This window comes from Mixophyes fleayi, chromosome 7 (genome assembly GCF_038048845.1).
Source record: "Mixophyes fleayi isolate aMixFle1 chromosome 7, aMixFle1.hap1, whole genome shotgun sequence".
NCBI lineage: Eukaryota > Metazoa > Chordata > Amphibia > Anura > Limnodynastidae > Mixophyes > Mixophyes fleayi.
Window position 1 is genome coordinate 9,996,916 of NC_134408.1, and position 119,216 is coordinate 10,116,131.

At 39.2% G+C, this 119,216-nt stretch overlaps 4 protein-coding genes and 1 long non-coding RNA gene across 7 annotated transcripts; all 5 read left to right on the plus strand.

The window, feature by feature from the left end:
• The first annotated feature begins 6,281 nt into the window (after positions 1-6,281).
• Positions 6,282-42,644, plus strand: LOC142097311 (uncharacterized). Of its 3 annotated transcripts, XM_075179041.1 has the most exons (11): positions 6,282-6,406; positions 21,919-22,248; positions 25,144-25,440; positions 27,217-27,501; positions 28,604-28,714; positions 34,535-34,900; positions 35,714-36,019; positions 36,117-36,470; positions 37,815-38,108; positions 39,962-40,072; positions 41,976-42,644. In XM_075179041.1, the coding sequence occupies exons 1-11, from the start codon at positions 6,334-6,336 to the stop codon at positions 42,077-42,079; spliced, it is 2,631 nt and encodes an 876-aa protein (XP_075035142.1). In that variant the 5' UTR covers positions 6,282-6,333; the 3' UTR covers positions 42,080-42,644. The 3 variants fall into 3 exon arrangements, with proteins under 3 accessions (XP_075035142.1, XP_075035143.1, XP_075035144.1); XM_075179042.1 differs by lacking the exon at positions 27,217-27,501 and having other exon boundaries at positions 25,144-25,454; positions 28,615-28,714; XM_075179043.1 differs by lacking the exon at positions 27,217-27,501.
• A 12,620-nt stretch (positions 42,645-55,264) lies between these two features.
• LOC142097312 (uncharacterized) lies at positions 55,265-76,421 on the plus strand. Its single transcript, XM_075179044.1, has 10 exons — positions 55,265-55,384; positions 60,888-61,217; positions 61,987-62,283; positions 63,801-64,085; positions 65,258-65,368; positions 66,338-66,706; positions 68,027-68,332; positions 69,270-69,623; positions 72,304-72,615; positions 75,341-76,421. Exons 1-10 carry the CDS (start codon positions 55,312-55,314, stop codon positions 75,481-75,483), a joined length of 2,580 nt encoding a protein of 859 aa, XP_075035145.1. The 5' UTR covers positions 55,265-55,311; the 3' UTR covers positions 75,484-76,421.
• Positions 76,422-78,235: 1,814 nt separating this feature from the next.
• LOC142098613 (uncharacterized) lies at positions 78,236-85,760 on the plus strand. Its single transcript, XR_012678364.1, has 3 exons — positions 78,236-78,447; positions 84,974-85,279; positions 85,684-85,760. It is a non-coding gene; the product is annotated as an uncharacterized LOC142098613 (long non-coding RNA).
• Positions 85,761-87,615: 1,855 nt separating this feature from the next.
• Positions 87,616-97,157, plus strand: LOC142098446 (tapasin-related protein-like). Its single transcript, XM_075181291.1, has 4 exons — positions 87,616-87,972; positions 90,079-90,378; positions 91,989-92,099; positions 97,030-97,157. Exons 1-4 carry the CDS (start codon positions 87,834-87,836, stop codon positions 97,155-97,157), a joined length of 678 nt encoding a protein of 225 aa, XP_075037392.1. The 5' UTR covers positions 87,616-87,833.
• A 2,195-nt stretch (positions 97,158-99,352) lies between these two features.
• On the plus strand, positions 99,353-106,495 carry LOC142098447 (uncharacterized). The gene is made up of 6 exons (XM_075181293.1): positions 99,353-99,772; positions 100,407-100,712; positions 100,810-101,163; positions 103,071-103,382; positions 105,226-105,741; positions 105,816-106,495. Exons 1-6 carry the CDS (start codon positions 99,466-99,468, stop codon positions 106,493-106,495), a joined length of 2,475 nt encoding a protein of 824 aa, XP_075037394.1. The 5' UTR covers positions 99,353-99,465.
• Positions 106,496-119,216: the final 12,721 nt, after the last annotated feature.

The following is a 119,216-nucleotide window of genomic DNA, read 5'->3' on the forward strand; positions in this document are numbered from 1 at the left end:
AATGAGTCATGTGACCCCCCTCACGGAAGTGCCGCGCACAGCACAGAGACGCCGGCGCTGGAGCGAGGAGAGGTTAGTTTCGTTACAGTAATTATATTCCTACCAGCCTACAGAAATGACCTACCTGACATTTCTGTTGACAACATGACATTAAATCCTAACCCACAAGCTTGTTTTCTAGGAGTGATCTTTGACGCTAAATCTATATCTACATCCTGTTACACACATCTAACACACATTTCCAGAATACGCACATATCTAACACAAGACACTGCAAAATTTTAATTTTTGCACACATCATCACCTGCAATGACTATTGCAATACAGTCTTCCCTGGATCAGACCCTCACCCCTACAATCTTATCGGCATGCAGCAACTAGATTGATTTTCCTTGCAAATTACTCTGTCAGTCTCTACATTTGTAGCCTGTTTATTACCGAATATAATATAAAAATACTTCTACTAACATACAAGGCTATCAACAAAACTGCACCGACATACATCTCCTCACTTGTCTCAATATCTCTCCCAACTCCGCACCTCTGTTCTCAAATGATGTACATCTCTCATCCACTATTATTACCTGCTCCCATTCCTGGTTACAGAAATGTTTTTGGGCTTTGTGGAATTCCCTCCCTCGCACAAGACTTTTCTTGTCTTGAAACCTTCAAGTTTTCTCTGAAAACCCCTCTTCAGAAAACCTTATAATATTCCTGTACCACCATCTTAATCTCCCTAGGTTACCCTATTACCACCGTTACAATGTTGCTGTGTGACTGATTCATATAGCGTACAAACCACTTTTTTTCCCCAAACTCCGATTGTCCCATAGATTGTAAGTTTGCAAGCAGGAACCTCATACTTCTCTGTATGTATTACACAGTATTGTTTTATTACTGTTTGTTCCCAATTGTAAAGCCCTATGGAATAAGCTGGCGCTATATAAATAAATGATGATAATACTTTGGGGGAGATCATTATACTATATGATGTGTCTCAGATAATCTAGTGTTAGGATCTTATCTTATTTCCACCAGCAATCAAAGTCCCCAAAAAATTATTTTGGGCAGAGTATAATGCAATAAATTATCTCCATTTAATTCATTAATCTATGTGGAGCATATATTGTTTAATTTGGACTGTGACCCCTCATCTAGTCTGGTCTAACTCAGAGCAGCGTATCTTGCAATAAACCCCTCCCTTCCCCTAGCTAGTCAGCAAGGTGTGTATCAGACTGTGCACTCTCCTCACAGAGTTCAATTAGTTCTAATCAACATATATTATAACAGATTTCTACCCATTCATTAAGTTATCAGCGTGGGCTATAATGTGCACCTTTTAATTATTTCACAGATAGCCTATAATTCATTATTTTCTGTACTCAATATGGGATGTGTGGTGCTTCTTTATAAGTGTTTATTTTTGTTACATTGTATCATATGGGCAGCAGAGTGGCTCAGTGGTTAGCATTTCTGCCTCACAGCACTGGGGTCATGAGTTTGATTCCTGACCATGGCCTTATCTGTGTGGAGTTTGCGTGGGTTTTCTCCGGGTGCTCCAGTTTCCTCCCAGACTCCAAAAACCACTGGTAGGTTAATTGGCTGCTAATAAATTGACCTTAGTCTATAGACTATAAGACTGTAAGCTCCAATGGGGCAGGGACTGATGTGAGTGAGTTGTCTGCACAGCGCTGCGGAATTAGTGGCGCTATATGAATAGCTGCTGCTGATGATTATTTCCAAGCCTGTGTAATATTTCACTGACTCACATTCATCATAGTTGGATGTCATTATTGTATTATCTTCCTCTACACTACAGCATCTCCTATACACTATGCTATCCTCCCACCAGTCCTATTAATTAGATCTCATCAACCAGTAGATGATTTACCAATCTCATTTTTAGGGGGTCCAGTCACTGTCCCTATGTGGGTTTCGCTAAGAACCTGTATTTTATTCTAATTTCGATTAAGTCAGCAGAGTAAAAAAAAAGAAGGTTACAGGGAGTGTTTGTGAGTGTGGAATTTAGGGAGGGAGGTATTCTGTGGTGTTGTCTACATAGACAATGGAGACAGATCGTCTATTGAACTAAAATATAAGAAAATATGTAATTTTACATATATACATTTTACAGATAATTGTTTAAAGTGGCTGCCAGACACAGTCAGTCTGCTACACAGACACAGGCTCACACCTCTCAGTAAGTCATGTGATGGTAATGGGGGAGGGGATTAGAAGGATGTCACAGTGCCAACAGAGCTCAGAAGTTTGTTCCGAAGCCTCTCTGCTCGCTACTTCATGTGCCATGCCACTATGGTTGCCTAGTAGTCCAGGACTGTAAATCATCACTAGCAGTCTGAAGAAGAAAAGGGAAATGTTAAATACCAACATTTGCTTTAAAAAGTATAACAAGTTGCAGACTATTGTTATGAGTTCAGTTCATGTCATGAAACCAACTTGCATGATGACTACATGCTGATTGAATTGTCTGTTATGCTCTCCTGCACCTCTGAAAAATAAAGCTTCATAGAACATTTACTTTCATTATTCAAGTTTACATACAAACAGTTCCAGTTTCCAACACTGCAATTTGAACTCTACTCAACTCCACCAGCAGAATGCATTATTTTCGAATACTGTACATAATTGACCCAGCTCTACCCTCATCTACCCTTCCAGCAAACTGAGGGAAACATATCTCCCAATGTTCTTGAACAAAAAATATGGGCAAAATATTGTAGGTTAGGAAAAAAGGAACAAAATAAGGTAAAGAAAATATCAACATTGGTGGTTGTTTCCTGTCCACATTTTCACAGAGACAGAACCTGAACGTTTTGAAAAAAGCTCATTTTGAACCAAATTGCTATATGGAAATAAAAAAATTTGAGAACTCCATCTTTCGTTGAATTACCTGTGGCAGATAGAGATTTTTTTTTTATTATTTGCAAAATATTTCCTAATTCCAAATGTATATTATATTTAAGAAGCAAAATGTGCACCTCAATTTGTGCAAGTGCGTTTAGATTTCTGGCCCAACACATGGGTTTGTGGAGGAAGGTGGTATCGATTGCAGACGAGGAGAAGTTCGAAAGGCAGTCGGGTGCAGTGAAATGATCCTTGCTAAGTATGGAGTACGATAAAGAAAAGGAAGATTTGAGCTTAGAAAAGGAAGATTTGCATTAGCCAAGGGTATCCTTCCCTCAATACAACAATTGGTAAAACGGGGTTATGTGCGCATTGACTAATTTGTAAATATATAGCAAATCAGACTAAATATAGTATGGTTCATTACCTTGCCTAATTGGCATCCAAATTGTATATATGCTACAAATTATGATTACTATTAATTAAGACCTGGATTATATATTCTTGTTTTATTAAAACAATGTCACTAGCATAAATGTACATTAAAACCAAATGCATTAATAACGAATGTAGCTACTAAACTCAAATTGATTATATAATGCACATCAATGTGCCTCATACAATACATACAATATAAAGCATACAGTGATGCTGCCCTCCGCAATACTATCAATATGATTACAATAGATTAAAACATATTCATCAGTTGTAGCCAAGTGTTAGATTGAAAAGTCCCACCAGTACCAAAAATATAAATGTCCAAATGGGATAGTCAGACTTCGTAAGCTGGTATATGTCCGAGTGCAAATAGTCAATCTTCCAAACATAGGTATAGAGTTCCCAATCATAGTTAATGTAGAGGATAATACTTGTGGTTTGACCAGGTGGCCAGGTACCCAGCAGACTTCTGTGAACACCGATATCAGACCAGCGTGAATAGTATTCTTGTGGAAGTGGAACCAAATCCGTCCCACGCTGACGTGCAGCGTCACTTCCGGTTAATGCGATGAACGAATCTGATCATAGGGGTGTGACCCAACGCGTTTCGTCCCTAAGGACTTTCTCAAGGGTATGGAGCCTTGAGACTTCTGATATGGCGGTCGCCATTTTCAATGACCTCAATACCCAGTGCCGTTTTACTTGTGATCAGGATGTTTCAGAAGACAGTCGGTTACTTCTGTTGTCATTAAAAAGATAAGTCTGTATTTTTTTAATGTCGTTAAAGTCACGTTTGCCCATATTATATCCATAAACTCATTGTCGTTGTTATCTGCACCGTTAAATAGTACCCCACACATGTGTCTGAGTCTCACACTATGACAAATAACACATAGGGCCTGATTCATCAAGGTGCGTATCTGCCGATTTTGAGCGTATCATGTGCAAATTCAGTCTGCGCATGTCCAGAACCGGACTATACGCTAGTAAACGCAGCCCTGTCCACTCCATCTTCATACGCAAAGGACACTTACTACAGACCAAGATTTCTGGGAGTGAAGAGGTCAGGGATGGGGCGTTCGACCATAAACAATTTACAATAAGAGAGTACCAAACTCAACCACACGCAACCATGTCCAATTCAAACTTTGGGCATCTCAACATTACTTGTTTTTCTGCTATATCTTTTGCTCCAGGGCTAGTCTGAGTCCTGAGTACTAATGATGACAGTCTGCTATGCATGCTATAACATGTGTTTGCGAGCAGGAGCAACTGTTAAAATGTATTTTAGTTTCAGTAGACATTAACAGCATCCTAATAAATGTAATTCATGGAAAGAAAAAAAATTATAAAAAAAAACAACATTTTTTTTTACTGTTTTACCACTAATGCCTATATTATAATTTGGTGGCATTCACTTAATTTTTGTTTTGTGCCTTCTTTTACAAATTTATATTCCACATAGGTATTGGACGTATCCTGCAGCGTCCTGTGTAGCAGACCTACACCCGAATTCAACAACACACGTACCTTCAGGCTCCTTGTTGAATACGGGAGTACGCAGAGCCCATTTACGTGTGTAGATGAATCGGACCCATTGAGTATATATATATATATATATATATATGTATAATGTAGCTCACTACTTTAAATACAATTTTTGGGGTGCTCTTTAAATTCCTCACATTGGTAACAGCAATATGTAAAAATAACGAACAATATTGATTGAATTGCATTTTTTAATGAATCAACTTCCACTGTTAGTTCAGATTGACAGAACGAGATAACAAAACTTGAATAGTGATTTTTTTCTTGAATGAGTCTTAATCCTTTCTTGGACACATTATATATTACTGGTTGCTGGCCCTTAAAGTCGGTTTCTGTGTCCGGGTAATTAAGGCCTCTTATTTTGCCTCTGCCCCTGAGAGTACCATAGTTTTCTTCTAATAAATGTATGCTCACTGAGTGGACTAAGGGGTCTAATTATGATCCATCACATATTGTGCATGTTAATTATCATTAATAATTGCAATGATAAGAAATTACTTATTGTGGCAATTTGCTAAAATTGATTAGCCGGCAAAGTGGCTCCAATAATATATAGTAAAGTGATCCCAATTGTCTAGACCTAGGACAATTTGTGATGGGGAGAGCACAAAGCCTAGTGGGGAGAGATCTGAAGATTCCCTCACATGTGATGCTCTCCTCATAGGATAGAATGGCTAATGTCATTTTCAGTATTAGCTGTCAGGGTCATTTCGGAGCTTGATAAATAGGGCATAATCGCAGTCCCCACAGACACCCCATAGGCAGCACGGTGGCTTAGTGGTTAGCACTTCTGCCTCACAGCACTGGGGTCATGAGTTTGATTCCCGACCATGCCTTATCTGTGTGGAGTCTGTATGTTCTCCCCATGTTTGCGTGGGATACCACTGGGTGCTCTGGTTTCCTCCCACACTCCAAAAACATACTGGTAGGTTAATTGGCTGCTATTAATCTGACCTTAGTCTCTCTCTGTCTATGTGTGTGTGTTAGGGGATATAGATTGTAAGCTCCAATGGGGCAGGGACTGATGTGAGTTCTCTGTACAGCGCTGCAGAAAAAGTGGCGCTATATAAATAGCTGATGATTATGTTGATAGAGAGTATTTGGATAATGTTAAATATGCTGTAACAGCACTTAATGCTTAATAAAAGTTATTGCATGTCTCCCATTGGAAATGCTTAAATTATACTAATCAGATAACTGAGAGTCACGTAACCAGATCTAAACACAGAATAAAGGCATACAGTACTCTAATCATTGTATGTATCCAACATATTCACAAATTTGATTTACAGTTTGTGATTCTATTATCCCAGTTACTCCCCAAATTTTTAGATTCCTTCAATGCTGGGAGCAGAGGGGATGTAACCATGTATTTTATAGAAAATGCTACAGAAGGATAATTAAAGGTTAAACTCCATTGTTACAGAACATTCAGTTTCACTTTGGCATTGACTGAATCCACAGAGACGGTGAAGGTGAAAAATGGGATTTATAAAACAAGAGACAGTCATGGAGCGAGCGGGATGTGTCATCTTTCTCTTATTCTATCACACGTGTGAGTGATATGTGTTTAATCCTTATATTTGTTCTGTAGGCAGCATGCTACCGTGTCACTTGCAGCCTTCCTGTCTCCTAACCCTCCCTCCCTATTCCTTCTGCCGTCTCTTCCCTGCATTATTCTTCCACTCTCTGCTCCTCATTCCAGATGTCTTCTATATTATACAGACTCATTCTCCTCTCTGTTCGTTCCTACAGCTGCATCTCTCAGTTTTCCCTACAATGTAACTTATGTCTGTAACGGTGGATCTCTTATGTGTTTTATGTATTTAATAACCACTTACCTCCTAGTGTCTGCAAATGTTTACCAGATGTACATTTATATAACAGTCTTACATGGCATGCTGGGACTTGTAGTTCCACAGTAGCCAGAGTGCCACAGGTTATCTACCTCTGATTTATAATAAGTAAACCCTTATGTTTGTAATGTTTATTATTCTGTATTCGTTACTAATACAGTAATCTGTTATTCTGAGTTACTGTAACTGAGGTCATAAACCCTTATCTAGGGACACTACCTAGGGATCTTTGTACTGGTTTAGAAATGTGAAGCAATAAAAAAATAATCTGTAGTGTGATACATTTGGTTATATATTGTATTTATTACTGTTTATCAAGTTTAATACATTGTTGCCATTCAGTGTCTGATTGTGTATTGTCTGTGCACGTTGTGTGACTAATAGCAAACACAGTATTACAGTGAGTTACATTAATTGACTCATAAGTAACAGTTTTTGTGTTGCTTCTTGTAACATCACATAATTCAGCACTGTGAGGGAACTGTGTGATCCTTGTACCCATATAGTAGGCGTGATAGTAACTTTATTAGATAAAGAAAGGACAGAGTTGTAGCCGGTATTTAAAGGAAAGAAGACAGCAAAAGGTTGTTATTCGCTTTCGCATCGTTAGCAAAAAATAATGGTGCCGGGTTCCATTGTGATTAGACAACGTACATAAATTACTGACCTTAAAATTCCTTAATGACCACTCTCATATGGATATTATTTTGTTTTTATTCATACTGATGTAAAAGACAGATATTCTGTTATAATTCTAATAACTACTAATAACTGTGCACAATATGTGGCTGGTATACTAAGTCATTCCTCCAGAAATAGGAGTGTATTAAATAGATTATTAAACACCTGTTACTTGTATACTCTTCTTAGGTTACCTTATTGTTTATACAGCAGCACCACAATAGAACTGCACTGAGTTCAGAGACATATGGCAGAGAGAATATCTTTTAAATGTATTGGTACTAAAACATATATTTGTTCATATATCAATACACAGATAATAAAACAATGTCTACTCTAAGGCTTCCAATTAGCGATCTACAGACCAGAGCACAGCACTAGCACGGTGGCTTAGTGGTTAGCACTTCTGCCTCACAGCACTGAGGTCATGAGTTCGATTCCCAACCATGGCCTTATCTGTGTGGAGTTTGTTCTCCCCGTTTGCGTGGGTTTCCTCCGGATGCTCTGTTTTTTTCACAAAACATACTAGTAGGTAAATTGGCTGCTCTCAAATTGACCCTAGTCTGTGTGTGTCTGTATGTTAAGGAATATAGTCTGTAAGCACCTATGGGGCAGGGACTGATTTGAGTGAGTTCTCTCTACAGCGCTGCAGAATTAGTGGCGCTATATAAATAAAAATGATGATGATAATATCTGTTTGCTACTGTATGTCATTTTCAGTAATTAATTAATTAGAGGATTGTCCTCCATAACATTCACTCATTTGAGCGATGGTATTTCTTTACATTTTTCTATTTTGTATTTTTTTTTAACTGCAGTGTGTACACATAGTTAAAAAAAAATAGTAACTATCACACTTACTACATCCCTAGACATTTATCCCCAACATTTTTCTTTAGTTCTCCTGAGTATAGGGATATCAAATATATGTGTGTGTTATTTACGGTTTAATAATTATGGGACCTAGAATAAAGGTGTATTTCTCAGATCTCAGATTCAGTGTAACTTGGATCTTCCATGTGTCAACCACTGTTGGGTGCAGGTTGCACTGTATCTATCAGTGCTGACAGGTAAGGTAGACCAGAGACAGGTCTGATGATGTCACCATTTTGATGTCGCCAGACTCCAGTGCTCCGTGGGGAATCCAAGTTTTCCCATTGAGCCGTTCAAACAATTTACTTTGAGTTGGGTTGCCAAGAACCATAAGTAACTGTTCTTGGTGACTTGTCATTAATTTGAGGTTGTCATCGACAGCTTGGTTCTGTGCACTGAATTGCACTATACAGCGCACCAGCATCATACAGAGTACCATGGACTGTTGACATAAATTTACCATCTGCTATCACATAAATAAGAGGGCATCGAGATGTCTTTATTTCATTCATTACATTTATACATTGCAACATTTTATTACATTATTTTTGGCAATAAAATAAGCATGGGCAGCATGGTGGCTCAGAGGTTAGCACTTCTGCCTCCCAGCACTGGGTTCATGAGTTCGATTCCTGACCATGACCTTATCTGTGAGGAGTTTGTATGTTCTCTCCATGTTTGCGTGGGTTTCTTCCGGGTGCTCCGGTTTCCTCCCACTTTCCAAAAACAAACTGGTAGGTTAATTGGCTGCTATTAAATTGACCCTAGTGTGTGTGTGTGTGTGTGTGTGTGTTAGGGAATTTAGATTGTAAGCTCCTATGGGGCAGGAACTGATGTCAGTGAGTTCTCTGTACAGCGCTGCGGAATTTGTAGCATTATATAAATAGCTGATGATGATGATGTTCCATAGAAAGTACACATAAACTGTATTACAGAAATAAATGTTTATATTATGATGTTTAAATAAATGTTTATATGATGACACACAAGTTGCTGGGTGTGAGTACCACAGAGACACACACTGGTCTTAGCTCATCAGTTCACGTTGGATGGTTCACATAGATCTCAATACATGGGGGAGACATACTGAATAATAAGTGAGTCTATACCATCCGCTGTATTCTTATTACTATAATAGTTTACAATATTGTATGAATATTAATAAAACACCCACAGGCCATCTAGTGGCAATTATGCCCCGCATTACTATCATATATCTGTGAATGGTGGGTTTAGAAAGTCATGCAGAGACTGCAGTACTTGTATATGAGAAGTACATAACTCTGAGTTCTGTAAGATCTGCAAAGACTAGATTAAAATTGTTGTTTTTATGGAGATGTTGTTTTATGTATTTGCAAAACTGTGGGGAATTATACCTTCTGGAGTAGAAGAGCCTCGTTTCAATGTCTTTGTCTTAGAATGATAGCTGTTGTTGAACTACATATTGTGGTAGACCTGAACATATTGAGTAAGATGCACATGTAACATGTAAACAGTGTTACATACTACCTAGAAATAACAATCATTAATCAAGGTCATTATCAGGAGAATACCTGGACTGTTAGTTTTCCTCAGCTGTACATGTCAGCAGTGTGAGTTTATAAATGTATAAAGTCTAGCTTATAATTTCGTGTGTATTGTATGATGCTGTACACAGAACCTGGCTGGTAACTGTGGGGCCAACACGAGTAAGTGATCCAGACTTTTCTGTCAGTGTGCTGCAACAGAATTATAGAGAAGCCAGAATCGCGCAGCTGTGGCGGGTCTGATGTGGGTGTCATTTTATAGAGGCAATGAAAAATGTTATGTCAAGGAGCTTTAAGCAAATACAGCATTTACCAGCCCCGTCTAAATACTATTCAATATAGAGCATATTCTGGTGACCTTTGTATGATACAGAGAGCATTCTATTGACCAATGTGCAATACAGAGCATTCTATTGACCAATATGCTGTACAGAGCATTCTATTGACCAATATGCTATACAGAGCATTCTATTGACCAATTTGCAATACAGAACATTCCAGTGACCGATATACAATACATTCTATTGACCTATGTGCGATGCAGAGACAACCTTAATGACAAATATACAATACAGAACTCTATCTAGTGGTGGCGAAATAACATACTGGCGATTCATATACAATACACAGAGCTCTCTAGTGACTGCTATAAAATTCATGGAGCATTCTAGTGACCTCCAGACAATACTGAGAGCATTCTCATGTCCACTAATCGAAAGACAATACATACTAATGACTTCTATTCAATGTCAGCCTTGTTCTGAAGGCCATTATAAAACGCAGATAATGCAACATTTCTGGTATCTTGACTATGCTGAACCCAGACCTGAGGTGGGTTTATTGTACAGACCCTAGACTAATGGTGACATTAATATACAGACCCAAGAACCCTGGTGACTTTATAATGCAGCCCTGCATAGTCTCTTTTGGTGATAAAATATGGATCCCACATCTCTAGCGGTGACCCAAATAAATTATTTACCCCTTCTACTATCCCTCGCTGCCTCTTGGCTCACTGGAGATGAAGTTTGACAACTTCCTGCACTTTGATCAGTAGATGGTTTCAGTCATTCACCAGTCAGTGTGTGAAGATTTCCCACTACACTATTTGGTGGATGGTCAGCGCCATCCACCAATCAACGTGCAAGAAGCTGTCGGCTGGTGTGACAGGATCGACCGCCTCGGCCACCCTGTCTGTTGTTGCAAGGAACCGGCTGCGCTTCCTTTGCCACCATTCCCTTTCTTTATCCCAAATGCGACCTTTAACCACAGTAGGAGGGGCTTAAGCTGCTGCCACCACTGACTCCTTCACGGAATCCAGAACCGCGTTACTTCTGGGTAACTGTTGCTGGTAGTGTACCCCCTTGCGGGTACATCTGGGCTGGTACCCCTGACCTCTTGCCTTCAGATCAGGGTTGCTGTGGATGGTTAACCCTGGCCTATCACACTGGCCAGAGCTGCAGGTAGCAGGCAGAGCGGTGGTACTGGAATGTTGGGTCCAAACCTTAGAACAGCTGGAAATGGATTAGATTTGGGTCTAATCTGTAGGTCATGGGAAATACAGCAGGGAAGAAGTTGTCAAGCAGGTCTTGAAGCAAGTGATGTTTATTAGCTCTAGTGTCCTGATAAGGGCAGTTCACACTGGTTGAAGATACCAGTGATCACAAAGTCAGATGGAACAATAATGATATATTTCAGTACAAACCAGTGCTGTTTTATACAGTTTTGAACACAGCCTACCAGGGGGTAAGCCAGCCCCCTGAACTCATTGCTGGCCCTAAGAAGTCTGAATTATTTTTAGTATCAGGATGCAATATGTTTCCCTAAACATAGATTTAAATGCAATTTATACTTAACAAAATTTAGATTTATCTGTGATATCCTAAAACCTTCTGTGCGCATTATTCGGAGAGGATCTGAGATGCATGATACAAGTCACACAGACAGAGAGGCAGCGCCCCCCCCCCCCCCCCTCCTGTGTATACAGGCTGACAGTCGTGTTGGCCACTGAGATAAAGAAGGTCTAATTAACATAAGAGAATTTCTTTAGAAAAGGTATACAAATCCAATCATGACATCCTGTCTCAGAAGTTACAAAGCAATACCTGAAAAATGAAGGTATATCCTATACAGAAATATAACACAATATAATAATAAAATAAGTACATTTCTAATACACAATAGCAAGAATCAGTACATTTGCAACGATATAAATTGGCACACTGTGCTAATAATTTAAATATATTATTACAATAAGTTATTTATAAGTGATCCAGCCACACCTGGGTTTGACAGAAGTATGCCAACCACAGAAACTGCTCGGCCGCATAGTGCTGTCTGCACCTGGTGGCTGAGAGGCAGGCAGAGAATTCTTTCCATTCTGATTTTGTGTTTAAATCACATAGTAGCTGGGGATCATCCTCTGCTGTTACACTCAGGGGTACACTCAGTCTAGATTTACACAGGCAAGACGTGGAGTCTAACAGCCCCCTGGTCTTCACCAATAACCACCGCAAGGTGGGATGGGTTTGGCTACAAAGGGACTGCTGGTCGCGGCCCTTGGGTTGGTCCCTAGACGTGAGAGGGATAGGTGAAAAGGCAACTCCACAGAGGATCGGTCCCACAGGAGGTATCAGTATACAAGCTGGGTTCGGCACACAGGTCAGATGGCAGACAGCACACAGGAATGAGCAAGGAGTAGTCAGGACATAAGCCGGGTTCGGTACACAGGTCAGATGGCAGACAGCAATAGGAGAATCCAAGGGAACAATAAGCAAGTAAGCCGGGTCTGATACACAGGGAGAAACAGCAAGCAACATGTTCACAGGAACATACTATCCATGGAGTCAGAAGGAGGCTCACCGGTTGATCTGACACAGGTAAACGTCAGATCCTCCTTTTTATTCAAACTCCCCGCTGCGGGATCATGTGATGATCTCCGAGTAGTCACATGACAGTCCCCCGCTGTGAATCCAGAAGTGCAGCTGACAGCGCAGGATCGCGAACAGGTAAGAATCCTTACATCTGCCTGTCCCTTGGGGACGGTTTAATATCTAATTTAATAATTAATTCAATAATTTAATTTAATAATTAATTCAACATAATTGTATAAACAGTTTTATTTTATCACAGTGAAAATCTTTCCTGAACTGAGGATACTTTGTGGCATGGATGTGGCACCACCTCTCTGGCAATCTTATTGGTTGCTGGTGAGTTCAGTACAGATTTTGAATATTCATTTTATGACGACTTTAGTATTTATTACTAACACTGTCAAGCCACATCTCTGTACCTTGTATGTGCTATTGTGTTTTGCGAGTATACACACTTGTACGCCTGACATATGTTTGGCACAAATGCTACTTTCTTTGCGGCTGGGTGCATCTTGATATGCACCAGGACTGAACATATGCACTTTTTCTTGGGTGCATCTATTCCTATGTACGTTCAGTCCACAAATATATCCAATACTTCATGAGTTCCACTGTTCTCAGCTAATAATTCCTCAAGCCAAAATGCTGCCACACACCCGTTCTCTCCCCAAACTGTATACTGCTGCCACACACCTGTACTCTCACAAAATATATACCTTTCCCTATAGAAAGTGTTTTCTTCAAATTGTTTGTATTATTGACATTCTGAGGCAAAGCAATACAGAGTACAATATTGATGGACAAAGTATTTAAGTGACTTTGTATTGAGAAATATTGTACAATCAGTATCTATTATGGATTACAATAGATCATTTTAAATGCACCATATAACAATAATGTTCTCAACATGTATAACTATTGTTAGTGTATATAACACGTATGAGAATTCTTTAAATAGTTTTGGTAGAAAATAAAAATATTTGCTTAATGTGCTCTATTAGTGCCGTGTGGGAAAGTGCCCCCATTTTACAACAGAATAGGTGGGTTATCAGCAACAATTCTCAGTTCATACCATGAGATTGACGAGTAACATTTAGAAATTTGTGATTTGTTATCCAGCTGTAACGAATCAATGTAACCTTCCAACATTTCAATGAAATTTTTAACTTTAGACTCTTTAGCTAGTGAGGCTTCAAGCCAATTCATTTTGAATATATAGAACAAATTTTCTTTAAATACATTGAAGGGAAGAGTCCCAGGTTGTGACCATACATGAATGGTCTTTCTAGCCTCTGGACTGAAGGCCAAAAGGAGACGGCTACCACCCCTAGTCACACGTTGACCCTTACGTAGGATGCCCAATGAGGTGAGTAACTGTATAGAACTACACCCTAAAGAGGGTGCGGGGGAGTCAGTAACAGAACATATGAATCGATGATTTCAGTAGAAGCGAAATATTAGACTTTGTGTGAAAACTTACATATTAATTAAGGATCTTTGTGACGATTGGATAATTGTGGAGGAGAACGAGCCTGAAGAAAATGAGCTTTGCCATTGTTTGGGTCTGTAAAGAACAGTGTATGTCCATTGTCATCAACACAAAGTTTTGCTGGATACAGGAGTGCGAATCGCTGATTGTTGTCAATCAGATGCCGACACACTGTTGAGAATTCTTTTCTTTTTTGGGCCACGGAGGCGGAGAATCTTGGAATATCATGATGCGTCTATCATCAATTGACAATTGTGGTTGTTTTCTGTATGCCATTAGTATCTTCTCCTTGGACCTGAAGTCCAGAAACCTAGCAATAGCTGGACGAGGGCGAGAGTCATCTTGGCGTTCGGGACCCAGCCTGTATACTCTTTCAATTTGGATCGGTACTGCATCGACGTTAATGCCTAGAGCCTTAGGCAATGTAAGGCTCAAGCATTGTGCCAAGTGTTGACCTTTAATCGACTATGGTATCCCTATAAATCTCAGATTGTCCCTTCTATTTCTATTCTCCAAGTCCTCCATCTTTTCAGTAATCGATTGAAGATCCCTGGTGTGGGAGTCACTTGTTGCTTGACATGGATATGCCGAATCTTCCATATCACTGGTGCGCTGTTCCAAACTGGCAATTCTGGAGGTGTTAGATTCAATTTCAGCACGTGCAGAGTCCACTGATGTTCAAAGATCTTCAAATTTCTTATTAATTTGTGGCATGATCAATTTTTAAATCACCTTTGCAACTTCAGCGATTGAGTTAGAAGACCACCACTTGTTCTTCTTGCTGTGATGATTGTGAATCAGAATCTTCATCCAGAGTGGGTTGTGAATATGAAGAAGATTTTTTAGCTGGTTTTCTTGTTCGGCCCATTTTCGGTGGAGTGTAAGGTGGATTGCCTTTGGATGAAGTGGATTTGTAAAGAAATTTGTCCATGACAAGCAATTGATAGCTGAAAAGCACGATCACCCTAAGATTGGAGTAATGTAATGTCACGTAGTAATTCATTTTTGTGAAAGATCTAAAAATGACTCCCCCTAAAGAAAGGTGATCAAAATTACATTTTATCAATATAAACAAAAATATATGTTAATAAAGTCTGAAGAGAAAAGACAATGTCAGAATGCTAATACAATATTGTGAATAATTACAGTGTATCAATTAACAAGTTGATCTAATTTTTCTTCAACCACAAGAGGACGGGTAACGGTCTCTAGTTATTTAGACAATAACTAAAGTAGTATTTGTAAAATCAACCAGATGGCAGTTAACCTATACTGCAGTTGGAAAATTTGGCAAACTGACACAGTGCAATATGGTATAAGGGGCAATATGATATAGTTAGTTTATGGATCGCTAAGTTTTACACCCTGAAAGTATCACAATGAGTTCAAAATAATAAGGTGAACCAAAAATGAAAGTATTGGCAATTGGGCTATAACAATACACCAGGGAACAACAGAAATGAATTAATAAAAATGTAGGTAGAAAATACCCAAAATTTGCAGAGTATTATAGGGTTATTTCGAACAGGTCTGTACCTATTTCCCCTGGACCTTACATAAAAAATTCACTCACTAAGTAGAGTGTAGCCCCAGGGTCCACACCCCCCACTGCTGGACCCTGCACGCAGCTGGCTTGCTTGTAAACCAAATTTTAGCAATTGTGGTGTCGTCAATATAGTGTATGTTTACTTTGTTTTAGCAATATATAAATAATTGAAAATATTATTTATAGACAGCAATTGAGTTAGTGAAGCACCAATTCAATTACAAGCCTTCAATATCAGAACAATAAGAGACTGCTTTGTGATAGTTCTAGGTTAGTATATCTATAGAACAAATATAATATATTTAAGTAATAATACTATCGCAGAATTTACTACTAGGTGGCAGTATCGTATAGTGCTTCTTTGTCGGCTGAATTTACAAAGGTTGAAAAATTAGGTGCTGACCACCAGATGACAGAGAAGAATATTGATTACAAATAAATGTGATATTGAACTAAAGTTGAACAATGGCAATCGGGGGTTCGAGGAGGGAATCCCTGTGTCACCACAACTTAAGGCAGGAGGAGCGTTGGAGTGACAGCATCCCGATCCAGCGCCGCCAGTCACCGCGACCAAGAATCAAAGTGCCAGCATTCACAGCACGGCCAGTACCATGCGCTCGTCTGATGCCTGATCTCCACCTCCTCGCAGGTCACTGACAACAAACAGTGTGAGTATTTTAGAGTCCGATTGATGTTTTGGTGGATGTTCTTAAATGCTAGACCAGTTTTGACCACTTATCCCACCAAACTGTGTCAACTGTGAGAAATGTGGGTTTGGTGGGAAAACTTGCGCAGGGCCCCAATATCAGAGCCAGCCAGAGTAATTATGTGCCTCCGCAGACTCGACTTCCACAAAATAATGTTCCCTGATCTTTCATACCACTATGTTAACCGTCCTTGAATAAAATCTGGCACTTTAGGATAATGTGAGGAACGAGATGCAAGAGTCGGGCTCGGAGCTGCGTTAAGAAGCGACCATTCAAAATGCCCCGCCCACCGAAAATCCGCCACAGAGGGTTTTAAAAAAATACTTTATTTCTTTTTTTTTTTACATTACATACATAAATTAAGATGTTCTTAAAGAGTTATGTACATACACAATGCAGTCTCTCTAACTTGCCTACACATGTTCTTTGCTATTTAGTGGCACACATTTGTAGTTTTCAATACAAAGACTATGCCACGACAGTCATCACTGTCAATTGGCGGTTACATCTGTCCTGTTGCTGGTGCAAATAATACAGCTAGAAAAAACATACTTTCAAGATGCCCAGAGCTTGAATTGGCCACATCCGTGTTGGACTGTCCTGTGCATGCCCTAACTGTACACTGCCTTTATTCACCCCTTCCCACTCACGTTCGGCCCCTCAAGTCATAGGCAGCCGTAAGTGTCATTTTCTTTCGCAACATGAATTGCATACAATTGCGTTTTTTGGCATCAGTGCCGTTCTGGCGCAAGCTCAGAGTGAATTCACGCAAGATACGGCACACAAATAGACTTACGTCTGAAGATCAATCAGGCCGACGATGTCTAAGATTTCCTCTTTCTCTTATTCCTCATGTGCAAACAACATGCCTTAGGATGTGTACAAATGCTTTTAAGCCTAAAAGTTTCTGAAGATGACATAAAAATACCCGTACACCCTAAATCCCACATACTTAACATCCATGTTAGCAAACTCTCTCTTGGTTTTTGTCTCTACTTTGCTGCTAATGCATTCAACTATTCTATATTACATTAAAATGGCATGTTTCTTCTGCGATCTGTTGGGAAATTGAAAGTGCCTGGTAGCATTTTGTGACGTTTTGCCTGCATCTGTACCGATGTCCCCTGCTAGCTTGTTTTAAATTTTGCCTAGCGTGTCTAGATGCCACTGGATATACTGTGGGGGGATCGACAGGGCTGTAATTTTCACTTAGGTCCATTTCTACCCCTAAGTCTGAATCATCTAGCTAGGTCAATTCTAGGCGATAGGTGTCTGTGTCGTTGATTAGATGTATTGTTTTATTTTATTACTTAGAATAAGGGGTAATGTGTGAAAGTTAGAGGGCCGCCCATGCTGTCCCTGATATGTATCAGGTTGCCTATCACTGCTTTAAGCGCTGTTAAATGGCTTCAGCAAGTACACTGTACTTCCACAATAGTAGGTAAATGACTTGTTTATTTGTATCTTTACAGATCTCCTTATCTTATTTGATTCATGTGTATGTAAACATGAGATAGTTACCTGGCTGCAATTCTCTATGCATAATTTTCCATGTATAGATCATAAAATCTTGTTCTTCAAACATCTTCCCTGCATACTGTGATATACAGTGATACTGGTATATATACATTGAATATACTGTTTTTTAGCTGGTTTTACAAGCATTTGCTGTATTCAGTTTTAATGATTTTTCTTTGTAATGATAACATAAGCCTATTTCTTTGATTTGCTTAACTTCATGACACTCACGAAGGTCATTAACCTATATTTTACTACCTAATGACTCCTCTATGTTGACACCAGTATAACTTAACCATACCATAAAAATGTTCCTGTGTTTGCTCATTGTTTTTAACTTGCTACTAAAGGCTAATTGTCATGATCCAACACTCACCTGAGCCTGCGTGACATGTGTGTGAGAAAGGTTTAATAAAAAACAACCACCTGGTCTATGCCGCACATTAACTTTGCCTTTCCAATGATGCCACCACTAAGTTTTTTTGGGAAGAGCTGACACTCTTACTCAGGAACCCTTCAGTTCTCCCTTGAAGCTAATATATCACAATTTATTGCAACAGAGTTACCATAAACCAAATGATCTCCTCTGTTTCAACTATGTAACGTTCTAAAACCAAGCTAAGTCTGACACATGAATTTGTAAGAACACAGACACATGAACTTATTAAGTGTAATTTACTATGGCTACAGGTATCTACAGCCGCCTTGCACCGTGATGTCAGACTTAGAAAGTTTGTGTAAATGCAAATTAGATTTTTATGACCTCTTTTCAAACAACTTTCCAGTCAGGGTTTATTTACACTGACCTAACTTCTTACCAAAATGCCCTACAAAGATGATATTGCCTCCTCACCACAACAGGTCAAATGTTTCCCTTCATTTACATACCAGACATGACTCCTGTAAGTATGTCATTTGAGATAATATTACACATTAATAAAAAAATTACATACAAAATATTATTTTCCTCTGTCGCTATTTCCCTTCATTCAAACATTGCAGCTGCTCAGTCACACAGTTGAGATGTCCTGAGATATCACAGAGTCACCAAGATTGTGAGGGTTCTATTTATTGAATATCACTGAGGATATTGATATTACCTTAGAGAGATTTCAAGAGCTTTAGTTTTACGACCCCTGCCATAAGTTGGTATTGGGCACTCTTCTGCTAGGTGTCTGGAACTCTCTATTCATAAATACCTCATAGGTATTGCAGTCGAGTTTAGAAACTCAAAGTCAAAGAGGTGAAGTAATTTAGTTGCCCCCTACACGGTTTTAACAACTGGCTGGACACATCTGAGCCACACCAAGCTAATATTATGAATTAATTCACAAAGACGTATTTGCAGTTTTATATCACTAGTAAGTAGCTTGCATGTGACACAAATGATCAATGATTAATACAGCAGTATATTAAGAAATGTTACATGACATGAGTTTTAATTTCAAATGGATTGTGTGTAAAAATTGTAAAGCACCGTTTTTCCGTGATGTACATGGAGTGTAGCTACTTTCCGCTGTGTAAGCTTGACCAAGCTAAGTGGTCAGAAATTCCAGTGATTGCATGTGTATGTGGACAGGTGGTTCATGGTAATGTACAGCTACAAGTCTCCTTATCAGGATGTAGGCACACACCCTCTAATATCTATTGAGAACTTGTATGTACTGAGTTTGTTTTTTTTATCTAAAAGTAATGTCATGGATTTTGCATGTTAAACCCTTTAAGGTGTCTAACTTCGTATTTTGTGTACGCTTCAATGTTGTTAAAATTGTCCAAATGCAGCAGGACTTGTTAGCTTCAGATAAGAAAGAGGTAGATAGAGATGGGAATAGATCAGATTTAGACTTCACTATAAACCTTGCATTATACTTCATATGCTTTGCTATCCCAGTCTTGGAAGTAAAACAGTATATATAACAAAAGAGATATCTCTGTATTGTAATGTAACTTTGTTGGAGGTGATAAACAAGGCCCAGGTGTTCCAACAGCTCCAATAATTGATATTTAAAGTATGTTCTTATTGTTTTGCAACTTTGAGAAGTGTTTGATGAGTTTCCTGTAGTAGTTGCTGAACCCACCAGCTTCTGCATTGTCTCGAATCCTCTGCACACTGGCCAGTTGAACACAGCAAACACCCCTTTGGGCTCTATTTCCAAACTTTGGGCTGAAATGAGGTGGTCAAGGAAGCTGAACTTTGCTTGGTGGACGGAGCACTTCTATTCTGCCACAGAGATAGTGGACGGAGCACTTCTATTCTGCCACAGAGATAGTTGTCCAATAACCTTTGCAATACTTCTCTATCATGAGCAATGTGTTACTCCAGGGTGCTGGAGAAGATTAGTATGGCTTTCAGGTATATGATGACAGTGGTCTCGTATAGATCACTGGATAAAAAATGTATTGAGGCTTTAAAGTCCATCATTAAATAAGTCAAAGGGCATCACATGGTATTCGTAATGCCCATCCTTGGTGTTGTAGGCCATTTTCCACTCATCTTTCTTTCAGATCCAGATTAGGTTATATGCACCACAGAGATACAACTTCATAAATGTGGTCTCCTGGTGTAGTCTCTTAAAGAGGTCTGAGATGAGTAGGAAAGGGTAGCAGGTTTTCACTGTAATGTCATTCATACCCCAATAGTCAATCTGTGTGCTATGGTTCTATCCCTCTTACAAAGAAGACCACGCATGGCCTGGTGACTGGAATTCTGTGATGAAGACCATCTTGAGATTCTCCTGTGTATATGTAGGTACATGGCATCAGTCTCACTCAGAGAGTGTGTGCTTTTTGTCCCTTAGGGCATGGCGCTGGGTGAAAAAAAACGATTAGTTAGTCCCATTCCTTGTGTATTTTGTTGAAGACGTGGTAAAAGTCTTAAAATTCATTTAGTTTTGGTTGCAGAGGATCATATTGACTGGAAAAATCGCTCCTCATGGTCGCTGGTTGAGTAGGACTGGTGGTGTTGGCCAGTAGAACGCATATACCTTTGTATGTCTTGCTCCATGGTATAATCTGTTGCCCTCCAGACTACAGCAGAGTTGTGCATATAGAAACATGGGCATTGTAGGATTATGGGGCACTTAAGGGTGTTGATCTAATGAAGGGTGTTGATCTCTCAGTAATGGTTACTGGTACACATCAGTAGGGTATTTATTTGGCAATTTTTTGGCTAATTAAGTTGTCAAAATTCGGAATTGGTTGAATGGATATCTCTACCATAGTGACGTCAACCTTCTACATATATATTGTGAAAGCTGAGCAAATTAAGGGAGAAAACAAGAGAAATGATTAAGATCTATCGATTCATTGCTTTTAGAAAATTATCATCACACAGGTAGTCTTGTATTCCCGGAAGATGGTATTATTTTATGGGTGCTATATATATATATATATATATATATATATATATATATATATATATATATATATTTGCCAGTATTAAACATTACTCAAAGCTTGTTTTGTAGTAAATAACTTCACTGGACAAATTAGAGTATTAACAAGGTTATAGAAGATCACTCTATATTAGCATTGTCTTAAAGGCCAGATAATCATGTTGCACCTTTTGCCCACATTATTGGGTTAGCCATTTTGTTGGCTAAGCCAATTTTCACTCATGTCTTAGTGTCACTAGTTCCCGATAGGCTGAATATTGGTTCAGCACACAAAATGGCTGCTAACTGTGTGTATGCAAAGTGTGCACTTTAATAAACAAATGATATAACAATACTGATATACATTAATGCTGATAATTCATATTAGCTTTGAAGGAATTGTGAATTATTGCAAATATTTTTGTAATAGTTGTGACTTTATTTACTAAGGAAACAGTCCTCCATCCAACATACAAATGGGATATAAAGCGCTACGGAATATGTTGGCGTTATATAAATAAATGATGATGATGATGATGATATACTGAATGTTCTGTATGTTATGACTTGGACAACACTACTATTCTATTGCTAACTCTTTTAAAACTCTGGTGTCTCCATCAGGTTCTGGACTGGAGGTCACTGTTCCCTCTTCTCATATCGCTTTATTTCAGACTCGGACTCTTCTGCCTTGTACATTCACTGTGGATAATCCCTCTGTGAATCCCCAATTCTTGGCCATATTCTGGCACTTCGGAAACATAGAGCTGCTGAGATATGACAATAAGGAGAAGGTTTCCAGTCCCAGGGTGTCCATGGATGAGCAGGAGCTCAAACGGGGCAACGCCTCTCTGTCCATTCACAGTGTGACCATCTCTGACCAGGGGACGTACAAGTGTTTAGTGATTTACAGTCCAAACAGACAACACAAGGATATCCAGCTAAATATTCAAGGTAAGTACATAAAGTATTGAAAAAGGGTTCTTATCCTGTAAACTCTGACCTAGAAATGAGTCTAATTTTTATTTAGAGTTAATCCCAATGTAACCATCTTTGTTAAATATTAATTATAGTTTCAAAGCATTTTCTCCCAGTCCCTAATTTTCCAGCAGTAATTATTTGGCAAAAATTCTTGTAACTTAAAATAAATGTGTGACAGGATGGACCCCCTATGCCAACCTGTCTGTGTTGCTGGAGACTTGCCTTGCCACCACCTCCTTTCTTTATCCCAATTGCGCCCCTCTAAATGCAGTAGGAGGGGCTTCTGCTGCTGACACCACTGGGCTCCTTTGCGGCACCTAAAAACGCTTCCTTCTGGGTAACTCTCGCTGCTAATGTATCCCCTTGCTGGTACACCTGGCTGGTACACCTGACCTCTTGCCTTCAGATCACGGTTGCTGTGGATGGCTCACCCTGGCCTATCACACTGGCCAGAGCTCAGAACAGCCGGAAAATAGATTAGATTTTTCTAATCTGTAGGTCACAGGAATAGACAGTAGGGAAGTAGGCCTAAAAGCAGGATCTGGAAGCAGTGATGTTTTATTAGCTCAAGTAGCCCTTATAAGGACAGTTACATGCCAGTTTGTAGTACTAGCAATCTTTCTACAAGTTACAGATGGAATGATACATTACATGGTAAACAGCTCTTTATATACTCTTTCTGACACACATACTGGTAGGGGGTAAACCAGCACCCTTTTCCGACCAGGCACCAAAACGTCCGAGATATTACATTCAATGATTAACAATAGGATTTAATATGTTATCTAAACCAGAATTTTAAATGCAGTTTATACTTAACAAAATTTACACCAATCTGTGATTTCCTATCTCTCTCAGCTACAGGATGATAGTCTTAACGACCCCCTCGTGGGCTTTCAGGCTAAAAGAGGTCTTGGTCATTCACAAATGAAAAGGATCTAACTAGCATGAGATTTCCTGCCTTCAGACGTTACAAAACAGATCTCCTCCAACATATGGCTAAATCAATACATTCCCAATACCAAAAATTAGTACATTTCCAATGACATACAGGGCAGCCTGTGCCATTAATTTAAATAATTTTCTACAATAAGTTAATTCTTCGTGATCCAGGCACAAATGGGCTCCATGCTCTTGAAGCAGAGCTCTGCTCAAAGAAATGGAGAACTGATTTTAGCGCACGGAGGATGGATGGGAGCAGAACACAATCTGCATGGTTGTGATTGATCTCATTACCGTGCATGCACACCCACGTCTCCTCCTTGAGGCACGCCTCCTGGTACACAGCTGTGCAAAGTGACCAACAGGAGGCAAACAATGAGGAAAGGGTGTTAATGTCCCTACTCTTTTCTCATATATACCTTATTACATAGATCCCTAAGTAATTAAAAAGCAAATCTATTAATAATCCCACACTGACGCCTGGATCCTGAAGCTCACTCCCAGACCTAGGGGGCTCTTTATCAAGGCGGCAAATCACTATATAACAACATTTTATTGCCGTAATGAAAAACTATCCAGAGCTGCAAGAGGGTCTTATTGCTCCAAAGCACCCCCCCCCCCTTCCTGCTGTGCCACTGAGCATGCATGGGACTGGAGGGTCAGATTTGAGTTTTCAATTTACGGTTATTGAATAAAACAAAGTTAATGCAATACATAGTTTTTTGTTTTTTTTTAAAAGAAAGAAAATATTTTATATATAAAAGATATAATACAGCATATAAGGCGTTAGCATAATAGACATTGATGCGCAGCCACGACTTCAATGCTTGAAAAATTGGCTCCACCATACAAAAGCTTAACACGGGTTGAGTTATCACCAGCGATACCATGGTCATAGGAAAAAGAGAAAAGAAGCCTTTTCACTGGTAAAAACGCTTTACATCCTTTGAGAAATAAGCTTTTTTTTAATCTTAGCCCAGGCAAGAAAAAGTTTAAGAACTTCTTGTGTAAATGACCATCTTAAGGTAAGAAATAATAAAGGTTTAGCATGTAAAATAAACAGACAATTATTAATCAAATTGATCCTGGAAAAGGAGAAGCAAATAGATACAAATGCATCTATACTGAGAAGTTGCATCCAGAAGATTGTAACATAAGATATCCATAATCAACTTTAATATTATTCTTTATTAATTGCTTTATCCAGATTCTGGAATGTGTTAATTATCATGTAGTCCATTGGAAAGATGGTATGACATTTTGTGCTGATAAAAATAATTCATAATAATGACGACAATGGAGAGAACATGACCTTATATTCATAATTGTTCTCATACTCCTGACTCCAGATAAACAATGCTTCTCTATTAGTACTTAATTCATATGCACATATGTAATATATAAGTGGTGAAAATACAAAAAGTATCCTGTGCATAGATAATCATAAGAATCTCTCAATATCATAAATTCACCAATGTCATATGAAAGAGCCAGTGCAGTTCATCCTACAAAGCTGTCATAAACCATCTAATAATTCAATCTGTGGAATCAATTATCTGTACAAAACACTTGTGAGTAAATCTAATACTACAATTAGTAACCAGATAGAACTATGTCTGAATGACAAAAAGACCACAACAAATAGGGCGGAATCTGGACAATTCGTTCCTCCTCGTCATCTCCCGTTACCCCTAGAGCATCACATGATGTCCTGTTGTGGGTATGAGCAGACAAATTTTCCCCAGACAGAACACAGCGAGAACTAAAGACCGCTACCTCTGAGCTTGTGCAAAATTCTACTCCTTTCCCATGTAGCCATTGTTACCTGGGGCAATTCGAACAGCCAGTGTAGCACTAAATATCAGGGGTATTACTAGAATTATGTTGGTTTGATTCATCTTAGTTTCTTATTCCTCTCTCTTCCAGCGGTTCCAGCCTTGAAGATACATAAAAAGGTTCTTCGTAAGGATGAGAAAAATCTGGTTCATTGTTCTATCACAGATTTTTTCCCAAAAGATATTACAGTGAGGTGGCTCAGGAATGGTCAGGATCTGGGATCAGCATCGGAGAAGTTCCAGATGAATGCAGATGGGACCTATAATGTGAACAGCTCAGTGACTATCTCCCCCATTGAGGCCACGGACAATCCTGTCATTACTTGTCAGGTGGAACATGAGTCTCTCCTCGATCCTCTCCAAGATGCCTTCAGAGTGGAGTATGGAGGTGAGTACAGAATAGTGGAGCTTTTCTGGTTGAGAACTAGACTTTCTTATTAGTGCCTGTATCCTGTTTATGGGGGCATAAGCAACTGCAGCCTACAGATGCCAATATATTTAAATGTGTCTTATCACCCACATTTGTTATATAATCTTTTTATATCTTTCATAGCAAACATAGGTACCAGCTCTGTGGGTCCTTGAGCATCTCCAATATCCCTATCCATTTCTATGACCCCTCATCGTTTTAAAAAGTTGGCTCCGATGATAGCTAATATGATGATACAATATAAACATTTGGAATGCAACATGTAGAATTCAAATACAAATCCTGATAAATGAGATTATGTGAATCCTGAACCAAATATAAACTGTGATTTATAGATAGCAATATAAACAAGTCGGTTTATTCCTGCGCGATGAGACCAAATGCAGCCCTTCACTTTATAGTACTCAATCCCCAATGAGTACTCAAATAACAATATATACACAACAAGTTTAAGGGGAAGACGGCGCTATTGGTGAATAAACTATAGTCCTTCAAACATATATAGTCCATATATTAGTTCATCCAATGTCCTGAATTCCAAAATATATAGGCAAGATCTTCTATGGTGTTTCCAATCCGTTTATATTCCTCCCATGAATATATATATAAAAGAAAACAGAATACAAACATAGTGCAACCTGTTGGTCAAGTATGGTATTAAGTGATATCCAATTTAGTGCCTGTGCACTGATCAAAGATACATTAGCACCACGTGATATAAAAATTCCTCTTAACCCCTCAGGGGTATGCGCTTACAAGAAAAGATAGACTTCAAAGCATGTAAATCAATCACAACTTTCCTGTTAGATCACCATTCCAGCGCAAAGTTCCACTCCGCCATGGTTAGAACGTCCTCCTTCTTTCAAACGAGCGTGGTAGCTGATATTTCTTTGTAAGCTGTGTCCCGGGTTTAAACTCCTATAATCCCCGCTTCGTGGAAGAAAGAAGACTTCAATAAAGGGAATCCCCGCTGTGGGCGTCTGATGTCACTCACCCCCGTCAGGCAACGCGTTTCGATTGTAAATCTTTATCAAGGCGTACAATCAAAACGCGTTGGCTTACGGGGGTGAGTGACGCCAGACGCCCACAGTGGGGATTTCCGCTGCATTTGCTGTAGCACACAAATATTGGATAATTTTATCTTCACACTGCAATTTAGAGTTGAGTTAGGACACGACCCCTCTCAGCTCTAAATCTGTCTGCACATTTTAAATTTGCCTCCTTTCCCCTGTAGCCCAACATGATGCAAATTTGCTCCTTTTATCTGCTTTTCTGCCTAACTTTAAATGAGGCCCTCCGTCTCTGCACAATAAAATTACAGGAGATTAAAATTCAACTGTCAGAAATGTAAGGTTTTACCTGAATCTGGTGGATTCCAAAAACCTTTTGAATTTGAATTCCAAATTGAAGACTAGAAATGGAGCGTCCATAATCAAAACAGGCAAAAATATGATTTTCTGGTTCATTTCATAAAATCATACCATTTAGTTGCAAAACACACAAAACATCAGAATAATTTTACAACACAGTTTTATAAACGGGAATCTCAAGTGAATATTTCCTGCAAAAGTGACTGGATGATGACAATTGTTATTACTACTAATTATATGCATGGCAATTTAAAGGTACAAATCCTGCCCCAGCTTATAGACTATGCTCTACATCGCCATCTGCTGGACTAGAATGTATTGTTGCAGCATTTTTTTTTAAAAATGATCTTGCATCTCTCCCCAGCGGCTCCCAGTGTGCAAGTCACATCTTCAAAGACCCCCGATGGTGAGGAACAGATATACATGTGTGAAGCGAGGGGGTATTTCCCTGAAACTGTGGAAATAAACTGGTTGTTGGATGGGAAAAGAACTGATCCTCCCAGAGGAAGTGACAAAAGTCTTTTTAATAAAGAGATTTATTACCGAATTCTTCTTGACAAGGACAAGCGCCCAAAGCAAATCTCTTGTGAGGTCCAACATGAGACATTATACAGTCCTATCACGGAGACACTAGAGGTCCAAGAAAACAGTAAGTAAAGCAATATAATCACCACTTATGTTATTATCTGCTCATCTGCATTGTTCTACGCATTATCATCAACATCAACATTTATTTATACAGTCAAGTCCATAAATATTGGGACATCGACACAATTCTCATATTTTGGGCTCTATACACCACCACAATGGATTTGAAATGAAACTCATTCATCGCATCACTGCGCATCTGTTGTTCTTATTATTTTGCATATTTGACATCGTGCATTTATCATTGTTGTGCATCATTTTATATTGCATCATATTTCCTATTGTCACAACCAGGTTAATTCGACCCACTTCTGGGTTACACTGCAACAAAACAGACTCTCCTACTGATACCAGTATTTGAGTGCATCTGGACCATCCAGACTATGTAAATTTAGGGGACTGGTTAGCCCCCATCCTGACTGCAGCTCATACTTTATTTGTTATTTGTCCAGTGCATCCTTCCTCCTCTCTTTTGTAGTTCAGTTATAGCAAGACATGCTCTTAGAGACACTGATGGAAACTTCTGGGTATGATCTTCAGCGGGAGCAGCAGATTCGTTTTTGTAATGCAGCAATTCATCTCCCCTCCAACTGCATCAATGGAGAGGTCAAAGAGAAAAAAAATTGCAATGTACATCCATTTTAGTTTTTACAATGGGGTCTGTATAATGTAGTTGGCAATGATATATGTGTAAAATGCACTTGGTGAACAATAAGTCACCTTTACACAAATAAAAAAACATATTTTGCAGTCATAAATTACCTTTGGGGTCTTCATAGCCCCATGCACATTACTCAGTAGCCCATGAGGTAGCCAGCCTCTGCTGACTACCATGATTTTGGAGTGACATAAAGATTCTCCAACCACAACCTCCTGAAGGCAATAAAAGAGGGTGACCCCTAGGGCTAGATTTACTAAATTGCGGGTTTGCAAAAGTGGAGATGTTGCTGTGGTGGAACTAAAAGTACCAGCATGCTCTGCCGGCCTTTGAATGGTGGGGCATGCTGAGATTTGTAGTACCACCACAGTTGGAGAACCACAGTTTGAATCACCCAGAATAGAGTGAAGCATATATAACACTACATCTCTCTTTGTACCTGCAGATGACTGTAAGAGGTCCTGTCACTTTGGTCTCACGGCCGTCCTCCTGGTATTACTGATACTGGCGTGTGGAATCTTAGCGGCTGCCTGGTATTTCATCACAAAGAAGAAATGTGAGATGATTATATTTTAATATTATATGTACTTTGTAATACTAAACTTTCATTTTACAGGAGTAATTCAGTACAAAATAATATAGAAACATAAATTATCTACATTGTGGAAACTTTCTTACCATTTTAGGAAAAATTTCAGCAACAAAACATTTCAAGCACATATTTCAGCAAATGAAAGACATTGTAAATAAAACAATATTAATCCTGAGCTTTAGTTAAAGCATTTGGAACAGTTATGTTAGAAGACAGCAGCTACTAGAACACTTGAAGAAGAATCATAAAAAGTACTAAATATCATTACAGCGCTAAACAAGTTTGAAGTCTGTCTTCAAACCCCACTTACTGCATCTTCTACTTGTCCGTGCTTGAAAACAAAAAGTGTATTGTCCTATACATCTAAAAACATAAAAACATTAATGAACTTAAAAACAAATTCTATTGGCCTCAACTGATTATATCCATCTTACCCCTGATCATTTGTTTTTAGGTTTGTATAGTATTTGATCTTTTTAGTGTTATAGTAGTTAAAACTTAACTTTTGGGGTATATTATGGAATGGTGATAATCCACTTCTGATTGTGGTATTTACAATCTCCCACTTCAGGTTTCTGGAGCAGTGACAATACATATAAACTTTAATAACATTGGTGATATGAGATTATTGTTGTGCAACTTACACATTTTTGGAGCCGCACATGGTCTAATATTGCTATGTGGCGCCAAAGTTAGCGACTTGCTTGAGAATGTTCCAACTAATCGCTTTCGTCCTGCCTGTAAAACTGGCCAGCAGATGTTGGACCTATAAGTGCTGTCATATGCCAAAAACATACCGTTGGTCACAGAGCCGTAACTTAGAATTCTAGCGCCTGGGGTGAGAAAGACAAATGCTGCCCCCCTAGCCCTCAATTTTAACCAAGTTAACCTAAAATATTTCTACATTGCGCCCCCCTTCAGCGTTGCCCTGGTCGCCGCTGTCGCACAGCCCTAGTTACGGTCTTGGTTGGTCAAACTGCAGAACAGCTAGGTGTGTGTAATTTTGTCAGCTGATCCTGTCATTTAGCATTGAGGAGAGCAGCACCAACTAACTAAGCTATGCCACAATGGTTGCCCTATCTTAGATGAGCGGGAAAATTGTAAGTTAACTACCTTCAGATCATAGTTGTCTACTTTCCCAGAATGTCCAAGAGACACCTGGAATAGGGGGAAACCTCCTGGAATCCAGAGAGAGGAAGCAATTCTCCCAGAGTGCGATTTCCTGCTACAAAGTGTGTGAATGAATCATCAGGCCCTGCCCACTACAGTAAATCATACTTGCCAACTCTCCCTGAATGTCAGGGAGACTCCCTGAAATATGAGTGATCTCTCTCACTCCCTGAAGAGTCTGGCATTCTCCCGGATGCTGGGCCAGTACAAGACGTGGTTGGCTTCGCCATCTGTGGCATGATGACACAGTTCAGAAATTGTGTCCTATGTCCATTTCTATGGAGGTGGCCATTTTCATGGAGACCAAGATTTAATCAAAGACTGACAGGTAAGACAACATGACTTCATGTAAAAGACACTTCAGTCTCTAGAGATTCATTAGCTGCTTTTCTTTATCGCATAGTTGCCTAATCTCCCGGAATGTCCGGGAGACTCACGCATTTCTGGGAGACCTCCCGGGAGAGCAGGGCAACCTCCTGGTTCTCGCCCCGGCAATAGGTAAGTCACCCCCTGTTGTAATTGGCCAAAATTGTGACAATCATTTAGGGGCGGGGCCAAAAAGATGTGATTCGTCAAGCACCGTCCCCACATGCCCACCTCCCCCAGGATCTCCCTGAAGCCAACGAGGAAAAATTGGTAAGTATGCAGTAAACACTATGGGCCTGATTCATTAAAGAAAGTAAATAAAAAATTTTTTATTAACTTTGCACCATGGCAAAACCATGTTGCATTGGAGGGGGAGGCAAATTTAAAATGTGATGGCAGATTTATAGTTGGGGTAGAGCATGTTCTGTAGATCAACTTAAATTTTCAGTGTACAAAGTGTTATCAAGCATTTGTGAAAAAACAGTCAGTATTTATCTTATGTGCAAAATAATAATCTAATTTGCACCCCTTGCATTGTAATATGGTTTTGTCCAGGAGAAAACTTACTCCTTTTTTTCCCTTACTTTCCATATTTAATTAGACCCTATATATATATATATATATATATATATATATATATATATATATATAGTGTGTATATGTATTTGACAACACCTTTTAATTATTGAATTGAGGTGTTTCAATCAGACCTGTTGCCAGAGGCATAGTAAATCAAGTACCTAGCCATGCAGTCTGCATTTGCAAACATTTGTGATACAATATGGGTCGTTCTGAAGAGCTCAGTGACTTCAGGCTGGGTACTGTGATAGGATGCCACCTTTACAATAAGACGGTTCATAAAATTTCATCCCTGCTGGATATTCCACGGTCAACTGTAAGTGATATTATTAGGAAGTGGACGCGTTTAGGAACAACAGCAACTCAGCTATAATGCGGAAGACCACGTAAATTCACAGAGCGGGGTCAACAACTGCTAAGACGCATGATGCGTAAAAGTTGCCAACGTTCTGCTGATTCCATAGCTGAAGAGTTCCGAACTTCCACTGGTATTAACATAAGCATAAAAACTGTGTGGTGGGAGCTTAATGGATTGGGTTATCATGGCCAAACAGCTGCATGCAGCCTCACATCACCAAGACCAATGGCAAGCGTCAGATGGAGTGGGGTACAGCACACCGACACTGTGGAGCAGTGGAAACGTGTTCTGTGGAGTGATGAATCACACGTCTCTGTTTGGCAGTCGGATGGGCGAGTCTGGGTTTGGTGGATGCCAGGAGAATGTTACCTGCCTGACTACATTACGCCAACTGTGAAGTTTGGTGGAGGACGGATAAAGGTATGGAGTTGTCTTTTAGGGTTTGGGCTAGGCCCCTAATCTCCAGTGAAGGGCAATCTTAATGCTTCAGCATATCAAGTCATTTTGGACAATGCTATGCTTCCAACTTTGTGGTAACAGTTTGGGGAAGGCCCTTTTCTATTCCAACATGACTGTGCCCCAGTGCACAAAGCAAGGACTACAAAGACATGGTTTGATGAGTTTGGTTTGGAAGAACTTGACTGGTCCGCACAGAGCCCTGACCTCAACCCCATTGAACACCTTTGCGATGAACTGGATCGGAGATTGTGAGCCAGGCCTTCTCCTCCATCAGTGCTTGACCTCATAAATGCTCTATAGAATGAATGGGCACAATTTCCCACAAAAACACTCCAACACCTTCTGGAAAGCCTTCCAAGAAGAGTGGAAGCTGTTATCACTGCAAAAGGGGGACCAACTCTGTATTAAAGTATATGTATCTGAATGCAATGTCATTACAGTCGCTGATGGTGTAATGGCCAAGTGTCCTAATACTTTTGTCCATATTGTGTGTGTATGTATATATATATATATATATATATATATATATATATATATATGTATACACACACACCTCTATATTTGCAGGAAAATCAAATAAATAAATGTGTTAAAAAATAGAAGACCTACAAATAACATCCTAAGATATATAAAACACTGCAAGAGCTTATCTGAACTAAATATATCTGAGCTAAGGCTTTTGTTAAGGAGGATCCTCTTTTTTGAAACCGACTTAAAACCCTCAACTGCAACCTGAAAGCACGGTCAGTATGTGAATAGCAGCACTCTGTTCCTCCCCCGCCAGCCCCCTACTCTACAGTGAGGAGGTTATATACTTACACTATAATAAAGACATTTTTCTGAGTACAGTACCTGCTGTCTGCAAGTCCACAGAGAGGCATTGCAGGGATGCTTTTCCTGCATGACTGATAACAGGGAAATAATATGGTATATGTTAAGGTTACATACACTGTCAAATGTTTTCACTCCTCTCATAGGATGGGAAGTTTATATACTGTACTAGCTGAAGTACCCCGGCATTGCCCGGTTTTAAATCTTCAAGTTATTAAGTTACCAATGAGTTGGATGTAACTGTCAATATTTGAAAAATAGGAGATGGGTATTGGGCTGCTCTCTTATCCAATTTGCAAGAGCTGCAATAGCCGCGGGTATCCTCCCTCATAGATTTCTGATTAGTACATTATTGGTTATGCGCTCATTGACTAATCACTACGGTGTGATTGTGTTTTCTTCATGTTAATAAAGGTGCTAATTGAGTCTGTGAAATATAGCAATATTAACCTCGTTTAGAATAAACAGAATCAGATGATGTCAATAACATGGGGTTAATATAGGGGTTATATATTAAAATCAAATGCATCCCTGCAATGCCTCTCTGTGGACTTACAGACAGCAGGTACTGTACTCAGGAAAATGTCTTTATTAATAAATAATCTGATTCTGTTTATTCTAAACAAGGTTAATATTCATATATTTCTCAAGCTCAATTAGCACCTTTATTAACAGGAAAAAAACACAATCACACCATAGTGATTAGTCAAAGAGCGCATAACCAATATTGTATTCAAATTTTTTTTAAGAAAAATTAGCAGCACTTCCAATACACCCATGGGGTGGATGCCCAGTGTCATTTGTTTATATATTAAATGTCATCCAAATCCATCCAGTGGAAGGCCCAGAACAGGCTCCCTAGATCAAAGTTCTGACCAGCATACACCAAGAGGAGGTCCTACCGGGACCTCAATCCCCTAGTATGTCTTCTGGGATCCAATGTTACCAGACTGTGAAGTTTTCATCCAAATCCATCCGGTGGAAGACTTAGAACAGGCTCCCTGGTCAAAGTTCTGCCCAGCGTACACCAAGAGGAGGTCCTACCAGGACCTCAATCCCCTAGTATGTCTTCTGGGATCCAATGTTACCAGACTGTGAAGTTTTCATCCAAATCCATCCGGTGAAAGACTTAGAACAGGCTCCCTGGTCAAAGTTCTGCCCAGCGTACACAAAAGGAATTCCAACTGGGACCCTAAGGCCCCTAAAACCTGGCCAGGATCGAACTAGACCACCTCACATTGATTTTATTCCAATCAGTGTCCAAATGCAGGCTCAGAATAGGCTCCCAAGGTCAAAGTTCTGCCCAGCGTACACCAGCGGGAGGTCCGACTGGGAATCTAACCCCCTGAAACCTGGGCAGGATCCAACTAAACCACCTTGCATTGGTTTCATCCCAATCGGTGCAGGGGTGTCCGAATGCTGTCTCAGAGGGACCCTTACCCCTTAAAATCTGGGTAGAATCCAACTAGCCACCTTGCATTAGTTTCATCCCAATCGGTTCTAGGGTGTCCGAATGCAGGTTCAGAACAGGTTCTCCGGGTCAAAGCTCTTCCCAGCGTACACCAATGGGAGGTCCGACCGGGACCCTAATCCCCCCTAAAACCTGGCAAAGATCCAACTGGACCATCTTGCATTGGTTTCATCCCAATTGGTGCAGGGGTGTCCGAATGCATAATCGGACAGACATACAGACTAATGATTTTTATATATAAGAAATAGTTATGAATGCCTCTTTTTAGGAGGGGTCTATGTGTATTTAACATTTAGCAGCTATCTAACACATCTATTCACTGGACTTCTCTGTAAATTTTTCTTTATCTGTAAGAGCCTAGAGAGCAATAGCGAGAGAGCGAGTATCCAGTGATGATAGATCTGAAGTATTACTGAAATGTGCTCCGTAACCTAAATGTATTTTTTTTTGTTATTATCCTGACACTTATATATAGTTTTATTCTGGAAGAATCACTTGTTTCTATCCTCGGGCTATGTAACTGTGAATTTTCTCTTTTTTTTTTTTAAAGATTTTCAGAAGTTCCAGGTGAGTCAGATCCACAGGGAGCCGATTAAGAGTGATGATGAGAAGGTGACCCTGTACTGTGTGGCTTCCAACTGCACAATGAACGTGGTGGTGACCTGGACGGTCAAAGTTGGAGAGAATGTCACGATATTAGAAGCTCAGACAAATAAGGATGAAGAAAGTGCTGCGTTACTCTGCAGTGATTACACTGTGAGGACAGACCTGGAGCAGTCAGACAACCTGTACAATGTCATCACTGCCCTGAGATTTAAACCTGATATAAATAAAAACAAAGACAGGGAGGTGATGTGTAACTTCCTCTGTGATGGGAGAAACAAGGAGAGGAGATTTACATACAAATTGACTCTGAGTAAGAAAAGTGATTGTGTTATGTGATGTTTGTTGTAAAGGTTCTATAGCTCACCCCGGGTGAGTCCATTACCTAATGTCTGCCGGCAAAGAGGATATAACATATACATGTTTCACTGCTGAATATACCTTTTGGTTTTCATGGAAGGTACAGCACAAAAATGACTGGGCCTCATCCTTAGAATGCCTTCCATCTAAAATATATTCCCAAAATAAAAGTATTATACTCCTATTCTACTTTAAAATAAAAATAAGTAAATTGAGAGTGCCACATTTCCTGGGAGTTATTGCTTTGCTTTGTGTTTTTTTGCTATTATCCATATTGATTACTGGAGTTATCCTGTGATTTGCTCATATACACTTCTCACCAGACATGTGTGCAGCATTTTATGGTGTGAAAGTAACCCACATCCTAAGATTGTAGTTGTAGATTGAATATCTACATGGGCAGAAGGCAGCTCATCCTGACAGGTTTTCAGGAAATTATATTGAAATAATTAAAAACTGCAAACTGAATTGGAGATGCAGTTGGGTAAAATATATCTGTGGAAATGGGTGGAGTTGTAATTGATTTATTTTACTCCAATATAAAGTGCTACTTTCCGGTTACAATTTATTTTTTGTTTGGTTGCTTATTAATGTCCATTAACATAGACATAAGTAATTCACGTTTCAAACTCTTGTGTGCGTCGTTCATTACAGGATGAGTAAAATGCAGATAGGAAGCAGCTAAAATCCCTGTTTCCCTTTAGAATAGATACAGATTATATCTGATTCAAGCAAAGAATAAACTATTATAAATTTTTATTTGCAGAAAAGCCAGAGATGTCAGCCCCTATAAAGCTGTCTCTGTCTGACTCCGGGGATGTCCTGTGTTCTGTGACTCTGGAGACGTTTTATCCCAGAAATATCCAGATAAAATGGAGCTGTGGAGTTGGACATTACAAGGAGCTGGATACAGCTAAGAACAACATTATACATAATTCTGACCAAACGTGTAATGCTGTAAGTGAGTGTAGAGTCCCCGGACATCTCTTCAAGGATCCAGGATTCAGGGTACGTGTGACGTGGAGCCACCAATCTATGGATGAGACTGAGCACCGGGAAGTGTCTGCAGCAGGTAACATCAGTGTAATCCTTGTTAGCTTATTTTATTCTTTCTATAAAAATAAATTCATTGATGAAATTTTATCCCATTAAACCTTTGTGTGTTACAGACTTTCCTTGTCCCTCAGTGATGGATGAAATCATAATACCCCCATTATTACTACACGGTACAGAGGCCAAACTGCAGTGTAGGATCTCTGGGTATTTCCCTGGTGATCTGGATGTGAAGTGGATCAGGAGAGAAGCTGGAAAGCAGGAATTGTATGAAGTGTCTCCCAGTGATAAATACAAGATCCCAGTAATGGAGGTCACACAACAGTCTGATAAGACTTACACCTGCACAGCCAGTCTGATTGTATCTGTGTCAGTACTAACAGATCATGGGGCAGAATTCATCTGCCGGGTGACACACCCCACTCTGGTGACACCGCTGAAGAAGAGGACGGGAGAGCTCAGTGTCACAGGTGAGCCTGAGGTGAATAATGTAACACATAATTTGCAGGTCTGTATTTACATTTTCTGGACATTATATTACACTGTAACATAGTTGATGAGGTTGAAAAAAGACACCAGTCCATCAAGTTCAACCCATGGTGGATCTCCTGCGATCCCTCACTTATATTTGAAATTGATCCAGATGAAGCAGCTGCTAATCTTTTTCAATCGGGAACAATCCCTCCAGACCCAATATTGCAGTCCTATTTCTCCCTGGATCCACTACTATCCTTCATTTTAATTAACGGTCATATCCCTGGATATACTATTCTGCTAAATATTTGTATAACCCTTTCTTGAACATATCAATTGAATCTGCCATCACAACCTTCCCTGGCAGTGAATTCCATATCTTGACTGCCCTTACTGTAAAGAACCCCTTCCATTGCTGGTTGTAAAACTTCCTCTCCACTAACCTTAGGGGGTGACCGCGTGTCCTGTGTATAGTCCTTGGGGTAAAAAGTCCCCATGAAAGTTCTCTGTATTGACCCTTAATGTATTTGTACATAGTAATCATATCTCCCCTTAGACGCCTCTTTTCTAAAGTAAACATGCCTAAACCGGCTAACCTTTCCTCATAACTTAATGACTCCATACCCTTTATCAGTTTTGCCGCCCTTCTCTGAACCCTTTCTAGTTCCAAAATATCTTTTTTATAGAGTGGTGCCCAGAACTGTACTGCATATTCAAGATGAAGTATAACCTGTGATTTATATAGTGGCAAAATTATACCTTCTTCCTTTGCATCTATACCCCTGTTTATGCATGCCAATACCAATGCATGTCAATATTAAAACATTAGTTATTAGTTATATATCATAATCACCCCCTTCCTTGTTTCCCCCAAGTGATACATGCAGTAACTGGCCTATGCATGAACACTTTGATCCCTACATATGATTAGCTACTTTTATTAATGGTGTAATCTGCTTTCAGACATCACCTGCTATGTAGCCAGCCCCCTTGTAGCCCTTTGGTGAGGGTTTCCCACTCCTCCCCATTGTTACCTACATTCACGTCCCGGCATGTAGCGTGTAACAGGAGGCAGAGAAGAGACACAGACCAAAGTCCTAATGCAGGTAACATGGAAGGACTACATCTTGGGAAATTGAAAAAACAATGGGGGTTATCCAAAAGTGCACTACCCCTTTTCCCCACTAGATTATTTAATCAGCAGTCTAGGTTGTGGGTAAAGATTATTCTTGGTTAGATAATACAGATACTAGTTGTGTTGGACCTGGGTAATCTGGGACATAATGTACCTATAGTCTATCCTTGTGTTGCTGGTTTCAGGTTTTTTAATATATTTTCAGGAATCCCGACAGTGAATGTTACACATCTCAATAACCATCCAAGAGCGGAAATTTTACATTTCTTCCCAAAAGATATTACAGTAATGTGGAGTCGAAGTAAAAGTAATAAGTATGAGACATATGAGGGAAAAAAGGTTGAAAATGAATTCCAAAAAAATGATGATGATGATGATGGCACCTACATATGTATCAGTGACCTTTCTGTGAAGACTCATAAAAATAAATCTTATAAAGTCACTGTGGAACATGAGACACTGAAGCGTCCAATTGAGAAGATCATCGTACGTGAGAAAGGTAGATAAACATTTCCTAACTTTCTGCTCACTTACAATGACATTTTCATATAAAGGGTTGGAGTTGGCATAATATAAAACAGCTACAAAAAACGTTATTAAGTCATATAACATATAATATAATATAATATAAAACAGCTACAAAAAACATTATTAAGTCATATAACATATAGTCATATAACATATAATATCACATATGTGACAATATCAGATCTACATTTGAGATAAAATAAGGGTAGATATTTTGTTATTCACAGAGATGCTCCCACTGATGGACACTACAGTCAGCTTAATCTAGAGAGGAAATAGCTGATTACAAGATGATGATGATACATTGATGTTATAGACGACAAAAGTTTACCTCACTGTACATTAAGGGGATCATGTTACATGTTACATACATGGTCATGACACAAAAATTAAAGGTGTCCCTACCCAAATAAGCTTAACATCTAACATAACTTTTACACATATATTTGTAAATTATGTAATATATATTTTCCATTTAAATATGCTGTTCCAGATCTCAGATGAACAGATCAATCACCTATTGTTACCTTTCAGTTCAATATAAATGTATGCACTACATTGTAGCTCGCCTGCCTTATAAAAGTGATTGTACTGTTTCTGCCCTTACACATGTGTAGATATCTGTAATATTTAGCTCCCATTGAAACTTATACAAGCAAAGCTGAGCAATAAATATATACAAGTCGGCCTGAGTATATACAGATATGGATGACTAGCACATAATTAATCCATAAAGATTAATCAATGTATTTTGTAAACCTATCAGAAAGAGTGTACAAGCAAAGAAAGTCATCGAAAGATGGAAAAACCCCTATAAAGGGGATGCCCACAATGGATATGAGTTTACAAAAGTTCCCATTTTCCCTGACTTTAAGAACAACCAACATTACAGGAATACAGGATAACAAACATTTCTCTCCTGCTAAGGTCAACATAAGTCCACTGATGTGAAAATATATGGATCATATGTAATACTCCTGAGGAGTCTGTTAGCAATAGAATTGTGATATTTTAAGCACAATTGAGACTATTTATGTGTTTTTTTTACTTTTGTATTTTCTCCCAAAATATTGCTGTTTAACCTTAATTTATGATTTTTAATAATGCCCGATAGTAAGTTGACTTACTTACATATTTAGTGTATCCTACCTCAGAGTACTAACTGTACCACAGCCAAATTTTTGCACTCCTAATATGGGGGCTGTAAGAAGAAGCGTATGTGTAAGTATCCTCTCTTGCAGTGCCTCCTCCTTTATCATAAAGTCACTGCACTCATAATATATTGACTGCAGGAGGAAGTTCACAGTGATACAAATACTTCAGTCAGTCACTATGTGAGGAGAGTGATTACGTACGGTGGGACCAAAGAGGTACAAGGAAGGGAGAGTATCCTCCTCCACCTCACTGTCCGTCACTGCGCTTCTTATCTAGTGGCTGAAGGAGAAAGCACACAGTGGCACATTTAGTGCAGTCATTATTTGAGGAGCGGGATGACCTACTGTGGGAGAAATTTATAAAAGGGAGGAAGTGTAAGTGTTCTCCTTCACAATGCTTCCACTGTCATCCGCTGCGCCCCTAATATAGTGGCTGCAGGAGAAAGCGCGCACAGATATGTACCATAACACACTTCCCTGGGCAGCCACTGCATGTGAAGTGGTGAGAGCACCCAGGACCTAAGGAAGGTGTGGGAGATGTGCAAGAGCTACAGGCAATAACCTTGTCTATGCCGCCCCTAGATATGTGTCCAGACTCACACCTTCATTTGTCTTGTATTTAGAATATAGACTATTTAAATATTACTCTATGACTTTTACTTTCATCCAGATAAATTATACTTAAAAGACAATGAAAATAGAACAACTTTGTTGCCTGAGACTCTTCACCAGAAGGAAATTTCTAATAGCAATGTGGGAAAGCAAGTCTCTACAGAAGACGGTAAGGTCCACCTTTATTAAATATAATGAGTTGGGTAACTGACGGTGGGATAAAATGAGGTACAAAGCAGGGATAGTAGGTGCCTCCCACATAGTACCTCCTCTACTATCTATGTCAGTCACCCCACTGCTAATACAGGGCCTACAGGAGGAAGCACATTAGGATATGATGTACCATGGCACACTTTCTCTTGTAGTGATTGTATGGGAAAGTGGCGAATGCTACCAAGCACTAAGGAAGTAGGAGGAGGTATTTAAGGGCTGAGAGTTGTAGAAAGGATTGTGTCTGTCTTTCCCTTAGAATCGTGCCCCATGAGGCTAAGTCCACACTTTAATTCGCTTTCCTGAAAACCCCTGACCAAAAGAAAAGCTCTAATTCTCATGTGTGAAATTTGTGAACACACTGTGGATAATTTTAAAAGGGCAAAATGTCAGTTCTGCGCTGCAAATACTGTTTTGGACATAGTGTCCACCATGATATGCTCAAATTATTAACATATATTTCCACTAGGGTGCATGTGTTTAAACAACAAAATATATTTGCAGAGAAGTAGGGATCCATCCTAAGTATTTGTCAACCAAGAATGACCAAGCGTCTGTGGGTTTAATTTTGGATTTTGACAGAGTAATGAATAATGCCGAATGGCTACCGCATGGTTCAGTAGCTTGCATGGCCCTGCCTAGGGAAGGACCTTGCCTCTGAGAAAGGGAACCATGACATCAGCAAACAGGTCAAATTTTTCAGACGTGGGGCACCAGTGCTTTTACTGCTTGAGCTTTAAGAAGAGGCAACAATATCCCATGTCCCTACCTAAGTAAAGTAATCAGACATCCACCCATTCACATAGACCCTGCTTTACAAGAACAGAACCAACAGCACAAACATTCTGTGTAGAATCTAAACCCTGTAAAGTGGACCATGAATTGTCTAAGGATACCAGGGGCTAGATTTACTAAACTGCGGGTTTGAAAAAGTGGAGATGTTGCCTATAGCAACCAATCAGAGTCTAGTTATCATTTATGTAGTACATTCTACAAAATGACAACTAGAATCTGATTGGTTGCTATAGGCAACATCTCCACTTTTTCAAACCCACAGTTTAGTAAATATACCCCCAGGACTCTGCTCCCAATATCATCATGTAAAGAACCAAGTTAGTGTACATGCGTCTGTTAATTGAGGTCGTCGTGGGGTGACATAAATCCGGACTAATAATGATGCATAATAGAAGAATAATTTTGTTTAAACAGGTACTGAGTATCATTGCAAACAGCTTGATATCAGTCTAATAAAGGTAGAAGATAGGGTGGTAGGATCCAGCCAGGATCCCTTCGATTTGGTGGGGACTTTTTATACAATAGGCAGTATATGTTTAATTTTAGGTTATTTACATGAAAAGGAAGTATGTGGATTAAGGTCCTTGACATCCTGATGCCTGATGAGAAGAGAGCGCAGCCGGTCTCTTAAATGGGAGGACAGCAATGTTCTTGTATAACTTCCAGATCTCCACCCAACACTCATTTCTGTGGAATTGTTTTTTAATTTGCCAATGTTGATGCTGACATTAACACTAATAGCATAATATTAACAGGTTGGTTTAGGAAGAATGTTTGCCATTTTAGATGTAATTGGGCACAAATCACAGCTTATATGGGCAGAAAACAATCCTTGTTCTCAGTAAACGTCAGAATGTAAATGGTGAGATATTGATCGGTGCTGCTGATAGTAGGGTTGAAGAATGATTCCTTTCTAAGTATGTGAAATACCTGTAGTGTCGCACTAGTAACCAGTCACAGGGCAGATATTATAATAAATGTATGGTCTCCCCATGGAAAAGTGATTTAGAAGGAATGTTGGGAAGTCTATTAATTCTTGTACCGTATCTGTCTTCTTTATATTATAGATCTGGAGCCCAACAGGACAGTGGATGATTCACCTACATCGTTAGATAATAAGGATGGGGGAAACACATGGAAAAAATTTAAGAAAAGCTTAAAATTAAAGTAGTATTGTTAAGGATTATCGGATGGTCTGTGCTCTCACTTCTTGTGGAACATGTTTAACACTGAAGAACACTCACTTTAAACTGTTTCAAAGCAGCTACTGATCATACATGTTAGTTTGCTGTTTGAATTAGAGAGAAAGCAGCGTGATATTTTAGATTCCTTAATAAGTCATCCATCCCATAAGTCATCCATCACAAAAGTCATCCATGAGATAAGGACAAGGTTGAATTTACATAATGGGATCTTTAGATCAGTGATGGGTAACCTGATACACAACAAGGGCCGCAGGTGCGACCCTCCATCCTTCAGAAGGGTCACACATTACCCTTCATTTCAGCAATAAAAAAGCATCCCCAAAATGACTCCAGCATCCCCCATCACTCTCACCTGACCCCACATGTCACTTAGGCCCCCAACTTGTTCCAAAATCCCCCCACATGCCCTTAGACCCATACTTGCCCCCACTCATCAAGAGTACCAGTGATCACCCAAAACTAATCTAGTAATCTAATTACACTATTTAAATCATTAATTAAATACATTTTACTAATGGCAGCTTTAAAATGTCTTACCTGCAGGCCAGAGTCTGTAGGGAGATTGTGAGATGCAGACTACATTGTTCTTACTTCTCCTGTGATTGGATGAGCTGCGTGACCTCATTCGTGTTGTGCAGAGGAGGTCTCATAATACGTAATATTATATTATATATATATATATATATATATATTATTATTATAATAATATTATAAATTATTATATATTATTATAATATCATTATATATAATTATTAATATTATAATAATATTATAATTATAATTATTATTATTATTAATATATTATATATATTATATACGTAATAGTCATAATACGGAAACATCTGCTATCATTCAGCCTTCTTTTCTGACTTATGACATAAAGCAGAGAATAAGTCAGAGTGGGGGAATAGTCCTGGGGGCCGCACATGAAGACTCTCTGGGCCACTGGCAGCCCACCGGGCACTTGTTGCTGTTGCCCATAACTTTTGCAGATGCATAACCTTTGGTGCAATATACCCAGCCCCCTCCCCTAGACACATTTTACATAGAAACTATGTAGCTTTGCCAGTCCTGTCACAGAGCAGAGTACAACCGTAAGTATTCTATACAAGTCATCCCGTATTTGAGTCCCTATTGTTTCCTGAGAGTTTTATATAGACAGAGTTGCATGCCATTATTTTTAAATCAATCCAACTCATGAACGTGTGTTTAGAACATATCCGTGGATTTGCTTTAAAATTATCTGAATTTAAATGCAATTAACTTAAGACACTTTTTTATTGTGTCAGTTATGGCATAATGTACCTCCCTTACTGGTGTAAATAATAAAAATATAGGAGACAGGGGAGACGTTTGAAGTTTAAAGACACAAAATAATCACAGACATATTACTTTTATACAAACATCGTGCCGTCCAGCCATTCACACCAATCACTTGATGACCAGACGTTCTATAGAGGTTTGTGCGACCGCACAGATTTCCTGCACCAGTAGCTTCACACATATATGTATCTGGCTTGAACTTATATTTGATGCTATCTGTTTTTTGACGGGCACCACTGTGCATCTATGATGGGATTAATATCCATAATCTAAGTTTGAACTAACTAACAATGGTATCAGAATTGACCAGCATTACAAAATATTTTAAAATAATCTATTCTGGAATAGCCTAGCGCTGTTTATCTCTCATATAAACATTTGTAAAAAACGTGTTCAAAGTGATCAACAAGAACTAATACTTATATTCGGATATAATGAATCCCCACTTTACTCCATCGATGAATACAGTAATCAAACATATAATAAAAAATAAACAAATATAGTGTAATACCATCAAAACTGTGCAATGTATTAACAATGTAAATATAAAATATATCAAATAAATAATTTTTAATTTTTATATCGTTTTTCAACAGTGCTGCTAAATTTTCAGAGGATCTCGTCCCCCTTCTGTAAATACACTCACAATGTGAATAAAATTACAAGCATCTTCATATAGTAACAAGATCTCCCGGGCCTCTTAAGTATTGCACTTACAGAGATATTTCTTGAGACTGAGCATCTAAATGGTTTCTTTATGCATTAGCCTCCAAGGCGTTCTTTTCCCAGATTTTAAACCGATATTATTTCATTCATATGAGTATATGGAAAAAAGGGGGAATTTCAGTAGAATAACAAAAAAGTATAGCAAGCAATTTATTAAAATATATTAAAATCCAAACTTATAAAAATATATTGTCAGGCTTCGTGGAGAGCTGTGGACTTCAGATGCTCAGAAACCACTAACTGGTATTTACGCTACTGAACCAAAAGGTGCGGAGTCTAACGTACCCCTGGTTTTCACCAGGGACCCCAGCAAGGAGGTTTGGGCTTAGCTGCTCAGTGTACCCGGGTTGCGGTCCTCCTAGACAGTTACCAGAGTAGTGATTGAGAGTGGTCAGAACGGTCCGGGTCAAAAGCCAATCAGGAATAGACGGTACCGAAGGGAGATCCACAGAGAAGTCAGACAGGCCGAGGTCACAAGGATAGGACTAATAGCGGAATCCAGGAGAATGGTCGACAAGCCGGGGTCCCAACGAAGGCAAACAGGCACAATCCAGTAGAGAAGTCAGGGAAGCCGTGTCAGAACCAAAACAGGAGCAGGAACATACAGTAATGCTGAAGAACAGGAAACCTGATACTCTGGCACCTTAATGTTGCAAGAGCAGAGTTTAAATAGAGGCAGCCAAGCTGTGATAGGAGGAGGAGAGGGGCGGTCAGGCACACTGACCGACAAAACAAGGAAGCGTCTCGGTGCCTTGCAACGTGACGTGTCAGTGTGCATGCGCCCAATGGCACGAGGAAAGCCGGTGACGCTGCTTAGAGGCAGGATGCCCCCTGTTGGAACTATCAGGCGGCCGTCCCTGCTTCACAGAGGAACAGCGGGTACAGTGCTTGACATATATAAATGATTCCAGTTACTCCTACCAGACATATGTAAGCATAATCACAGAAAAAAATTATCTTTAACGGGCTGGATCGAGTTTACACCATCAGATGTGTCTTTTTCAAGGTTACCTTGAAAAGACAACAGGTCAAAATGCGTTGGTGGAGCTGTGTCAAGTGGAAAATATTCTTGTGATTCTCCAACATTTATGAATATCTGACTGTGTAAACTCGATCCCGCTGGTCCAGACCATTAAATATAATTTTTGTTCTGCGATTATGCTTACATATGTCTGGTAGGAGTATCTGAAATCATTTATATATTTTTATAAGTTTGGATTTTAATATACTTTAATAAATTGCTTGCTATACTTTTTTATTGTACTGAAATTACCCCTTTTTTCCATATACTCATATGAATGAAATAATATCTGTTTAAAATCTGGGAAAAGAACACCTTGGAGGCTAATAGATAAAGAAACCATTTAGATGCTCATTCTCAAGAAATATCTCTGTAAGTGCAATACTTAAGAGGCCCGGGAGATCTTGTTACTTGTTTTGATGGTATTACACTATATTTGTGGTTTTTTTTTATTATATGTTTGATTACTGCATTCATCGATGGAGTAAAGTGGGGATTCATTAAATCCGAGTATAAGTATTAATTCTTATTGATCACTTTGAACACGTTTTTTAAACAGGAATGTTTATATGAGAGATAAACAGCGCTCGGCTATTCCATAATAGATTATTTTGATTCACTTTTTCACAATTGGTATATATTGGATTTTGGTTGTATCTGACTGCAGCTGGTAGTACAGCGCTTGTTTGAAATTCTTTCTTTATTCACTTATTAAAAGATATTTTAACATTTGCTACATCTGTAACTTTTAATCTGTCCTTTCTTGCTTATTACTGTGAATCCCTGTGTGCCCCCACCCCCCCCCCCCCACCCCCAAATAATGACACTGCCCCTGTCCCATGCTGCCCTGCCCTCATTTACCCCATCACATAAGACAGATCACTGCCTCGCACAAGATCAGCACAATCAGCCAATGATCTGATTGGCTACACAATGTTCTATCTCCGCCCACTTCAGAATTTAAGAACAAGCAGGAGTTAAAGTCTGAATATAATTAGATGCGGCAGCTAGTGATAGATGGCAACATGCAACTTCATGATGAATGACAAAGTTATGTTATAAAAAAAGGTCAAACAATGACCTAATTCCTCTAACGTCTCCTAATCGTGTATATTGCCGTTCCCTTACATGGGATCCTTCCTAGTTCACTCCCAGTATTTCATTGTACAAACCCTCTCCTTGTTATTTCTGAGATTCTGAGCACTCAATTATATTGCATGTTAGTTTACTGCTCTTCAGCCACTGTTATTAATATTACATTTATATTGTGGGAGCATATAGCTTATGTGTATTACTATTTCTAGTCTTTTGTCTTTAGCTTCCATTCTTAACTGTATATTCAGTTTTGTAACAAGAAATGAATATAAACTGCCCATAGATTGTAAGCTTGTGAGCAGGTCCTTCTTACCTCTCTGTATGTATTACCCAGTATTGTTTTATTACTCTGTTTGCTCCCAATTGTAAAGCGCTAAAGAATTTGCTGGCGCTATATAAATAAATGAATAATGATGATGCTCTACAGAGACAAGGAAACAGATTTTCCATGGATGGAATGAAAGTAAAATGGAGCCAGTTATGATTCCTGTAATGTAGTAATAATAAGCTTCCCTTTAGCGGAAAATGTAATATCTGTCTGAATACTAATGAAGGTTTATTATGTCTGATGTGTAGATTCAGGGTATATCCCTGTCTATGGCCGCACTGTCTGGAGGATCTATGTGAATATCCTACCACTGATCTGCCATATTAAAACCAGTATTATTTTAAGGACATTTTTCTTTCTCTGAGTCAATTTCTTACACTACAATATTGATAACCACTTTTTAATATGTAATTTGTGTTTAAAGTTGAGATCTTCATTTCTTCACTTGTTCCTGATATACAATGTCTTAATAATTAGATGTATTACCACAATGTTTGTTTGTTGTTTTTTGAATTAAACTGCATTGAAATAGATTTGATTCTTATAATTTCTGGCAGAGTTTTCTGTCAATGCCGATTTCAACATTTGCAAAACCACATGGACCAGAACCTGCAATAACTTGGACCTCAGAGAATGTGGAAATTGCTTAAGAAACTTTCTCTGCGATCCAAAACCATTCTGTAAAAAAAGTCAATTTTGGGCAATTCTGGTCACTGGTTAAGTTTCTATTGTCTATATTTCAGTGGATCCCAATCAGGACATTTTCTAGCTCTCAAATGCAGAACTGGTGACTCTTCCTCTTTTAAAACACTTCTGCATCGTTACCCGTTTGGTTTAGTCTTAGTAGATACTTCCTCTCCAAGGAAGGGAGTTTTGTAGAATTTGCTGAATGTCGTTATTATGTTCCTCATCACATATATATATATATATATATATATATATATATATATATATATATATATATATATATATATTCTCTTCTTGTTGTATAAATAACTGAGGGGTTTCTGTGAACCTGTATCAGCAATGTGCAGGCATGTACTGTCTTACAGATGCAGGGAAATGTGTGTGTGCCAAGAGAATCATCTTTGCCTTTTGTCATTGACAATTAATTTTAATTTGGCTTATATAAAAGACTTCAAGCATTATTGTTATTACTATTGTTGATATTATTTTATTTCAAGTAAAGAGCATCAGAGAGTTAATTGTAGTGAATTACCCAAGAGAATGTTTAAGGCACCATCCTTTCTGATGATATGTTTGGATATAAAATACACGTATGCAGTACAAAATTTAAATTTTCTTAAAACCGAGCCCACTTAGGGGATCCGAGTAGGCTGGCGAGCCGGCTCGGTAGTTTCGCACGTCCTCGGATCTTAATCAAGGCAAAACGTCATTGTTGCGTTGTCGGATCTCGCGGGTTTTGGATTCCATAAGTACCTCCCTACCCAGGAGATCCAGCACCATTGCTCATACAGAAACAGGGGTAGCAGTGTTCTTGTCACTCTCCAGTCTCCAGTGCCATTGCTCACAGAGGAACAAGGGTAGCAGTGTTCTTGTTACTCTCCAGTGCCATTGCTCAGTGCCATTGCTCACACAGAAACGGGTGCAGCAGTGTTCTTGTCACTCTCCATTCTCCAGTGACATTGCCCAGTGGCATTGCTCACACAGAAACAGGAGGGGTAGCAGTGTTCTTGTCACTCTCCATTCTCCAGTGACATTGCCCAGTGGCATTGCTCATACAGAAACAGGAGGGGTAGCAGTGTTCTTGTCACTCTCCATTCTCCAGTGACATTGCTCAGTGGCATTGCTCACACAGAAACAGGAGGGGTAGCAGTGTTCTTTTCACTTGACAAAAATTGACTGAAAATGACTGGAAATTAATGTTATTGAAGTTAATAATAACGTAGGAACCAAAAAGAGCCAAATTATGTGATTTTAGAAAAAAAAATAGGGATTTTAGAAAAAAAAATAGGGATCCAAAACCAAAACACGCAAGGGCGGTTTTGCTAAAACCAAAACCAAAACACAAAGTTAATTCAGAAACAAAACCAAAACACGGGGGTCAGGGAACATATCTACTGTGCACCCAGACATCTTTGTGCACCCAGACATCTCTGTGCACCCAGATATCTCTGTGCACCCAGACACCTCTCACTGTGCACCCAGACATCTCTGTGCACCCAGACACCTCTCCCTGTGCACCCAGACATCTCTCACTGTGAGCACCCACATCCCTGTTTATGTAGTGTGTGTCACTGTGTGTGCATCGTATAGGAGGAGGGAGATCACCACTTGCCCTCAGAGTGCCTGTCCCGATGTACATGGCTGATTACACAGCAGGGGCAGAAGCACCTTGGGTGATGAGCTCCTAGCTATTATTAATGGTGCAGAATCCCTTTCTTTAAGGATGACTTGGATGTTGCACATCGATAATGATTGTTCATGTAATATCTGAATTAAAGCATATGGGTCAGCAACAATGTTTTAACCGGTTATATAGTATATTGCTGGGGAACCTTCGTTCCCTCTGAATTTGTATAAGGGATAAAAATGGAAAAAAAACCGTTATATTCCTATAGTTACAGATACCCTCAGATGCCCTCCAGAGATACCCTCCCTGGGGTCAGTCGCTGTGAACACACCGGCTGCTCCTTCAGATATTGGAGGATGGGCTGAGGGTGATATTGGGAAAGGGGATTCTCCAGAAGAAGTAGGGAGCCAACACAAGAGTTTATTGCAAAGGCAATGAATCTTAGATGGGGAATTAGGGGTTGTCTTTCTATAAATTATCTTTTATATATATATATAAATTTGAGTATTTCCACTAATTATTTTGTATAATGTGAGTTTGCATTTTATATGATTGCTGAATAAATTATTTGTACATAAATTACTACACTATATGGCTCCTCTATCTCTACTATTTCGGTTGATTGGAGTTTGATAGCGGTGATTGTATGGGGACGGCTGCCAGAGGCCAAGAACTACTGCATACTGCAATTGCTGTTTTGCCTGTTCCTGACACACTAGACGGAGCCAAGAATTCCTCTTGGAGACCCTGATACAGATAAGCTGGTTTTATTTTACTTTCTGGTATGCTCCCAACTATTGAATTGTTAACTGTATTATTACACATACCTCTGTATTACCTCTGTCCCTTGTTGACATATTAGTGGAGAATCTGCTAAGCTGAGACACACTGGTCCAGCTAGCTCCACATAAGTAACAATTGTATTGCTTTATCGGGCATTTTTAGAACTGATCCTTTGCACATCAGTATCTGATACGCTTGGTCACTCTGTCTATCATTTGGATCTGAGAACTGGACTAACTGTACATATTGTTGGATACCAACCCAGAGACTTGTATCATATCCATATGTCTATTCATTCTGTACCCACTTTGTTCAGCATAATCTGTTAACATCACCATTGCGCCCTCCCTCTGTTGTACCTATCATATCTATTTCCGGCCTTACCAGCCAGAGTTTTGAAGGAAGGCTGCCTCCTCACGTGGAAGAGGTGTATATGTGGGTTGAATCATATCATTTTATAGCTACCATACTGCATTGAGCGCCATTGTTTACATCTTGTTATCTACATATATATATATATATATGTGTTTATGTTTGTAGCATTGCATCTTGGATATGTTTCTCTGTTCGTCTGTCACACTTCCTGTCTAACACCCCTCATAACTTGTGATTTCTTATCTAGATGTGAGCTCATCTGGGTGAGCTATGCACTGGGTACACGTATGAAGGCAGTACTGGGCAGTGTGGGTGCGTGGAAGCCCCCTTCTCCTCTTCAGCTTCACAAACTTTGTGACATGCTCACGTTTTCTGACTGATGTCACATTACATGAACATGCAACATACAATGTGTCTTCATATTATGCAATCATGTTATGTATGATTACAGCTGAGTTCCTGTGTACAGTGCCTAATAATATTTGCGTGACTCATCATTCTTTATCACTAATTTAATCATGCACGTGCAGCTGAGCTACAGTAAGGACGTGCACATGTAAACCTGGAGATGTGGCCAGTCTGTGTACTCCTGATGTATCTTGTGTGTGCTCGATCCCAACCACCAGCACTTATGGGCAATGCTGGGGGGCACACAACATGGGGTCCCTGGCACCAGTCTAGCTAGTTCCACTATAGCAGAAACTGACCGGGCTGCACAGGCAGGGCCCGGGGACCACGACAGCCCCTCATAGCATTTTTTTTTTAATGGATCAAAAATGAGAAAAAAAGAAAGTTAAAAAGATTATGTCACGTGGCCACCAGCCTTCAATACAGCACAAATTGCTGTAATCTTCTTTGTGCAAATAAAGGCTTGCTTCACCCTTAATCAATTGTTAATCTATACAAATATGAATACGGTCTGATCTGTAACGTATGGTCTCAGTTGGGTTATATTAATTCAGAACTGTGTTATGTGATAATAATGAGGATGCAATGGTATATGATGCTAAAGGTACACAAATATACAATATTGAACATTATTGTATTTAAACACAAAACAAAATAAATATTATATACAGTGTGAATATAAAGTGTAAACAAGGTAAAATGATACAAGGCGGGGGATCAGGGTTTCACATTCGTGCTTCGGGGCAGTGTGGCACTTACTGTACACAGCATGGCACTCAGCGATTTACCCCTAGTGAAAGAAAACCTGATATAAAAGGTAAATATTTGTTCTGTTGGACGAAGTCACCATTTCTACCTGTTATCTGGCATAGTGCGGTGTACAACGTGTACAGCACACTGTAAATATACTCGTTTTGTAAACAATGATCAACACTAACCTTTGTTTGTTGGCAGCCTGGGCACAGTCCCCACTTGCCCCCACATATAGATGTAGAAACGCCCTGGCTCTCCACCTTATGTCTGTAAGTGGACAGTAATCACTACAGTATACTTATGTTTTCAAAAAAATGATTATGTTAAATTGTATCATATATTTAATTGATCTTTGTAAGTGCAGCATGCCCTGGGTACATCCAGTTTACAGTCCCTGTCACCTATGTACAAGTACAGTATAATACATTCTTATTCTAATTTATGGTTCAGTTATTTTCTTGTCTGAAAAACAGGATGGTCCTGAAAGTCTGGTCTGAGGCCAATACACACTGGGCCTGAGTCATTAAGGCAAAAAAAGGAGTAAATGTTCTCTGGGACAAACCATTGTTACAATGCAAGGGGTGCAAATTAGTTCATTATTTTGCGCATAAGTTAAATACTGGCTGTTTTTTCATCTACCACACAAATACTTAATAGCTTTATTACTACACTGACATTTAAAGTTGATCTAGGACATGCCCTACCCCAACTATAAATCTGTCCCTACATTTTAAATTTACCTCCCCCTCCAATGCAACATGGTTTTGCCCAGGTGCAAACGTTACCCCTTTTTTATGCTTTGCTCCCCTTAATGACTCAGGCCCACTAACTTCCTTATCGCAGAAGACAGCTGAGGATTTTACTGTACAACCAGCTGGTATGAGTCCTCTGAGAGATATTTACACATATGATCATATGACATACATGGGACATTGGAGAGAAGGTGGCCTGAGAGACACATCCGTGACTGTCCAGAGAACATGTGACCCACATTCCCTTTTATTTATTTTTAAACAGCCTCCACCTTTTGCCAAGTAAAGGCTTTACCCTTGTAGAACGCTGTTACAGATCCCTACTGTAAAATGAACAAGACAACAAAAAAAATAACATAAAATAAAATGACATTATATAACTGTACAGTATATATATGCTACAATATATGGTAATAATAAAGTAAGATGTTAAAAGCCGTGGATGAATGCACCATTTACTATACATAGGGGAGAATTCAGTTTCCCAGCTCTGCGGGGTGCCTCTGGGATAATTATGGAGGCACTCCGCAGCCGTCTATCTTCACTTTTCCTTGCACCCCATTGAGATGCGCAGTAAAATCAATGATATCTGGGTATCATAGTACCTGTAAATGAGGGCAACCGGACATCGCGGACATGTCCAGTAGCACATGGCGGGGAATTGAATGCCCCCCATTGTATAGGACTCACTCTGTATCGAGAAAATCATCATTTCATCCTGGTGAAAGAGGAACTGTTCACACATGTCCTGTACATTGTTAGTGTTAGTACATGTAACACATTATACATTCTAATTATGGTACTTAAAATTCCATATTTTTCTCCAGCTCGAAATATGAAATTCTGGATGATGATAGTAAAACTGTCCTAAATCTTGACTATAGCTCTCTGGACTCCTCATTACTAGGTCTGGATCCCAGCAGCAGATCTCGTGGCCTTCCCTTCCTGGGCACCAGAGAACATTTGTTGTGAAGCTCAGTCCTGCGGACTATCATGCCATAACTGGAGTCCAGATTCCTAATGGAGAAAACACCTTTTCTTTGGAAAGGTTATAATCGGACATGGATTCCTATTTACAGTATAGTAGACATTGGAGATACTGGCTATAGATAAAACCACCGTTGACAGAGAAGACAAAGAGAGAACATACAGTTTTTGGTGGCCTAGATCCCACTAACCTCACCACAACATACACTACAGCTGGCAGATAATCTACAGTACACCCATCATATAAATTGGCTTTGCTCAATGATATTCACCTGGACAGTTTTTGATAACCTCTATCTTAATGAGCTGGGGTTTTACCAAACCTTTTCCAATGTTATGCACCAGGGCGCAAATGTACTAAGTGCCGCTATTCGGAAAGTATGCAGTGAAAATTTAAAGCAGCAATGGCTTTAAATGCAAAACAATGCCTATAAAGCCATTGCCGCTTTAAATTTTCACTGCAATCTCACAGAATAGTGGCAAGTTGAAAAATCAGCACTTAATACATTTACCCCCAGGTGTTGTACCTCTTCCATCCCTATACAATATATCTTTGGGTTGGCTCTCAACCCAGCCTCTCAAACTGAATCTAATACTGCCTGTACCCTAGTTAAAAGCGACTGGCAGTTGAGACTATAGGCAGGCAGCAGCATAATGTCTGTTGGGTCTTAAAATCTAGTCCGCCATTCTCTGAAAAGTGACCAGGCCCAGGGGCAAACGCAGGCTTTGTAGAGGGGGTTTCCACACCACGCCACCAGTGGGCGTGACCAGCATGCATGGGGGCGTGGCCATAATATTAGACAGTTCTTGGCTGCTCTCCAACTCTTCCTATCCCCATAATATACAAGGGCAATGCTGAGTGCACTACTATTAGGTGCACGCAGCTCTCCCTTTTCAAGCAGAGCCGTGTGAAGCGGGGGCAGGGTCTAGCCACCTCAATTATACAGTGCCCCAGGTTTGGAGGAGGGTTTCCAGGCACTAGGAAACCTCCCCTTGGTTTGCCTATGAGGCCCCATTTAACCCAAAAGCCAACAACTTATTCTTAAAGAGTCCTGGCATGGGGAAGTCTATCTTTTTTTCAACCCTTTTGTTAAATCGAGAGCTGCTTAAAGCCTTTCAATTAGTGAATGAATGCTGGGTATAGGGAAGACATCACAATTATAAATAACATTGAGTTTACAGAAATCATAACAGAACTGTAAGCTCCCACCAGGATTTGGGATCAGGATAATGGGGCTTGACCAATCACTATATGACTCTTCGATTATGCCTTACTCCAACATCTTATTTTTCCATTGGAAATAGCCTCTTGCTGAACCTCTGCTATTTTATAAGGCTTTTGGTAAACTTTGACCCCTGGCTCAGTAACAACAGCAGAAAAATAAATAAGTGTTTGTAAATTATTTTATTATCATTCATGGAATGCGATACAAATGAGCTGACATCTCCTATAACTGAGGCACATCACTAACCGTCAGGAGAGCAGCTTTCTACAGAAGACAATAGCCTGCAGAGGTAAGTTTACAAACAGTGTCATATATTTCATCTCTTGTCACAGTATCCTTATTTTACCTTTATGTTTGTGAATGTTACATTATAGCTTTTTAGTATTACATCAAAGTGTGTTTTAGAATTAGTTTGCATTTAATTGTGTGCACAATTGCACAAATCCAATCAAAATGATACTATAAGATGATATTGGTTTCAGATTGGGCAAGTGGGATATTTTTACTTTAATGCAATGTGTGTATGTTCTACTAAGGTAAGAAAAACATTTCTGTGCGTGGAGTAATCTCTTCATTTTTTTAAAGATGTAATTTTTAAAAAGAATATACATTTCATTTCCAATTGGATTTAGTGTCCTGCGTACATTTGCATGACTCTGCAATTGATATCATGTTCAATGGAAATATTGTGATTTTCAAAGATTTTTCTCTTGATCTTGACAGAACAAATATCTCTGGAAAGATTATTCAACAATGTTAAATATGACCTAAAAACACTGATTGAGGAATAAACGTTCCTGCAGGTCTCCCGGCACTGAAACAGTCATTATACTATTATAATATAATGTATAATTATAATATAATATGATAATAAAATATATAAGTTTCAATAGTCAGATTAGTAATAATACAGTGTAAACTAACCAGTGTTATATAGAGAATGGAGCCTGACACTAATCATATGATAACAACTCATCATTGACTTGGAGCCAAGAAACTCATTGCAGCCAAGAAGCTTATTGGAAATGCAGAGTAAGTACAGAATACAGTTTCAGTTTCACTATCGCAAGAATCTAGGAGCAGCTGCTGCAGAACTGAGGCTGGACAATGGGATTTATAATCCAAGAATCAGTCATAGAGAGAGTGGGATGTGTCCTTCTGATCTTATTGCATCACACGTGTGAGTGTAATGTTTATTTTTGACCCTGTTTTTAACTTCATTGCTGTTACTCTCCATATCTGTGGCCTTTCCATATAGCAGCTCCCCTGTCCATGTCCTAGCTCACCCACCCTCGTCTCACTGCTGTCTCCTCCCTGCATCATGGACAGTCTCTGCTCTCTCATTCCAGATGTCTTCTACATTATACAGTCTCTCTTTCCCTCGCTGTGTTCCCTGTTTTCTAGAGCTGCATCTCTCAGTCTTTCCTGCTATATAACTTATGTCTCTGTAACGGTTTAACAAGTGAATCTCTTGTGTGTTTATTAACCAGTTACCTCCTAGTGTCTGTAAATGAATACTACACATGTACAGTTATACACCGGGCTCAGGCAACCACTAATCCAGAGGTTTGCTGAGCCTTGTAGTACCACAATAGCTAGAAAGCGTAAACCATTAGGTTTGTAAAGGTTACTATATTATATACTTTATCAATACAGTAATCTGGTATTCTTAGTGTCTGTAACTGTCTGAGGGTGCCCCTGTTATGCAAATAACATGGATTGAGAGACCCATAACTAGGCGTCTGTTCTATTTACTACAGGAGCTGAATTTTAACCCTTGAACTTTTTCCAATCGTGTATAAAATACAAATATGTCTTTGTAGTACCATGATCTGCTGTCATACATCATGCATGCTCTGTCACACAGATCGTTAATGCGAACATGTAACTGCTTTTGCAAAGCTGAACAGTCAGCTATCTATCTACAGGATTTGTTTTCACAGTCCCTCTATTTTAGCACAAAGATCCGGATATATACTACTAACCTCTATAGAGCACGGCCTAGTTCCAAATACCACTTATAGATTATTTCATGTACAATGTTGTACAGCATTTGACACCTATAACCACCAATAGATCCAAGTGGGATTTCTTGTTCTTACTTTAACATCGGCAGTTTTTAAGTGCACACCATTCCTGTAAATAGTTTTACAATGTTATGTTAATGTAAATGTCACTCATGTTCACCCCATCACCATGCCTGTGCTAACACTGGTAGATTGTGCCAAAATAAACCACACCCCAACTAACCCAAACCTGAGGCTGGCACTACATTAAATACAATTACTCATAACTCTTTTTATGAAATATTTCTAGCCAAAGAGTATTATATCGGCAATTCAGCATAATGGTAAATTGTCTTATTATGTTTAAACTTAAAATTAATATTACATACTTGCCAACTCTCCCGGAATGTCTGGGAGATTCCCGAAATTCGGGTCGGTCTCACGGAGAGTAGGCAAGTTTCCCGCATCCCGCAACTTGCATACTTGCCAACTCTCCCGGAATGTCCAGGAGACTCCCGCATTTAGCGAGAGTCTCCCGGACTCCCGAGGGAGTGTGGCAATACCCCGCATCTGCCCACTTCACTAGGAAGTGCCCACTTCCTAGTGAGTGGGCAGAATTAGCTTCCAAACGCCGCGATTCCCGGTGAATCGCGGCGTTTGTCCCCACGCATTTTGGAGCCCCGCCCCCATCACGCCCACCTCTCCCGGAAACCAACTTTGCCAAGTTGGTAAGTATGTGCAACTGCCTAGCCTAAATGACGGGATTTGTGGTGAATCACGTCATTTTGGCCCCGCAATGAAAATGCGTCTTTGGCGCAGAAGCGGGGCCAAAATGAGGCGTTTTGCCACACCCCGCACCCTCCCGCCCTCTTGTCACACCCCTCTCCTGGACTACACTTGCTGAAAGTAGGCAAGTATGCAATATTATTATTATTATAATAACTATTTTTATTGCTGATATGTAAGGCACCACAATGCTCTATTGCATTAGACAGTGGATAAAACAGTATATGAAAGATAAGTGGGGTGTGAGGACGGAAGGGGGTGGGGCACAGTGAATTGTGTCATTTTGGCCCCACCCCTGCAAAGCAATAGCGCAAATGCGTCATTTTAGAGCGGAGGGGTTTCACAATGACGCAAATCACAGAGAATCGCATCATGGGAGCCCCAGTACTTCCCATGTCACTAGGTTGTCCAGAATGCCTCCTGGGAGTACGGAGACCTGCCTGGAATTCAAGAGTCTCCCGGACATTCCGGGAGAGTGGGCACGTACGCTTCTAGGTACATACGTAAAATAAACGCTCATCTAACCTCACATAAGAAATTAAGTGCAAAAGGTTTAGCTAAAGAACAGATCACTTTAATTTACGACACATGTGGGTGGAGCCAAGACTGAGACATTATACTTAAGGTCACATGATCACACATCACATGATGGTCTTGTAATGTTCTACGGTCCACCAAGATAGTATTGTATGTGACCAGATGAGATTTACAGCTCAGCAGTAAATTATCTTTGGAAACTATTTAAAGTTTTTGGTAACTATGCATGCCCTGCAGTCTTACCTCTATTTCTGTAATTAGCTTTGACGTAGAATATTCAGCATGTTAACTAGAAATTTGCCCAATCCCAAATTAACATTTATTTAAGCAGATAGCAATTCACTCAAAATTTCACCAATCAATTAACAAATTTCACTGGTTTCAATTTAGTAAGAAATTTCTTTTAATCATAACATAATAAAAGGTAAATTTTAATTATAAGTACTTAAGTCTACATGGAAACGTGATAATTGTATCTATTTTACTGTATTGTGCACAATTTGACAATCCAGTATGTCTTTAAAAGGCGTATGTCTGATATCTTAACCTCTTTTACCTTCTTCCTTTTATTCAACTATTACCTTAGAGCAGTGGTTCCCAAACTTTCTCAGCTCGAGGCACCCTTAGGGTCACCATAATTTTTCCAAGGCACCCCTAAACAAAAATAATTACCGGGAAGTCCCGTTTTTTAAGTAGTTGGGTCAAAATGACGTAAGATGTATTTAGACCCCTTCACCATCACATTGTGCCCCTTTATCATATCACTGCGCCCCTTCACCATATCACTCTGTATCCACTTCGCCATCTCACACTGTGTCCCTCTCCATCAGCTCACACTCTGTGTTCCCCTCTTCGCCATCTCACACCCTGTGTCCCTCTCTTCGCCATCGCACACCCTGTGTCCCTCTCTTCGCCATCTCACACCCTGTGTCCCCCTCTTCGCCTTCTCACACCCTGTGTCCCTCTTCATTAGCTCACACTCTGTCCCCCCTTCAGCATCTCTCTCTGTCCCCCCCTTCAGCATCTCTCTCTGTCTCCCTCCTTCAGCGTCTCTCTCTGTCCCCCTCCTTCAGTGTCTCTGTGTCCCCCTCCTTCAGTGTCTCTCTCTGCGTCTCTCTATCCCCCTCCTTCAGTGTCTCTCTCTCTGTGCCCTCCTCCTTCAGTGTCTCTCTCTCTCCCCCTCCTTCAGCGTCCCTGTCCCCATTCTTCAGCATCTCTCTGTCCCCCTCCTTCAGTGTCTCACTGTCCCCCTCCTTCAGTGTCTCTCGGTCTCCCTCCTTGAGCATCTCTCTGTCCCCCCTCCTTCAGTGTCTCTCTGTCCCCCTCCTTCAGTGTCTCTCTGTCCCCCTCCTTCAGTGTCTCTCTGTCCCCCTCCTTCAGTGTCTCTCTGTCCCCCTCCTTCAGTGTCTCTCTGTCCCCCTCTTCAGTGTCTCTGTCTGAGTCTTTCTGTCCCCCTCTTTCAGTGTCTCTCTCTCTGCGTCTCTGTCCTCCTCCTTCATTGTCTCTCTCTGCCCCTCCTCCCCCCTTCAGCACCTCTCTCTGTCCCCCTTCACTCTCCGTTCCTGTACTTATCTTCTTTCTTCATGTTCCGCCGTCTTCTGTCCTGATGTCCTCTCTGCCGCTCCTCACTGACACTGTTGGACGTGATGACGTCACGCCCGGCAGTCAGTGAAAACAGTGAGGAGGATCCGGCGCTGGATGGGTAAGTTTTGTGTTTTCTTTCTTTCTTCTTTTTTTTGCAGGGGCGATCGCGGCACCCCAGTGACAGCGCCGCGGCACCCCAGGGAGCCGCGGCGCACACTTTGGGAACCGCTGCCTTAGAGTAACGACACAAAACTTGAGTGTGGCAAAATTAAATGATTTATTTAACTATGATGGAGGAGAATAAAGCAGTCAGTCCGACGTGTACCAGGCAAAACCCAACTGTCCTAGCATCTCCTTAGGACTTATCATCTGGGGCACCAACAAACCCCTGGGTTCAAGTGGGGGACAAACCAATAACAACCCCGGGCGCACATATCGACCTGGACGGGGCACAACGTCCCGATTCTACCGAACCCGCGCATCCTCTGGGCTATACGGAAAGCAACCAAAGGCAATCCACAGGGGCGGTACCTGAACCGAGACTAATAGCCGATTCACTCAAAGAGAGGCGGGTTCAACGTGCCCAATACCGTAAATGTGCGACCACACAACCACTGACCATCGACTGAACTGCGTTTTCCGGCCGAAACTCCATCTATCTACGTGGACAGCCATGTCTGCCGCCGTAAGCTGATACCCATCCTGAACAGTATCCAGCCAATTCCTCATGTTCCCAGGAACCAAACTATTCAGGGAGGGTGGGTGGGCAATGTCCAGATCTGCAAGGCTGAATAATACTCCGCCCATCTAACTTATATCCTCTGTACCCCTCCCCTATGACACCGGAAGGGCGTACACCAATAGTTAACACTTAACACTCCAGAGAATAGCTCAGTTAAAGATACAGTAAAGCTTTTATTATCCTTCGCTCCTGTGCAGATCTCAGTTCTTATTCTTTCTGTGTTCCAATAAATTCCTTTTGAGTAATTTTTATAGAATGTATCGTTATACAAGCTTTTGTACTGTAGGAGATATATTTCGCATTTGTTTTAAAAATTTGAATAATTCCACCCTGAAATAGTGTCTGGGGGCTATATTTACTAAGCTGCGGGTTAGAAAAAGTGGGGATGTTGCCTATGGCAACCAATCAGATTCTAGCTGTCATTTTGTAGAAGGCACTAAATAAATGAAAGCTAGAATCTGATTGGTTGCTATAGGCAACATCCCCACATTTTCAAACCCTCAGCTTAGTAAATCTAGCCCTGGGAGTCTGTAAGCTCCTTATATAGACATGTGACATTTGTTGCTGCTTACTGATTGGCTTTATGTAGGCCATGCACTGTGGTTGGCCTGATTCACTAGTGGGCACTATTTATTCCACAAGTTTTGGGCGAATCTCTTAAAGTCGTCCAATTTCTAAATAAGCCTAATCGATTTGCCTATCACCGCTCTTGGGATTGCAAAAGATGGCCATATTAATGAAAGAGGGTTATATTGTGTAGGCTCTATCATTGGCAGGTGGCTGTTATGAAACGACACTCAAGTAGAAGATCGCTCTATGTTGACAAGTTCTTAACAGCCTAATAGTCATTGTTGTGTTGCACCTTGGCCTATACATTGCTTGTCATTTTGCATCCATAGTTGTGATTTTATTCACTAAGTAGGCTGTCCTCCATCCTAAACAACAAACAGGAGATGTATTGTATGTTATGCCTTCAGAACATCACTATTGTATTGCTAACTCTTCTGAAACTCTGATGTCTCCGGCAGGTTCTGGACTGGAGGTCACTGTTCCTTCTTCTCATGTTGCTTTATTTCAAACTCGGACTGTTCTGCCTTGTACATTCACTGTGAATAATCCCCCTGTGAATCCCATATTCTTGGCCATATTCTGGTACTTCGAAGGCAAACAGCTGCTGAGATATGACAACAAAGACAAGGATTCTAGTCCAGGAGTTTCCATCGATGAGCAGGAGCTCAAACGGGGCAACGCCTCTCTGTCCATTCACAATGTGACCATCACTGACCAGGGGACGTACAAGTGTTTAGTGATTTACAGTCCAGAGAGACAACATAAGGAGATCCAGCTAAATATTCTAGGTAAGTACATAAAGTATAGAACACGATTTGTTCTCTTGTGAATTCAGACCTAAAAATGGGTCTACTGTATATTCTAATGAGGATTGGTCCCCACTTATAACAGATAACATTAATGCACTGATACACCCTCCAAATAACATTAAAACAACTCCCCCCCCAGATAAAATGAATTCACTTCCCCTTCACTCAGATAACATGAATAAACCCCACTTCTCCACGCATTATATTAATAGGAGGAAAGGACGAGGGGAAGAGGAAGAAATGGATCTTTGATCTGTAGCGCAGTGCATTAGGGTTGGTCTTGGTGAAGGGACCACTCACTGGGAAGCAGAGTACCATTGGGGCTGGTCCTCTTTATTCCAGGACTGATCCAAATAATTAGCATAATGCAGATCACCTGCTAGGTGACCTAGGTGGGTAGACCCCCATGGGCCTTAGTTGGGGGCCTTGGTCGCCTAATACGTGATCTGGCCCTGCAACTGCGCTATATCTACAAACAAAGTCTAGAGAGACACTTGTCTGATGCAATATTGTTGGAGTGTGCGGAAGTCACAATAAAAATCTATATTTTTTTATTGTTTAATTAGTGTGAATTATATGTTATCTTAAGAGTAAGGATTATTTGGCAACTGTGTGCAGAATTCATAATTCAGGATGCTCATGTTGACTGTTATCCTGGGCAGTTTGAACACTGAATGCTGCATTAAAGGGGCATTACTATAGCGATGTTGTTTTGATTCACCTTAGTTTTTATTCCTCTCTCTTCCAGCTGTCCCAACCGTGGGGATGAATAAAAAGGTTCTTCTTAGGGATGAAAGAAATCTGGTTCAATGTTCTGTTACAGATTTCTTCCCAAGAGATATTACAGTGAGGTGGCTCAGGAATGGTCAGGATCTGGGATCAGCATCGGAGATGTTCCAGATGAATGCAGATGGGACCTATAATGTAAATAGCTCAGTGACTATCTCCCCCATTGAGGCCAAGGACAATCCTGTCATTACCTGTCAGGTGGAACATGAGTCTCTCCGTGATCCTCTCCAAGATGCCTTCAGAGTGGAGTATGGAGGTGAGTACAGCATAGTGGACCTTTTCTGGTTGTTAACGTATAGAGCTATTTCCTTAGTGGGTGCTGGTATCCTGTTGTTGGGGGACTTGTGGCTGCTGCATAAACAGCTGCAGCCTACAGATGCCAATATGTGTAAGTGTGTCTGACATGATCTAATAGAGTATGGAAGAGTGCGATGGATAGAAAACAATCAAAATTCAAATTTCTTAGTAAGTCAAGATGTCGTCTACTCTGTGGGTGCAACATTATGTTTCTTCTTTTGGGATTTGATGGATCAGGCTATTCATTGCTGAAAAATATGTGGATATTTACAGATTAGTATGTGTGGGGGGGTCTGAGTCTGTATACCCAACAATATTCATGAAATATAGGAGGTCCCAATGCCCACTCACTCTTGTGATTCATTTACACCTTGAATGAGTCTTCACCAAGCGCTATTTTAGGAGAAAACTGTAAGTTTATTAAGGGGTGGTAAATTGATAATTGTCAGAACACTGAAAGGACATTTTATATTTCCTATAATTTCCCAAATGGGGAAATTTCCTGTGCATTTATGTCAGTGCAAATCACTAACTTGTACACTATAATATCTATATATTTTTAGCTCCAGTATTAGAGAACTATTTCTACACAATAAAATTACAGGAGATTTGGATTCAGCTGGCAGAGTAATAAAAATTTGACTGAACATCACTCTTTCTAATACCTTTAAATTTGAATCATCATCATCAGTTATTTATATAGCGCCACTAATTCCGCAGCGCTGTACAGAGAACTCATTCACATCAGTCCCTGCCCCATAGGAGCTTACAATCTAAATTCCCTAACATACACACACACAACTGAGTCCTGAAATCTGTGCATCCCTTATAAATACAGGACAAAATATGACTTTCTGGTATGTTTCACAAAGTCATATAATGTAGTAACATAGTTTCAGGAACAAGAATTTCAAGGAAACATATTCCCAACAAAAATGGCTGGATGATGACAATTGTTATTACTATTAATTATACACCTGGCAACTTAAAGGCACGAGTTGGGCAGCACGGTGGCTCAGTGGTTAGCACGTCTGCCTTACAGCACTGGGGTCATGAGTTTGATTCCCGACCATGGCCTTTTCTGTGAGGAGTTTGTATGTTCTCCCTGTGCTTGCGTAGGTTTCCTACGGGTGCTCTGGTTTCCTTCCACACTCCAAAAAAACATACAAGTAGGTTAATTGGCTGCTATTAAATTGACTTTAGTCTCTCTTGGTCTGTGTGTGTGTTAGGGGATTTAGACTGTAAGCTCCAATGGGGCAGGGACTGATGTGAGTGAGTTCTCTGTACAGTGCAACGGAATTAGTGGTGCTATATAAATAGCCGATGATGATGATGATGAAGTCCAGCGCCAGCATAGTCTATAACCCACAGTGTACAGTTAACAACTCTAGGAAAGCTTCTACATCGCCATCTGCTGGAAGAGTGTATTATTACAGCTTCTGTTTAGAAAATGATGTATATAACATTTCTCCCCAGCGGCCCCCACTGTGCGAGTCCTCTCTTCAATGACCCCCGATGGTGAGGAACAGATATATGTGTGTGAAGCGAGGGGATATTCCCCTGAAGCTGTGGAAATAAACTGGTTGTTGGATGGGAAGAGATCTGATCCTCGCAGAGGAAGTGACAATAGTCTTTTTGATAAAGAGATTTATTACCGAATTCTTCTTAACAAGGACAAGCGCCCAACTCAAATCTCTTGTGAGGTCCAACATGAGACATTGTACAGTCCCATCACGGAGACGCAGGAGGTCCAAGTAAACAGTAAGTTAAGCAATAAGATTACCATTACTGCTATGCTCTGTACTTGTGCCTTGTTTCTATATATTACTTTTTTGCTATTGTATATTATACATTAGATGACATCTTACCCACCATAACACATCTAGACACTACTCCCAATATTTAAAACTGCCATAGATGGACGCTAACAATGTGTTATCAGAATATGCTCTTATTTTATGTGATAAAAGACAAATGTACACAGACATACAGATACAAATTATCATAAAACACAACAACACATATATAACGATAGGTGCTACAATGCACTAAGACACAACTTATTCAAATGCCATAAAAATACATAATAATTGACAGTGTAGATAATCAATTTAGGATGTGAAAAAACTTCCGTGAGCCAATGGAGGAAATTCTTCTTACAAATCTATATGTTCACAACGTCCAAAAGGGACACATTGACTGGTGCCAGGAACGGGGAAAATGAGGGATAGCTGAGAAATAGGTCTGAGATGCTGTATCACTGAGAATAATAAATTGTCAGAAAGCAGGGAGAGCTGGTAATGGGGTTAGGAGGGTAATTGTCACCTGCTTTTACTTTCATAAATGAGGTCCAACCTCCCAAGAGATTGGTGGGGTCTCCTTCAGTTCTCTGATTAGCTGCTCTATGCAGTTTAGAGTCAATGTATCTAGCTCCATTTATTTCATTTATGGTTGTTTACTGAACCTTATTGGCAGTTTCTATGGAGAGTTTAATGATATCATGTGTGTATGTTAATAAAAAGTGAACTGCTGTGAACCAGTTTTCTGGAAGTCGATGCTTGAGAAGAGTGGATCCAAAAGTTTGGTCCTGTAGCATCTGTGAAAGCTGTATACTGCACATACTTGGGCTGTCTGTCGTATCCACGGTTATAGGAATACTTGAAGTTTTCATCTTGTCCTTTAAGGAGAATAACATTTCCTGCTATTTGTCTGTTATTTCTAGGCCCACTAACAGAAAGTTGTCCAGGTAATGGTTGACAAATGTTTACTTTTGTGCAGTTTTAACACCGTAAATCTAAAATATTTCAACAAAAGAGGCTTTGAATAGCAGGGAACTTTAGGAGCTCCATCACAGCTGAAAAACCACAGTTTGAACCACCTAGAATAGAGTGACAGATATGTAACTGTACATTCTCTTCCCTTTGTACCTGCAGGTGACTGTAGGAGGCACTGTCACTTTGGACTCACGGCCGCCCTCCTGGTGTTAGTGCTAGCGGCGTTTGGAACTTTAGCGACTCTCTATTATTTCATCACAAGGAAGAAATGTGAGATAATTATGTCTTATGCTCTCTTAAGTTCAGATTTCGTCAAACAAAAACTTACATCATTACTACTGTTATAAACCCATATAAATCCCAAGCTTTAGATGAAGCAGCACAAACAGTTATGTTAGCAGAATGAAGCTGCTACTAGTACACCTATATCTGTGCACTTGTTCCTTTTTATACAGGTAGACTCCTGGCTTAGTGTAACAAGATGGCGTGAAATGTGTTGGTACTGAGTTTTGCTCCTGATGGGAGGTTGGGTGGATCTTACTTCCTTCCGGCTAGCCACTCATATATTTATTATTGTGCCCACATATAATAAGGAGATTTCAGGTTGTGGGATGAGATATTTAAATGAGCACACACAAATAGAAATGTGCTCCTGTACACATTGCATCTTGATAAAAGAAGTATAGAATAAGAACCAACCTCCGAGAGTCCTTTTACAGGGTAGTAATAGTCCGGCGCTCCTAAAAATGCTGCATCTCCATCCGTTTATCTCATTTAAAAATTCTTGGTCTGCAAAGTGAAATCTAAATCTTTTGTGCTACTCCACAAAACAAGACAGGGCCAGGCGCCTACTCAGCAGTTTTCAAGTAATGCCAACAACTCCGCTCATTGGCTGGTGCAACTTCTGATCCTCCGCACACTCAGCCATCTTTCTTCAAAAACCTATGGATTTTTGTGGGAATCTAGGCGCACTTGTGCTCAAACCCAAAAGGCATTTTGTGCTGCAACTCAGACATTTTGCATTTAGTAAATGAGGCCCAATGGGGAATTTCTTAGCTGTTGTCATAGTATGAGAGGAGATGTTTACTTACATTGCCTTTATGTTTTGGAGTCAACTTATATATCCATGTAACACATCTATTCATCATTCTCTTTATTACTTTAAGAGAACAGAGGGAAATAGGTTTCAGATTTGTTTTCTTCTGTATTATATTGTATTGTATTATATTATTTTGTCAGTGTTCCAGCGGTTTCAGGTGAGTCACATCCATAAGATGGAAAGGTGGACTGAAGATAAAAAGGTGGCCCTTTATTGTGTGGCTTCTAACTGCACCACGGACGCCGTGGTGACCTGGACGGTTATGGAGAATGGCGGAGAGAAGCTGAAGATATCAGAAGCGCAGGCAAAGAAGGATGCAGAAAATACGCCGTTCTGCAGTGGTTACACTATGAGAACAGACCGTACGCAGTCCCCAGCAGACAAACTGTACAATATCATCACTGCACTGAGCTTTAAACCTGATATATCCAAAGAGTTGGAGGTCACCTGTAACTTCTCTTGTGATGGGAGGAACAAGGAGAGGAGTTTGAAATGCAGTTGGAATTTAAGTAAGGAAATGTTTGTTGTAAAGGTTCTGTTCTCAGGTTATATCTGTAGTATAATATAGCTCACCCCAGATAAGTCCAGACTAGAGGATCATCATCATCAGTTATTTATATAGCGCCACTAATTCCGCAGCGCTGTACAGAGAACTCATTCACATCAGTCCCTTCCCCATTGGAGCTTACAGTCTAAATTCCCTAATACACACACACACACACACACACACACACACACACACAGAGACTAGGGTCAATTTGTTAGCAGTCAATTAACCTACCAGTATGTTTTTGGAGTGTGGGAGGAAACCAGAGCACCTGGAGGAAACCAAACAGACACAGGGAGAACATACAAACTCCACACAGATAAGGCCATGGTCGGAAATAGAACTCATAACCCCAGTGCTGTGAGGCAGAAGTGCTAACCACTAATCCATCTCTACGTAAATATATCAGCGGGCAGCACAGTGGCCTAGTGGTTTCCTCCCACACTCCAAAAACATACTGGTAGGTTAATTAGCTGCTATCAAAATTGCCCATAGTCTCTCTCTCTCTGTCTGTCTGTCTCCCTCTCTGTCTGTGTGTGAGTGTGTGTCTATATTAGGGAATTTAGACTGTAAGCTCCAATGGAGCAGGGACTGATGTGAGTGAGTTCTCTGTACAGCGCTGCGGAATTAGTGGCGCTATATAAATAAATGATGATGATGTATTCCCCCTATAAAGTTATTACACTTTGACTCCATCTTTAATGATGAGGGTCTCCTCACTTCCCAGTAATTACTTTGTGTTTCAAAGCTTTTCCTTTTATCTACTGTATATGGAGCACTAGCACTTTCCTGATGTCTGCGGATGTATCCTTCTCGTCAGACAGGTTTAAAGATTGTTATGGTATAAACGTATCCCACATCCTGGGCTTGTAGCTGTAGACTGAAGCTGTGTATTTGCAGAAGAAGCAAACTCTCCATCTGGTCTTTGTGTAATACCATCACAATTATTTAGAATAGACGATTGCATTGGAGTTTTTAGGTGAAAAATGCTGGGAAGTGGATAGCGCCTTAATTCAATTAATTAATTTTATTCTAAATAAAGTATTAAATTTAAGTTTATATTGTCTCTGTAGTTGCATTACTTAGGCCATCCCAAGGGTTAAAACACATATCAATATTCCTTATTTTAAACTATGTTAGCACTCTTTAATTGCAGGATGAATGAATGATTTAATTATATTTCATTAGAGAATGAATGATTACAGAGATGGGAATCAGCTACAAACCCCTCTATGCAGAGAGTTGATACAAAACATGAGTTTGTATGTACTTTTATTTGCAGAAAAGCCAGAGATGTCAGCCCCCATAAATCTGTCTCTGAGTGACTCCAGGGATGTCCTGTGTTCTGTGACTCTGGAGAAGTTTTCTCCCAGAGATATCAAGATAATATGGAGCAGTGGAGTTGGACATTACCAGAAGCTGGATACCATTGATGGGAAAATCATACAGAATTCTGACAATACATTTAATATTAAAAGTGAATGCAGAGTCCCCGGACATCTCTTCAAAGATCCAGGGTTCAAAGTACGTGTGACGTGGAGCCACCAATCGCTGGATGTGTCTGAGTTTCGGGAAGTGTCTGTGGCAGGTAATAAGCTTTCTCATTACTGCCATTGTCATTGTAGGGGGTAAATTTATCAAGCTGCTATAGACAACATCTCCACTTTTTCAAACCTGCAGAGACAACGATACCTTTGATATTGAACCATAATGCAACAGGAAAGATAAAATGATTAAAATTGATCTATTGTCAATCTGACAAATAATGTTGTTTTTTTGTCCTGCCTTCCCAATAGTCTGCATTCCTTGTGTGTATAGTAATAACAAATCAGTATATTGCCTGTACTGCCTCTACACGTTGTACCTGTTGTTGACGTATAAATGATTCAAAAAATTATAAGTGTTTGAAAAGCAAAGGTTATCTTTATTCTTACAAATTGCATATGCAATGGCTTGTATTCAAAATGAAACAGGCCACCTTCCCCATGTAAGACACAGGTTATATAGAAATAACCCCACCCCTCTTACATACGTCACTAATCACTTCACATACTTTAAAGAATATACCTCACAAGGACAAAGTTGGTTATATATATTCTTTACAACCTCATCATTGTACATAGAATTCTATGCCTAAGCAGGTCAAAAAGGCATATGTGACCTCTTACACTCTTCTCTCTATATAGCATGACAACTGGTAACTATTTTAACATCCTATTAATAGTGGCTCATTGTGAAGTATAACATACAAAGAAGAATTTAACCCATTGCACAGAAAATAGAAAGAGACCATTGACCATACAGATTTAACACACATCAACATTGTTTTATCCAACATATATTTGTACCATAATTTATTCCATTACACTGTTTGATGTGATCTCTGGTTGAACCGATCTGCACAGTTTGGATTTACATTTGGGTGTACAGCTTAAGGAATATTTGTTAACAGTTGGTTTATTTTACTACAGTCTCTTGTTTATTTAGTGAATTGCTATTGTCCTGTGCCTTAAATTGTGTTACAGACTTTCCTTGGCGCCCAGTGATGGATGAAATCATAAAACCACCATTATTACTACACAGCACAGAGGCCAAACTGCAGTGTACAATCTCTGGGTATTTCCCTGGTGATCTGGCTGTGAAGTGGATGAGGAGAGAAGCTGGAAAGCAGGAATTGTATGAAGTGTCTCCCAGTGATAAATACAAGATCCCAGTAATGGAGATCACACAACAGTCTGATAAGACTTACACCTGCACAGCCAGTCTGATTGTATCTGTGTCAGCACTAACAGAACATGGGTCAGAATTCATCTGCCGGGTGACACACCCCACTCTGGTGACACCGCTGGAGAAGAGGACGGGAGAGCTCAGTGTGACAGGTGTGTGAGAGTCTTATAATATATAATATGGCATTTGCTATACTCTTAATCTATCTATTATTCATAACAGGGTGTGTATGTGAAAATAAAGAAAAGTCAATTTATCACATGAATATATATGAAAGCCTGTGTATTACTGAGCTACAAAAATATCTGAAAAAATATATATTTAACTAAGTCTGTCTAGAATGCTCTTGGTTGTATCCATTAATTAGGAGGTGGTGCTTCTCTATATTAGAACAGTGCAGGGTCAGAGCTTGTGTGATTGGTTAGCAAATCTCCATAGTAACTCTGCATTATAACATTATTGTCCGCCATTAAAGCCCATTAGGTAAAGCAACCACATGTTTAGTTATTATTAATTAATGCTTCTCTTTTACTCTATTAAATGCAATGTCTTCTTTATGTGGTAAATCTGCTGGTTACAGGCTACAATAATACTAATTGCCATAAAGGGGAGTCAGATTCTGAATGAATGTTTAAAAGCAAACTTTTCAGAATTTCCTTGTACCACAAATAATATGATTAATGGGTAACTCCATCCAAAATTGAGTAATACATATTTTTTTCTGATACCACAAATTTGACTTTTACCCAAATTCTGCAATAGGAAGAGTCATACATGGCTGTTGCTGCCATTCTGTAGAGTTGTGCAAACAACTTGACATGCTTTGTCAATATCTATAACCATGGAAACTTAGGACTTAGGAATGGGCAAAGCAGATATATAAGGACACTTGTCCCAGTGGTTCACTGAGGTCTTACGACAGTTTGCTGTAAATTCAATGAACATTTTCCCAAACTCAGTTGGGTTTGGATAGATGGAGTTAACTTGCAAACGCTAATTGCCCTCTCTATCACAGCTGTAACTGAATACTCACGTCAATGTATGTATTGTATGGTGATTCTACTGACATACTGTCTGATTTATCAATTAGCAACTTGTTACTACAGTGTTAAACAGGTTCCCGCAAGGGTGATACAACTAGTCTCATGAATGGCAAAGTATAGCCTCAATAAATACAATAAAGCTGTAGTAACATAGTTGATGAGGTTGAAAAAAGACAACAGTTCAACCTATTTTGGATCTCCTACGATCCTGCACTTATATTTGAAATTGATCCAGATTAAGCAACCGCCAATCTGTTTCAATTGTGAAAATCCCCCCAGACCCAATATTGCAGTCCTATTTTTACCCTATATCCACTACTATCCTTCATTTTAATCAACGGTTGTATCCCTGGATACACTTTTCCGCTAAAAAATTGTCTAACCCTTTCTTCAACATATCTATTGAATCTGCCATCACAACCTTCCCTGGCAGTGAATTCCATATCTTGACTGCCCTTACTGTAAAGAACCCCTTCCTTTGCTGGTTGTAAAATTTCCTCTCCTCTAACCTTAGGGGGTGACTGCGTGTCCTGTGTATAGTCCTTGGGGTAAAAAGTTCCCATGAAACAGATTTCAAAACATGTGTGAAAACTATTAATTGTTGGGCATATTGGTAAATGTGTTTGGGAGATGACTACCGCCCTGTGTTTGTGTACTCTCAATTGTACTTCCACAGTGACCCCAGTAGGGTTCCGTTCACTAAGCCCGGGCACCCAATGGCCAAATCTCATCCAATTTGGTCACTCATCATCATCATCATCTTTTTTTTATAGGGTGCCACAAAATCAGCAGCGCCGCAAAAAATAAACTGAAAAAAATAAAGATAACTGACAAGAGAAACAACAGAATCAGTAATAATCAATAAAAGAGACTATAGAGAAAGCAACTACAGAAGATACAAGTAGAACAAAGGAAACATACAGAGAGGATGAGGAGATAGGAGGTAGAGACATTTATAAATGGAGATGGTGGAGTGTGGATGGAATTGTCTTAGGATGGGGTCAGATAGGCAAGTGTGAAGAGGTGAGGTTTGAGGGAGCTTTGGAAACATTTGAGGTTGAGGATGAGTCTGATTGTTTGGGGTGGGTTGTTCCAAATGTGGGGAGCAGCGTGGGCAAAGTCTTGCAGGCGGGAGAGTGAGGAGGTGATAGGTGATCAGAGGTGAAGGTCATTAACAGAACGCATTGGGTGAATAGGTTTTAGTTTACTCACTAGAGTGAAGACACCACGGCTGAACAACAAAGGACAGTGTCCTCCTGTAGATCTGCTGTTCTCTTCTTTATTTAACGGTGAACTTACCAAATCTTACCACACTGCATTACACTGGTCTTTCTCCTCCTCACCTATTCCTGGGATACTGACTGTGTTTTGCCAGTTTCCCATTAGCATGGTAGGAATGATGACGGAGCCCCTGAGTGGCCCTCTTGGAGAAGGGCATCTAAGTTCCTGGTGAATTGCTCGGCAGTTGTCCTTTAATAAGTTATTCCAGATTATGAATTCTTTGTTGCTGAATCTCAATATTGTACTTATTCTTTATTGTACCATATGTCAGGTTGTAAATTTGTATTCAAGAAGATTGGGGTAGCCAAAATGTATTAAAAAAGACGTTATATGTTATTTCCCTACATATAGCTATTGATATCATGTCTATATTAATTTACATTTCTGTGTGATTTATTCTCTGCTACTGTCAGTACATTATATCTCTTCCTCAGCGTAGTCTGTAAGATTTCATTCTTCCTCACATTCATATGATATTATTAATAAACAGCACAATTACACATTTCAGGAATTCCAGTTATAAGGAACCGTCTCCAGGATGGCGGATACATTATCCTGGAAGTCGATAGTTTTTACCCACAAGAACTTGGGGTAACCTGGGAACGAGCTGACAGTGAATCCGGCCCATATAAAAGGATCCCAGACTCTGATATCGAAACTAATTCAACTGAAAGCAGTGACGGCTCCTACAGAGTCACCAGCATATGTGAGGCCATGACGCGGCTTAATAAGATGGATCCAAGTGACAAGTATTTTAAGGCCATTTTGGAACACGGAGCTCTGAAGTCTCCAGAAGTGCTCATCTTCTTACGCAGCAGAGGTAATATATATATTGTTTCTATTTCCTTAACGCTCCTATTCATTGTACATTAACACAGAAACACTTTATTATCATATGTTTTCTTCTAAGCAACTGTGACATTAATGCTCCATATCAACGTGTTCACACAGCACAATCTATGGTCCATTCATAACCAGCTGCTCATGCTGGTCCCCAGGTGAATAAGTAACACTATCATCATCATCATCATTATTATTTATTTATATAGCGCCAACAAATTCCATAGCGTTTAACAATTGGGGACAAACACAGTAAACTAATAAACAAACTGGGTAAAACAAAGAGGTGAGGAGGCTGCTCGCAAGCTTACAATCTATGGGACAATGGGAGTTTGATACATGAGGATAAGTCTACATTTTGCATTTCGGCCCAGCCAGACTGCAAAGGTAAAAGTGACTCATAAGCTAAATGAGCCTGTCAAACAATGTTGGTCAGGGGGTAGTTGTCTTGTGTGAAATTGTGTAACGGGTGGTAATAGGGTAATGTAGTGAGTTTAAGAGGGTGGTTGAGGCATAATATAAGCTTGTCTGAAGAGGTGGGTTTTCAAAGAACGCTTGAAAGTTTGTAGACCAGAGGAGAATCTTATTGTGCGAGGGAGAGAATTCCATAGAGTGGGTGCAGCCCGAAAAAAGTTCTGTAACCAGGAATGGGAGGATGTTATGAGTGTGGATGAGAGACGCAGATCTAGTGCAGAAAGGAGTTGCCGAGTTGGGAGATATTTTGAGACAATAGAGTAGATGTATGTTGGTGCAGCTTTGTTGATGGCCTTGTAGGTTAGTAAAAGTTTTTTATATTGGTTTCTTTAGAAAACAGGCAACCAGTGTAGAGTCATATAGAGTGATTCAACAGAGGAATAATGAGTTGCAAGAAAAATCAATTTTGCCGCTGCGTTCAAAATAGATTGTAGGGGTTTGAGTCTGTTTTGGGGAAGACCAGTAAGGAGGGAATTGCAATAGTCAATGTGGGAGATGATAAGTGCATGGATTAAGGTTTTTGCAGTGTCTTGTGTGAGATATGTGCGAATTCTGGAAATGTTTTTTAGATGTATATAATATAATTTAGATATAGAGTCAATGTGGGGAACAAAAGATAGGTGTGAGTCAAGGATTACACCTAGGCAGCGAGTTTGTGGGGTGGGATTTATGGTCATGTTATCAACAGAAATAGAAATGTCAGGTATGCTCTTGTTGGTGGGTGGGAATATTAAAAAGATTAAGTTTGAGATGGCGAGAGGACACTATATAATTGTGTACTGGTGCTTAGACTGTGTGATCTGATGTCACAATGTTGGGGACATGGTACAAATTCTACTTTGTGAATTCAGTGCACATCTCCTGCTTTTCTAATATGTAATGTGTGTAACATGCGAACACAAAACAGTTGAGAAACATCACATTTAAAGGGCACCTCCCCATAATACATAATATGCTGATTCCTGTTTCCACAGCAATAGGGTTGGGAGAATTTGAAATTTCAGGGAGGGGAGGGTGTTTTCACACTGTGGAATGGGGTGATACGGAGTAGCCAATGACAAGAAGCTTAGAACAGGGAACACCTCACCCAGGGTGTACAATAGATTAGGGGGACAGACCATTATGAATGTTCAGACTACACTAGCTTTATCTTTTTACTTATGAAGTCAATTTATAAAGTGATTTTAGTTTGTGCAATATAACAATTTATAATGTAACAGAGGTGTCAGATTAGGAGAAAAAACCTCTGTACAGAATGATAATTGATAGTCTCTATGTGAGAATTGTTGTTCTCATGCAGGGGCAAACACAGGTTATTCTAGAGGGGGGTTTCCACACCACGCCACCAATGGGCGTGACCAGCATGCATGGGGGCGTGGCTATAATTTTATACATTGCTTGGCTGCTCTCCAACTCTTCCTATCCCCATAATATACATGGGCAATGCTGCGTGCACTACTGTTAGGTGCACGCAGCTCTCCCTTTTCAAGCAGAGCCGTGTGAAGCAGGGGCAGGGTCCAGCCACCTCAATTATACAGTGCCCCAGGCTTGGAGGGGGGTTTCCAGGCACTAGGAAACCCCTCCTCGGTTTGCCTATGTCATGAGCTATATATTCCAATATAAAATTAATTTTGAAATGAAAATCTCTATTCAGATCAACTGAACAGCCTGAGTATCTGAACTGGTGCCAACATGAGCTATACATTCATATTGTGAACTGAATCATATTTTTGAACACTTTGATTTGCAGCTTTCAAATTCAATTTACAAATAAAGCTATAAACAGGTGTTTTTTGTTCTTAATAAAGAGCCCTATTCATTAATATCCCTCCTATTGTTCCGCAAAACCTGTAGACAACCATCACTGTATTAGTTACCTCCATTGATAATTGTTCCAATATCTTTAAACCAAACACTGGAGCCATCCTTCTCCCACTAACTTCCTGGTCACCTCCTACATCCAGACGCTTATTTACCTGCTGTCATCGTGCTGCCGGTACTGCAGATTACATCACAAGAGGTCACTGTAATTGCACCGGGATGATGTAAGGCATTTGGGTGCTGCAGGGGAGGGGGTGTATATATCAAATATTGTGTTTCTGGGGATATAACTGTCCTACTTGTTGGAGGAAGAGGAGGCTCCTGTAGGTTTCCGCTGAACAGAAATTTCATTTATTCACTGCTTAGTACAATCTTGCTTAATCGTTTTCTACTTTTTATTTTTTTAACAGGAAATTTTAGTTTAATATCAGGACAAGGAAAACAACCATTGCATCAAGTTGATCGGAAAATAGTGATCAAATCTTCCTCCAGTCATCGTCGCAAATCTTCGGAAAGGATTGAAGCAGAGGAGTCTCATAAGAGCCATATCTGATAGATTGCTGTCATTAGTACTCCATAATTACTTAGTATTATTACTAGTACAAGAATAATACTGTAATGCTGTAAATAGTTATCAATTCTTCCTCCGACCTCATCACCATCACGCAACATAGGAGAAGTTATGAAGCAGAGGAGTGTGATAAATAACCAGTGTGATAGATCGTTATCATTAGTCACATAGTACAATATACATATAGATGTATATCCAGACCAGATACCGGGGAACATGACATAGACATCCAGCCACTGCCCTCCTGTGACTGTAGAGAATCAGCATTATACTGACAGCTGCGCCTGACGGGGGATTTCTCTACAAATACTGATGTTCTTACTGAATGGATCCAGTATTATTACATGGAATACATTATATGACCAGGAGTTACTCTCAGATAGTCAGACACCACCACAGAACCAGAGAGAATCTCCTCTCAGTCACTGGATCCATCACATTCTGACTGACACACAGGAGACTTCTGACCAATTAGACATAAGTTGTATTTACTGCTGAACAGTCCACTGAGGAAACTGCCTGTAAATATCAGAATTATCCCAGGAAGTAACTGTGATCAGTCTGTCTGTACCAGTTACTGTGTTTTACTAATAACATCATTAGCAATAATGTAAAAAGTATTGGCTGAAATGTCTTGTTTTCTTATCAGTTTAAGCCGGGACAGTTGTGCACTAATTTGGATGAGCTCAAACTCTGGACATTTAGGTTTGGGTTTCTTTTGAAAGTGTTATGGTTTTATATATTTAGATTAATATTTAAATTAGTTGATATTTTTTGGTCAGTTTCCTTCCTCTGGCCATAACTTGTACAAGTGTTACCAATATGTGTGTATAGGGCAGTGTATAGTATTATAAGTTTTGTCATGTGTTACTTAATACATTGTTTTATCATGGCCAATAAACTCATAGCTTTAAACTAAACCTAAATGTCCCTTCCATGCCTATATATACTAATGTTAGGTGTCCTTATTTGACCATATGACTTTTATTGGAAGTTTGTCAAATTTTAACAAAGGTAAAACATATGTTTATAGGAAAGCATTTGGTAATGTAATTATAAAAAGTTTGTAAGTAGAGGACAACTTATGTTTTATGTTTTTTTAGTCTTAATATTATATATTGTTTAGTTTTAAGGTATATCTTAAGTTACCTAAAAATAAATAAATAAATAAAACATAGTTTGCTGCATATTTACTTTCTTAAAAATTTTGGAAAGTTTTCTTGCTCAGAAATCTTAATCAAATAAATATATTTTATGTTCTATCAATCTAAGTAAACTTGTAATTACTAATTAATATATATCTAAATAATGTAGAAAAGGAGCCCAATGGTGATGGAAGTCTTATGCATATATTAAAATAGAGCACTCATTAAAAAAGTGGCCCCGTACCAAAATAAAGAATTATTCAAAAATTATCTGGGTTTGCTTGATGGGAACTCCTCCAGTCTTTATTAAATCGGTAGACTTCTAGATTCACATGTATGTGGATTACTTTATACCTGCAAAAATAAACATACAAGAAATAATATAATACCAATTAAAATGTTTAAAACAAATCTGTACAATATAAACTCACATAGATAAAAGTAACATAGAGCTTATCTGAGACCTAAAGCTCAATCCTGGATATCGATCCATGTCATACTATTAACCCTTGTATGCCACCTACAGGAGATAGGTGTGCCAACGTTCCAGCAGGTAAGTCCAGTTACAGATATCAGATACTGCCCATCGGAAACCCAACGCGGTTTGTCTCTTGGGACTTGTTAAGGTGTTTGGTCTTCTGCAGGATAGCAAAGCTGAACACGGATGAAACAAACATATGTGCATATGAAGAAGGCTTACCACCCTATAACTAAAGAGAGAGTGAACTGTTTCGTTTATTTATTTTGTCTTGTTTTGTTTCATTTTATTAATTCAAACAAACACTTTGGATTTACTGAAGTCATTGTTGTAACTGTGACTCTTGTATTCACCTATAGTAGCACCGATGTAGTTTCTTCATCACTAATTAGTATATAAACAGTACATTTGCCATTTCTGCAGAAGTCAGAGCCAGATTTGGAGTCAGACAGTAGAAAAATAGAGAAGTCACAATCAGAGTTGAAGGTTTGGCGCCCTGACTCCTCAGCCCTGCAAATATATCTGTATTGTGTTTGTGGGTTTTATACCACCATCATCACCATTTATTTATAAGGCATCACAAAGTGTGTATTTATACACCTAGACGGTGCTAATGATGAGTACAGCACCTTTTATAGACATGAGACACTTGTTGATGTTCACTGAGAGGCTTTTTTACTCTGATTGGCCAGATTCTTCAGTGGACGATACTTATTCTACAAAATGTTGGGGAATCGTGATCAAGTTTGGCATTATTTGGTAATGGTGAATCGCTATAGGGAATCTCTGAAAATCAGCCCATCTCCTATACAGACAGAACCATGTAAGGTTGTTTGATGAAGTCTGTTTATACATAAATACTGTGTCATCAATATTATATTGTTTTTATTACTATACATTGGATATGCATTTAGCATGCATTTGTAAACTGTCATTGAACTAAGTAAATAAACTCAGTGTACAGACCTTTTCCTATAAATAACTGTATTTCCTTACCTAGTAAAAGCAACCGGATCTTATCTCGATATAAACACACAGAACATTCAGTACTACCCATTGTCCTGCAGCCCTCCCACCTTACCATAGTCTCACCCATGAATGGAATGGCAGAGGGAGTGGGATGTATTTTGCATAGGGTGAGTGCTGGACAGGTCTCTCTCTTCATCACACTGTAGTATACAGATTTCAGGCTGTACAAAGATGAAAACAGATGGACTTTGGACTCCTTTGGACTGCTTATAAAGACTATATATTACACCCAGCACTTTTACAGAATGGCGAGGCTTGGATCTGTCTTCCTCCTGCTCCTTCTACACCTGACATGTAAGTGTAATAATAGTTTTTGTGGAGAAAAGATTTGAGAAGGGACAGAGAACAGGGAGGTGAGGAGGATGAGGATAGGTTTCATTAGTCTTATGTTCATCAGATCAGAAATAATATCCAGAGCTGGATTATAGGCTGGGCAATCGGGAGGCTATCCCTGAGGGTTCCACGCACCAGTGACCCTTGCAAACTTAACTGCAGTAGATTTGCAGATACTTGACTGACACACATATATATAGTCCCAGGATCAGGACTGTCCATGTGAATCAGAACACTTGGGAGATATAACAGTGGGAAGATGACATTTAAAGAGATGGTATTTGCAAAAGAAGTCATTCAATGATGGGATCCTATGTAATTGTGTGTTTCCTGCACACTAATAATGGACCAGGTGGGCATGTGAAGGTAAAGGTCTGTGGATGGTTGGGGAGATATAGTCAAATGGTGACATATCTAATGTGACATAGGTTTTCTGGGTTTGGTAATGGAGTAGTAGATGCAGGTTGCTTAGCTTAGTCTTAGGTCTTTCAAAGGAAAGTCAGATGACTAAGCCTGACAGGGTTCCACCTGTGGAACCGAGGATCAGGTTAATGGACTTTTATAGCCCTGGTCCAGCTCCTCCACTACCATTGGACTTTGATTAAAGAGGTGCTTTTAAGCAGAGGACTTTTGGGTGCTACTAACGTCTACATTATCCAGCAGTTCAATGTGATTTTATACTGTACGTGTGTTTTACAGTTGCATCACGAATGTTGTTATATGTTGTGAATATACAGTATGCCAATGTTGTGACATATTTCTAAGGTTATTATTAACACAGTTATGTACTTGACAATATGTATTTAATACTTAGCTAGTATAAGTCACATGTACTTTAAATTGTAAAATGTGCAGTTTACAATCTGCAAGTAGATATAGTCTAAACACAATGACTTAAATGGGTTAAATAACTAGCATTATTTTCATGGTTAGCCAACAAGGTCATTGTTATACAGTACCCTGGATTATATTCCTAAACACCCTCTCCACAGGGAGCCAATAGTCCACAACCACCAGGGGGGAGGACACTCAGGGTTAAGTCATTTTCCCACCTATCACAAGCTGGCTACTGCCCCTAATCCGCCCACCACCTGTCTGTATTGCCTTTTACGGAATAAACTGCATTTTGGTTGCAACAATCTGCCTAGGTGATTTCAAAGAACCCACCAGGACATACGGTCCGCACAACTTGCCTAATAGCACAGTTGTCAGGTATATAAAAGTCAAAAGGTGAATTTATTATGTGATACATGCTAACGTGTAGGCGGGAAAGGGATGGCATATAAGCATAATTGAGGGATGACGAAAGGTATGCAATAAAATCTACGGTTGATTATTGTATTAAGTATATTTTATTTGGGCAATCGATCTGTGTATAGTTATATGTTTTCCTTTATTCGAGATTAACAGGGTTAATATAAATAGTTTTTTACTGTATCTTTTTTTTAAAGACATTTGTTCTCCTTCTAAGAACATTTTCCTTTTAGAATTGAGAAATTGATTGTCCACTAAAATTTGGGAACAGAACTTCTACAGTAGATTAAGCATCATTTACTTTTCATTTTTATTTATGTCAACTCATTTCTTTTTTTTATTTTTAATTTTTAAAAAAAATATTATATCTTTCATAGTTTGTACAGTCAGGACAACAGTCCTGAGTATTATAATTTTTTTTTTTAATAATATGCTCTGTTCATCCGCCATCTCTATATCAATAAAAGTTTTATGATGACTATAAGCCGAAGATGATGAATTTGTGAAATAACCAGCTATATAACTTTGAACTTTAAGTTATTAATATATAGATATAGTGAAGAATGTAAAAACAATGGTGTTGTGAAAGCTAAATAGGAAATTGTAATTAATTATTCGTATTCTTTTTTTTGAAAAGGGGGAAAGGAAAAAGCCCCACATTAAATGCATCCTTTGTTTGGTGTATTAGGGTTAAAACCTATGTTAAACTATGGTGAAGTTCTCACCATAGTTTAATGGAGCAAGTGGAGCAAAACTCAATCTCTCATAGGACACAAAATAAAACAATGGGTCTGATTCATGTTCGGCTGTAAGTCCGTTTGTGTGCCGTGTCTTATGTTAAATAGCTCCGAAAAGGACCCTAACGCAATTGTATTCAATTCATGTCTGAACACAAATGATTCTTACGACAGTTTATGACTTGAGAGACAGGGAGGGAGGGGGAGGACTAACGTAAGTCATGTACAGTAAGAGAGTGCTGACACAGATGCGGCTGATTCAAGTCCTGGGTTTCTCATAAGTGTACAAGGTTTCAGCCGTAACACTTGCATCAGCTACTGGGCAGGTGTAGGTGCTGACTGATAGTGATGATTGACACTGCATTATCTTAGTTTTAAAAACTACACATATGTATGTCACTAGCTAGCACAGGACATGGTTATGCAAGTAAGACAGACTTTAAAAGCACATTATATGTATAGTATGCATCAAAAGCTCCTTGATTTATGCATTTAATATATATATATATATATATATATATATATATATATATATATATATATATATTTAAAGTTCATCATTTCATAACGATTATACTGTTAAGAGTTTAATTTATAATGTAAAAATATTTTTATGTGTTCTGACCATCTATTGAACAGACACTTGTGTGTATACTGCAATCAGTTCTGTCTGTCTACATAGACCAAGTAACGTTTAGGCAGAGAGATTAAAGACACACTTGGGGCTAAATTTACTAAGCAGCGGGTTTGAAAAAGTGGGGATGTTGCCTATAGCAACCAATCAGATTCTAGCTTTCATTCATTTAGTGCTTTCTACAAAATGACAGCTAGAATCTGATTGGTTGCTATAGGCAACATCCCCACTTTTTCAAACCCGCAGCTTAGTAAATCTAGCCCTTGGAATTGAATACAGTCGGAACTACTCTTTCATGCTCTAGCACACAGGTAGCCACTAATAAAGTTATTAAATAAATACAGAAATCTCGCGTTTGGAGCTGTCATTCTTATAAGTAAAACATTGTTTAGATATTACATATTGTATAAGTTATACACGATGAGTCAAGTAAGGAGTTATATATAAATATATATATATTATATGTTTATTGCATATTTTTAAGAACTTATGTTTTTCAATACAAGGCAGAAAGCGATAACAATTACCAGAGGACAGAATAGTTACAATTGTACAGTGTTTGGTTAAATGTAAAAGTAAACACTTAACTATAGCTACAGAACAATGTCTGAAAAGTCCTGGGAAGGGTCTCTTTTGGCAGATGTACAGCTATATTGATGCGCTAAACCTGGGTGTTTTTGGGAGATCTGTTTTATTGAGTATGCAGACATTTTATCCATGGTCAGCAAGTACCATATTTTATTGAGGAACTGCAGCTGGGAAGGGGGATCTGGATACTTCCAGTGCCGTGCAACCAAGAATCTGGCTGCATTGAGTATTTGCATGGAATGTTTATCAGAATCTTTATCCAGGCTGTTATAGTTGCATCCTGCTGGGTACTCATATCTGCCATGCACTTCAGCTGTATCTTCCACTGTGAGCTGATTGGAAAACTCTACTATTTGAACCTTCATCAAATGGACACGCTAGCTACCAATTAAGGGGAGAGAGGTCAGAAAAGTCAACAAGAGGCAATAGGAAAAGACATTAAGTCTAGGAAGCAGGGACGGCAGAGGGGAAGATATGAGTTTTAGGAGAGGTAAGGACTGAAAACTGAGGACGGAACTGGATCAATAGGAACGTTGGTGATCAAAGAGATGTGAGAGAATGCGAGTAAATGGCAGGAACTGAGTTGCATCAGGGGCCCTGGATCAGACAAGCCTCAATCCAGCAGCAGCACAGACTGAGAATCAGGAAGTCACAGATATTCATCCATTACAGGTAGTATTAAGAATACATTTCTCCATTTTTTCCCCCCTTTAAATGTGTAATGTAAATATAGATTTTTCATTTGGCCATGCCTCCACACCGATTTGCAGAGCTAAATGTCAGTAGGTGGGCCCCAACCAATGGTTTCCCCTCTGGGTCTTTTATGATCCAGTCTGACACTGCCTGTATTTGTGTTCTATTTGTCCCTGACCTGCATCTGTTGTTTCTGGCTCTGCATTCATTTGTCTTCTGATATCTGAAAGGCATCATACAGGTCTGCTGGTTCTTGGCTTTGCTTATATTTTTCTCCAGGCTCCTGTTTTCTGGTCTGCATCTTCATATAAATAAATGATGATGATGATGATGCTATTCATATCGCTCAACTTAGAATCCCCAGACATGGCCTGCAGTAACTATCTATTGCTCTGTTGTGGGGCTTAGCAATTATTGCTGGACTCTGTATTAATGCTACACCAGCATTGCTTCAGATACATTGTTTATTATCTTGCATTGCTCAAACTGGGTAAATCTACACCAGCATTTCTTCAGAGATATTGTTTATATTGGTATTGGAACAACAGACTGTTATACTACTGAATGACTCCAGTATTATCTTGTGACTAATTACTCTTCCCTGCATTACCTCAGAGTTTGTGCTTTTCTTTTCTGCTCTTGGCTATTGCAATAAACTCCATAATGCATTTTAGTACAACATAGCCTCATTAATCCTGTGATTTCCTAACACAGTCCATACGTTTGGGAGCCAAATCAGGACCAGGAGCATTTAGAGATCTTCAGACATAAATCCATTTGCGTGCCGTATCTTGCATGAAATTGCTCAGAATTGGACCTTATGACAATAAACGCAGTTGTATGCAATTCATGTACGAACGCAAATGACACATTTGACTGCCTATGACTTGAAGGACAGAGCAGGGGAGCGAAGGGACAGATGAACATAGCCCAGGTGCTGGAAAGGCAAACCAAAGCAGATGTGGGAGATCAAGTTCTGTCGTACTCCGAAGTATGCTTACTTTCAGTCATAAGGTTAGCACCTGTTGTAAATGCCGGATGATAGTGATGACCAAACACGGCATTCACTCTCACAATATAATGGGATCATTTGACAATTCACCTGCACACCTGACACCATTCATCTCATCAAACAACACTGTAGAAGAACATGGCAGATGGACGCCATTGTCCCATTTAACTTCCAAAAAAGCAGAAAAACAAATCTGCTGACTGCTTACTTAAAAGAGGTAGGTGGAACTTTCACATGTCTCAGAAGCAAGAAAAGTATTTAATTTTATTTCAAAAGTATTGAAACATTAGGTGAGATTGTTTTAAATTGTCTTATTGACCTTTTTTAAAAATGTATTCCGTTGTGAGAGAAAACAAATACACCTAATGAATTGACAATTTGCACTGCAGTATTTTGTTTCAAATGTTTAGACATAGTTGCATACATTAGCAGTGAAGTCATTACCCCCTTAGAAAAATCTTTTCCCATTAATATTGTGATATCAAATGAATATACGAAGTATAAGGGGGGTACACCCACACATTAATTGATATTCATAGAAATTGCAAAGAAAAAGAAGTGTGTGTACTTAGGGCACTCAATGGCTTATCATTTCTTTAAAACATATTAAAATTTCCTATTTTACTATATTGATATGCATTAAAAAGTGGAAAACTTCATATTCATACATTCAGATTTTCTAGCAAGATATTAAAAAAGAAAATTATGAATATATTGTCCTTAATTTAACATTAATTACTGTTAAAATGAAAGCTGCACTTTTTACTGCATGACCACAGAGAGCGTCCTTGTAACCACTACACAATACAGAGATCAACCCTCCCCCCCACAAGATGCTCTATTTTTTTTAAATATGCCCTCAGCCCCCGTTAAAGTCACCCTCAGACATATCATCACCCCCTTTCAGCCATTTTCATCACCCCCTTCAGTTATTTTTTATCAGCCCCCCTTCATCCATTTTCTTCAGCTCCCCCCTTCAGCCATTTTCATCACCCCCCTCTTCAGCCCTCCCCTCTCACCTCCTAGATATCCAAACTCACTTACCTCAGGCACAATAGTCTTCATCTTCGTCACAGGAAGCCTGCCTGAAAAATAACATGGCAGAAAAAAAAAATGAAAAATCTGGTGGCTCTCCCCTAGGATCCCGTGCCCTAGGCACCTTAGCTCCAATGAAACCTAAGGCAGGAGATTGCAAGGCAAAAGTTATCAATTAAAAATTAATACCTATGATTATAGTATGATCTGTCCCATGTGGTTATATCCCAGTGTAGAAGAGTTTATTATTATACTTTATTGTTTTATTATTTTATTTTATTATTATTTATTATTATTGTAGATAGTAACGTGGCTTGTAATAACCTTCATTGGACAAAATACAAGGTACTGCTATGTAATAGTGATGTTTCAGTATCAGTATGTGATTACATTCACTTTAGGATACTGTAGTTTTAATAAACCTCCTAGGTCAAGTCCATATGCAAGTGGTATAGAGGTGTTTGTATTTATTTAATGGTGGAAGAAAGAGATAATATGTAATAAAATACTAATCTGCCATATTTATTCCAACAGAAGGCTGACGTCTACAGGAGACCAGGTAGAGCCCCAAGAGGAGTCCCAGGAGGAGTCACAAGAGGAGTACCAAGAGGAGCCACAGGAGAAGCCACAAGAGGAGTACCAAGAGGAGCCACAGGAGGAGCCACTAGAATAGTACCAACAGGAGACCCAAGAGGAGCCTGAAGAGGAACCCCAGGAGAAATCATAGTAAGAATCCTGGTGATTGTAGAGGAGCCCCATGAGGAGCACTAGGAAGAGCCCCAAGAGCAGCTCCAGGAGGAGTCCCAGCTGGAGGAGGCAGGGAGCACCTTGACGAAGAATGTAAATATCTTGATTTAATAATTTAGTTTTATATTATGATTTTTTTCAGCATAAAAGTCTAGGCATCAGAAATTTATTTTCTAAATCTGCATTTGCCTAGGCCTAGACAATTATTGCTATTCTACAGGTGTGCGACTAAAGGGACCTAATAAGTGTTTGCCCTAAAATAAAGTAACCCCGCACAATATATCTTCATGTGCCTCCAAAATGCAGTCCTCTGGCTAGTACTGTGTTCACACTAAGAGGAATATTGCAGATAATTTTTCTTAATGTAGCAGCCCTGAGCTCTGAAGAGCCAGAAAAATGTGGGATCAATTTACACCAATAGAACAAAGAAATGTTTACAAAATGTCATAATGTTGTGATGTTAACATGTTGTATTCTCTTTTCTTTTTATTTTCCAGGAGCAGAAGATACACCCCACTTACACGTATTATTAGAAAATAGTTTTTAACTTTTATTTATATGTTTTAAATGCTTATTGTTTTATTGTTGATAAAAAAGTTTTTTATTTAAAAAACCTTTGTGTGTGTGTTTTATTATTTTCAAAGTAAATGTGTAATAATGAGACTATATTGTAGTAAGTGACGTTATTAACGATTTTATGCTATCATGGAAAATGACAGGTTAATGAGGTAATGCATTGAAATGGTTAATGATGTAATTCTGATGAAACATGAGTGTTTAGGAGTAATAAGGTGAATGAGGGTAATTTAAGAAATCCATGCATTCATCTATGAATCACGCGTAAAGAAAAATGTAGTGCAAAATGGTGCAGTTACTCCCAAATCAACAGAATGGCAAATAACAATCTCAATGACACGTTCCTGCGATTTTACGTCACGTAACTCACTTACTACCGTATTCATCTCTGAACAAATTACTCAGGTGCGCTTGTATTTGAATACGGATGTAAGCGCATCCAAGTTAGGTGTGTGTTTTTAAAATGCAAGTTGCATTCACATTGCGTTCAAAGCTGAATCATGCCCCAAGACTTTAGTAATGTTGCTGATGAGACTGGCTGCACTGTCCCAAAACTGAACAATCTTAGGACAGTATTTCCAGATATGAACACAAGATCCTATTTTGTCACAGCCTTTCCAGCATTGCTCAGATACAGTACCATAGATTCTCTTTAGCTTTGTAGGAACTGGATGCCTCCTACAATGTATCTTATATGCATTCTCCTTGACCAGGGAGTTGATAGAGGACTTATAGACTCTCTCCCTGATGTCGGTCCAGGTATTCACATCGCATCTGTTGATTTGGCTTTATAAACTTCCTAAAAATCACAATCAACGATGGAACGATGACTTTTTAGCAGATGTCTATGACAGATGAAGATCACAGATCTTTCAGTTGTTGGAGGGTGCATTATTGTTCGTAGTATTATCAGGGATAAGGTAAACTCTAAAAAAAAAGAGAGATGGATTTCAGAGAGCGTCTAAAGATTTGATGGCTGTGGGAAAGCCTGATTGGGCATGGAATGGAATTCCATAAGTGAGTAGCAGCACGGGAGAAGTCTTGTAGGTGGGAGTGAGAGGTGGTTACCAAGGTGCAGGTCAGAGGTATGAGATTTAAGATGTATGAATGGATGATGTTGTTGAGGGGGTGAATAGTTTCAATTGGATTCTGGAGGACACAAGGAGCCAGTGTAAGTATTTGCAAAGTGGTGCAGTAGATGTGGAGCGGGGAGAGAGGCAGATCAGTCTTGCAGCAGCATTTAAGATGAATTGAAGTAGGAATACATAGGTGTCGGGAATGCCAGAGAGCAGGAGGTTGCAGTTATCAACACACCCAGACCTGACTGATGGCTCATAACTAACGTGCTCGCACACACACTGCTATCTCCCAATAGCAAGACCTCACTGAGCAAATGTTCGATGCGTTGTCCAGTGGATGAACCTGGTGCAAATATTGGAACTCTCGCTCTTTTGACTATTTCAGCTGCATTGCCTTCAACAGAACGCATTTTTTATCCACTGTAATGTGCAGGCACTTAACCTACCCAGGATGCCGGCTACTCTACCAGCTCCTGTACTCTTGCTGGCTGGTCTTCAGAGAGCAAGATCACCACCATGCTCCTACTGTTATAATCCTCCAGGGGACTGTCCTAACCCAAAACATGACGGAAACTGTAGTTCCTTCTGTGACATTATCTAACTTAGACTATGCTATGTCCACCAGATGGCTGATCAATGGTGGGTTACATGATAAAGGATTTTAATTTCAAATATTATTAGAAATTTGACTCACTAGACATCAAACAGTTCTCCACTCAACATAACAAATAGGTGATGCACTGTATATAAAATACTATCACTGTATTACTAACCAATTTAAGTTTCTGGTGTCTCCATCAGGTTCTGGATTGGAGGTCACTGTTCCCTCTTCTCAAACTGCTTTATTTCAAGCTCGGACTCTTCTGCCATGTACATTCACTGTGACATATCCTCCTGTGAATCCCCAATTCTTGGCCATATTCTGGTTCTTCAGAGACAAAGAGCTGCTGAGATATGACAATAAGGAGTTGGTTTCCAGTCCCAGGGTGTCCATGGATGAGCAGGGTGTCAAACAGGGCAACGCCTCTCTGTCCATTCACAATGTGACCATCTCTGACCAGGGGACGTACAAGTGTTTAGTGATTGACAGTCCAGACAGACAAGACAAGGAGATCCAACTAAGTATTCTAGGTAAGAGCATGACATATAAAACAAAAGTTCTTAAACTGCATTGTGTAACCTAAAACAGAACTATATTCTGTTTAGGATTGGACCTAATGATCCTACAGTATTCTTGTAAACTCATTTTCAATCATATTTAAATAGTTTTTTTGTACCAGTCCCTAATTTTCTAGCAATTATGTTTCAGAAAAACATAATCTTAACTGGTATCCAAAATAATATAACTAACTAATATCTCTAACCCCAAAATTAAAGCATATGTCCAGAAACTTAAACTGAGCACTCATCATCAGCTATTTCTATTGCGCCACTAATTCCAGAGCATTCACATCAGTGCCTGTGGAGTTTACAGTCTAAATTCCCAAACAACACACACAGAAAGACTGAGGTCAATTTAATAGTTGACAATTAACCTACTAGTATGTTTTTGGGGTGTGGGAGGAAACCAGAGCAACCACAGGAAACCCATGAAAACACTTGGAGAACATGCAAATTGCACAATGGTCGGGAATTAAAATCAAGACCCCAGTTAGCACTTCTGCTGTGATGCAGAAGTGCTAACCACTAAGCCACCGTGCTGCCTGTCAAACAAAGGCTAGGAACCAGACTATGGGAAGAAGCAATTAATACTTAACTGAAGCTTTGATATAACTCCTTATTACAATTAAATAGTCACTATGACTTAAGCATGAAATTTGCAGCAATGAATTTGATGGCAGATAAGGGCCACAAGGCTTTTATATATAATTTCTATTACTTTTAGCTTATTTATTATGAATGGTCAGAGGTATAAAACTAGATATAATGTAATTAATGAACCAGAGGACTTACAAGGTCCGAATTAATTGAATATATATATATATATATATATATATATATATATATATATATATATATATATATATATATATATATATAACAACAATGGTGGCATTATATAGAATTAAAATAATTAACACGCTATATTAATATATAATTAAAAACCTTTAATGGGTAATTATCATGAAATATGTATTTGTATATATGCTGGACAGTATTATGTCACATTAATATATATCGACAAGTAGAAAACAATAGATTTCTAGATTTATGTAATAATATATAGTATCATTAAATACAATTAAATGGGTGGAAGACGAGGGAGGCAGGGAAGAGAGGTGAGGGAGGCAGGGAAAAGATAATTAAAAAAACAATAATAATATATAATAATAAGTAAATTGTAAGTTACACAATTCTGTTTTTAAAAGCAGCAACGGATCCAAATGAAGTCAAATGAGTTGTCTTTATCATGGAGGTAGAATGTGATCTTCTCCAAGCATGAATATACCAGATGACATATTTAAGAGCAGTCTCATGGAGTGTTTCTGACTGCCTCCAGAAATTAGCAACTAAACATTTGTCCGCAGATAGACTGTGGCTTGATAGCTTAGTAGAGTGTTTGCATGCTCCTTGAATTGTACAACATAGAAGGAAGCTCCATAGGTCCTTGGTAACTGGGCAGAGAAAAGTGAGTTAAGTAGTATGAATACATTATTCCAAAAGGGAACAATTTGGGGAATGTCCACCAGGTATGTAAGACAGTGCTTATTTGGCCACATTCTCTCTAGCATTTAACATCTTTATTGGTATACATCTTAGCTTTTCTTCTGATGGTATCCTAATAATTTTCTTCTCTTGTGGACCCAAATCTCTCTACCATTCTCTTTTGTGCCTACCTCTAGTCCCAAGTAGCGAATCTAATAAAATATTACAAAAGGAAAAGATCATTCTGTTTCATATTGGTGAATTGCAAAGTTTTTCAAATATGTTATTTCCCCTAGAGATTTATCTTATGGAAGAGACTGCAGGAAATGATTGATCTACATATAAACAAATAATCTACTATACAATATAAGGTATTTAATTTGAAGTGACTCACGTGAAATCCAATCTCTTCCCTCTGAAAGATCATAAACAAATCGTATTGCAGCTTATATGTTTTTCTGGCTGTCAACTGTATGATTAAAACTTGAGAAAAAAAAATATTAAGCTAAGGATGGCACGTACTGTTTATAATTTAGGATGTTGTGGTCATTATTGCCTAGGAAATATTGTGTATATTCATCTCTTTTCCAGCTGCTCCAAAAGTGAAGATAAATAAAATGGTCCTACGTAGTGATGAGGAAAATCGAATTCAATGTTCTATCACAGATTTCTACCCAAGAAATATTACAGTGAGATGGCTCAGAAATGGTGAGATTCTAACAGGATCAGTATTGGATAAATTTCAGATGAATGCAGACGAGACCTATAACGCTAACAGTTCAATGACTATTACACCCATTCAGGCCAAGGATAATCCAAAAATAACTTGCAAGGTGGAAAGTGAGTCTCTACAAGATTCTATCCAGGCTGACTTCAATGTAGAATATGAAGGTGAGACAAATTAGTGGACCTTTTCTTATTTGAACAAACTACTTGCTATTGATATGTCTTGCTGTACAAAACATCTGTAGACTGCAGCTGGCATTTTATTGGAAGGGGTTTCCCCTATCACAAACAAATCACTACCCCCTTGCCTTTCCAACAATAGAACTTCAGTAGAAGGCTATTTGCACAATTTTGCAGGATCAAGACTCTCACATTTAGTCAGGACCCCTGTGGAAAGCCTTTGGTGCTGCATAGCTCTTTCCATAGTCGGTAATACGCACAGCAAAGTAAGGGATAATGCAGTTCATTGAATTGTGCAATGCTGAACAGACTATTTTAGGAGATGGGTGTGTTGATAATTTGGGAGGAAGTGACCTATCCCACTCATGTGATTGTGTCAGTGAGAACAGGGATGCATGTGATCAGCTGTGTCATGATATGAGGAGGGGAATGGAGACAGCAGGAAGCCACAGACTGAGAGTTTTATAGTGGAAGGAGCAGGGTCCACCAGCAGCACAGAGTATATAAGGAGATGAGTGATGTGTTAGTGAGGACAGGGCTGCACGTGACAGGGGCAGTGACATAATGTGTGGAGGGGAATGGAGGCAACAGGAAGCCACAGGCAGAGAGTTATATAGTGGAAGGATCTGGGTCCTCAGCAGCACAGATTATTTTGGGAGATGAGGGATGTGTTAGTAAGGACAGGCTGCATGTGATAGGGGCACTGGCATGATATGAGGAGGTAAATGGAAGCAGCAGGAAGAAACAGACTAAGGGGTATATTTACTAAACTGCGGGTTTAAAGAAGAGGAGATGTTGCCTATAGCAACCAATCAGATTCTAGTTATCATTTATTTAGTACATTTTACAAAATGACAACTAGAATCTGATTGGTTGCTATAGGCAACATCTCCACTTTTTCAAACCCGCAGTTTAGTAAATATACCCCTAAGAGTTATACAGTGAAAGTAATCAGGTCATGTCATATCATTACAGTATAGAGCAGTGATATGAGGCTCCTCTTAAATTGATGAGGGAAAAACTGATGTTAAATGCACCTCTATATGAAACAGGCTGTTGTGTTATTTTTTAATGTGCACTTGTGCTCAGAAGACACACAGGGTCAGTTAAGCCCGATTTTTGAGGATGTGTTTATGCTTTTCTACAATACTAAAGTAGTAGTAGTCCAGTTTTGGACAACCTTCCTTCTTTCCATTGTTACCCCGCCCACTTTCTGCTCACAGCCACTAGTCACAGGAGAAGGAGCAGAGCTCTTCCACCATCTATGGAATTCTGCCCTATGGACTGGGAGGAATGCCAACCAGTTGGAAAGGCCATAGCTTCTATACTGTCCTATTCTGTTGCAATTTTCATTTCACACATCCAGCCCAGGCTGGTTTGAATTACTTGCCCAGGCTTGCCCATGGCGATGAATGATCTCTTCTGGTAATGGTAGCACAACCAGGCATTGGAAAGGGTCAGAGAGGGCTCCTCACCGGACCATTACTTTGAGGACAGTACACAACTAGAGGAAGTTGTCCAAAAGTAGATCACCACTGTAATAGAAAGTGTTGCTGTAAATTATGATGTATCACATTATTTTGTCTTAACTTCAGGTGAGGAGAGCTCCCACATAACCAGTGTGGTGGTGGCTGTATTTGTGACCATATTAATAACACTCTGTGTGATTGCTGCAGTATTGTGGTTCCTCATCTATAAGAAGAAATGTAAGTGTAATATTCATCTTATATTTATGTATTTACCAGTGATAGGTCACTAGAGTACAGGCATTTACTTAGCATTTGGGATTTCCAGATTTCCAGATTATAGAACACCCTAACATTTAGATACTACACCTATCTTTTCTCACACTGCCCCTGTCTTCTCTTCCTTATTAAATTATTTAGCAGTGCTCCTCACAGTGACTACAGGAGAAGGCTCTAAAGGGCCCTAGCCCACTGGTGACAACAAAATACATGCATTTACAAGCCTTTTTTCTTCAATGTAATGGAAAGGGAACAACTTTAGTATTAATATGTTTGGTCACCGGTAGCTAACATTACCGATCAGGTAGCACCCCTCATACTTTTCCTGATACTTTAGCAATTGTTTTCGTGCTTCCTACTTCCCCACACTTATTTCACTTTCTTGATGTGTACCCCCTTACAGAAGCAGTGCATATTGTTATTATTTAATTGTCTCCACTAACTGGGGGAATACTAAGGAAAACCCATTGGGCCACAATATAACTGTGGTTAGCGATCATGAGCAGATGAGCTGTTACTATAATATGAACCACATCTGGTTTCTGTGTAACAGTGGAGGTGGTGGGCGGGCAGCAATTAAGATTTTGGGATTTTTTTCTTTTAACCAAAAATGCCAGGAAAACCCTCAATGCAAAATAAGAGGCTTATGTTCTAGTGTGGAACCAACGCATGTTTGTAGCAGACTGGCTCCATAGGTAGGATACGTTTCTTAGATATATAGAATCACTCTTCAGACAGGAAGTGTAAAAAGCTTATGTCCTTTATTCATGTATTTGCATATACAGTGAATCTTAGTTTTGCATTTAATAAGATTAAAGTTTTTTTGAAAGTTGCAAGTATTTATACTTTAAGCTTTGAACTTCTCACATATGTCAATAATCATAAAATGTTTCTTTTAAGAAAATATATACCATATGACACATGAAATCAAACATAAATACTTTTGACAGTTATTACAACCAGTCAGACATCCTATACCTAAAGGTAAAAACGCATATGTAATCTTTACAGTCCTATAGACCAATGTCCAGCTAGAGACATCTGTTATCATTTTAAATTCCTGAGTAACAAAAACCTATTCATACAGCTAAAACAGAGTATATTTTAACCCATTATATTTTTCTAAACTATTAATTAATTCATCTAATTTTTATTATGTCAAAACTTAAACTTATTCAATCCTCTCTTTGTGAATCATATTCAAAATGTGTAGCAAATTTTTTTTTATATTATTATTATTATTGCAGTACCATGTAAGCCAGAAAAATCTATGTGATGTTAAATACTTTTGAGTCAAAGTGTGATACCTTTATTGGCTGAAGGGGCCTCTGTGCTCTGAAAGCTAGCAAATATTTTTTTGGGGTTAGCCAATAGAGGTATCACTCCTATAATACTTTTGTCTTTTTTGACACAAAAGTATTTAAAATCACATGAATCATATTCACAAACATTATATTTTAACTATAAAATAAAAATCATTTCTTAACAAAAAACATACCAAAAAAAATGTAGGTGACTAAAATATCCATTTTAACAATAAAAACTATAAAGAAGCTCTAATTATCAAGAGCGAATTTAGCATTAAAGCTGTAGCATGAATATCCTTTTTTTCCTTTAAATCATTCAATCTAATAGACAATTTTCCCAGGATGCAAGATTTGACAGGCATCGTCAATTGGAGTTGGCTGTGTGCCTATCACAGCAGCTTGAATCTGTCTTAATAGAGAAGTAAATGATAAAATGTAGTTAACAGTCAAATAATTAACTTGGCTTTGATTGGTATTGCAATTCAGAGTCAAAAAGGAATTCTCCCAGAAGGAATTTCATGTGGTGATAAATTGAGCGGTGCTCGAGGTGTTAGGCTGATAGCATGTAAATTCAATGGCAGTGCAAAGGTCATTGCATTCCTGTTTTGCTTTGTTTATTTAGACAGTTTATTCTTAATAATTCCATTGTATCTTTTTAACTTTTCCATTAGATTAAGGGTGATATGGCATATGTAATTGCTGTAATTGATGTTTTATACCCAACGACTCAAACAACATTTTTTAACAACAAGTCCAGTAAAATGAGTACCTCGATCAGAGGAAATTACCTCTGATATGCCATATCTCCATACAAATTCTTGTACTATCTTCTTAGCAGTAACAGTAGCTGTAGCTCTAGCTACAGCGCAACCTTCAACCCACCGGAAAACTGATCAATATATACTAATACATATTCTAACATCCTACACTTAGGAAGTTGGATATAATCAATTTGAATTACCTGAAACGGGCCTTCTGTTGGTGGCAGGTGATTAGGTATTGTCTTTACTGCCTGTCTTGCATTACTATGTAGACATATAATATATGCTGTACCTGGTAGCTATGGCTGAAAATCCAGGTACATACCAATACATTTGGGTTATATTTTGCATAGCAGTCTTACCTGCATGGGTCAATCTATGACTCATTTGTGCCAAAGCTGACAAGAGTGCTTTGGGATCTACAAGCCTGCCTTTCTTTTCACACTAAAGTCCATCTTTATCAATTTGGCAGCCTGCCACTTCCCATCTGGTCTTTTAATGTGGAGAACAACATTTTTGCATCTCAATTAGTTCATTTTGATCAGGAATTACAACATTTAGCATTTCAATACTTTCAATGATTTGTGCAGTATTTATTTGTGTTGCAAGGTCAGCTCTATCATTTCCTTCATGTCCTGTCATATGTGCTATTTGTTTTGGTAACTGAACAGCATGTAGTAAGTCATTTACAACTTTATGATGGACAACTGCTACCATTGACTGTGACAAAATTTCTGTTGCCAATGTTTAGCAAAATCATGTACAAATCCAAATCCATATCTACTATATGTGTAAATTATTAACTGTTTTGTCTGTTGCCAATTGGCAAGCTTTAATTAAGGCTATTAATTCTGCAAGTTGTGCAGAATGTGGAGGTTGCAAAGACTCAGAGTATACAATCATGTTATCATCTACTATTGCAAATCCTGACTGTAATATTCCTGTATCATTTTTGCTATCACAACTTCCATCTACATAGAAAATCAATTCAGGATTCTGCAATGGTATTTATGTTATGTCTGATTGTGATGCAGTAGTTTGCTGCATATATACAACACAGTCATGTGGTCATGAACAAAATGTGTAAAATTCTGGGCAGTTAAGCATGAATAGCTGGGTAAACAAATATTGACTATCTTCATGTATAGGAATAGAAAAATAAGCAGAACATAAGTCATTGACTGAGAAAATCTGGGCTACTGGTAGTATCTGCATAAGAATTGTAGGGTTGGGAACAACTAGATGTAAGGGTTCAACTACTGCATTAATAGCCCTTAGATCTTGTATTAATCTGAAACCACGTACACTACTTTTTTAAATTGAATATATGGGCGTATTACATGGACTTTGAGTTTTAATAAGAACCGCTTGCTGTAATAATAATTGTATTACAGGAAAAATCGCTTGCTCTTTTTCTGGTCGCTACTGAGGTAATAAAGGAAGTCTGACAATTGGTTTGAGTTTAACAGATATTGGGGCAACCCTCATTTTTCCAGTTTTGTTTGTTCAGTAGTCCACAATTGACTAGGTATATGTTCTATCATTTCATCTTGTATAGCACTGGTTGGTAGCACCATTGGCACTAAATTGTTTGTCTCATGATAAGGTGCATTATCATTCATCGTCATCATCACCATTTATTTATTCATGTCAAGAGATATTGGCACTTTTGCCTATTTTTCTCTTGAATGTCTAGAAACACTGCACCAGGAGTACAGAATATTGCATATCCTAGTTAACACAACAAATCCCTACCCAATAAATTAAAGGGAGCATTAGCTGCCAATAAAAATGAATGCTTATCTGCAATAGGACCTAAAGTAACTGTCACTGGTTCTATTTCTTTTAAGGAAATGATTTGTCCAGATATTCCTACTGCATTAACAATTTTGTTAGTAGTTGGTAACATAACTTCAGTTTTTAATACTGATCTGCCAGTGCCAGTATCAATCAAAAATTCATGTTTATTACTATCAATTGTTATGGGTACAGTTGGGTCCTTCACATATGTTCTTATTATCAGGCATATGGATACAAGAGCTTCCGGAGACCGTCAATCAATATTATCTGATGATGTTCTCATTTGATCTGGCCTCACTCTATTCCTCTGTCTTTTAGGCTTCCTACAATATTTTTCAAATGTCCTTTGTCCTGAGAGTTATAACAAATCAATAGTGATCTGTTACTCCTGTCAGGATTTACATATCCCTTTCATATTGGCTCTAACACCCTGCATGGTTTCTTTTGCAGCTTCCATTTGCAGGTTCATTAATTTTATTTCTGTTTGAGTCCTTTTAATTTGCATATTATCTTCATGATTTGCAGCTACAATAGCCATCAATGTCCTTTGAAGTCCGTAATGAGTCGTGGATCTGAATTCTCGTTTTTAAACTTTGTCTTAATCCTTCTATAAAAGCACTGGTTAGAATACTTTTAAAATCATCCTTAGCAAACACATCAGAAACATCTAAATAATTTACAACTTCTCTTCCAAATCTCGCATTATATTCTCTAACTTCTTCAGTAGCGCTCTTTTGATCAGAAAATCTTTTTACTAATCTACCTTAAGTGGAAACATTGCTTTAAGCTTAACAATTGCAAGTTCCCATTTTGTGTCAATTGTACCCCTCTCATCATTCTTGGGGGCTTGAAAATTAGCCTCATTCCACTTACACTTAGTATATAAAGTAGTAAGTTCATCTGACATTAACAGAGCACAAACTAATTGAAGGATATCTGAAAATGTGGGATTATGTGTTTTATATCATCTTTGTAATTTAATCATAACCTCTTTAAGTTTAATTTTTTAATCTTTACATTCAGTAACAATTAAATTCAATTCTGTCCTTGACTATGGGACATGTGCTATCCACTCTGCACCTTGGTCTGTGGTCATCATTCTTAAGGGGTTCCAGGAACCATCAGGGAATCTCATTTTGGAGCACTTGTGATATTACTTGCTGATGTATTTGCATAGTCTTTATCCATAAGGGTTTTCTTGTTTCTATAATAGAACCCTATACAGTTCCTCTTAGTATATCCTTAGTATCCTCATCAGAGACTTACGACTTTTCTTCCCTTTTTGTTTCTTCCACAATTCTCTCTCCAAGTGGAATATCTACTTGATGATCCACCTGGAGATGTAACTGTGAATATAACCTTATTTGTGCACCCATACAATTGACAATAAATCAGATAGGAGTTTTTACTGTCAAATACTGATCCACAAACGGTGACAGGATTGTAGCTTCTTTTAACCATAGCTGCAATACTTGTACCTCCTTAACTTTAGAGACACATGTTCCTATTTCCCCTAAAACTTTTAAATTATAATTTCTTTTTGCTGTAAATTCAGGGCACTTAGTTAACCATTTATGCACATATTCAACTGATTTATTTCCATATTTATGGAACAAAATTCCTGCCGGACTCTCAGGTGAGATTTCCAACCATTTAGGCTTCTCCTATGTGTATACATTCTGTCCTAAGGTGCATCTTAATTTTTACTTTTGTAGTCCGACTTATTCAACATCTGAACGATGATAATAGGGCACCAACCACTATAAGAATGTATTACTCCCCTTTATGGGCTATTACCATGGGCTTTAACCCTTTGGCAACCACGTAACTTTGTCAGGCATTTCTGGAGTTTCACGAACACATGTTTCACATACTTCTATTTAAGACCTTATAGTGTATTTTTTTAGCTATGTGACTGTACTCTCATGTGTCTTGGGATTATCTGTTCCTCTTTCAAGCGTTAACCAGAAGTAATACTTGAATTTAGAACCTGTTCAGAATCAGACCATTTGAAGGAGACCCAGTCACACACACATATATGCAGACATTCATACTATGGTCAACAAGGTTTAATAGTTTCTTTGATAAATAAACAGCAAATGGAAATTCTAACTGGTACCATTCTATATATATCTATATAATCAATTTAAATACAGTTGCACTTCCACACTTAAGCAGATAACACTATAAATTCTTTTCAGCAAAATTAGAGGTTAGCAGACAGAAGACACAATCAGAAAAAGATAAAATATTTACTTTGGCAGCCACTTTTGATTGTGTACTTCACATCTGCTTCCTTTGGCTTTGGCTGACAGAATTTACAGATGTTATCTCGGGGGAACCTCCAATTATGTAGAAGTACTCTTCAGACAGTAAGTGTAAAAATAACTTATGTCCTTTATTTATGTACTGTATATGCATACACAGGGAATCGTAGTTTGACATTGAATAAGATTGAAGTCTGTCATGGGCAGCACGGTGGGTCAGTGGTTAGCACTTCTGCCTCACAGCACTGGGGTCATGAGTTCAATTCCCGAACATGGCCTTATCTGTGTGGAGTTTGTATGTGCTCCCCGTGTTTGCGTGGGTTTCCTCTGGGTGCTCCGGTTTCCTCCCCCACTCTAAAAACATACCAGTAAGTTAATTGGCTGCTATCAAAATTGACCCTAGTCTCTCTCTCTCTTTCCGTCTGTGTATGTTAAGCTCCAATGGGGCAGGGACTGATGTGAGTGAGTTCTCGGTACAGCACTGCGGAATCAGTGGTGCTATATAAATAAATGGTGATGATGATCTCTATGGCCGCTGGTTCTGGCGGGTCCAATGCGATATGTTCTGTTTGAATCTCATTTTCAACAAAGTCTCTGTGCTCCTTTACTGCAAGAATGCTCGTTTTTGTTCTGGCGCCAACTGTTGCATCTCATCTTTTCATCTCCATCCCTGCACTCCTTCTCAGAAGACCACCTAATCTATCAGCCTGCAGATAGCTTCCTAAATTATAGACGAGGCTTGCAGGGATTATGTAATGACATAAACGAGTGGCGAATCCCATCAGCAATGGATTTATCAAATGGATTTATCAATTGACCCAGAAGGTGAGACACAAGGGACTTTTTTAAATGGAAACCTGAAAAGATTGTATTGTAAATAGGGTGAGGATCCCTTCAAAATCTTACCAGAAGGCCCAATAAATTAAAGTTACATATCTGCTCCCTCAATTTCAAAATATTACAAATCATTATGAACAATGAATTTATGTTCTTTAACTATAATGCCATATTTGTAAGTTAAAGATCTCCAGACATGAGCCCTTCAGCTAAACACACAGAAAAGAGCACAAATAAAAGACTCTGTAAACTGATGTTTCTTCTTTATTAGTATTCAAATTGTGTTATTTCTACAGATTTCCAGCAGTTCCAGGTGAGTCACATTCAAAGTGATCAGAGATGGACGGAGGATAAGATGACCCTGTGTTGTCTGGCTTCCAACTGCAATAAGGACGTTCAGGTGATCTGGACTGTTACTGAGGATGATGGACTGAAGGTCACAGTCCCAGACAGTGAGACACATAGTGATGGAGAAAGTGGTCAGTTACTCAGCACTTACACTGTGAGAACAGACCAGTCACAGACGGACGGATTATACAATGTTATCACCACACTGAGCTTCACACCGACTGTATCCAAACACAAGAACATGAAGGTTGTCTGCACGTTCCTCTGTGATGGGAAATCCAGGGAGAAACGTATGAAATTGAACTTTAATCCATGTAAGTATATTAACACAAATATTGGATGTCTTACGTGTAAATTCATTATCCAGAACTTTATGAAAACTGGAAAGAGATATCATTGATATCACACACAGTAACAATCATCTAGAGAAAAACAACTCAGGTGATAAGTGCTTCACAGAAGTCTATGTTATTGCTTCTGCACCTGTCATTCGAGCGATTAAACAGCTACTGAAGTACTGCTTGGTTACGATGTAGAACTTTTCAGGCAGAGTTTTCCTGCCAGCAGCTTTTCCTGGTTGTTTTCTAATGCATGAAATGCTCTCTCCTATGACACAAGTCCCAAACATTCCAGATAATACATCCCATATGTGTATACAAACCATCTTTTCTTTCACACAAACTGATTGCTGCCCTTGAGGTACTTAATCTGGGCTGCTACTTGTATTAATCTTATGATCAGTACTATGTGTAGAAAAAAAGATAATAGGCAGTGACTGAAAATGGAACAGTAAATAAAATTAGCAAGACACTGAAGTGTGTGGAGGTTGGGATTTTTTTCCATCACATTATGGGTCAAATTAACAAAACCCAAAGTAATTTATAGCATTATTGTTTCATTCCCTGTATGTCTCCTCTTACTGTTAAATGTTATCTTATTTTCTACTAGTAAAACCCCAGCTATCAGCCCCTATAAAGCTGTCTCTGTGTGACTCCGGGGATGTCCTGTGTTCTGTGACTCTGGAGAACTTTTATCCCAGAGATATCCGGATAAATTGGAGCTGCGGAGTTGGACATTACCAGGAGCTGGAGACTACTAAAGAGAATATTCTAAAAAATTCTGACTACACATGTAATGCTGACAGTGAATGCAGAGTCCCCGGACATCTCTTCAAGGATTCAGGGTTCAGAATATGTGTGACGTGGAGCCACCAATCTCTGGATGAGTCTGAGCACCGGGAAGTGTCTGCAACAGGTATCATCACTGAAACGCTGTAACTTTGTTTTTGCTATTTCTATAAGAACAAGTTCATAGATGACATTTTCTCCCATTGTACATCTATGTGTTACAGACTTTCCTTGGCGCCCAGTGATGGATGAAATCATAAAACCTCCATTATTACTACACAGCACAGAGGCCAAACTGCAGTGTAGGATCTCTGAGTATTTCCCTGGTGATCTGGATGTGAAGTGGGTGAGGAGAGAAGCTGGAAAGCAGGAATTGTATGAAGTGTCTCCCAGTGATAAATACAAGATCCCAGTAATGGAGATCACACAACAGTCTGATAAGACTTACACCTGCACAGCCAGTCTGATTGTAACTGTGTCAGCACTAACAGAACATGGGTCAGAATTTATCTGCCGGGTGACACACCCCACTCTGGTGACACCGCTGGAGAAGAGGACGGGAAAGCTCATTGTGACAGGTGGGTGAAAGTGGAAAGAAGTAAACCTATAAGAAGTCTATACTTGAACTGTATCTTTTCATCATATAGCTACATTCAGACATTAATATATATGGAAGCGTGTTTATTACTGAACTAAATAATATATCTAAAAAAAATACCCCTAACAAATGTTTAAAACTTAACTAAATCTGTCCAGAATGCTGTTTGAGCTATCCAAAAAGAAGTCATTAGGACATTACCAAAGAGGTTGGTGCTTCTTTTTCTTAAATCAGTGCAAATTCAGTCTGCGATTGGCTAGCAAATAATCATGCGAACAGAAATGCTCTATTCAGACTGCTGATTGGTAAATTCGTACACAGGACAGGGCCATTGGTGTCACAGTGAACATAACTTACATATTGTTCATTATAACTTACTTGTTCTTCATTGGGTCTCATTAGATTTAGTTATCCTTTAAAGCAACAAATTAATTGTGTATTAACATTTAAAAGTTTTTTTTTACACTATCAAATCATTTAATCTTTTGGTTAAAAAGCTACATTAATACCAATTGAAGGTTATCAGGAGACCTGGCAATAAGCTGTAGTTATAGGGGTATCCCGGTCCAATAAGGAGGTTTCCAGATCACACAGGCAAGGAAATAATTGGAAGACACAACTGTATCTTTATTACAAAGTATATACAATGTAATACAGTAACACTAAATAACCAAAACACTTTAAACAGTGGGCGGGCAAGTCACCAAAGTTTCAAAGAACCTTAGCCCCCATTATCAAGGAGCTGCAGACTCATAGATAGTCTCTGTCTTGTGGTCCCAGCCTGTTTTTGATCCCTCTATCAGCTTGGTATTACTCCTGTCCTAAATCCTCTTGCACCAGCAAGCCCATGCAGAGTTACAGGAATCACAGGCCTCTTAAAGAAGTCAGCTCAGTAGAATCTGCAGTTACAGTCTGGCAGAAGTCAGCACTTCAACACCATTCAGGAATCATATAGAGACCTCTGGATTCACATAGACAAAACAATTTGACCTTTAGCAGAGGTGTAGAATCTAATGAAAGCTATTCACCAGGGAGGCCTGCAAGGAAGTTTGGACTTAGCTGTTATTCTCTACAGTTCGCTGCTCTCCATAAAGGTATCAGATGTGACTGGCAGGTGGACAGAAACAGGCATGATTTAAGTGGAATACAAAAGATAGAGAATAGCCTGGAACTTACTGGCGTGAATAAAATAGCCAGAACCACATTGGAAGATAGAATGCAGAAAAACACTGGAGCGGAATACCCAGGATTTCCCTTCCTCACCTTTTCCTGGACTGTCCTCTGTGATTGGCCAGTCTCTTCTATTTCAATTCTTCGAGTAGCATGGTAGGAAGGATGGTGGAGCCCCTGTGTGGCCACCTTGAAAAATAGCATCAAAGTGTGAGCAGTTATTGGGGAAATACACTGCAGTTGTAACTAATTATTCCAGGATTTACATTCTAGTTTGCTGAAACTCAGGATTGTACCTATATTTTTTTGTATCACATGTGAGGTCGTCAATGTGGATTTAAAAACACGTAGCAGCCCAAGGGCTAGATTTACTAAGCTGCGGGTTTGAAAAAGTGGGGATGTTGCCTATAGCAACCAATCAGATTCTAGCTTTCATTTATTTAGTACATTCTACAAAATGAAAGCTAGAATCTGATTGGTTGCTATAGGCAACATCCCCACTTTTTCAAACCCGCAGCTTAGTAAATCTAGCCCCAAGTGTACTAAAAATTACTTTCCTTGTCTATTTATATCTGTATAATAGTTTTTTTTTCCATGTGGTTTATTCTCTGCTACTGTCAATACAATATATAATTTCCTTAACCTGGTGTTTTTCTGTAAAAGCTTCCTCACATCCACATTATATTTGTTAACAAATGTCACAATTACACATTTCAGGAACTCCAGTTATAAAGAACGTTCTCCAGGATGACAGACACATTGTTCTGGAAATCGATAGTTTTTACCCACAAGAAATTAATGTAATCTGGGAACGTTCTGAAAGTGAACTTGGCCCATATGAAAGGTTTGGGGACCGTGACATCCAATATATTTTAACTGGAAGCAGAGACGTCACATACAGATTCACCAGCAAATGTGAGGCCATGAATAGGCTTAAGAAGATGTTAGGGAAGGACATGTATTTTAAGGCTATTGTGGAACACGAAGCTCTGAAGGCTCCAAAAGTGGTCACCGTCTTCCGCAGCCAGGGTAATATGTTTTGTGATTCATTTTTGTAACTCTCATTGCGCAAAAACACAAACACACATTTCTACTATCCTTCACTTTCTTCTATGTAGCTGTGACGTTAATGCTCTATTGTAGTATGTTCACACAACACAACAATGGGCATCTTATAAACAGCTGCTCATTCTAGTGACCAGGTGAATAAGTAACACTATACAATTGTGTACTGTTGCTTTGACTGTGTGTGTTCTGATGTCACAATGATGGGGACACTGCACAAAATTTAAAGTGACATTTTTTGAATTCATCTGCTGCATTGAAAATTGTAATATGTGCAATATGACAATGCATCAAAAACCTCTGAAAAGGTCGGATTGAAAGGACATATACTTATAAATACATTATATGTAGATTGCTGTTTTCAGAGCAATGGGGTCATGAGGAATTTCATAATGGAGCTGTCCTGTGAAATGGAGGGACAGCTAGCCAACAGCAAGTAGCATTCTCTAACACAGAATATAGGACACTCTACAAGGGTGTATAATCTATCATCATGATCATCATCACCATTTATTTATATAGCGCCACTGATTTGCAGCGCTATACAGAGAACTCATTCACATCAGTCCCTGCCCCATTGGAGCTTACAGTCTAAATTCCCTAATTGATGATGATGATGATAATATACACATACAGACAGAGAGACTAGAGTCAATTTTGATAGCAGCCAATTAACCTACCAGCATGGTTTTGGAGTGTGGGAGGAAACCGGAGCACCCGGAGGAAACCCACGCAAACACGGGGAGAAACATCCAAACTCCACACAGATAAGGCCATGATTGGTATTGAACTCATGACCCCAGTACTGTGAGGCAGAAGTGCTATCCACTTAGCCACTGTGCTGCCCAATAATCTACTAGTGGGATAGACCTTATATGAATGTTCTGTCAACACTAGTTTTACCTTCTACTGAAGAAATACATTTATAAAGGGTTGTTGGCTCATGAAATTAAATAATTTGAAAAATAATAGAGGTGCCTGGTTAGAACAGTGAAACTCTGTACAGGAAGAGATTATTTATTGCCAATATGAATTGGAATGGATTTCTTTGTTTCCATGAGCTATAGACCAATATAAAATGAATTTCAGGATTTTGATCTCTTTTTACATCAACCATAATTATTCCCAGTCTAAGGGCTAGATTTACTAAGCTGCGGGTTTGAAAAAGTGGGGATGTTGCCTATAGCAACCAATCAGATTCTAGCTATCATTTTCTAGAATGCACTAGGTAAATGATAGATTCTGATTGGTTGCTATAGGCAACATCCCCACTTTTTCAAACCCGCAGCTTAGTAAATCTAGCCCTAAGTTTTTCTAGTGCAGGGAATTTATTCCAAGTCTAACAATTATATTCTATACATTCATATTCTGAACTGAATCCTTTGTTCTCATTATCTGCTTTTTTTTTCAATTTGCAAGAACAAAGCTACAAATCAATGTGTTTCCTTTATGTTTACACTGAATGGAAATCTTCTTTATTCATTGTTTAGTATTTGTGTTTAATGATTTTCTACTTTATATTTGTAAAACAGGAATTTTTTATGAAATATCAGGATCAGAAAGACGGCAACTGCGGCATGTTGATCTGTAAATAGAGGTCAGTTCTACCTCCAGCCACCATCACACAACATGGGAGAAGTGATGAAGCAGAGGAGTGTGCTAAATAATCAGTCTGATAGATCGTTATCATTAGTCACATAGTACAAGACTCATATTAATGTATATCCAGAACAGACACCGGGAAAAGGATATAGACATCCAGCCACTGCCCTCCTGTGACTGTAGAGAATCAGCTTTATACAGACAGCTGCATCTGACGGGGGATTTCTCTACAATGGTGGTAATCAGTTTCACAATGACTACAAACAAGATCCACCCTACAATGGTGGTAGTCAGTTTCACGATGACTACAATAAAGATCCATCCTACAACGGTGGTGGTCAGTTTCACCATGACTACAATAAAGACCCACCTTGCAACAGTGGTAGTCAGTTTCACGATGACTACAATAAAGACCCACCCTACAACGGTGGTGGTCAGTTTCACGATGACCATAATAAAGACCTACCCTACAACGGTGGTGGTCAGTTTCACGATGACTACAATAAAGACCCACGCTACAACGGTGGTGGTCAGTTTCCCGATGACTATAATAAAGACCCACCCTACAACGGTGGTGGTCAGTTTCACGGTGACTACAATAAAGATCCACCCTACAATGGTGGTGGTCAGTTTCACAATGACTACAATAAAGATCCACCCTACAACGGTGGTGGTCAGTTTCACGATGACTACAATAAAGACCCACCCTACAACGGTGGTGGTCAGTTTCACGATGACTACAATAAAGGCCACCCTACAACGGTGGTGGTCAGTTTCACGATGACTATAATAAAGACCCACCCTACAACGGTGGTGGTCAGTTTCACGATGACTACATTAAAGACCCACCCTACAACGGTGGTGGTCAGTTTCTCGATGACTACAATAAAGACCCACCCTACAACGGTGGTGGTCAGTTTCTCGATGACTACAATAAAGACCCACCCTACAACGGTGGTGGTCAGTTTCCCGATGACTATAATAAAGACCCACCCTACAACGGTGGTGGTCAGTTTCACGGTGACTACAATAAAGATCCACCCTACAATGGTGGTGGTCAGTTTCACAATGACTACAATAAAGATCCACCCTACAACGGTGGTGGTCAGTTTCACGATGACTACAATAAAGACCCACCCTACAACGGTGGTGGTCAGTTTCACGATGACTACAATAAAGGCCCACCCTACAATGGTGGTGGTCAGTTTCACGATGACTATAATAAAGACCCACCCTACAACGGTGGTGGTCAGTTTCACGATGACTACATTAAAGACCCACCCTACAACGGTGGTGGTCAGTTTCTCGATGACTACAATAAAGACCCACCCTACAACGGTGGTGGTCAGTTTCTCGATGACTACAATAAAGACCCACCCTACAACGGTGGTGGTCAGTTTCACGATAACTACAATAATGACAACAAGGACACTGACTTAAAAATCACAATGATCATAAAAATCGACAGTCAATAAATATCTACATGCCATTATTTAGATGGTATGTAACCTCGTCATTTACACTGGTCACAGTGCGATTGGCGCTTTTAAGGCGGCAATGGGTGGAAACGCTGCCTGTATAATATATTCTAGCACCGGTTCCCCCCATTGACGCCTTAAAAGCGCCAATTGCACTGTGACCAGTGTAAACGACGAGGTTACATACCATCTAAATAATGTTATGTAGATATTTATTAACTGTGGCCTTCATGCGCATTGTGATTTTTAGGTCGGTGTCCTTGTTGTCGTTATTGTACTCACCATCAATACGTACCCCACCCCTCTACAAATACTGATGTTCTGCACTGAAAGGATACCAGTAATATTACATGTATTACATTATATGACCAGGAGTTACTCTCAGATAATCAGACAACACAAAACTAAGCGAATCTCCTCTCAGTCACTGAATCCATCACATTCTGACTGACACACTGGCCAATTGGACATTGACCTCTGGCCAATTGGACATACGTTGTATTTACTGTTGAACAGTTTCCAAGGAAACTGCCTGTAAGTGTCGATATTCTACCAGCAGGTAACTGCAATCAGTGTGTCTGTACCAGTTACGGATAACAGAGGGCAGGAATCTGCCTGAGGTGTTATAAACGCCCAGGTTTTTTGTTATTTTATTGTTATTTATTTTGTTATAAGTTGTTTTTACTGCTGCACAGTCCACAGATGAAACTGCCGACAGGTGTTAGAATTCTACCAGCAAATAGCTGCGATCAGTATGTCTGTGCAAGTAACAGTATTTTTTTAATTAATCACCTAATAACAATTACTGGCTATTTGTATTAATTACTATTTCAATTTGGACATTTCATTGAAATCAAATTTCCATTCACTGTCCACAAACTGTACAAGTGTTAACCATACTGTGTGTATAGAAGAATATATAGCACTTGGGTCATTTTATTATATATTTTGTGATACATCACATAATGGCATAGCAGGGGTAATAACCTTATAACTCTTCAAATGGACCTCAGTGTCTCTTTAATGTCTTTTATGTGTAGTTATACTGAGTTAAGTATCCTTCATTGGCCATATGAATTATCCTGGAGATATGTCAAGTTTTGAAAAAATGTGAATTGTTCCCAAAATAATAGTAATAATTATTTATTCAATTTACGTTGTTGATCAATGTCAGGAAATATGTTAAAAAAAAGGCCAAACTGTCTAACCTTATAAGAATATGAGTGGCAGGATTGAGTCGTACAGTATCATCGTTTGCGTGGGTTTCCTCCGAGTGCTCCGGTTTCCTCCCACACTTCAAAACCATACTGGTAGGTTAATTGGCTGCTAACAAATTGACCCTAGTCTGTCTCTGTCTGTGTCTGTGTGTGTGTGTGGCAGGCAATTTAGAGTGTAAGCTCCAATGGGGCAGGGACTGATATGAGTGAGTTCTCTGTACAGCGCTGCGGAATTAGTGGCGCTATATAAATAAATGATGAAGATGATAATGATGACCATCAAACCTCAGGCAGACATTTCCTTGTATAGTAGCGATAGAGAAATAAAATGACGTCTGACCAAACTTACATCCCTGGCTGCACTTGTTACATTTATAAAATACCCTGTGATGTGATGAAGGTTTCATCTGAATGTGTGACGCTCAGTGATACTGGGTCCTGGAAGATTAAATTCAGTCTCATCATCTGTCATCACAGGTTGCAGCTCATTATCTTACCCTCTAGTGCTGGGCTTTTATATGGCTACTGGTGGTAAATAGGCTTTATTGTTTTTATTCTCTTTATACGGTAGCAGTGTCAGTGATATGTGCTAAGTCCTTTTTCTTTATCACGTGAGAGATGTTCAGCAGCCATGTTGTCATTCGTGGGCATCGCTCAATGGAACTCTGTGCAGTGAATACAGAATGTGGTTCTTCCAGCAGGAAGAGTCTACCAGGACTATTTATGAAGCTGTAAGCCATGCGGAAGCTGCTTTTTCCGCATGGTTTATGCATTTTCAAGTAAAATGTTAATTTAAGGACAACCTAGTGCAGGAGATATCTCCTGCATTAGGCAAATTACCACATTAATCCGCAGTCTCCATAATACTCAATGGAGACTGCGGTTCTAGCAATTTTATCAAGCGCCGAAAAGCTTAGCTTGACCCCGAGGGCTAACACCATCTGAAGATGTTGTTAACCATTGAGAATTATGGAGAGAGCATCGCAGGAGAGGGATTTTCGGTTCCCTCTCCGCCAGCGTTGCTGCTCTCCCGTGCGCTCATTTCCGCAAATGGCATCTGTCTTTAATGCACATGCACGGCCCACGGTCACGTATGTACAGTAAAGACTCCGGGTCAGAGTCCTGAGTCTTCAGTAGAAAAAACTTAATCGCTGGGATAGCCTCCAATGGGAGGCGCTGTCCGAACATGACTTTATCAGTAAATAGAGCTGAAAAGTCATCTGTCATTGCTGCGATGAGAGATGATAATTAACAGGGCAAAATTATTAATAGTTCCAAAAGACCCTGATTCGATCTCATAGTAAAAATAAAACGTAACTGCTTGTTCCCTCTCCAGGTAAATTTGCAGTGTCATTTGAGGTCTATTCTGACCTACTGGGGAACATAGTAATAGAAAAATAATACAAATAAATAAATAAATAAATGTAAATTAAAAAGAAGTCTTAAAAAAAGTGAAAAGACCGCCAGCACACTTATTTCTAGTGCCTGTTGCTTTCCCAAAACTACAGGAAATGACTCGTACTGCTAGAGAGGAGGGAAATCGCAGTGAAGTTTTGCGCCAACCAGGTATCGCGGCGGAACAGTCTGTTTTATAGAGTCACAATTTTCTGGAGATACAAGTCCACATGTGTTCTCCATCCTGCACAGTGTTTATAAAGTCGCCTTTAGTGCCATTTATACTCTATAAATATTAGAAGAGGGACAACAACAGTCAGCTCATTCTGCTGTTTGGTTGGGTAGGACTGGGGTCACTAAAGTCCAAATTGCAAATGAAAAACGGAAAAATGTAATTGCCAAATGTAGAATGATGCGGGTATTATTTGGAACAGTTTTAAAACTTTTGTTCATCTCAACTTCAATCTATAACTATTTGATATTCTCTGCACATCATTGTTTATTTATGTGCTATATGGCCCATGCAGCTTTTTCTATAGGAAGTTGTAATGTATCATCGTTTGTAAATGTCTGTAATATACATATACTTGTTTAAAAATGTTTTTTGCTCATTAAAAAAAAATAACCTAATTTTTTTTTTCTTAAGCCATTTGAACGTTTGAGATGTACTGTAGGGATTTCTGTCATTAAATATAAGAATTGCAGTTATTGTGACAGCTTGATGGGGAGGAGGAGATAATTGTTGTGAACTGTCTTCAGTGGTAACAATACATTATCGCCCTCTACTGTACATTATGAGGATATTAAACATTTCATAAAAGTCATGTTTGAAAAATGACTAGACAAACTATTTCCACATACAGTATAAAGTCATGTAACAATATATCTTCAATTGATTAACAAATTGGGGCACTTGTTAATTATACAGGCAACACATTGAAGTGTGGCCACCATGTCATTTTGGTTATCACTGTGTTCCCTCCATCTCTGGGCAACCATGTCTTGGCTTTGTCCCCCAAACCATGCAGTCAGAACTCATTGCCTTCCATGCGGATCCCGCAGACACATTCTTTCACCGCTTGCCCCATGTCTCCTCCTCCGCCACCTCTCTGTGTCTGTTCATAAAAGAACCCTGTGTCTCTGAGAACACGGTCCTGGTGGTGAACTCTTGTGGGAGACCGAGAGGGAGGGATTCATTCAGCAGAACCAGCGGCCATTCTCTAGATATTCAAATCTTCTCTAGAGTGATGGAGTCTGGTTGCACCTGTATAATTAAAAAAGTACCCAGATTTGTTAGATAAAACTACGATTACGTTGTCAATGAAGGTCAGAGATCTACAACGTTTTTTATGCCTGCTAGGGCATATTGTAAGCTAGAACTGAAATGTTATGATAGGAAAATAGCCTTCTTTCCCCACTTTGTCTCAGTGCTAAAGTTCAGAAATATAAGTGAGGGTTTGTTAGTTAAATAAATGAAGTCTAGCAGCAAGTTTAACTATTAACTTAACATGATAATATGAGTCTAACAATATAAAAAAAAAATAAAGTCATACTTGTTTCCCAGTAATGTTACAAAGTTGCTTTACAAGATAGATTCAACTTGATCCACTTTAATAAAGAGTAATTATATAATTCTACTGACAAACTGGGTTGGGTATGGTTTACCTGTTACCACAATTCTGACATGACCAATCCCTACAAAAAAAAATCCCAAATAATTAAAACCGAATAGAAAATAAAGAGACTTACCTTCAACCCGCCGCCTCTCCTCCACCCTTATCACCTCTTCCCACTCCAGAATCCAAGACTTTTCCCGTGCAGCCCCCCTTCTCTGGAACGACCTCCCTCGTTCCATCCGTCTCTCTCCTACTCTGTGCTCCTTCAAACGTGCACTCAAAACTCACCTCTTCCTCAAAGCCTACCAACCATCTACTTAACCCCCATCTCCTCCCTTTAGCTCGTCCTCCCTTCTCTCCTCTTGCCTTAACTGGCTTCTCTTGTGCCTGGTCTGTTTGCCCTCCCTTAGGATGTAAGCTCGTATGAGCAGGGCCCCCTCCCCTCCTGTCTCCATACCTGTTCTTCCGCTCCGTCTTTACTGCATATGACTGGCCGGAGTCTCTGAAGTATTGGTACTTTTTGTTCATTGTTCTGTATGGTTTCACCCTGTATAGTCTACTGTTAGTACTGTGTGCGGCGCTGCGGATACCTTGTGGCGCCTAACAAATAAATGATAATAATAATAATAACCCAATGGTGGAGATCAGCGATGGAAGCACAATGCTGACAACAAGCCTTTCCGATTGAAGAAGTGTTCTGCAGTGCGGGGTGATGTCATTGCGACGTCTGTCAATACAAATTTAAAGCGGAAATGCGGGGATAAGTGTTTAAACACGTAATCTTAGGGGTCCCCGCATTGCCGCTTTAAATTTGTATTGACAGACGTCGCAATGACGTCAGTCTGCAGTGCCGAACACTTCTTCAATTGGAATGGCTTGCTGTCCGGTATCCGGTGGTAATCGTATAAACGATTACCACCGGACAAACTGATGCACTAACAATAATGAAGACCACACAAAACACCACCCGCCAGGTTTTTTTTTCTTGGCATCTTTTTAACAGCTTAGAAAAGGATGATAGGGCACTCCAAGACATACAGGGCTTGATTCACTAAGACACGTAAAACAAACATAATGTGCATATTTTTTAAAAACAAAGGCACATGATTCGGGCCTACGCACATTCGTATTAAGCAAGGAGCAGATGTGGTGATGAATACAGGTCAAGGTCCGTATTAATCTAACATTCATTTCGATAAGGGATAATATTTAACGGGGGGCATATACAGACATTCATGTATAGCCCCTTTTTATATCTGATGTCAGCGAAAAGGCCTCTTCCACCGCACAACGTGATTCTTGCTCTCTCTATACCACATCAAACCTACCATAATGCTATCAGCAGCAGCAAACAATCAATTCTTGTGAGCGGCAGGTAAATCTTCATTCCAGGAATTGTATAAGTACGGGATTTCCTGTAACACAGTCTCACGCTTTGTGTTCTGGAATGGTGTCAAGGTTGAATATGTGCACAAATAGTTTCAGAGTGAAAGTAAGACACATGACTGTTTAAACATTTGATATAATAGAGTGGACTGTTGTGCATAAATGTAGTTTCTGACTACGTGTCAAACAAAGTAATTATTTTGTCTATGCTTAAAAAAACGATATGTAAATAAAATAAAAATTGTAATATATCTATATAGACACTTACAGAAATCAGCCATAGGATGTGTGTCTATGGTGTCCAGATGATTTATCCTAGAGCAGACTGCACAGCTTAAAGCTCCTCTGCAGAAATATTGATACGCTGACTTCCACCATCAGTGTATTATAGACGTGCTTCAGTAACAGGTAAGATATTTTTTCAGCCACACAGGAAATAATAACATACAAATCCTCCCTGTTATACAGCAGTTATGACCATTAGCTCGCACACAAACTGGTGTATTTACTGCAAAGTCAGGAATAGACTCACCTGAATTGTCAACTTGTCTAATCATGGACAAGAGGTGAGTTTGTGTCCAAAGGCTTTCTGCAATTAGTAGGTGCACATGCATCTTATCCTTAGTAATGTGTATTTGTATATGGATGAGACACTGTTAATTTGAATGCAGAGCTTCTTAGTATTGTGATAGAAGCATGAGTGTGATGTGTATATGTACATTGACTGATAGACTTATGGGTAGATTTACTAAACCTTCAAAAAAGGAATAGTGGAGGTGTTTCCCATAGCAACCAATCAGATTTTAGTAATCATTTATCTATTACATTCTAGAACATGATAGCTAAAATCTGATTGGTTGCTATGGGCAACACCCTCCTTTTTTTTAGAAGGTTTAGTAAACCTACCCCTTAGTTTTTAGCTTAATTAATTAAACTATGTCAAACCACAATGTATAAATTGTGACATACATCATATTTAAATACTCAAGTATTCCAGATACAAGCATAAACCAACCTCACAAAATACAAGGGACTTTCCAGTGTTGTTACACTTGGTTGTTAATGGTTTCTCTTTTGAAATACAAGTTAATATTGTTGCATGAGTTCCCAGGCTATAAGGTAACACTTACAGGGCCTGAGTCATTAAGGCAAAAAAGGAGTAAATGTTCCCTGGGACAAACCATGTGTAGAATGCAAGGGGTGCAAATTAGTTTATTATTTTGCACACACGTTAAATACTGGCTGTTTTTTCATCTAGCACACAAATACTTAATAGCTTTATTATTACACTAAAATTTAAAGACATGCCCGACCCCAACTATAAATATGTCCCCACATTTTAAATTTACCTCCCCCTCCAATGCAACATGGTTTTGCCAAGGTGCAAATGTTTCTACTTTTCTATGCTTTGCTCCCCTTAATGACTCAGGTCCACCATGTCCGTTTTCAAATGTGTCCTTTAGTGGTGTATGTGGTTTGAGCTTTACAGTATTAATAATGCTGCACCTGATCTCACAAGTGCATACACCCCGAGGACAATCGCGATTTGCAGACCTTGGAAAGGGTGGTGCTTATGAGGAAGTGAGCGGGTGTTGCTGGAAAGTGGGTGTGATTAGGCTGATTGTGATTTTGGTTTATGTGAATTGGGGGGGGGTGGGGCTTATTCTGATCTGATTTTGCCTGGATAAATACTGGGAGGTATGTAGTTGTTGTTTGGCCCTACATACTAAGCTGGTGAGAGAAAGTTAGGGCCCTAGTGTGGCAGCTTTTTAGGACACTCCTGCATGAAGCCTAGGGGGTTGTGTGACCATTTTGACTATGAGATATCTGTAAGCTTTCTGCTATTAGTCTGGGCAGTGCCTCTGGTTTGTGCAAATCCCCTCTTCACATTCCCAGGGCAGATATTGGTATATACAGTGGCCCCCTTAATGCTCTGGGCCCCAGGTGTTGACCCCCAACTTCACGTATTACAACCCACCACTGCTGTGAGCTCCCAGAGCTAGATACTTTGCACCCACTCCGTCCCATCTTGGTGACCCTGCCCATACAGGATCATAGTGCGGCACAAAGCTGTATTGTAAAACATCCACAATGCGTTCTATCATCTTAATAATTAATATTACAAGCAACAATACCTATATAGAGTAGAAAAATCCTAAACATTCATTTGTTTAGAATTTACAAAGTAAAAAGTATTTTTTCAATTGATTTTTTTATCAATTATTTTTAATATTTCTGACATTTATATGACATGTTTTTGTCATACCTTATGTCTCCAGAGCCTCCCACAGCCGCAAGGAGGAAGAGCAGCGGGTACAGCCAATGACCAGTAGCAATCCGCAATGTAGGTCTGGTAACTATGCTTATATGACAACATCAGTATTGTATGTGTTTCTAACAGTATTTTTAATGGTTAATATTAAAAGGAAAAATAATTAACTTTAGGAAGGATATTGTGAGTTATTTGCTGTGTATAGTAAACAAACTCTGCCTAGAGTGGGATTTTCAGAACGTAGTAAGTAAACAGTGAGATGTTAATTATGTCAAATTTCTATCTCAATATCTGTCACAAGAGGAGGAGGAAGATGATGATGATGATGATGATGAAGAGAACATTTTAGTGTTGGCACATGAGTATTAGTGATTGAAAATGTTTTTGTTTGTTTGGCAAATAGCTTATTTTTATATTTAATAAACTTTTTTTATTATATTTATTATTATTTTTCATGTTATTTTATTATTATCATTATTATTATTATTATTATTATTATTATTATCAAAGTATTTATTTAAAATGTTTCAAACTTAACATTGACACTATGTAAAGGGGTAAAACTGGTCCTTAAAACATGGCAAATACAAACAAGTGCAGCGATAACGCCAAATAAGATAATAAAAACAGTTTTTATTCTGAGAATGGAGAATGCGTGGTGGAGAGCTTGTAGAACTACCCCTTTCATTCAACTATAGTTAGACTTAGTTCTGCTACTATACAGCTTGTAGAGCTGCCCACGGACATGCAACATAGCTCTGAGCTCTTGCAAAATTCAAGTATTTTGTGGAGTGGAAATGGCGGTAAGGAACCTCCCTATATTTTTGCATTGCTCTGTAACACTAGGGGGCACATTTATTATTATTCACATAAAGTGAAAAGTAGTTTTCAATCCTTATCGCAATGATAAGGATTGAACTACTTCTCACATTTATGTACAGCCCTGCAGAGAAACAGCAGTTCCGAAAAACTGCTGTTTCAGTGATAAAAAAAACCATACTTACCCCCCTCTTCGGAAGCGATGTCTTCAGGTCTTCTCCTCACTCTTCAAGTGCGCATGTCCAGTTCCAAGAACTGGACATGCGCACACAGATCCCCTCTCTGTCTCTGCAACGATAGTTGCAGAGAGAGAGCTGTGAGTGACAGGGAGGGATCATGTGATCCCTCCACACATGCGCTGTCCAGCTCTGCTCTCCGGAGCAGAGCTGGACATAACGAGGAAGAAAAGAACATGTTACAGTTCCTATGATGTACGCCAGCTTCAGCTGGTACATTTACATTACAAGTTTCCGAAAAATTTGTTTTTTCGGAACTTGTTAAATGCCGGCCCCGAGCAGTCACCATTCTGTTGTATGGTGACTGTTAGAAAAAACGAACTGCAGCGAAAATTAATGGTTTTGGAGATTGAACAGTCGAACGGGGCTATCATAAATATCAATTGCAGACTTCCTTTACCTAATTACACGGTAAGTGCACGATAGTGCAATACCGTCATTTGTTAAATATGCCCCTAGGTGAATTGGCGAGACTCCTTCTCAACTTGCTTGGAATGTCTTCACTCTGCCCAACTCCTGACTGATTCCTGGAAGCTTCTGCTCCACTACAATCGTCGCCACCATAGCTTCTCTCTCCTGAATGCACCCCGGAACTGATACACATATGATTCTACTTAATATAGCTTTTGTTAACGCTAACAAAATGAAGACTATTTATTTACAAACGACACAAAAACAAAGTCCTATCTGACAGACATAAAAAAAAAATATTATATAATATATATTCTGATGCGCTAACAATAAAAAATGATTGTCTTTTAACCAACACATACCAAAAAATGGCCACAATGCTGAAAAGTACCGTGGTCATTAAAGAGTTAACAGAGAAGGGACTGAAAGTGCAAATAAAGTATGTTAACCACTTGCAGAACATAAAGAATAACACAGCTGTGTGTTTGGGTAAAAGCAAATAATAGTAATCAGATCGTGGCTTACTGTAACTGGCTGAGTGTCAGTCTAATCTCGTTCTACCAGTGTTACTGCACACAGACACACCTTGTACTGACAGCGATATTGTATTTGTGGGACAGCTAATAGTGCGATGGTAAGAACTCCTGCTTATTTACTCTGTGTATTTGCTCTAACTTAGATGTAATTTTAAGTTTAAATATGACATTTCTGTATTAGCTCTGCCTCTGTGTCAGATACTGGAACCCAAAACCTAAAGCATCCTTTAAAATGCACTGAGTTTATTTATACCATCCAGTTGGAGGTGAGCGAAGCTGCTGCGAAAATGTGTGCAAAGTTGCGCTGCGGGACAGACCGTTTTGCAAAGTTGCGGCGATACGATCTTCAAATGTCCCCTTTACTTCTCCATGCCGTGGAATACCACTGCGCCTTGTCTGTGCACTCACATTTTGTGTAATCTCTAGTCTCTGAATAGGTCGAGTCAGTTTGCTGAGCAGGGTAGGAACACTCATGGCCAAATTTCATCTGTGAAACGCGCACAATCTCGCAGCCAAATGCGGAATGAGGCAAATATTTTGCTGAACAGTTTTAACAGTTTTAAAAATTTCACTCACCTCAATTTTCTACTCCTTGTCCATCTTTTCTTTCAAAAATTCCCCATCTGGATATGCTCCTTTGTTTGGTCCCAAAGTGTCTGTTTTGTTCCTGCACTTATATGTAATACACGCTGTATATTTGTATGTGTTTCAGTGCAATATGACACGAAGCTGTATATACAGAAACCTGTCATTTATGATGGTTTGTCAATGTCTGCAGTATACATCTTCTCCCTAAATGCAGTGACAAGTTTATGTTGTTTTGTAGCTTTAAAACAAATCCTTATTTTTCCTCTCTGGCCATTTGAAAGGTAGAGATGTATGGTAGTGATTGGTGCAATTAATGTACTGCAACTGGTGTTTTATATTGAAGGGAATGTCAAGTTTTTAGGAACTGTGGTAATAATACATTATCATCCCTGCTGTAAGATATAAGGCAAATAAAAGTCACAGAGGAGTTCTGTAATCATATAAAGGTATAAGTCATATACAGGTCATGGGAATCTGCACTATCTTTTAACATCTGTAATAATTCACAGTAGTCGGTGTGGTATTGTTAATATTACAAAGGTTTTCCCAATGAACACTGAAGTGATAACATTAGAACTCACGGATTATAAATAATGACATCAGAACTCATCAATTATACAGATATTATTTACACAAGTTTTACATATATTAGTATTATTTGTATGTTTAAATTTTCACTCTGCTTTTCACATTTTTTTCTCTCTCCTTTCTCCCTTTCACTTTCCCTTTCTGCTTCCTGTTTACTCTCCTTCTCAGTTAAGCAAATTGAGACCTAGGGCTAGATTTACTAAGCTGCGGGTTTGAAAAAGTGGGGATGTTGCCTATAGCAACCAATCAGATTCTAGCTGTCATTTTGTAGAAGGTACTAAATAAATTAAAGCTAGAATCTGATTGGTTGCTATAGGCAACATCCCCACTTTTTCAAACCCGCAGCTTAGTAAATCTAGCCCCTAGGATTGTTAAAAAAGGTGCCTTAAATTACATGAAGTAAGAACAAGGAGATAAGTCAGATGATACATGGATTTTGCTTGAAATAATGCCAAAAAATGAAAATCAAATTACTTTTTCAGTTGATGTTGCTGAAATTCTTCTTTATACGGTTCTCATTTTCACGTAACTGCAGGTAGCTGACACAATGTGCAATATGGCATACTTGCCAACTCTCCCTGAATGTCAGGGAGACTCCCTGAAATAGGGGTGATCTCCCTCACTCCCTGAAGAGTCTGGTATTCTCCCTGATGCTGAGCCAGTACAAGACATGGTTGGCTTCGTAATCTGTGGCTTGATGACATAGTTCAGAAATTGTGTCCTATATCCATGTATTGATGCCTATGGAGGTGGCCATTTTCATGGAGACCAAGATTTAATCAAAGACTGACAAGTAAGACAACATGACTTCAGTAATGTAGACAGAAATGTAAAAGACACTTCAGTCTCTAGAGATTCATTAGCTGCTTTTCTTTAATGCATAGTTGCCTATTCTCCCAGAATGTCCAGGAGAATAGGCGTCATCTTAGCCCCGTCCCCTGCTGTAATTGGCCACAATTGGGACAATCGTTGAGGGGGCAGGACCAAAATGATGTGATTCGTCAAGCCCCGCCCCCGCCCACCTCTCCCGGGATCTCCCTGAAGCCAACGAGGAAAAGTTGGCAAGTATGCAATATGGTAAACATTAGTGTGTAGGGCACTCAGATCTGTAAATGCTTTAAAGGATTACTTTTCATTTCAGGGGTTAAGTCATACTTGCCAACTCTCCCGAAATATCCGGGAGAATCCCGCATTTTGCGAGAGTCTCCCGGGCGAGTGTGGCAATCCCCCTCATCTGGATAATTCTGCCCACTTCCTAGTGAAGTGGGCAGAATTAAGTCCAAAACGCCGCGATTCCCGGTGAATCAAATGACGCATTTTGCGTCATCACGTCATGGGGCGGGTCCAAAATGATGCCATTTGGAGCCCTGCCCCCCCGTTACGCCCACCTCCTCTGCAGGCTCCCGGATTTCACCAACAGAAAGTTGGTAAGTATGGGTTAAGTTCCACACCCACTGACCGTTACTGTCCGGTGCTCGAGATGGGGTCTGATATTTTTGACCTTCCTGGCTTCTAGAAGGCTGGTACTTTCTTTCAGACTCGTGATCCGCAGCTTCTCTTTCTGTACTGCAGCCTGACTTTCTGCCACTTCTCTCTCCTGATACTGGTGTAAAAGTTTGATTTTACTTGCAACTGTCCATGAGACCCATTCTAA

Coding starts and splice junctions, on each gene's coding strand:
- LOC142097311 (XM_075179041.1), top strand. CDS start 6,334: ATGGGATTTATAAAACAAGAGACAGTCATGGAGCGAGCGGGATGTGTC. Junction 6,407..21,918: donor TCTCTTATTCTATCACACGT/GTGAGTGATATG, acceptor TGTCTCCATCAG/GTTCTGGACTGGAGGTCACT. Junction 25,441..27,216: donor CTTCAGAGTGGAGTATGGAG/GTGAGTACAGAA, acceptor ATCTCTCCCCAG/CGGCTCCCAGTGTGCAAGTC.
- LOC142097312 (XM_075179044.1), top strand. CDS start 55,312: ATGGGATTTATAATCCAAGAATCAGTCATAGAGAGAGTGGGATGTGTC. Junction 62,284..63,800: donor CTTCAGAGTGGAGTATGGAG/GTGAGTACAGCA, acceptor ATTTCTCCCCAG/CGGCCCCCACTGTGCGAGTC. Junction 72,616..75,340: donor CATCTTCTTACGCAGCAGAG/GTAATATATATA, acceptor TTTTTTTAACAG/GAAATTTTAGTTTAATATCA.
- LOC142098446 (XM_075181291.1), top strand. CDS start 87,834: ATGGATGAGCAGGGTGTCAAACAGGGCAACGCCTCTCTGTCCATTCAC. Junction 90,379..91,988: donor CTTCAATGTAGAATATGAAG/GTGAGACAAATT, acceptor TCTTAACTTCAG/GTGAGGAGAGCTCCCACATA. Junction 92,100..97,029: donor CCTCATCTATAAGAAGAAAT/GTAAGTGTAATA, acceptor CTTTACATTCAG/TAACAATTAAATTCAATTCT.
- LOC142098447 (XM_075181293.1), top strand. CDS start 99,466: ATGACCCTGTGTTGTCTGGCTTCCAACTGCAATAAGGACGTTCAGGTG. Junction 101,164..103,070: donor GGGAAAGCTCATTGTGACAG/GTGGGTGAAAGT, acceptor TACACATTTCAG/GAACTCCAGTTATAAAGAAC. Junction 103,383..105,225: donor CACCGTCTTCCGCAGCCAGG/GTAATATGTTTT, acceptor TTATACAGACAG/CTGCATCTGACGGGGGATTT.